At 33.8% G+C, this 144,179-nt stretch overlaps 1 protein-coding gene and 1 pseudogene across 1 annotated transcript; one reads left to right on the top strand and one right to left on the bottom strand.

Moving 5' to 3' along the window:
- Positions 1 to 38,044: 38,044 nt before the first annotated feature.
- LOC126777483 (uncharacterized) lies at positions 38,045 to 38,834 on the bottom strand (annotated as a pseudogene).
- Positions 38,835 to 44,022: 5,188 nt separating this feature from the next.
- LOC126777575 (uncharacterized) lies at positions 44,023 to 126,014 on the top strand. The gene is made up of 7 exons (XM_050500639.1): positions 44,023 to 44,098; positions 64,535 to 64,737; positions 87,630 to 87,731; positions 89,781 to 89,889; positions 100,995 to 101,106; positions 108,351 to 108,529; positions 125,877 to 126,014. Exons 1-7 carry the CDS (start codon positions 44,029 to 44,031, stop codon positions 125,978 to 125,980), a joined length of 879 nt encoding a protein of 292 aa, XP_050356596.1. The 5' UTR covers positions 44,023 to 44,028; the 3' UTR covers positions 125,981 to 126,014.
- The last annotated feature ends 18,165 nt before the right edge of the window (positions 126,015 to 144,179 follow it).

Genomic DNA, 144,179 nt, shown 5'->3' with positions numbered 1-144,179 from the left:
ATTTGAAAGTTGCTAACAGTACAGGTAGACTATTACGAGAAAAACCGGCTAAAAACACCACGTTCTGAACCGATGGTGGAAAGTGAAATTTATTACATGAAATGTTTTTATAATATAATTTTAATGTAACACAATTATGTAATAATAACTTTATACGATGACCATCTCGACCTGATTTGTACTTCGCTAATGACACATTTTTGTTTCCAATACTTCTCTGTGATAAAATATTTTGCGATCTAGGACTAATTATGTGTTTTTTTATATATTTATTTTCATTATAACACTCAGTTTTTTTTTCTATTCGAACAGGAACACCATCAGTTTGTAAATCTCACACACAACTGGGTAAAGACCTTATACAACCGCACTGGAAATTAATTATAATAAATTATTACTGGGAAAACTCAATGACGTTGGCGCACATATTTTTTATTATAACCTTCGACCAGATGTTTCATGTCCTGAATCGAGTGATTCATTGCTTTTTTTAATCAAAATTACGCTATGAACTTAATTTTCGAGACCCCAAAAAACAGAATGTGATTGGAATAAATTTTTATCTTAAAAGTAAAATATTTCCTAACCTTTTAACTCTCGACTTTAGAAAGAATTCGTCTCGTTGTATGATCTAGTAGAATCATACTCATGTTGAATTGATGCCTCATGTATTAGAATTGAACACTTTATGTGTTCAATTCTAATACATGAGGCATCAATGTTGAAAATTGGTGCTACTTTTACCAGGCTTCGGAATAAAATATTACTCTGCAGCTTAGATGATATCATGATGCAAACACTCATGGGCTTTTATATACTGACAGTTTGTCTTAATTTGTTCTAAATATATATTTAAAAAAACATCATACATATTTAAAAGAACAATTGTCATGTTCAGTTTCTTATACTTATGATTAAATTACTTTTAAGCTAATTGAAAACATTGTTATTGTGGCTGGGAATAGTGTGTTTTTTATATTTAGTAGTAAAAATTTAGGTTTGACCAACCCACATAGGAGCAGCATGATGGAATAAGCTCCAAAACCTGCTCCTCAAAAAAGGGAGAGGAGGCCTTAGCCCGACAGTAGGACATTCAAAGGCTGATATAAGATATAAGAATTTAGTTTACGTGAATGTAAAGCATGCTTAAGATGTATTTTATCTACAACTGTTAAAGATCCAAATAAATAAAGCAATATTACATTCATTAATTCAGTTTTAAATTTTTCCTTAACTATAGTTATTGTCGTATCCAAGTAATATAATTTTCGTTGGGTCCATTCCAGTTTTTAAAATTTCAATACGATTTCTTTTTAATTTATATATTAAGAATATTTTATATTAATTTTTTTTTGTTGTCATGAAATAGAGCGTTTCTTTCATTGTTTATTTTATCATAGGAAACGATAAAAAAATAAAATAAAAATTAAAAAAAATTAAGAAATGAACAAACCAAAATAAGCACAAATTGGCAATAACGATCGCCTCAGGCTGTTACAAAAATAAATAACTATTATACACTAAATTGTTAATTAAAACAATCTAACTGAGTTTTGAAAAACCAAGATGGCCCAGAGGTTAGAACGCGTGAATCTTAACCGATGATTGTGGGTTCAACCCCGGGCAAGCACTACTGAATTTTCATGTGATTAATTTATATATAATTCATCTCGTGATTGACGGTGAAGGAAAATATCGTGAGGAAGCCTGCATGTGTCTAATTTCACCAAAATTGAAAAAACAACATGTGTATTCGACCAACTCGCATTGGGGCAGTGTGGTGGAATAAGCTCCAAACCTTCTTCTCAAAAAAGGGAGAGGAGGCCTTAGCCTAGCAGTGGGACATTCACAGACCACTGATTACTGATTACTGACTGACTGGGTTTTTTCGACTGTTCTTCTCTATTTCTGTTTGAATCAGTTAATTTGTGAGAATTAATAAGCTTGCTGTAAATATGAAATAAAGAGCTTGTATTAAAAGGATAGCGTAAGGTTCTAGTGGTAGTCTCATGATTGTAAATAAAAAATCTCATTCATTTCTGATTTTTCTTAAGTTTCACGAAGAGATTACTTTTAAGAGGTGAGTAATTATTTTTGTTTTTTTTTTAGCAGCAGCCCTGAATTGATGAGGGTACACTCCCGTGCCTCGAAAATCACGTGCGGCACGACCAACGGCTGGTCCTACTCCTAAGCTCTTTCCGGTGGTGTCAGATTGCAGTCCCATCTGATTATGAAAGTTAGGGAATAGAGAGTGCACCTGTATTTGCACACACACTTCTGCACTATAATATGTCTGTGCAGTTGGCTAATCTCCCTTGATATTGGCCGCTATACCGAAATCGGTCTGGACATTATAATTTTTGATTTACTTATTATTTTCACTGTAAATATTTAATATATAGTTTTATTCTATCAGGTATATATAAATTTACATAATCGACGCTCAAATCAAGTCGGGTCGTAATATCAATTCTTCAAATAAATGTTACCATTTTTAAATTAAATTTATAGAAAAATGTCTCGAAGCAAATTACGCCAGTGACTTTATACTTTCATCAGTCTTCAAAGTCTTGAAGCCGTAATATCGGGATCAAAGCTCACAATAAAAACGCAGCGTAGCGGAATTATATCTCTTTATTATAATGACTAGATGCTTTATAGGAAAAAAAATTATATATACATTTTTTGAATGTCGTTTTTTGACGTCATTCTGTGATTTAGTAGCCGACTTCAGAAAAAAAGGTTCTCGATTCATCGGTATACATATAATTATAATTATTTGGTATGTTTTTATATACCTTTTTTTGTTTATAAATCGATTTTGATTATTCATGTTGCGTCATGATCAGTATGATCAGTTCTGGCTTTTGTATTATTCCAAGGGAACGAAATCACATCTATGACATTGGCAACACAAGGTGGATCACATTTCGTTAAGCTATTGAAGCTTATTAAGCCATTAAGGTACAGTTAAGCTGTTTTTGATAAGTTACATGAAAATACTCCTATTTTTAAGCTTAAAATTACTTACATGTATTACTGTAAGTTATAAGTTTTAAAACGATAGGTAACTGTTTATTGTGTATTTATACAAACTCCAGTATGTTTTAGTATATGGGGCTTAAAAAATCATTGATGGTTTCATAAAAAAAAATTGAACGATTTCCATCAATTGTCATCAATATTTTGTGAAAAAAAATCGAATTGTATTTTTATGGCGACGATATCAATGAGAATGCTTTCAGAACAAATAATCTTCAATTTGATATAATCCACGACCGAAGGCCTAGCTCGAATTTTGTATTACTTTTGTGATACAAGAACGTTTTTGATTAGAAAATAAAAATATTCGAAAGGACTGCCTTTTTGAATATAAATAATCTTTAAAGTTATAATTGAATATTTAATTAAAAATAGCATTTATATAATATTACAAATAGCAATGACACATTTTGCCAAAAATCACTTAGTTTTGTGTGTTCGCGATATTTTACTAAATATTTTGTAAATTCACACACTGACTGTGTAACGTTGGGTGTATTTGAATTTAAAAAGGCACACTTTTTTTAGTGTAGCCTAATAAAGTGACGACATGAACGAGATAGTTGGACACCAATATAAAGTATATAACAATATAAATAATATCTGAAATATGTATAATTCTAATAGTAATAAACGCAAGAGCTGCGTTTCTGAGTAATCCAAGTATACGCTCAACAAAAATATTTAGAACTTCATATTTGACTCTTTTGATGTTTAACTCAAAACCGATAAGTGGATAGACGTAAATACTATTTACGTTATTTATTACATAAATTAAATATAATTCAATAGGTCACATATACCCGTTCATACATTGCGAATGAAGTGCCACTATTAAATATTAGAAACTCAATAATTTCTCGGCTATAGCCAAGATGGCCTAGTGGTTACATCGCGTGAATCTCAACCGATGATCGTGGGTTCAAACCCGGGCAAGCAGCACTTAATTTTCATGTGCTTAATTTGTGTTTATAATAATAATAATATAATATACTGGGACATTCACACACGGCCATCTGATCCTAAACTGAGCAGAGCTTGTACTATGGAAACCAGACAACTGATATACTACACATACTACTTTTCTTTTGTTAATACATATTTATATAGATAATTACACCCAGACTCAGGAGAAACAGACTGTACTCTTACGAGCACTGTAATAGCGACAAAAATAAGGTTCACCCCCGCCCGTAGATTAAATTGGCAGGAGAGTATTTGGTAAGTGAACTTGAATCTATTTCATGGTATGTATTGTTTATAGTGATCTGCCCTATAATAAATTTGTCTCAATTATATTAAAAAAGCGATAATTGTTAATAATGCTAATTAAATAAATAACAAAGTAATATCGTTTGATCTTTTGCATTTTTTTTAAATAGCCATTTTTTTATAGCGTAGATAGTTTTACTAGGTAGGCTTTGTGCAAGCCCGTAGGTAAGTAGCCCCACTCATCAGATATTCTACCGCTAAACAGCAATACTTAGTATTATTGCGTTCTGGTTTGAAGGATGAATGAGTCGGTGTAACTACAGGCACAAGGAATATGACATCTTCGTTCCCAAGGTTGGTGCATTGGCGTTTAAGAAATGGTTAATACTTCTTACACCGCCAATGCGGCACTGACCTTGTGAAAGATGTTATGTCTCTTATGCCTGTAGTTACATTCTGTAATTTGTTCGAGCCAACATCAAAAATTTTTCAAAAGTATTGAAATTATTGGAGTCTAATCGTTATTTTATTAAACGCCAAACTGCATCACAAAACTACCACTACGCTAAACGAATTTTGATAGTCACTATACATGACAAACTAGCGCAAAATTTTCCGTATACAGATATTTCGCTGTGAATAACTGTAATACAATACATATACACATATGGTAATGTATTTATAATTGACTTTTGATCGAGTGTAGAAACTCAACAGTTGAATATCAAAAGTTATCTTTAAAATAAATGCAAATTTTATCACGAATATAAGCTGTTTCTGAAGCAGTGGAAATGATACATTTTTTTCTATGTCTGTTCATGTGGTCATAACCACCCATTGACAGTAACACTGTAAGAAACATTTACCATTACTTAGAACGAAAATGCCCTACTAACATTGGAAACTAAAACTTTATGTCCCTTGTCACCATTTGAACCGGAACACAACAATACTAAATATTGTTGTTTGATGATACAATATCTGATGAAGTGCTGGTATCTACCCAAACTAGCTAGCACAATGCCCTACCACTGTTATCACGCTACACTATTTTGACGGTTTTGTTTATTGAACATTTACCATTTAACATTTTACCAGAATGTAAAAACTAATAATTAGCATTATATCTAAATTATAAATAATTAATTAAAACTGAAATCATCTTTAGCAATACATTACAATCGAGTGTTTCATATTACAATTTAGATACACATTTCTGTATTTTAGTATAAATTAGGACTTTGCCGAATGGATACAACTGACATTTATTACAAGCACAATAGACATTACATATAAGGCGTCACGAACGTGTATATTGGCGAGATATAGGAGGTGGTTTTGTCGATAGTAACTGGGAAGTTATCCTGAAACAACAAACTTAGAATTCGGTGTAGAACTCATTCAAAATCAGCCAATTATTGAAGCATAAAAAAGCCTAATACCGTAAGTCACTTTTGAAGAATTTATTATAGGGTCGAGCTGAAAAGCCTTGTGACGATCTTAAAAAGAACTCAATCCACAACAAGCGTTTGATGTCTATTGAACTTTATAGAATAATTTCCTTAAATTGATGAGGCTAATAATGAGGTTATCATTATTGTTCTAACCATAAAGCACATTTATTTACCTAGTTATATTTGTATTTAATGAAGTCTGGAAGTGGCGTTTAGCGTAGGAAAGTTAAGAGAAAATCGTTCGATGTAATTTGTGCAAAGGGAGAGAAAGTCCAAAGAAAAGATGAATACACTTTAAAACACATATCTTGTTTAAAATAGGTGCGAAACTGAATGGAACGAATGGATAAGAGAACATACGTTACGATCCCAAATTGGAAGAAGGTTAAGGTATTGATAATTTTTATTTAAGTCAAAGTAAAGTAACATCTTGTAAATGTCCCACTGCTGGGACATCGTCCTTTTTAGGAGAAGCTTTAGAGTTTGTTCCACCGCTCAACGGCTAAGCACTATATAAATTAAAAACATAAATTTTAAGCACATGAAAGTTCAGTGCTTCTTGCCTGAACCCATAATTATCGTTTAACTTTCTCGTGTTCTAACCGCTGGACATCTCGGTGACCTAACAAAATATTTGGCGAGCCGATTGTCGTGGTTAGTAGACCTTTGACGTTGGTCGGCTTTTCACGCCGATGGTTGTGCGTTCGATTCCCACCTAGGACAGACATTTATGTGCATGAACATGTCTGTTTGTCCTGAGTCTGTGTAATTATCTATATAAGTATGTATTTACAAATGAAAAGTGGTATAATATGTAGTATAGCAGTTATCTGCCTTCTATAGTACAAGCTTTGCTTAATTTCGGATTTGATAGCCGTGTGTGAATAAACTCCCAGAATAATCATTAATTAAAAAATAATATCATCGTTTTTAAAGACGTATTTTATGACTGACCATAGAATATATAATTCATAATTTCAATACAGTGGATAATAGCCACCATTTTGTAAAATTTGTTAACAAATTTGATTTTCTGTATCTACAATATATATATATATATATAACATTTTGTAATCCTGTTATTTTAATACTATAATGGATTTTAGAACGGTAAGAGCGAACAGAATTTTCCTAAAATCATAACCCATATAAAAATCAACTAAAACAAAGGAACTATTTGGATATAACAGACGTCGGATAACTATGAAAACATCTGCGTATACTGTAATAGCTCTTATTTCTATTATATGCAGGGATTATAATAGCAAATAGCATTGCTGTAGTAGGTCGTATGCGTATACATAAAACTTTATAGCTACTCTATGATACGTCTTTAAATGGCGCATTTACATGTCTGTTTCAATCTCTCATCTCATAGCTAAGGCATGTAATACTTTTTATATCATCTTTTCTTTTATATTTTATAAAATTATTCAAACCATCCAATTTAGGTTACCTTAGTTTCTTTCAATTATAATTAAAATAAAAGTCATTATGTTTTATGATATTTTGAATTTCAAAAAAACAAGGCCTTATTTTTTTATAATATAGTCTATATTGGATGAAACAATCATATTGGATGGAACAATAGATTGTTCCATCCATATACAATGTCTATGTATATTGGATGTCTTGGAGTCTTCCAAGACATCCAATATACATAGACAATGTCGCCACAAGAAATATTAACTATTCCTTCCATCGCCAACGCGTTACCAACCTTGAAAACACCCCTTAATCTCTCTTACTCTTGTGTAAGCAAATCACTAACTACATTAATGAGGCTAAAAAACAATTTGACAGATATATTTGAAACTTGAAGGTAGGTAAATATATATTTTGTATCGTGTAATTAGTTTAAGCTTATGTAAAGTTAATTATATCTGCAGTATATTATTATATAAAGGAATACCTTTCCCCAAGAATGCATTCACTTCGTGGAGACGGAAACTTGGTTTCGTAAGTTTACCTTTCTTTCTCGTTCTTACCTTTTGAGCAACTTTACTTTTTAACCTCTGACGCAAAACTGTTTTACAAGTTTGACGTGTGTATTTGTATCTCTGTTTGTCTGTCTTCATGTGACCGTAGCTCTCGAACGGATGAACCAATTTTCAATTAGTTGCTTTTGTTTGAAAGATTTCTTAGTCAAGAGTATTTTACATATGTTTGAAAAAAATTATTCAGCCATTTAATTGTTATGTGGGGTGGAAGAGGGGATGAATAAACGATAATAAGCTTGTATATCCGAGTGGGTTATCAAATGAAAGGATTAGATTTGTGTATAACAAAATTGGTTATTTGAAGGGCGGAGAGGGCTAGTTATATCCTGAAGGTAGTCACCAGGGGATAATCAATACAAATAAAATCGCTTATTTCGACAGACTATCAAAGCAAAGTCAAAACTACAAAATCTAGAAAAATGAGTTTTGGAACATAGGTTTATTTTATAAGGTAAGCTTCCGATACAAAAGTATTTTTGTAAATTTCATTTATTTAAAAATTTCATTTCATTATGGTGCGTAAAAAAGGCAGTTATTCTGAAATCGATTTGAAATAGACAAACAAAATAGAGGAATTGGTATCAAAACTATTCTATATTTCATTCCTGTCTAACATTTGGGCAAAAAATCAACAATACATTATTTTTGATTTTATATAGGCATGTAGCTATAAAAGTGCTGGATAACACGAGTTACAATTGGTGATTTAAATTGAAATAACTTTTTTTTTGTATTTAGATCATCTATTGACTTTTTTTAATAAACAAATCTACATATATGTACTTATTGTCTGTGGCTTTGGTGTATCCTGTGATTATTTTTTTTTATATATATTTATCAATTCTTAATCGATCTTTGGACATTTTATTGACCTTTGTTGAGCTGAGAACATCAATCTATACTATCAAGACCGAAGAGTTTGTTTTACGACAGACTAATCTCAAAATCTGAATGCCCAATTTGTAAAATAACTTTGCGTTAAAAATCTCATATATTGAGTAAAATTTATAAAACCAACGGAGGCGCTATCGCTAAGCTGCGTAAACCGCTAGTTATTTATAAAAATCAAATTATTACTATGACAAAATATCTCAAGAAAATATTCACGTATATATGATTAACTTACAACTATTTACTTTTAAACTATCAGTATTTCTCTTTCTAATGGTTATATAAGGATCAAATAACAAATTTATTTATTAAAACTTAATAGATCTGTATCCATATAATAAACAACATATACAGAAAAGTATTAACATCAAGTCATAAATATGCAAGTCATACATTCAATTTATGTCCAAGAGACATTATGTGATGAACAATAGTTCTTGGCACATTTGCACTGGAATGGGAATGGAATGAAGTTCCAACTAACGCCATATAATACATATTATAATACCAATAACACCCTTCTAGGAAGACCAATTGCAAACAAGATTATGGATTAATGAAAAAGTTTTTATATAAAAGAAACCTAGTCATGTACTCATTTACAAGTAGGTACTTTATAATCGTTGCTATACAAGGTCGAGCAAGCTACACAAGGTGGACCGACGAAATATTAAGACTCACGGGAAGCCGGTGGATGCAGACAGCGCAAGAGGAGTCTTTTGTCCAGCAGTGAACGTCTTTTGGCTGATATGATGATGATAATGATCATGATGATATAAGATCAATTAAATGTAAAGCTACCCCCTAAAATGCATATTCTACCGAAAATAAATGTGAAGAAATTCGTCAGCAAGTTAAATAGTTTCGTAGTTATATTTTTGTGTAGCTTTTAGTTGTCAACATAACCTAAACAGGATAATAACATTTCATTTCTTTGTACCGTTGTTGGATAAAAACTTCTTAAAAACCTTTCAGAAATGACAAAATAAAATTTTGCAAAGGAAACACTTCGAAACCCATGACGCATGAACAACCTTTGTATAACTGGCCTTAGTATGAAATCTTTCTTAAAGGTCGCTAAGAAAGCGAGGGCGGACTGCCATTCTGCGCTTAAACTGTAATTTATCACATGTTCAAAAGAGTTAGGAAATATTGCGAAGTAATTTGCATTTAACAAGGAAATCCTTTGTGAAAAGATTCGTTATGTAATTGTAAAAATATGTCATTATGTTTAAATTTTTTCAAAGCGGTTTTATGTTGCGCTCTTCTTAGTTAAGTGATTATGATGATTCATATTATTACAATTTTGATTCAAATTTCTATAAAAAAATTATAAAACAGATTTGGCTGGTATTACTACTTTGTGAAAATTGTCTAGACTGCGTAATAACGAATGCTAGTTTTGATATAGTATTAAATAAAAATGTCGTTAACAATGATTGTTTAGTATTTTTTGAATCAGTTATATATGGAAATTGTGTTTTATCGGGTGATCAATAAAAACTATACCGAAATATACATAAAAAAAATATATACAGACTCCTTCTTTTTTGAAGTTACTTAAAAACTATGTTTATGCTTCCTACGATATAAATATCCATAGACCTTGTAAATGTAAATAATTAAAAATAAAGATCTTGGTACTATCTTGCTCACGTGTCTACATAACTAGTCATAAGTTATGGTTGACGTATAAAATTCTAAGATGGAGGATGAGACCGAGACAATATGACGAATGAGATAACAATCGATTCATCTTCTTGTCATAAACATAGTCAATTACCCAATATAACGTGATAAAATTGAGTAAAGTTGTCAAGGAAAAATAAAATTGGATGAACTAAGCGAATGACGTAGTTGGATCTAATAAATAGAAAGAATGAAGACGAGGAGATACGTGAAGAACACTAACAATCTCCTTGGAGTGATTGTCAATACTCTTAACGTTTTTAAATTCTAGCGAGCTATAGAGAACCTTATGAATTTGTCATGTCTAAATGGCTTTGTGTGTTTGTAAGTGGCTGGTGGTAGGGTTTTATGCACTGGTGGTAGGCCTATGTGCAAGCCCGTCTGAGTAGGTACCACCCACTTATCAGATATTCTACCGCAAAACAGCAGTACTTGTTATTGTTGTGTTCCGGTTTGAAGGGTGAGTGAGCCAGTGTAATTACAGGTGCAAAGGACATAACATCTTAGTTCCCAAAGTTGGTGGCGCATTGGCGTTTCTGTTTGTGCCAATATCTATGGGCGTCGGTGACCACTTACCATCAGGTGGCCCATATGCTCGTCCGCCAACCTATACTATAAAAAAAACGTCTAAACCGAAGACAGATTTAAAAAAGCAACATTACAGTTATGATTTCTTTGTTTTTTTTTTGTGCTTTGCAAACCAAAAATACCAAGGTTTCGTAACACTTGTATTGAAATATTTAAAAAAATTTAACATCGAGAACAGGCTTTCAAAATAAATTTATATAATTAGTATTCTTTTTCACGTTCCTTTACGAATAATAAATACAAAACACTTAGAACTAAAGCCGAGATAATAAAAAAAGCCGAGATGGCCCTGTGGTAAGAACGCGTGAATCTTAACCGATGATCGTGGGTTCAAACCCGGGCAAGCACCACTGAATTTTCATGTGCTTAATTTGTGATTATAATTCATCTCGTGCTTTACGGTGAAGGAAAACATCGTGAGGAAACCTGCATGTGTCTAATTTCACTGAAATTCTGCCACATGTGAATTCTACCAACCCGCATTGGAGCAGCGTGGTGGAATAAGCTCCAAACCTTCTCCTCAAAAAGAGGAGAGGAGGCCTTTAGCCCAGCAGTGGGACATTCACAGTCTGTTACGGTTACGGTAGAACTAACTGAAATGCTCATGGCAATATTAGCTTATTTAAAAAAAAAATCGCCAGAAAAAGTAGACATAGTTTTTAATTAAAACCGCAGAGATCCTATCAAAGTCATATAAATTCAAGTCGTAATTATGTGTAATATGTATAATATGTATAGTATGTGTAATATGTATAGTAGCGACGTAAGTCGCTACGGGGATGCATAAAATATTATTATACAAAATTCATACAATAATGTCGATAGAAGATTTTATAACATGAATGGGTAATATCTAAACATCTCATAGACACTAATTACGTGGATATACGATGGATTAAAATAAAACTGTTATATTGAAATTTTTATAATTCTATTTTTTTTTTCTCAAGATGTTTTATTGCACGGAAAACAAGATGATTATATTAAACATATTTATCAACAAGTTTAATATAATGAGTCATTTCAGCTCCTTCAAGCATTATATTAATAAACTATTTAAATTTTCATCTGTTATAATTAATTCCGACTTCATTACAGATTCAGAAAATACTGGAAAAAATTGACTTCTGATAAAAAAATAATATAGAAAAATATCAGAGATAAAAGCCTCATTACATCCGTGCCTGTCTAATCTATATTGGTTTCTCGAATCGCGGCAATTTAAACTAAAACTTAAACTTCGCACCTGTTACATCTTCTCGTGCAGTTTCCAACTGGCACGACACAGAGTAATGTACTAATAGAATTTTCAATACTGTTACATTTTGCAATGCTGCTATTTTCAAACTAATTTCCAGCGCTGTTATTGAGTTTTAAAACGATTTTATTTAGGAACGTTTTATACGTATTGAGAAATTAAAGTTTTCTAATTTTAATTTGGAAGTTTTTGAAATTGGAAGGAAGATTTATGTGTGGTCTGTGTATTTAAATACAAATATATCGATGTTGGAGAGCGTTTCTTTGGCTACATAAAGTAAAGTTAAGTAACAGCCTGTGAATGTCCCACTGCTGGGCTAAGGCCTCTTCTTCTTTTTTGAGGAGAAGATTTGGAGCTTATTCCACCACGTTGCTCCAATGCGGGTTGGTGGAATACACATGTGGCAGAAATTCATTGAAATTAGACATATGCAGGTTTCCTCACGATGTTTTCTTTCACCGTCAAGCACGAGATGAATTAATATTAATAAGCACAAATTAAGTACATGAAAATTCAGTGGTGCTTGCCCGGGTTTGAACCCACGATCATCGGTTAAGAATCACGCGTTCTAACCTCTAGGCCATATCGGCTCTCATTTGGCTACATATATTATCTTAATTATAAATATATGACATTAATTCCAAACTTAATCCTTCAGTTTATTCAGATAAAATCGTCACGGTGAACCGAGAGTTGCTTTTATTAATAGTAACTTATAATTTTTATATAATCATATAACATGATTCTTTAAAAGTTCTTAGAAGAAATTAAAAAAGAATATTTTCAAAATTCTTTAAATTCTTATTCAGTTTTGTGTCTAATCACAGTGACTGTCTGGTTTTAGGATGAAGTATTTAGTTAATATGACCCGTGAATCGTTTTGAATACTAACCCATAAATAAAACAATGGAAGGCAAATGTTTTTTTTTTTTAAATACTTGCTTATTCGACTACGTGACGTAACTGCGAATCGGCAAATGTAAATGTCTGAATTTCTTACAACAACAGCAGAATTTCTCGAATTGTTATTTTTTATCGCAGAGCACGAATTTGTTATATGAATGAATATATTCAGCGATGCTTGACCAGATTTAATCTCGCGATATTTTGTTAACATCTACATGTTCTATCAACTAGGTCATCTAGACTCAGATTGGGTATTTAAAGTATATAATGAAAAAAGTTTTGTATATCCAAGACTACTTCCAAGTTAACCGCACAATGTGTTACAAAAATATCCTCCATATATTTAATAAAAGTCAAATAACAGCCTGAAAATGTCCTATTACTTGTGGCCTGGAAATTATTCCACCATGGATGGATCTTCACGATGTTTTGCTTATTTTTCGTGCTCAGTGCACGAAAAATATAAACACATATTAAGTATAAAAATGGTCTGACAACCGCATTTTTCCATTAATATTATATTATAACACGTATTATATTCACAGAGATACTAAAGATAAATTACAAAAATACATAAAATATTAAACAAGACAGCAAAATTTCAAATGATATTAAAATTACAAATTTCATGTTATGAGAAGGTATTTTAGTAACCTAAATTACTTCGTCATTTGTCAAGTGTTAAACTGCGAAGAAAAATATCGTAAGGAAAATAAATGTCCTGCTCCATTTTACAAAGTGAGACTTATAGGATTTTATATTAAAAGGAAAATGTACGTCATTTCGTGGAGTAGTTGTCCCACGGCTGGACAAACTATTTGGCGTAGACATTAATTCAACTTACGAGCAAGTTAAAGTATATGTCGTGCTTTTTTATTTGTTTTCTGTCTGTGTGTAGTTATATCATTATTGCTTGTTCCTGTCTATATTTATCATTATTATTTACTTGGTGGTGAAGCTTTGTCTCGTCTGGTTGTCATTAACGATGTGAGGAATGGTTAATATTTCTTACAGCTTCAATGTCTATTGGCGATAGTGACTACTTACTATTAGATGGCCCATCTACCCTTTAAAGCTTTATGTGTTCAACCATAAGTTCAAGTAATCGCTAAGTCGATTTTTTTTTTCTTTACGATTTTGATTTTAGTTTAACTTTATACATATTTAACTCGTTGACACTTAGTAACCGAATTGATCTATTAGTTATCTATTTATATAATAAAACTCTATGTATTATAATAAAAATCTATATTTGTATATTTAATACTTGTATGCAACTATTTTTAAATCATTGCAATTTTAATTGTATTTCTATATAAGTTGTTAAATTACAGTTTAATTGCAAATATAAATTGAAAGAAAAAAATAAATTTAATTCGACTGATTTAATCATTCTTATTAGATTAAATATTGATTTAAATATTTTTTTTTATATGAAAATAGCAAAATAATTATTTTCTTACAAAATCAAAAAAAAAACACATGCATACATATGTCAACCATTAGAATCGTTAGTTGTAAAAAAAGTGGTTTAAAAAAGAAAAATATAATTAAAAAATTACTAAAATTGTAATTTAAACTCAAACTCAAACGGATATCTGGTGAGAGATTACTCTGCGTTAAAACCAACAGACAAACTTTCCGCGAATTCATACCAAGTTCGCCCTTCGAGTTGTAATTTTATTTCGTGTGAAACCTCTTTGCAATTAATTAAAGATCCTCAAAGACTAAATTACTGATCGCTTAATTTGTTTATTTATTTAAAACGTGTTTATTTTTAAACGTGCCGAGAATAAAACAGATAATAAATAAAATTATGTACTATAGATACAAATAAATATGGAAAATGAAAATGCATGCTGAAAATTTTAATGTAGACACATGTAATATAATAATATCCTGGGACATTATTCACACATGGCCAACTGATACCAAATTAAGCAGAGCTTGTACTATATAAACCAGGTAACTGATATACTACATATACTACTTTTCTTTTGTAAATACATACTTATATAGATAATTACATCCAGACTCAGGACAACTAAACATGTTCATGCAGACAAGTATCTATCAACCACGCCAACCGGCCCGCCATAATTGTAAGTACATGATTACCGAAACAATTATAGTTTTATGATATAAAACAAACAAGTACACAAATACTATATATATAATCCCAATAGTTCTTTTGTAGTTGGTGTTAATTAATTAATTAAAATGCAATTTTATGATACCAAGTAAAAATTTGCGACTTAGTTTTCCTTCTCTAAATGTAAAATTACTCGTGGTAGAAAGACAAATATTTGATATATAATTTATATTTATTATATTTTTTAACTATACTAATTTTAAATATAGAATTTAATACAATGTTTATTTATATATTTATATTTTAATTTATATTAATACATATTATAATACATTTATAAAACAGTTTTTGTGTTTATAATTCATCTCGTACTTGATGGTGAAGGAAAACATCGTGAGGAGACCTGCATGTGTCTTATTTCATTGAAATTATGCCACATGCCATATTCGACCAAACCGCATTGGAACAGCTTGGTGGAATAAGCTCCAAATCTTCTCCTCAAAAGGGAGAGGAGGCCTTAGCCCAGCAGTGGAACATTAAAAGGCTGTTACTGTTATAAAACAGATGTGACTGGTTGGAATTTAAAGACAAAACCGCGGGTTTCAGCGACAGCTATTTACCACATAAATTCGCATTTTCATATAAAATTATTTATTTATTATAATTTTAATATGAAATCTGTCATAACTTTTGTGTATTTCAACAAAAACTATGCGTAAGTATAAGCAACTTTGTTCAAAATCAAATGTGTTATTGCATTCCAAAAATGTGAGTTAACAACCAACAAACAAACTATATAAATTGTAGATAATGTACAATCTTGTATGAAAATTAACGAAAACTATATCCAACTATATCGTCTATGAAATCGAAAGAATGAGCAATTAATAATATATAAATTATTTCGTGTGTCTAAGAAACGAATATTTTTTGTTAAAAAACCAAAAATAAGATATTTTTATAACTAAATATTAGTCGACACGTAGATACTGTTATATAAATCTCCTTTGCCAATCCCTAAGAAAGGTGCAACTCAGCTAATGCCTACTTTTCACTAAATACACTCGTAAATACGAAGTGTTTTTGGTTTCATTGGATTGTTCGTAGATAAATTTCCGTAGAAAACGATCGACGCAATTTGTACCAGCGAGATAGTAATATTTTATACAATTTTAATAAGGTTTAAAGTTAAAAGCACTTCGCTCTTTGATAAGCGAGCTGAGATGGCCCAGTGGTTTAAATGTTTGAATCTTAACCGATGATTATGGGTTCAAACCCATGTGCTTCATTTATGCTTATAATTCATCTCGTGCTTGACGGTGAAGAAAAACATCGTGAGGACACCTGTATGTGTCAAATTTCACTGAAATTCTGCTACATGTGTATTCCATCAACCCGTATTGGAGCAGCGTGGCGGAATACACTGCAAAACCTTCTCCTTAAAAAAAAGGAAAGAAGGCCTGAGCCTAGCAGTGGGACATTCACAGGCTGTTATTTTTTTTATAGAATAGGAAGGCGGACGAGCATATGGGCCACCTGATGGTAAGTGGTCACCAACGCCCTTAGACATTGGTATTGTAAGAAATTTCAACCATCGCTTACATAGCCAATGCGACACCAATCTTGGGGACTTTATGTAATTACACTGGCTCACTCACCCTTCAAACCGGAACACAACAATACCAAGTTCTGCGTTCTGGTTTGCGGTAGAATATCTGATGAGTTACTGTATATTATAATTGTTGATTTTGTCATTATGATACAATATGATACAACATAACAATGCTTAGGAGACATTATAGTGCAAGTGACTGAAGATAAAGGTGCAATATCGATTTATTCTCGTGTTCTAATCGAAGAGCAATCCTACACGTCCAGAGGAAAGTCTAGTGGTGAACAAGCGACGTTCTTCTGACATCCTATTAAAACAATTTATCTTTTCATTGACTTAATACAATAATAAAACTGAAAGATCGAAATTTGTAGCTATATTTTAATTACATTAGAATACATCCAGAAATTTGTCTGAAATACATTTATAACATGTACTAAACGTATTTTTGATTGATGGAAATTATATTTACTTGAATAAACTGGTGGTAGAGCACTGGTGGTAGGGCTTTGTGCAAGCTCGTCTGGGTAGGTACCACCCACTCATCAGATATTCTACCGCAAAACAGCAATACTTGATATTGTTGTGTTCCGGTTTGAAGGGTGAGTGAGCCAGTGTAATTACAGGCACAAGGGACATAAAATCTTAGTTCCCAAGGTTGGTGGCGCATTGGATATGTAAGCGATGGTTGACATTTCTTACAATGCCAATGTCTAAGAGCGTTGGTGACCACTTACCATCAGGTGGCCCATATGCTCGTCCGCCTTCCTATTCTATAAAAAAAAAAAAAAAAACCCACTCATCAGATATTCTACCGCAAAACAGCAGTACTTGTTATTGTTGTGTTCCGGTTTCAAGGGTGAGTGAGCCAGTGTTATTACAGGCACAAGGGACATAAAGTCTTAGTTCCCAAGGTTGGTGGCGCATTGGTGATGTAAGCGATGGTTAACATTTCTTACAATGCTAATGTCTATGGGCGTTGGTGACCACTTACCATCAGGTGGCCCATATGCTCGTCCGCCTACCTATTCTATAAAAATAATTTGTATTGGTTGTTACGAAAAACCGTATTAAAACGAATTAAAATGTTAAGTGGCGCTCACTGTATTATATCTTGATATTTGAATAACATAAAGAAAATGGCAAAAAGCCATTGTAATTGGAGCTCCACTGATTGTCGTCTGTTATCTTTTCTTTCAAATCAAATTAGCGCGAATAAGTCTCGTAACGATGACTCCTTATTTTGAAGGAAGTTGGATGAAAATTAATTATGTCAATTTTTCTTAAGGTCTCAGTCAAAGGAACCTTGTGATCATTATTGGTTCTGTTATGTCTTTGTTCAAGCTTTGTGTGAAGGTAGCAATTATTTATATAAAAATTATAATATTTTCAAATCAAGTAGGATCTTATAAGCTCTTTGAACTCGTCACGTTACTGGATTAGTATGAATCTCCAAGAGTTTGTAAAACTACGTACGTCGTAAAAACTAAAGAATATATATATATATATATTATTTTATTGATGTATCCATTGGATATTTATGTAACATATTTTGTTTTATTGGTATCTGTTCACAATTAATATAGTAAAGTTAGATTAAAATTAATTTTGAACATATTAATTACTTTCATATTAATGTTAATTATAGTATAATAGTTGTAATTATATATATAAAGTCGTGAAATTTTATCTGGAATGAACTATCATAGCTAAATATGAATTAATCTGGTTCAAATAAAATTAGATGTTACTTTATGCTACAAATGACAATGCCAGATCTGCCCCATTTATTCATTTACAACATAATATAGGATATAGTTTATAATTCGTATAGAATAAAATGTTTTGTGGTGCTATATTGCGTAGTTGAACACTTCAACACAATTGCTTTAAAATTTCGTTACCAATGTTGAGTGCTGTTCTGAGGTCGACATTGCAATAAATTGATCAAATTTCAAACGACAAGACGACATCGAGAGTGGTATAAATTCACAAAGACATGTCTAAAGGTAAATCTCACGGCAATATTTCCAAAATTGTTCTTCGAGTACCCACGTATATAAGTTCTGCCTCGTTGGTCTAGTGGCTAGATTTAAGGCCGTTGATCCAGAGTTCCTGGATTCTAACTCCAGGTCAGGCTGATAAAAATTTATTGGGATTTTCTGTCAAAGATCTATTGGATTCTACTGGTGGTAGAGCTTTGTGCAAGCTCGTCTACCCAGATACCACCCACTCATCAGGTATTCTACCGCAAAACAGCAGTACTTGGTATTGTTGTGTTCCGGTTTCAAGGGTAAGTGAGCCAGTGTAATTACAGGCACAAGGGACATAACATCTTAGTTTCCAAGGTTGGTGGCGCATTGGTGATGTAAGCGATGGTTAACATTTCTTACAATGCCAATGTCTATGGACGTTGGTGACCACTTACCATCAGGTGGCCCATATGCTCGTCCGCCTTCCTATTCAATAAAAAAAACGATCCTCAATAACTATTTTTTTTTATATGTCCGGGATGGCTAATGACTCTACTCTACACCTGATGGTAAGTGGTAGTAGAGTCCAAACGCGACGACGGCCAGTACAGTCGGGAAGAATGTTCTGTACTAGCCGTCACCGCCTTGCCGGCCCGCAAGATGCCTCTTCACGCCTCGTTTGAAGGAACCCGGGTTGTAAGAGGAGGGGAACACGTGAGCTGGTAAGGAATTCCATTTTTTGGTAGTGCGACAAAGAAAGGAGTTGCCAAATTTCTTTGTGCGCGATGGAACTACCCGGAGTCTGGAAGTTAGAAGTTTGTATAACCCTTACTATCTGACTAAAACATATCAATAAGATTAAGCATTTCATTGCTTTTGTGATGATCATGATGTTTTAGACCAACCACGTAAAAGATATTATAGTGCGCAAGTTTATGCATAATAACAGGTACACACTTTATTACCTAACTTTAAGACTCGAGAGAATTGGACGTTGACGTGCATACGGAGACACAAGAGCGTTAACAATAATAACTTCCAAACATTGGGCTATTACTGGGATATTATTGACATTTATCTTTTGTCATATCATTTATCAAAACAATATTTTTTTTACTTTTCAAGGACATGAATTTCTCGCTTTAATAAGGAGAGATTGGGAACTTATTTCACCGTAGTGTTCGTTGATGCAAATGGGGCTGAATACTATCTGACACATGCATGCATGGTTTCCTTGCGACATTTTCTACCTTTGAACAGCTTGGTGGAATGCTAATAATAGCTGCGAGATATTTACGGGCTGTTAATTCTTACACAATATTATAATTATTAATATTATCAAAGCTACTCTGTGTTCTCATTCATATCACAAAAGAAAATATTTATCTCAACAGCAATTATGATAATGAGCGGTGTACGCGCGTGAGTTGTTTCTTATTAAGCAAAATATAGCCTTTGTGACTGGAAAATACTAATTATGTATTTATTATTTCTTAATTAACCAATGCTCTCAATTAGGATGAGAGTATGTGGCGCGTAAATTTTGCCTTTATTGATTGATTACATGACACCAGAAATTAGTAAGAAAGAGAGAAATGATATATATGTAAATTAAAACTTCTATAATAAAAAGAGTAAAAATATATAATGTAATACAAGTGTATAAGTTGAAATTAATTTTATTCAACAAGCAACAATAATGTGTCATGGTGTGGGTAATTAGAAGTCCTTATTTTTTATATCTTTGAAGTCTTATATTTCATAGAAAAAAATAAATATAATTTAAATAAAAATTTCCGAAATAATCGTACAATAAATATAATAGAATGCCAATCCACCAGTAAATTGGAATGTCGATTCTACCGATTAGACTATACAAGATGTCTTAAAAGTTAATTTATCCAAATGAAATATATATTGAACTATAAATTATATTAATACCTAACAATATAATATACAAATCAATAGAATACCCCAACATATTATATTAATTATCATAATTTGCCACAATAATGCTGCCAATCCGTCTTCCTTAAGTACTATTAAGCCAAAACCATATTTCTTTGACAATTGATCGTTTTTCTTCAAAACAAATGACATAATTCATTCCCATTAATATTTGGAAGTATATTTTTATGTAATTTATTTAAAGTTTTATAAAATTTTCGCTTCGTTCACTTGGTGCAATTTTAGTAATATCTTATATGTAAAAATGGTACATTTTTGCGTAGCTTGTTTATTTTTAATGTTGACGTTGCTATATCTGAAACCTCAATCTAATTACTAAAAAAATTTGATAAAAGTATAAATCAAGTGAATATATAGTAAGAAACTGTATATATCACACTGCTGGGCTAAGGCCTGCTCCCTTTTTAGGAGGTATCCAACGAAAGCTCTAGCTTCTTCCACCACGCTGCTCTGGTACAAAAAGTATATACATTTATTATTATTATTATTAAATAACTTTATTGCACACTCACTAACGAAAAACGAAAAGACAAACACAAGTAAAAAAAAAGAAAAACGAAGTTAAAGAGAAGCCATGTTATATAAATAAAATTGTGGACCTCAACATGATGCGTGTAGGGGCGGTCTAATCACTCAAGTAGTGATCTCTTCCAGACAACCCTGCATGAAGGTGCTGGCACGACTTAACGGGCGAGTGCATTGTACATACATATATATAAATGTAAACAATACATACACAAAGATACATATATACATTTATAAACCATACAACATATATCAATACATATATATAAATATATTTACTATATATATATATATATATATATATATATATATATATATATATATATATATATAAGATTAAATTGTGTTATCTTCTGGGATAAAAGTAACTCAATTTCTATAGTTTTATTGAGAAACAAAACAACTATTTGATCGAAAATTGTAATCTAGATATTTAAGTATATATTATTTATGTATATAACTTTGAACTATTTATTGGCCCGTCTCAGGGTTTAAGCCCTGAACTTAGGACCTATGCCTTGCCACTAGACCAACAAGGCAGTTAAAATTCGACAAACAATACGTACACATAGCCGAAATCCCTATTTACTGCAAAATTTTAATAACGACCTACTCTTAATAAATACAAGATAACAGATATAAATATTATTGATACCAAGCCACAGACCAAATATTTGTCTTAGAAGCCATTAGTATTGTAAATAGAAACTGATGAGATTCTTGCGTTCTATTTCATTAGTAACTAAGACGTTTGTTTCATTCAAAGTAATTGGTTTTATTTTTCCATTGTGCTTCATTTAGGCTTAAGATGTTTTAATTAGTGTTTAGGCTCATGTAACGGGATCGAGTATTTATTGTTTTAAATCGATTGTGGTCTTGTTATAAAGCTGATGTGCCTCCGTAGGAACCATCCAATCATCAGTTATTATATCGCCAAGTTTCGATATTATCGATAATTATCGATCATTTGTCCTACATTGATTTGAAGGTTGAGTGGGTACCTTGTAATTTGAAGAGGGAATTGGTAAGTTTCGTTATAAACACAAGATATCATATCGATAACTTATCAGGTGGCCTATTTGTCCAAATTTGTGACAGATATATTTCATTGTAATGTTACCAATTTCTGTTGCACTTTATATAATTATATATGAATCGGCGTATCAATAGAGACATTAGGTAGTTCCATATTTTATTATAATTTAAACGTAATTAAAATTAATGGCGATCCGTCGATGACGTCTAGCCACGAGGTAGCTGCCCGTTTGACGTTCCTCCAGAGTGACATAACAGCTAAAAAAGTATGCTATCACTCTGGTCTAATATTCTCAATCGATTATGGTGCCACAGTCTCGCCGTCATATGATTACTGAGTTTTGCTGGTTCTTCTCGATAGAATCCACATTCTGAACCGATGGTAGCTTCATATTACTATTGTTAAATGACTATTAAAAAAGGCCTGTGAGAACCTACTTAAAAAAAGTATATTTTGACTTTGCCTCAAACTGTATAAAATGTATAAATAAAAAAAACCTACATATATTCGTCATGTTCCGACACGGATCTTTCGTCTTCGAAATGTATTAATATCGAAAGGTTCAACATTTTTCTAAACCAAAAATATTAACAGTATAGTCCTTACCACTATACTTGACTTCATGCTATATTCCAAATTTTTTCATCTATATTTCAGTCGGCATTTTTGGCAGTATTGTTAGATTTTCGTATGCTGGTTTTGTGCTTATAATACATCTCGTGCCCACCGGAGAAGAATAGTCATTTTTAGTAAAACCTGCATATATCAGATGAAAATCTGCCACACTTAAGTGTCACCAATCCGCACTATAGTAACGTGGTGGAATTCACCATCTTCATCATCTACATTCAGCATTCTTCAAGCCTCATAATAAAAGAAAGCTTAGCACAGCAAGGTGACATTTACAGACTTCTGTTTAAACAAGTTATAAATAAAAAAAAAACATATAAATTGTGAACCTACTTCTTTTTAAAGTCAATGAGAAAAAAAAAAACGATTTAATGATCAAAATATATTGAAATAGCGGAATAGCTGTGCTCAGTAATTATATTTATTGAAGTGAATATAAGTAAACAATGTTCTCGAATGACACACATAATAATATATTCGTTGGGTGTAGATATATTTACCAATTAACCTGTTAACGCTTTACGCTTCAGTAATTTTGACGAATCATGTCGATTTTCGAAAAATTGTGTCACCAACATAAAGGGACTTGGCAAGCTTGTTCTTGTGCTATGCGTTGGTGGCAAATCTCTAGATATATAATAGTAAATTAAATTATCAAGAAACGTTGATAGAATGTTGTTCAATTCTTATTGATTTTCTAAAGAATTTTAAGCACTTGTGCACGGAGAAACTGTTAATTATTTCAATGAAAATGCACCATTAGTTTCAACCCCTTTAATATTCCTATGCCTTTCAACACAGCGACTATAAACCTTACGTTAGATTTATTTAAAAAACAATTAATTTTTTTTAATGTTAAAGGGAAAAACTTAAATGTTAAGTAGATATTCGATAGTATTTCCGTTTATTTTTTGGAAAGAATAATATCAATACCAGTTTTTGAGTACTAACTAATTTTCTGATATGGTAATAAAAATAAAAATGACCTTATTGTCTGTCGTCAAAAGTGACATACTGTCAAGAGATCATAATTAGGCCTGTGGCTTTAACAACCGTATTAAGGCTAATGACGTATATAAATAACAATAATAATGCTAGAGCTAGACTAGTTGAGAGAGAAAAATTACAAGAGATATTTATGTCATATAGAATTGAAATAAGTACAGATCTCAATATCTAATTATCTATAGCTGCTATACTATGATAATGTTTTCTAAACGATTTCGGCCATGGTGGTCATTCTCAAGGAAGACTGCCCAACTATGTAGGATATATTATGATACACAGGCATGTGTGCCACTCTCATAATCCAATAGCATGGTAGTTCCAGATCTCAGATTGCTTCTAAGACTTTCTCATCATCTAATGACTTCTTAGTGGCTTGAACATGGAATGGTGTCAGAATCGCGAGATTTGCACCCTTATAAGCCAAGATAAGACTAGACCAACGAGTACTCGATTGTACAATAAACCGTAAAAAGCAACCTCTGGATTTTTCTCCAACAATAGATTCACTGTAACAGAGAATACAATTCTTCACAGCGCTTTGTAAAAATGTTACCGCCCATAAAACATTGAACTAAGACATATTACCTCTTTCAGTGGCTATTTAAGTAAACAACGATAAATTTGCTTCGGTTGGTAAAAGGCTTTCTAATAAAGATAGAGTTGGGTTCCGTAATACATTATTAAGTCTGAAATCGTCTGAAACTAGCTGTAATGTAAGAAGGGTCTTTATTTTATAAGCTACTCAGGTTATAAAAAGATTAATGTTGTAATATAAACCCTTGAATCAAGCCCCTGTGGAATAGCCTTTTCATAAAAACTGTTGGTCTAATAAGGGTTTGATCATAAATGAAGCTGTTCTATATGAGAATATCTAATATAATTTATTAATATAATGAATGAATGATCGAAATGAGAGAAAAACTGAATGGAATATAATTATATGAGTATTAGTACTATTAGTATTATTATTATTCGATATACATATCAGAAGTTGTGTTTTTTTTCTTTGGATGTTATGTATGCCACCATCTAATATGTATATTGTCAGTGTGCCTATTAAACAAATAGTCGAGATGGCCCAGTGGTAAGAACGCGTGAATCTTAACCGATGAACGTGGGTTCAAACCCGGGCAAGCACCTCTGAATTTTCATGTGCTTAATTTTTGCTTATAATTCATCTCGTGCTTTTCGGTGAAGGAAAACATCGTGAGGAAACCTGCATGTGCCTAATTTCATCGAAATTCTGCCACATGTGTATTCCACCACCCCGCATTGGAGCAGCGTGGTGGAATAAGCTCCAAACGTTCTCCTCAAAAAGGGAGAAGAGGCCTTAGCCTAGCAGTGGGACATTTACAGGCTGTTACTTTACTTACTATTAAACAAATAAATTAATAAATGAATAAATATGAGTCGAGACGAAATGATTTACTTATTTTTAAAATGAGTTTGATGTATTCAATTAACGTTAAGCAACGCTGATTTTTTTTATATGCTACACCTATAATTCTTTCCAAATACATTTAGTTTAAATCTAAAATCTTCACCATTAGATAAATATTTTTCAATATGGTTTGGAACAGTTATCTTCTATGAATATCATAACTAAGTTATTGTGTCTAGTGTGCAGGGCCCTAAACGTGTTAAAGTTTCTTGAACTCTTTAATCATTGTATCTCATATTTTCATCATCATATTATGAAGCTATGACAAATGTTGTAAGTAAATAAAAACATTTTTAGTACTAAGCGTTTACTGATGAATGTGTCGAAATGTTTTCCTCTGGTATTCTATTGATTGGTGATTGATAACTCTGCTATAAAATTCCCGGCTAGTGGAATTGATTAATCGTCAGAAGGTTTTTTTGAACGCCATCAGAGTATATTTCTTTTTGTAAAAATTACTTAATTTCATGCTGAATGTGTTAAACGTATTTATTATGTACAGAACATGAAATTCACCCTTGATACAAAATAGTCTAAGCTTAAAGCGAATAAAACTATAAAGCGCAGCTAGTTATAACATAGCACGGACAAGCACCTCTGAATTTTCATGTGCTTAATTTCTGCTTATAATTCATCTCGTGCTTTTCGGTGAAGGTAAACATCGAGAGGAAACCTGCATGTGTCTAATTTCACTGAAATTCTGCCAAATGTGTATTCCACCAACCCGCATTGGAGCAGCGTGGTGGAATAAGCTCCAAACCTTCTCCTCAAAAAGTGAGAGGAGGCCTTAGCTCAGCAGTGGGATATTCACAGGCTGTTACGCAACGATGATATACATATCATATTAAATTTAGTACATTTGAATGACGATAAATAAATAACGAAAGTTTAAATTCCAAAATACTTTGAAAACACACATACAATACCGTTACCTATTTTAAACATTCGAGAAAACATGACATAAGCAATAGTTGTGTCTAGTGTTTTTAAGACTTAATTGGAAATTTCGTCTAAATTATCTTTCAAAGCTGAAGCAGTCAGGTATGACGACAGTATTATGGTCTGTCAATTTGTCAACATAATATCCAAAGTTACCTAAAACTACATACATCGTGTACGTGATAAACTTCGCGCATGAACTATCTTGTATCCAGAGATTTACAATTAGTTTTAAATCTCAAGGGATAGTGAAAAAACTATTTTTACATAAAATACTAACAAAAATGATACAACTTATGTATTATCATAGTTATATGCTATGTGTGCGTAACAATATTTTTAATTGATTTATTTATTTCGATCCTCCAACAGTTGTATATAACACACATTAAAAACACTTTTTACATTAACTTAAAACTTACTATCACAACCGACTACAGGAGAACGCACCATTGATCTTTTTGGAAACAATGATAAAATCATGTTTTTTTTTTTTTATGAAAAAAGTCAAAATCTTAGTTACACTTATTGAAAATCTACAACCAGTTTGGTTAAGAAATATCAGAGACGAGAAGTTGTAAAACAGCGGGATTATATTATTTTTTCACCTGTTTTTATTTTCATTGCCTCGTTTCTGTCTCAATGTACAACCATTAAAGCAAGCCACTCAACCAACGCAATATTGAAACAAAAAGGTATGAACCGGATATTACTTTTGTTATTTTTATGGCATGGAAAGTATTAGACATACAGTCTAAGTAGTTTCTTAAAATACATTGTAGTTATATAAAGTAACCGTAACAGCCTGTGAATGTCCCACTGCTGGGCTAAGGCCTCCTCTCCTCTTTTTGAGGAGAAGGTTTGGAGCTTATTCCACCACGCTGCTCCAATGCGGGTTGGTAGAATTCACATGTGGCAGAACTTCAGTGAAATTAGACACATGCAGGTTTCCTCACGATGTTTTCCTTCACCGTAAAGCACGAGATGAATTATAATCACAAATTAAGCACATGAAAATTCAGTGGTGCTTGCCCGGGTTTGAACCCACGATCATCGGTTAAGATTCACGTGTTCTTACCACAGGGCCATCTCGGCTTCCCACAGGGCCATCTCGGCATCTCGGCTTATAAAGTTAGATACGTTTAAATTTATTCAAGTCATGATCGAATTCAGAAGCGATTTAAAACAACGACTATTATATCCCTTTTTTTATAGAACAGTAAGGCGGCGAGCATATGGGCCACCTGATGGTGAGTGGTCACCAACGACCTAGACATTAGCATTGAAATGTTAACCATCGCTTACATCACCAATGTGCCACCAACCTTGGGAACTAAGATGTTATGGTCCTTGTGCCTGTAATTACACTGGCTCGCTCACCCTTCAAACCGGAACACAGCAATACCAAGTTCTGCGTTCTGGTTTGCTGTAGAATATCTGATGAGTGGGTGGGTCCTACCCAGACGAGCTTGCACAAAGCTCTACCACCAGTAGTACCACCAATAGCTGTCATCGTGTTCATAGAAATTTAACTTAAAAAATGTGTTTAATAAGTTGCAAGTACACATTAAAACTCTTGTTTTAAATTTCGGTCTGAAATTTAAATTCTTTTCTAGCCTTATCTTAGTTAATTACGTTCGGTTTTTTTTTTATACAAACAAAACAGCCATCACAAAGACGTTTTAAAAATAGTAGCAGGGCGGGTACTTCTCTGAATATAGTGCTAAACTTCTTTGTTTTTGTAGGCGTGTATTTTAAATGAAATTTTTACAAAGTTATTTTAGTTCCATAGCCATCTTGATACTATATTTTTGGTTTAAAATATTTATAGTTCATTCAGTATTTTTATCCGACCAAGAAAGGGTTATGTTTTTTGCGTGTATCTTGTATGTATGTGTATTTGTTATATACAATTTTTTTATTACAAAACTAAAATATTAAAACGAGATTACAAAAATATATAAGTTATATTATGTTTAAACTCAATTAGGAATAATAAATTAGCTTGAAAATTTTTTTGATAGCGTAAAAATGGGCCACTTTTATGTCAGACTCGTGCTATCATATGAAATATATGTCGCATCTGGTTCGAAAGGCGTACCAACGGTTGTGAACTTTACTTCGGTGTGGTTCGGTAAAACTTCAGTGCGCTTTCGACAGAGTCGTGAAGGTATCGTTCGGGTCCGGGTAAGGCATCGTTCGAGTGAGGTCACGGAACTGTCTTACCGTTTCATAAGTATTTTGTGTGTATTCTCAATTGTGAAGTGTAATAAAATGTGATTATATTAACTTAGTGTTAGCTGTACGCCCACATGATGTTCGATGATAGTGATTGAAGATCTGATGTCCCTCCGACATTTAGAATAGGTATAAATAACCGTAGCCTAATCATATTTAAAACGAATTAAATAAATAATGTTATCTATTTGATTAGATGGGACTGTGGTAAGAACGCGTGAATCTTAACCGATGATCGTGGGTTCAAACCCGGGCAAGCACCACTGAATTTTCATGTGCTTAATTTGTGATTACAATTCATCTCGTGCTTTACGGTGAAGGAAAACATCGTGAGGAAACCTGCATGTGTCTAATTTCACTGAAATTCTGCCACATGTGAATTCTACCAACCCGCATTGGAGCAGCGTGGTGGAATAAGCTCCAAACCTTCTCCTCAAAAAGAGGAGAGGAGGCCTTTAGCCCAGCAGTGGGACATTCACAGGCTGTTACGGATTACGGATTTATCAAATTGGGGGTAATTATTTATCAATCAAAAGGCGTGTCAAAATTTTATTTTGAACTGTATACTTTTCAAGTTTAGAAGAAAAATGTAATAATTATAAACATTTTCTTTCATGCTTATAATTTGCAATTGGATCCCGCCTGCTAATAAATTTAATGCGAGTATTTAACTTAGACTTTCAGCTCATAATATAGTTCGTTAAGCCGAAGTATAATTTACTTTATTAATAGTTTATTTTAATTTTGCTTTCTATGCTCAATCTTGTTTTTGGTCTTTTTAATGGATAACTTTTGAATGGTCCTTGTTGCAATCAGGTTTTTGATTTTTAAAATATTTGTTTTATTTTTTATAAATATATTGCTCGTAATTTAACTAATTTGTCAGAACTCTTATTTTTCTTTTCTTCAATCAATCAATCAACAGCCAATCGTAGCCACTGGTGTACAAAGGCCTCTCTCAAGGTGCGCCAAAGCTCCCGATCCTTATTTTTTCTTAATGTTAGTCATATTTGACATAGATAAGTTTTCTCATTGGTGCAAATATTTGTGCATTATAACATCTAGGATATATAACATTTACTATATATACTATATATCTTCTTGAAAGACCTGATCAAAACGAATCATACATTAATGTTTTTAGTGTTTATTAATATCCAAATAAGTCTAACGTTTATATGTATTTATCATATATTTTTATAACAAAAATAAAAGTATGTACATTTTCAGAAATCTGCTTCAAATAAAACAGCATATTTTTGAGTCTAAATTAGAAATTCAAGTAATTCAATGGAATACCACAAAGACTTGAAAACTTAGCTCTAGACCAGTGAAGTGACTAACTCTTTCAAGTGCTTTTTGTCGACGAAATTATAGCAAAATGGAATTTCATTGAAAAGTCTACTACATCGGCTGAAACATAAACGATATTTTCTTCTTTGTTCGACGGAATACTAAAATTTTGCACAAATATGCACAATAAAAAAGTTTTTTTTCAACAATTTCAAAGATAGAAATGAGATTTGATTGTAATAGGATTAGTACAATGATTTTCGGGGAAACAATAACTGATAGTTCATTTATAAATATATGATTATAATTAATCATACCGCGTGGTTGTGGCAGAGAAAAATAGAACCACCACACTATATTAAACTAAACTGTAATTGAAATTAATATTAAAACTCTTTACTCGTAACAGCCTGTGAATGTCCCACTGCTGGGCTAAGGCCTCCTCTCCCTTTTTCAGGAGAAGGTCTGGAGCTTATACCACCACGCTGGTCCAATGCGGGTTGGTGGAATACACGTGTAACAGAATTTTAGTGAAATTAGACACACGCAGGTAAAGCAAGAGATGTATTATAATCACAAATTAAGCACATGAAAATTCAGTTGTACTTGCCCAGATTTGAACCCACGATCATCGGTTAAGATTCACGCGTTCATACCACTAGGCCGTCTCTTTGAGGGCGTATTAATAATCATCTAAAAACATTAAAAAAACATTTCTTAAGCTGCCAATGTCGATATGAAACCGAGATGGCAATGTAACTACAGTTATAATAAACTGTATTATATATAGTTCTATATATGAAATAAAAAACGTATACTTTTTGAAATTATCAAAAATCTTATGAAGTGCTTATAAATAAATTACATTATGTAATAATATTTTATTACCAGATTATATAAAGATTAAATGTTAAGTAATTGTTTCCAACTTAAATATCCGTGCACTACCGGTTTCATCCGCCTTAAACTTGAATTATACACGTAAGCCAGTTTCATACCGTTTGCCAAATCGGTTGCTCCTTAGTATCGTAACAATTAGTATATAGCCTATAATCTCCTTTCAAATTGGACTGATAGCTCCTGGAATAAGTAAATTTCTATGTGCTATGGCAACCACTTACTAAAAATTCATTATCGTCACAGGCCTTGATATAAGTCCAGTTTTTCATGGCTAGTCCTGGGTCACATAAATACAGCATTATATAATTTTCTTAAGAAACATTTTAACTGTACATTTCTTATCTTCTTTCTTTATTGGCCTTACTCCGAGATCCAGGGTTTGAACCTGGGTCTCGGAATAAGCAGCCCGAGAATCCATCAAAGGCAATCTGGAATGCAATAAAGATTATATTAAATACGTATAGAAGCGTCATCGCTATGAACTTGGAAATAGAGCAGAGATAATACTACTCGGCTGAAGGCTTCAAAGGCTGTTAATATAACTTTACTAATGCTACAAGAGAATGAATAAAGAATTTTTGTGTTATTTTTATATGAATATTGAATTTTCACATTATCATAGGTTGTCCTTAGAACATATATATAATATTATTGGTTTTGAAAAGGATATATTAATATGATATTTTGAAGCAAGCGATTCGTTCGATAGCACAAAAACAATTTTCAAAAGTGCCAATGATACAAAATATTTCCTTTAAAGGATTATTTTTCCCATCTCCAGTCGTTATTCAAGCTTGTATCACGTAATCGTCTTCGGAAGTCCATTACAAAGTGAATTTCGATATCTCTTGTTATAAACTTTGAAATTTCCTTCCAAGTTTAAAATATTATATTAACAACTTTTTACTTCGTAAATTATACGGATAATTAGTTACTGTTTGTATATTAATTTTCATTTCTTTCAAACTAAGTTAAGTAATTTGGATTTGTTTGGGATAAATTAGAAACATAAAAATTTCTTTATTCAAATAATCGTTTATTTATAGATTATTTCTAATGCAGCGTTTAGAAAATGCAAATTGGAGCAGCGTGCTGGATTAAGCTCCAAACCTTCTCCTCAAAAGGGAGAGGAGCCTTAGCCCATCAGTGGGACATTAACAGGCTCTTAGTGTACTACTGTACTACAAAATACCCAAATATGTACATGTTTCAATATGTACATGTTTCAGTATATGTATTTATGTATTTGTGTGCTTGTTTTAATTGATATTCTAGTAAGATTTATTGTAAAATTGTTCTGATTAGATGAGGTATCTGGGAAACTTGTTAAAATTATTCTACCAAGTAATTTATAATATTAATGATTCTGAATCTTCAGCCAAGCTCCTTACCGGTTTTGCTTCGGCAGTATTTACATTTCTCAAGGGTATAGATTTATGTTAAAATTAATATTATAAACAGATGACTGAAAATATCAAATCTGCTTGTTTGAACTCAATCAAAATGTACCTAAGTACATTTTGATTTTGGTTTTTAAATTTGTGTTCAGAAATGCATGCATTAATCTTATTTTTCGTAACCCTCAATTTTAGGATATCATATTAAAATTGAGAAAGGAATTGCATCAAATATACGAGTATTCTCATTGCGAATTAAAATCTAAATCATATTAAAATTATAAGAGAAAATTCGAAATGTACACGAAATCTAAAATCCACTTTTAAATAACTACAAAATAAAGTATTGCTTTGTAAATTAGTATAAATAATCCCGACTGTAGCGTGACTTGACGTTCAAAAGCAAAAAACATACAAAATTTATGTCAACAATTTGGCGTATTTTGTAATAAAATTGGAAGAAAATTTCAATTTTATGATGATCACAGTTTATCGCCGCAGTTAAGTCGATTTCATATTCGAATTTGGATTTAGCTTCAATTAATATACCAGATATTTTTTTAGTTCTTGGCCATACAGAAAAAAATATTACTCTTGCTTATTTTTAGTGATTTTTAAGTGACTATTTTAAATTATTATTAAATAATTAATAATGACCATGGGGATTATTGAAATTATTTCCCGTTACGATACGTTATACAAAAAGGTTTCATATTTGCGTAGTGCTCAATTTTGCCTTGAAATTCTACTTTCAAAAAGGCGATAATCAACGCAATTCGGTGGTCCTTATATTTGAAAATCTTATTTCCAAAGGTTGGTGATGTAAGGAATGGTTATCTTTTCCTACATCGCTAATGTCTGTTGGCGGTGGTGACATACCACCAGGCCATTTATCACCAGGTGGCCATTTTCCCATCCGCCTGCCTATAATATATAAAACATCCTAAGATCGTCATATCAATATCAATATTGCCATAATAAGATAAACTGTATACCCACGTTATCACGCCTCTTTTACCAATAATACGAGTGAAAAATGGAACACAAATAAGAAAACAGCCAGTAGTACAATTGACCTACACATCTGTTAAAATAAAAAAAAAAACTACTTTTCCAATAATTTACAGTTAAAATCATCAGAGAACGTAATATTAATATCACGGTGCATTTTATGCTTCGTTTTCGAATTTGCTAAACGTCAGTGAACGGTTTCAGAGTATTATTGCGTTATATGATCTCGAAATACCGAAAATCTCCCGGGGGCGGAATATACAGAGCTATAAATTTTATAAGTGCACTGTGAACGGCGGCAATATTTATTATTGGGGGTTGCTGATACGCAAAGAGCGCATTTATCCACTAAACCTGTGAACGATCTTCGATCGAGCATTTTGTATATACTATTTGGATAAGAATATATTTAAAGTGTAGTAAAATGTTTTTGAAGTAAGACTTTTTAAGCGTCATATGAGGATTTTGTGGTTAAATTCCAATACAACGTTTCGATGTGCAACGTTTTATATAAAAGACGTCTCGCTTAAAAAGTTAATTTGCTTAATAAATTTATAAAATAATTATTTAATAGTATAAAAGTGAGCTTGGAGATGGCCTAGTGGTTAGAACGCGTCAATCTTAACCGACGATTGTGGGTTCAAACCCGGGCAAGCACTACTGAATTTTCATGTGCTTAATTTGTGATTATAATTCATCTCGTGCTTGACAGTGAAGGAAAACATCGTGAGGAAACCTGCATGTGTCTAATTTCATTGAAATTATGTCACATGTGTATTCTACTTTACTTTACCTTAATATTTTATTGTACATCACACCACAAAGAGAAAAATACAAAACATGTATATTGCCTAAATAAATGTACAATTATGGCAACCTTATACCGCTACATAGCGATCTCTTCCAGTCGCTCGTAAGTAATTACAGATAGGATATGGGGTAGCTGGTGGTATGAATAAAATAATATTAATATTTAATTAAAACAAAACTAATTTTTAATTATAAATACATATATTCACATATTATACATACATATATAATATAAAACATTTTTTATATATATAATATAAAATACACATACTATACACACATCCATAAATAAATTATATTATCAGTACATGCAAAATTATAAGTATATGATATAAATACATACTATATACAGCAACAACGAATAAAACGATAAGTCCTCAAACGTAACAAAAAAGAAAAAAGAAAAGCAAATGAATAATACAAGAAATACAGAAATAAAAGAAATTATTGGTGATAAGGCATTTGAGACAAAAAGAAAGTGATCTTTCACAAGTTTTTTAAAAATATTTATAGATTTGGCCTCCCAAATATTTATAGGAAGATCGTTCCAGAGTTTAATAGCCTAAATTGTAAAAGAATTATTATAAAATGATGATTTATGTTCGGGCACCTTTAAAATCCATCTCTTCACAGAACGAACTACTTCTCCAGGATTTCCTAAAAATAAAAACTACTCCTTCAAGTAAGGGGGAGTATAAGGGTGAAACAACACGCAGTACAGAATAGACAGGATGTGCATATTCCGGCGAAGTCGAATGGGTAACCAATTAAGACGAGAACGAAATTGTGAAATGTGGTCATATTTGCCTAATCCAAATATAAACCGAATAAATGTATTTTGAAGTCTCTCAAGCTTAGTTAATTGGTCTTCGGTTAAGTCAACAAAGCTTGCGTCAGCATAATCAAGGATAGGAAGGAGTAGAGTCTGTGCGAGCATAATTTTAGTAGGAATTGGAAGAAAATGTCGAAGACGACGCAAAGACCTCGCAACAAACACCTTCCTGCTGATCTCATTTACAAGGCGAGTCCAGCTAAGAGTATTATCAAGGAAAACTCCCAAGTTTTTAACACAATCGCAATAAGGGATGACAATATTGTCAAACATTATTGATGGCAAGGTAGACCAGTCAACCTTTGATAATTGTTTCCGGCTGCCAATTATTATGGCTTGAGATTTGCTAGGGTTAACATTAAGACCAAAAGATTTACTCCACTCAAGAATGGTATTGAGGTCGTTATTCATCCTTGCGATAGCCAACGGAAGATTCTCCAAAGTCGACTGGGTGTAAATCTGGACATCGTTTGCATACATGTGGTAGAGAGAGGATAGGTTATGAGTAATCGAATTGATAAAAATAGAGAAGAGTAACGGAGACAACACGCCGCCCTGTGGTACTCCAGCAGAAATATCGCGCCATGATGAGTAAGTATCATCAGTGCGAATACGCTGCCAACGACCACGAAGGTAACTGTTAAACAAGTCAATGACTGCAGGAGATACGTTAAGAGAACGCAGCAGACTAAGTAGGACATCAAAATCAACACTATTAAAAGCATTGCTGAAATTCAACAAAGTCATAATGGTAAGTTGCTTATTGTCCATACCCAAATGAATGTCGTCAGTAACTTTTATAAGGACAGTAACCGTACTATGTCCAGGGCGAAAGCCAGATTGGCAGGGATTGAGCAAATTGTTCTTGTTTAGGAAGAGATTTAATTGAAATTGAATTAGTTTTTCAAGAACTTTCGAAAGGAAAGGTAAAATAGAGATAGAAAATCAGAAAAGGAAACAGGATTAGCTTTCTTTGGAAGAGGTAGAGGTAGGTAACATTAGCGCTCTTCCAAGCTTCAGGAAATATATATATATATATACAGCAAGAGACACATTCATTTAGAATATGTGTGATCACGGGAGCGATAATATCCAGAAAAGGAATGATCATAGTACGACTCACATTATCGCTGCCGATGGCGTTGGATAAGACGGACAGAATGTTCTTCTTAACATCACACACAGTAAACTGACTTAACGTGAACGGAGGATAAAGAGGAACGATACGAAGTCGTAGAAAGTGAGTGAAGAGTACGTGATTTAGTTGAACTATCAAATGAGTTCGGTGGAGCAGAAAAATACTGATTTAAGAGTTCTGCATCTACGTTAAGAATAGATAAGTTCTGAGAAGATTTACCAACTCCAACAGTCTCAAGAAATTTCCAAACTCTGCGAGAGTCGCCGTTCTCGACTGATGTATGAATATAGCGTCGTTGTGCATCCCTACATAATGTATTGCAGCGATTCCTAGCTTTATGATACTTCCTTCGATTTTCTTCAGAGTTATTTAATTTATATTTTTTTTTAGCAACGTTTTTCCTGTGTAAACTATTTTTGATGTCATTAGTTAGCTAGGGAGCAGGGAGGTGTTTCAACTTGATTGGGTGAATCGGAGCATGAACGTCATAAAGAGCAACGAACGAAAAACATCAACCTTATGTTCAATACAATACTCCACTACTGACCAATCAATATTGCGGGCATCAGCACATAGTCGGTCGCCATCCATTCCAGCAAAATTACGCCGCAGATGTATCTTAGGTTTAACTTTGGGAGGGCGCAATTTATACAAAAGAAAAATTAAATCATGGTAGGAAAAAGCATCGGCAGGACACTGACCGTGCTTGGAAACGAGATCAGGAGAAGACACAATTATAAGGTCAAGAAGAGAAGGTTTGGAATTTGGAAATCTGTGGGTCGCCGTAAGGGGTAGAATATGCATATTACACGCTTCACATATAGATACAAGCCTATTAGCCCTATTATCATCCTTCAGTAGACATGTGTTGAAGTCGCCCATTAATATGGTGTGACTATAATTTAGGACAAACGTTTCTACAAGGGCTTTAAAAGAGAAAAATAAATTCGTTAGTAGAGAGGGACAATAAAACACGCCAAGCAAAATTTTTGTCTGGTTTAGAGAAACTTCAACCAGTAAGTGTTCAGCAGAATCAACAGGATGTGACTTACACGACGAACTTACAATTTTAAAAGAAATGTAGGATCTAAGATAGATCGCCACACCACCACCAGTCCTGTTGTTACGATCATTACGAATGAGATGGAACCCTGGCAAAGAATACGATGTGGACGGCAAACAGGGCTTGAGCCATGATTCCGATACTAAAATGGAGTGAATATTACGGGACTCAAAAGACGCAAGCATGTCAGGATAATGAGCCGGAATACTTTGGGCATTTATGTGAACTACGTTGAAATTTTTCACACAGTCAGAGAAGAGAGAATTGAGATTGGCGTTAAGTGGAAGGGAAGAATTTGCACTTTGAAGACTTAAGTCACTCAATGACTCATCACCTGAAGACACCGACAGAAATGCACTACTTAGTATACTACAATTTGAGGACATTATAATAATAAATAATATAAATTAAATTAATGAAAAATAAATAATTTTAAAGCTTACTTAATAACTAGTATTTCTTATTTATTGTAACTGTGCCCGACATCCACCAGCTACGTGAAAGAGACCAAAGTATATAACAAACAGTGAAAAATAATTGTTTACAAAATAAAAGTTATAAAAGTAAACAGAAACATAAAAACATAAAAAATCAAATAATATTGTTGTTCTTAAACACTACATACACACACATATACAGTATGTATGTGTGTGTGTATGTATGTGTATATATATACACATACATAAATACATATATAAATATAAGGTAACGCTAATTTAAATGAAGTGTAATTAACACAGTTAATAAGTTGAACATATGGTAAAATAAATTCCCTACCTGTGTAAAAAATAGCATTATAACTAACCAAAGCAATAGTAGTAGCAACGCAACGAATTACGAGGCCTGTGACGGTCATTAGAAATATAAGATAAACTGTTGCAAAGAAGCCGTGAAATAGTGAGCCCGCGTCACTCGTTGAGAATGCGACTTCCATTGCAGCGTAGTCAAATATATAATCAAAGTTATATAGTCAAAGAGTTGCTTTTTAAAAAAAATAATTAAAATCGAAAATTTTAAATGCTATTTAAGACGCCTATAACTAACAAGTTAATCAATACAAGATAATAAACAAAGATTACACAGATGAGTTAAATAGAACTATATTCTATAGGGCTTTCTGGGCCTAACATTAACGTTTGGTTTCGGGGTAATCAAAGCCACTGAGGTCTGCTTCCCTGCTCCCACCTGCATCAAGGTTGCCGGCGCCGCTGTCACAACGTGGCCTGCACTGGTGAAGCTGCCAGCCGCCTCTGGGGTAGCGTCAACCTCGGCCGCAGAGACGACCCGATGGTGCTTGCTGTCAGGGCCGACCACAACAACACAGGCATCCCTCGTCCAGATGCGGGATACCCCAAATCGTTTGCACGCCGCAACAAACGCTTCGTGTCAGCCCTTTATCAGAAATTCGGACAATATGATACCGCTGCCCATTAATTTAGACTTGCCGTACCATATCTTATTGCGGAGCCCCTGATCACAGAATTTTATCAAGATAGCACGATGCTTATTCCTATTATTTGTACGACCCAAGCGATGGCACCTCTTAATATTGCTTACTGTGATTTCTGCCAACGATAGCCGCTCTCTTAACACCTTACACACAATCTCCGCTGGATCTTCATTGTGGGCTTTGGGACACATGAACAAGCAACATATTCCTCCTGGATCGGACCTCCATTTCCTCCTGCTGTCTGAAGAGAATTTGAAGCTGCACCTGCAAGTTCTCCAGCGCCGTCATCACAAAAGCTTGAAATGCACTAAATTGCGCATGTATATTGGACGTCGGGCTGGCTGCAGGAATTGACGACCGAACTTCCCTCTGGAACTCGTTCATTTGAGGTGTGAACGTGGCCGCTAGCTGCTCAATCGATTTTTAAAGCTGATCCATTGTAGTGTTTGCAAAAGTGAGTGGTAGGCAGTGATGTGGCAAATTTTTAGATTAGTAATTAAGAATAGGGTTTAAACAATTATTTGACGTTGAAGCCGGTGGATAACTGAACTCACAGGTACATTTTATTTATTATTAAACTTGTTGAAACAAATATTAAATATTATTTAAAAACGAGAACTGATTATAATGTGTTTACTTTGTTGCGCCTACCTCCGAAAAAATTCTACCAACCCGCATTGTAGCAGCGTGGTGGAATAAGCTCCAAACCTTGTTCTTAAAAAGGAGAGAAGGCCTTATCCCAGCAGTGGGACATTAACAGGCTGTTACTGAGCTTAGAGAGCTCAATAGACATGACATGTGCTTCAGATAAAAGATTAAATATATATAAGCCATCTAAAACTAGGCTTAAACTTTTGTATAAAAAATAAAGTAGTGATCACTCAGCATCTTTTGTTAGCTTCGTGACGATTTTATATATAAAATTTTATACATAAGATCGTGTCAACGCTGCTGACCGTTAAGGGTTTCCGTCGCCTGGAACTAATCCTGAGTGTAGAATCAGGTTATGCTAACCATTTAAAGGCATTGCCATCTGAACTGAACCAACATTTAAAACTTCAACTCTTTAAGAGGTTCTAAGGCACCACGCTAAATTTCACCTAAACCAACGAACGAGCGATCTCTTGTCGACAATCTTTTAATAAAGGACATGAGATTGATAAAGCAGTAAGATCAATTCGTAACAGCTATAGAAAAAAATGTAATTAATTTAATTTATACTTAACAAAATATCTAGTTAATAGAAATGTGTTCGTGTGTATTTTATACCTTATATTATATTATCAAATCGATAAAAAAATACAATACTTATAAAAAAACAATAAAAAAATCCATAATGTTTAAATAATAAACACTTTTTTTTTCTTTTGACATTAATGTAATTACTTTTACAGAAAGTAATCAACTACAATACAATTCTTGTTATCAAGTTCCAATTCACGTGTACTCCATGAAATTGATTAATTTGTCAATTTTGTTTGTCTTTTGATCTACAATTTGATTCTTAGAATATATCAAGACTTGAACAGTTGATCTTTAATAAAAGATTCTTCATCGAACTGATAAGGCAATTTTTTTTGTTTGAAGGAATGTTCGACATGGCGGTGTTTTTTGTTTCATGTTATACAATTATAAATTGTTTGTGGACTTTCCTCTTATATGTAAATACTAACATAAAAAATTTATATCGTAATACCTATAACTATAATGGTCACACGTAAGTAATATTTCCAGTCGTCATATTGCAGCCAATTTTCACCAAACCATTTAAGTTATACATCTAAACCTTCCTCTTGAAATACTCCGTTCATTGGTGAAAACCGTATGAAAATCCATTCAATAGTTTTTGAGTTTATCGCGTTCAAACAGACAGACATAGCATGGGATTTTTTTTATATTAGAATAATAGTGATAATGCCCAGAAACTCTATAAAAATTCTACTTAGGTTTGTTCACTACACATACTGTCATAGATGCACACACTGAGTGGTAAATATTTTAAAATCTTAAACTACGTGATACAGTATAATATAATATTCTTCATAATAAATGAAACTTAAAACAATTTTTTATTATAAAATATAATAATTTCTAAATCGAGGGCATACTATTCTCTTTCTGTTATACTTTTTTAAAATATTAATATAATTCTGTTATTTTAAATAAATTTAAAGAATGCTAGCAAAAGTAATTGTTGCGAGGAGTTTAATTATTAGTCGGATTTCTATTCTACAATATGTACTGAATAATCATAATAAATACTTGTATATAATTCTAGAATAGATAATTTATATATTATCGACTATTCCTGACTGGATGAGGAAAGCGGAAAACTGGGAACTTTTGGTGCATCTTGGGTCCAGCATTGGATTGTTAATAGCTGATGATGAGGGTGATGATGATGTTTTGTGATATTAAATGGGTTTTTTATCTTATCATCATACATTTGTGAACTATCGAATTATGCTAATACAAAATATTTTTATTTTTAAGTCAAATATACGGATCCAAAATGCTCGACACCATATGTTATAAAATAGCGGAAATTTTTGATCCGTTGTTTTTTAACACAACGGTATAGAACAATAGTGACGTGAAAAATAGGAAACGTGGAACAAAACCGAGTTTAAAACAATTTTCGGTTTAAATGTTCAGGTCAAACAATCATTTTTTTTTATTTTTTTTTTAAATTTTTGTTCTAAAGCATTTAAGGGCTATTTTCAATCACTCAACGTCAACTGATAATAAATGTAACAAAAAGCAAAAAGAGAAATTGGTATTTGGTGTGTTTTTTTTATAGCGATTGTCCCTCACCTAGCGAGGAAACAATTAAAGCTTGTTGTTGATGATATTCTGTATATGTAATTATCAATACAAACACTGCTTATTAATTTTTAGAATACGGTATTTGTTTCTATACTCACATTCCGTTGATTTGCATCAATATTTACTAACTAATAAAAAAGTATTATAACAAAATATTATGCCATACAAGATTATATGTTGGATGAAAAATAAAGAATATGCACCCTTCAATTTGTAGATCTGTATCCTGCGTAAAAGTAGTATTTAATACAATTTAATACAGTAATTTTAATTACAATAGTAATATTAAAACAATCAGTGCAATAAGAATCGCAAACGTAAGTACAAAAAAAAACCAACGAGTAGAAGAGAAAAAAAAAATGAAGATGCAGGAAAAAATGACGAAAACTTACACTTACCAAATCTAATCCACTAAATATCCTATAACTAATACAAAGAAACTAATATTATTTATATGAACTGTTCCAAGAAATATTACGTTTATATTCTCTATTTATTTTTTAGGTTAATTATTTTTTAAGGAAGGAATAACGTATCCTATTACTCTCTTAATAAATTATTTTTGTATTAGGGAATTAATAACTTCCAATTTGCTATACTTATTGAAACTTGGTTGTGTTAAATCTCTTCTATATTTGAGTTAAAGTATTATTCTAATAGTAAATCATATTTAATTGTTGCAGGTACAATAGTTTTTAAGAGTCTTAATTGAAGTTTATAAATTTTATTCCGTTTTTTTGTAACATCTAACTATTATGTAAGAACAAACTCGTAACGCAGCAGAAAACGGTCATAAAAAATCAGAAAGTGATATGCGACATTGACCATAATAATTATAACATTTCAAAAACATAAGTATCAAAATAGTATATCACCATAAGTCGGTAGTCAACATTTCACGGGTGAGTAATGAAGTGAGCAGAATAACACTGCATAGATACTTAGCGTGTATGAAATAACAGACTCGCCTAATGATTTATACAATATTACTAGTAATAAGAATGCACTGTGTTCTCTTATACTGACTGTCTGACTATTTTAAATGTTTTAAATTGTGAACACACTTCATTTAAATCATTTCCATATTAAATATTTTTAATAATATATAAACTGGGCTTTGTGCAAGCTCGTCTGGGTAGGTACCACCCACTCATCAGATATTCTACCGCAAAACAGCAATACTTGATATTGTTGTGTTCCGGTTTGAAGGGTGAGTCAGCCAGTGTAATTACAGGCACAAGGGACATAAAATCTTAGTTCCCAAGGTTGGTGGCGCATTGGCTATAAGCGATGGTTGACATTTCTTAGAATGCCAATGTCTAAGGGCGTTTGGTGACCACTTACCATCAGGTGGCCCATATGCTCTTCCACCTTCCTATTCTATAAAAAAAAAAAAAAACATATAACAACTAACAAAACAAATATCGGGTTTAATTTTTCAAAAGTTCTGTCTCATAATTTAGGACGAATGTACGATGAGTGTGAGCATATAGCTAGAACCTAAAAATATATTAAAAATGTGCCCCACATTACTAAAACTTAAATTCTGCCTCTTTATAATATCGGTATAGACATATTATAACGCGCGCGCGAAGCCGCGGGCAACAGCTAATATAATTATATCATTGTAAGACTATTATTGGTCTTTCCTTAAAATAATATTTAAATGGTATTGAAATTTAAACCAAATTTACATTTGCGTGTCAAATAACCGAAGACAATTACCAATGCAAATTTTCGAAGTTTTATCAGGCAGCGCTTCCGTAAATAAGTTTTACTTTTATAAAATTTAATAGTGATTTATGAAACTTTAAAATATTCGCAGGATTTTTTTTATTTTTTTTTTTATTTCTTCTAAATTAATTTTTTTACAACACTTTCTTAAACTGAAAAAAATCCCACAAAGATTTTTCCTCATCTATTAATAAACGAAATGTATTTAATGATTATAATTAACAAATACAATAAAGCCAACATAAAAAAACACAGAAAAAAAAAATGAATAAGTCTGTTTATACAAAGAATTAACATTTGTACTCTTTTTTCTACACTCATCCTTCAAACCGGAACACAACAATACTAAGTATTGCTCTTTAATGGTAGAATATTTTATGAGTGGGTATACCTACCCAGACAGGCTTGCACCAAGCCCTGCCTAGTTAAAATAAAAAGCCATTTCGGTCCATATCTTACAATCATATGTTAAAATCCAATCGCTATTTACATAATTAATATTAAAAACAACTAGAATTTCTCTTTATCACCGCATATGTCCGTTTAATACTTAAATAACAAATTTGTAATGTTAAAAACATTTTCTCTGAAAGTAAAACTACTAAAACTCTATCGGAAGTACAACACTCCATCATGTTGCTTTCAACTTGAGTTAAAAAGTTTAAAAACTTGTAGAAAATAATAACCGACCGTCGAATCATAACGGTGTTTCACAAGGTTCAATATTTGAGCTGTTTTTGTTTTTCTTTCATGAATATGATAGCTCAGTTGGAAGTTATTATAAGCCAACTTTAAGTATGTACATAATAATAATAAATTATTAACGGCATTGTTAAATAATAAAAACTAATTTATAATGAGTAGACAGTCTTTTTTTACAAAATACAATTGTACACTTTTTGCGCTGTATATTTCATTTTGGTTGTTTCATTTTTGTTCTTTGAAGCTTGACAATACTTAATAAAATGACTTTTTTAATATTAAAATAATTCCTATCTTATATGCGATTTTATATTGAAAATATTTATTGAATTATAACTTTCATCTTTCAGGTATTAAACCCACGACAGAGATGTCGGAGGGGCAACGGTGTCTGGGGATTGTCGTGCTTCTCATCCACACTGTTATTGGTACTGGAGAAGGTAGGCTTATATGATATATTTAAGATCTTATAATCTTAGAGAGCAATTAACATAGAAATAAATCTTATTTAAATTGAACTAAATATAAATAAATAAGGAATTTCGATAATGCTTTTAATAAGATATAGATATTTTATTTTTTGGTTTAGTATTGGGTAATTTAAATCAACTAATTCATATTTTCTTTGCCTATAATGTTTTACTTGAAAAGAATAAATTTAGATACCTTAATGGGATCGAGGAATCTATTTCGTATTAATGTTTATTAACTTATTATAAATATGTAAACATCTTTTCAAATATATATTTTATTATTGATTATACATTCGAGTCTGATGATGGTAATAAAATGATTGATAAATAAACCATTTTTGTAATCGATCTATTCTTATTGCTTTATCTTAGATTCAATTAAGATTTATTTTAATGATTAAAATTCTTATTCTACTTTTCAATAATTTAAGATTTTTATTTAATGTTAATTAAAAAAAAATAACTGCGCTAAATCCTAAGATGTATACACCGCAATGCTGCAGTTTCCGCTCCAGATCCTCTCATTAGCAATCTTGGCTTACTGGCACGTTGATAGGCTTAATAGCTTCAGGCGTTATTTTGTCGAAGTAAAATTCTATTTATAAAAAATAAAATAATTATTTTATAAAAAAATGTACGAAGATTTTTATACATCAAATTATATTAAGCAATATTGTCTGCTGTTACTATATACCTAGGTATAATTTGACACCATTTGAAAATCACGTCAATATTTGCCAAACATATATTAAAAGCAAAAATATTAGGTTTCAAGTTATTATTTTTCATGTCTGTATTTATTTATTTTTGTTTATTTGAAATTGAATGAACACTTCCAAAAGTTATAATAATCCAGATCATATATATTTCTATTCAAATTATTTTGTGAATTTATATTAAAGTCTTGTCGCTATACAAAACATAATATTCATTGAAATTTAATGAATAAGTGTTTCAAAAATATATTGACTTCTTTCACAAATTGTAACAACTCCAAGGAGTATTTAAGTACACGTTTACTAATAGGCATATTAATTTTACTATTTCCACTATTAGTCTGCGCGTGATTTAGTTCTATATTATACACTACAGTTGTTTTTATTGCTGCTAAAGTCAAACGGGATAGCTCATCGGTTCCATATAATCGCGTCAATAAATTCTTATTACTCTCACGAGTTCGAGGTTATTTGACAGATAATATTAAACTAACAATGTGACATTACAGACGTTGTATCTGAAATTGAACATTATAATGGGTATTGGAATTTGAATTCAAAATAGTATTACGTTTTTTTTTTATTCAAGTCGACTTTGAATCATCAAGCGTTTCAGATTGTGGATTCTACCGAGATGAACCTGCCTTCTGGCCATGAAACCTTGTAGTTATGCTTTTTTTTTAGAAAAATACTTTGTATTAGTTCACACTTAATTCCTGCACGAGAACTAGCAATCGTTCAATCCACGTATTTTTGTCAGACATATATTCAGTAATTAAATGAATAATAATATTGACAAAGAATTATTTCAAATTATATATAAAAATTGGAGATTTCTGTTCAGTCTTTAAGTACTTTTATAATTCATTTCTTGCTTTGGGGTTAAGCAACGCGAGAAAACGTGTACGTAATATGGAAATTCAAAGATGAACAAGCGGTGTCTGTTATAACACAGACAAGAGAGATATTCCAAGTCTTTCAACTACAAGATGCATAAATTTGAACACGTACATCATATACGTGTGTTTTCTATATTATATGAATTCCTTTAATAAAGCGAAAACATAAGCTTAAAAATAGATAGATTGATTGATTTTTATGTTGTAAGAAGGTCGGACGAGGATCACTACTGCCCATAGACATTGGCAAAATTAAATAAAAAGTCCTTTATTAATACTTTTATTTGATTTCAAAGAATAGATTAATCTGGAACGTCGCAGATTAAATTAAAATACTTAGAAGACATCAAGTTGGTACAGAAAAGTCAATAAAGAGTGAGCAATAAAAAACCGTTTATTGAATGCCAAGTTGACTTTAAGAATGCAATAACTACACCGATAAATTTAATACGTTCTTAAGGCACACTGAAGCAAATACCAAGATTTTCATTTGTATACTGACTTGTTTCGCTTAATATAATACTGGCATGTGCTGGAATTTTTATTTATTTGCTTTAAATATTAACTCGAGAACAATCTTTTTTATTCTATTTTATATTTAAAAATATACTCAACCTGGCTAGTCACTTGTTGGGAAGTGGTCACCAGCGGCCATAAATATTGGTACTGGAAGAAATATTAACTACGTATATCTTATACTTTGATTCAGTCCAAAATTATGGGTTTTACTAGGTGGTAGGTCTTTGTGCAAACCCTGTTTAGTGGGTAGGTACCACCCACAAATCAGATATTCTACCGCTAATCAGCAATTTTTATTATTATTGCGTTCTGGTTTGAAGGATGAGTAAGCCAGTGTAACTACATGTACAAAGGACTAACATTTTCGTTCCCAAGATCGGTGTCGCATCAGCGATTTAAGGAATGATTAATATTTCTTACATCGCTAATGTCTATGGGTTGAAAATATAAGTTCATTTTCAGTTCACAAACTATTTACGAGCAAGAATCTACGCAAGTAAATAATTTCTAACCATGCTCTCAACAATTGTTATATTTATATACACTCCATAGTCGTATAAATGTCGTTAAAGTGGCATTAACAAGATTTATATCAAGTAACTGAAGAGTACTTATTGAGGCGTGTCTACACGTCAAACGATCACGCCTCAGTAAATGTAGCGAGACAATTGTCAAATTAGGTTATATATGTTTGCATATACTTGATGGTATATATTTATGTTTGACTATGTACTTGATGGTAGCCCATCGGATTTCTGTAATCCCCTCCAGGTAGGTAGCGCTTACTCATCGCGTTTTCCACCGCCGACCAGCAATAGTTAGTATTTTGTGTTCCGTTTGAAAGGTGAGCCAGTATACCAGTTCCCAATGTGGTGCATTGACAATGTAAGGCATCGTTAATATTTTTGTCAGTGCCAATGTGTGTGATGTACACTTACCATCAGATAAAAATGAGCATTTTCCAGTCTTTCCGCTAATTTCAATTATATTTTTTTAACTACACCGCACTCATTTTATTTGTGTGTACTTAACTAAAAATCTCTATTATTCTTCTTAGATATATATAAAAGTTATCGAGTTTTAGTTTTACCAGCTAAATTAGATTGTCAGAACCGTTGTCACCCTATTATATGTAGGTCTAGAAATCAAGTATCATATCCTTTTCAAAATCATTTCAGGCGTGTAAGCTTCTATTCTAGATCAGTTGAAGTATCTGGGACTTACACTACATCATGAATATATAAATATAGCACCCATATATGAAAGGGGTTGAAATCCAGTCAACATGTTTACTAAAAGTTTTGTTTTCGCAAACGCTAAAGCAAGTGTCACAAAGGAGTTTATTTCGCTCGAATCTTTTTTATTCCTGCAATAAAAGTGCAGAATTTATGATGTGGCTAGTTTGTGGTTAAAATAAAATTCTATTTTAAATGTAGAAATTTAAAACGTTGGTTATGAAAAAATATTTACGACAGTTAAATAAATAGATAGATAGATAGAACAATTAGTAATAGTCACGAATATTATTTGAAGTGAAAAAGTAACAGCCTGTTAAATATGTCCCAATTCTGGGCTAAGGCGTCATATCCTTTATGAGGAGCTTACTCTACCACGCTAACCCAATGCATCCTCTCGATTTTATCCTTCACCCCGAGCATGAGATGAATTATAAATACAAATTGGCACATGAAAATTTACAAGGATTTGCTCGGGTTTGAACTCTGTTAAAAATTTATCGGTTCTTGTGGCTTCATGAGGTACAATATCAATCAATGTTTTCATAATAAAAAATCATTCATAATCATTAATATCTATATATAAGTCACAATTTTCACATTCGACAACGTTAAATATACCAATACACAAACAAATAGACGACATAAACAATATGAAGTAGTGAATACAAATAGTGAAATATTCATCAAGTCAAGCGCTTTAATTTGAACGTTTTGAAACAAGATGCCGGTGACAGTTCAATCGGTACTTTGAAAAGAACTATTCCAACTTTTGTGATGCAAACGAAAAATAAAAAATGAATTTTTTCATTGAGTTCAATGAAAATTAACAATTATATAAAGACAACGCATTTCGTAATTACTCGAACAACTAATGACAGCTGACAAAGGCCTAACATAGGTTTCGCAATAACGGTTGTGTTCTAGTATTAAATTTTCGTGACGTAACAAAGATACGACAATAGCTACACAGCCGTCTCTAGTATAATTTAATGTTACGTGGTAAGGCTTTGTGCAAGGTAACGTCCAGTCTTATTCCAAATAGCAATATCTAGTATTGATGTGTTCTTGTATAGCATAACTACAGGCATAAGGTAGTTTCAAAGGGTCTTGCAAAAAGCCAACTAAGTGTAATAAGTAATAATGTTACCGTAGAAATAAGATTAATGTGGTAGGTTTAAATTCATTGTGATTTGCACGAGTATTCGTTGGACTCTGATAAGTGAGCATTGTAGTATATGTGAGTACACATTTTTGTATATAATAATAAATATTTATTATTATGTATACATGTGTTCGTGTAATAGACATGTTTATATATACCTACTTAGCGAAACCTGTAAGTATGCCGCTCAGAGAACTCATACCCCCTGTGCTCTGTTGCTGCGGAGAAAACAGGTCACATATGTTCAGCTCAACGTCTCGTCCCACACTGGTTTATTCAGCAATGGAGGAATTACATCGGGATTTTCGCGCATCGATCACTTAAAAAATCTTGAAAAAATATTAATAAATATACTCTCCAAAAATAAAGATTCCCCTAGTAATATTTAAATGTTACTAAATATTCTTCTAAAAAAAAAACTTGATAAATAGCTTAGAAAATCGGAAAGTACTTTGCATAATATTTATTTCTTGCACGTCTAATTGTTTTTAATTTTTGAAATGAGAGAATTCTTTATATGATCTGGGTTAACACATTTTTTTTCAAGTGATTTCCGAGAAAGAATGAACCAATGTCGTTCAGATAAACCATTTCACGTTTCACCTTCGAGTTTCCAGTGGAATAAATTGTCTTTGAGAGTGGCTGTCGTCTCTAAGTGAGGTTACGAGGACACCAATGTATCGTTTTATTAGTCTTGTATTATATATTTTAATATACTAATTAAATATAAAGTAGATTATTTATCTCAAATCAACTCTTTAATAGTAATAAATTATCTTGTCCAATAACATTAAACTCTATCAATCTATACAATCAATCTTGATACTTTTTGCTTTTGTATACTGAAATTCGTTATTTCGATTTCGTATCAAAGTGATTGGATTAGATATTATTTGTTTTATTTAGTCGTAAACCAGTTGGCAGTTTGCCTATATTTAGAAAATAGCTTCGTATAAGCAATGTACGTTTCGGAATGTACTTTATATAAAGATTATATGTATTATTAGATTCATATTCCACGGATACTCAATCAATTAATTTAACAATATCTCGCGATCTGAATTGTTATGCAGGAAAGGGTATTCAATTAAACTACTTGCTGATTTGAAAATGTGTTAAAATAACATAAACATGTATATAGTTAAATATTATAATAAAGGGCTTTGTGCAGGCCCATATGGGTTGGTACCACCAATACTCAGTATTGTTGCGTTCCAGTTTGAACTGTGAGCCAGTGTAACTACAAGCACAAGGGACATAACATCTCAGTTCCCAAGGTTGGTGGCGCATTGGCGATGTAAGGAATGGTTATTATTTCTTACATCGCCAGTCTATGGGTGGTGATGACTACTTACCAGTTGCTCGTCCGTCTGCCTATAACATAAGAAAATAAATTGAATGAAAATTATATCATATAAACTAATTAAGTACTCAATATGAGCGTTTAGAGTAAGCATAGAATCGAATCGTAAGATGATGTTTAAATATAAATATAAAATAACGATTAATAGCAGGTTTTCTCGCCGGTTTTTATCGATAGAATTGGCATTCCGAACAAGTGGTAGATTTACATTCAATATGATTACCTAACTGACTCTTACAAATAGCTCGTAATAGTCTACTTGATCTACATAGAAAGGTATATATATATTGATTAAATGTTTCACTAATTACATTAAGATTTCATAAAAATAAAACAAATAAACGATATTCAATAGATACTTTAAAAAATCAAAATGTAATCGAAAGAAAATTGTTCGTACTTTATATTGTAACTAGCTGTTGCCCGCGGCTTCGCTCACGCTTTACTTTGGTAAGGAATGGTTAATATTTCTTACATATCCAAAGTTTTAGGACGGTGGCGATCACTAAACATCAGGTGGCCCATTTGCCAACAACATTTGCAACAACAAAAATATGTATGTTTATATAAATTTTGATAGACAACCAATTTTGATGAATTTTTAGCCGTTCCCGGTATTAGCCTGGACAAACAGACAGACAGACAGACAAAAATAAAAAATGATTGTTTTGGTTTTGATAAATCGCAAATAGCCATATTAACTTTAAAAGGGGCAGTTATTTTGAAATCACAGAGAGACACTACAATTTTATTTATATATTATATAGATAACACGTGCAATAATTTTCCTTTTTTACTAACATCGAATAATAAGTTGCGAGAAACTGAATCGCCTTATTCACTTGCCAGAATCATCACGGCAACATGCCAGCTCGTTAAAGCGGCCCTTTTGATTATGAAACTATTTTATACTAAATTCACTGCGGCTGAGAGAAGGCGGCGGAAAGATGTGACGAGGTCATTGAACTATTAGGTGAGGAAGTGATTAAAATTTTTGTAACATTAAATTAACACGTGAATATATAAAGTCGGAGCTTTTATAGGAAGACAGCTTAAAAAATGTGTAGTATAATATTATTTTTAAATTAGTTTTTTATTTAGTTAATTTTAATTGTTAACAGATAAATGATAGTATAATAATTCTGACAGTGCAAACCTTTGTAATAAAATAAAAATATAATTAGTAAATTCTCTTGATGATCTTAATTAGTCGTTTAATATCAAATTAGTGTCCGTTTGTATGAGCACGTGTACAAAAATATCCTGAATATATAAAAACAAATTTATAACAAGCAATTCAGCTATTACAAAAATATAAGTAAAAATAATTGGGACATATATTTAATCATTCAGGATAACAAATGAGAAATGAAAAAACTGAACATTTCGATAGATGATCAACAAAATTCTTACCTATAAAAGTAACAAATTGGAGATCTATATTATTTGAAATACGACGAAAAACTCAAAACCTAATAATATAAGTTATTATGAAAACCTTAATTGGGAGAACTTCGTGGCTTATTTTTGTCTTCGATTTTATTACTTATTGGACTAATAGACTAATTAAAAAAACATGTAACGGTTTATTATTGCCTCAACTCGACATGGTTCAATTTTCAATATGTTTCAACACAGCACTTCATGTAACATTTTCGCTTCATTATTCCACATGGATGTGATGTTTTGTTTTTTATTCTATGTCATACATTCGTACATGTGCTATATAAATAAATAATTTTACTTTTAGTTTCATTAGTGTACAATACAGTGTTGTCTCGATTGTAAATTGTTTTGTATTCATTTATTGGTTGTCCAAAAGTTTATTTAAAATATCAAAAATAGCTGAATATAATGAAATGGATAACAAATGGGTTTTTTAAAATACATAGGTGTCAAGGCACAGGTGACTGGTGCTATTAAGTAATGTTTTTCTTCGATTTATACAATGATATTTTAACAAATTTCTCTACAGTATATTTTATGAAGAGTAGCATTAATAAATCTAAGAAAACCCATAAAATATAATTATATTAATCTTTAAAGATGGAACGATGAAGAGTTAATGTAAAAATAGCAAGAAGACTTGAACTTCAGACGAGATTTACTCTTCACTAAGTTATTCCAGTCGCCAGTGCCCCGTAAAGTGATGATAGTAATAATTGTTGAACCAAAACACCATTAATCTTTTCCACTATCTGACAGCACTTGTCATGCTAGCCGCAGGGAACCGTATGTATTCCACAAAATGGGAGAAGTAGTTTTAATAAATTTCAACCATTATAAAATTTGGCTAGAAAATAATTCAAAATAATATGACATATATATCATCATATTATCCATGATTAACTTTATAGCATAAAAATTGTCTTAAAAAATAAAAGTGAAGTAACAGCTTGTAAATGTCCTACTAATGCCTCCTCTCCCTTTGAGAAGAAAGTTTGAAGATTCCACCACGCTGCTCCAATGCGGGTTGGTGGATATACATGTGGCAGACTTTCAGTAAAATAAGACACATCTCGACTCTAAAATTGTGGTGATTCAGAAAGTATTATAATTATTATTATTTTTTAAATCGTTTCATCAAAGATTTGTTCGTAGGATAAATAGAAATTTTACCGTATATAGGATTAATAAACCCTCTTAAGTTTAAATGATTATGACTAAGAAGAAAAACTTTTACTGCTTATACGAATTTGCTAACTTTGATATTTTCGAATAACGAAAGTATAAAAAAGTTCTTCTTTAAATTTTCATTAATTTGACTGCTACGTCTCAATAATGCTTTATTAAATTGCATACATACAAGTCGATTAGATAAGTTCAGCTGTTCTAACGAAAAGCTACTAAAATGTTTTCCAAATAAAAAATAATGCCATATATCAACTTTTATTGATTCAAATTTATGTTGAAATCAATTCGACCTACAAGAACAGTAACATGGTTTCAAGCTCTTGATTATTTTTGTTTAACTTTAATTTTCATAAAATATGTGTTGTGTATCTTAATTATTTTATATATATTGAAAACAACGGAGTCTACAAATTCAACAGCTTTATTAAAGCTGGCTTCATTAAAACGAGCAAAAACCGTTTGCGTCTTTGCAAGTTTCTTTTGAGCTCGAAGACTTAGTTTTTTCACTCAGAAGGACAATATTGCTACAATCCACCCTATATTGTACCCAACGCCACAAATCTCTTTGGCGGCATGTTTTTTTTTAATTCATTCACCCTCCTCACATAAGTAAAGACTGAAGGATATACTCTTGTAGTCTTTCTAGTTGTATAAGCTTTACTTGGTGGTAGATCTTATTGCAATTCATCTGGATAGGCACCGCCCACTCATCAGATATTCTACTGCAAAACAGCAGTACTTAGTATTGTTGTGTTTCGGTTTAAAGGGTGAGTGAGCCGATGTAATTACAGGCACGAGGGACATAACATGGATGGTTAATATTTATAACAATGACAATGTCTATGGACAGTGGTATTACAATATCAGGTAGCACATTTGCCCAACCGCGTACCTATTATATAAAAAAACTGGATATCAACTACTGTTGCATTCAACCTATCGCTACCAATGCGGCTTTATCAACTTCTTGTCATACAACCAACAACAACATAAAATCGATCGAATTTTCACACAATCAACAGCCAATCGTTGTCCACTGCTGAACATAGGCCTCTCCCAAGGTGCGCCAAAGCTCCCTGTCCTCCGCCTTCCGCATCCAGTTGGTGCCCGCCACCTTCTTAAGGTCGTCGGTCCACCTGGCTGGAGGGCGCCCTAAGCTGCGCTTGCCGATTCGCGGTCTCCACTCTAGGACTCGTCTGCTCCAACGGCCATCGGTCCTACGACATACGTGACCAGCCCACTGCCACTTCAGCCTGCTAATTTTGCAAGCAATTTTGGATAATCTCATTTCTGATCTTATCCTTCAAAGATACTCCGAGCATAGCTCGCTCCATACTTTGAATTTGTGGACTAGTCCCGCAGTTAGTGTCCACGTTGTCAAATTTTCACACACGGAATAGAATTTTATTTCAGGTGTCTCCAGTATGTCGTCACTGATGAGTACGACATGAGTTATAAAAACAAATTAATTGCATAAACTGCCATTTAAAATGAACTTATTTTTTTCCAGTAGCAGATATTAAATATTATTTTTTTAACCGTTTCGAGCCAATTATTTCAATTCCAAAGATTTGTATGTGACTTGTTTTATACTACATTTAATTTTATTTTTGAACATCGAACAATTGCAATCGTAACATATACATATCGATAATAAAAGTAACAAGACATACGAGTACATCTGTTTGTAAATTCATAGTACCATTTCAATTAATACAAACCTGGTTATTGGTGGTTACAGACCTGTTTGTAATGTAATGATTAGTCAATTGCAATCCCGTAGCACTAATGAAGCTATGACGAGACTATCATAATTGAAGTGCAGTGAATACTATTAATGCCGAGATGGCCTAGTGGTAAGAACGCGTGAATCTTAACCGATGATCGTGGGTTCAAATCCGGGCAAGCGCCACTGAATTTTCATGTGCTTAATTTGTGATTATAATTCATCTCGTGCTTTACGGTGAAGGAAAACATCGTGAGGAAACCTGCATGTGTCTAATTTCACTGAAATTCCGCAACATGTGAATTATACCAACCCGCATTGGAGCAGCGTGGTGGAATAAGCTCTAAACCTTCTCCTCAAAAAAAAAAAGAGGAGAGGAGGCCTTTAGCCCAGCAGTGGGACATTCACAGGCTGTTACGGTTACGGAATACTATTAATATTAATGCTAAGATATGAAAATCAAAGTCGCAAATTTACAATTGAAAGACTGTCACAATGCTACTACTTCGAAACACCTGAGAACCAGCGAAAGAAACTAGACGGTATTCTTTTCATTTACATGGTATTATATAAACTAAAAAGTCATAATTTTTATATACATATGTAAAAATAATATGGCCCTTTGTATAGAATATGTAGTAGTAGTAGTACAAGTATTGTATTGAAGTCAAAAGTTCAACCCGTTCAATCTTTGATTCAATTCTGTGCATTTTTTGTATTTGTTTTCACATGAACAATGTTGCTGGTAGAATTAATTCTAAAAAAAAACAACAGACTATTCTAAAGAGAAACAGTAGCTATCGAAGTCACTCTATAATTGAAGCATCGTTTTTAAAGTAAAATAAGAGCTTGCAAACGTTTACAATTGTATAAACAATGTAAATTAAATTTCGTACGACGGCAATCCCAAGTTGTGCAACTGTTTTTGTAGCTTCATTTAGTTGGAGAACAAACACACCGCTTTGTGGGATTATGATTCCGCATCATTTATTTTTTATGTATAATGTTTTTTTGTTCTTCTTACATTCATTTTATATATGGAGTTACGTACGTAATATATATAAAATAATTGTCTTTTAATGAAAGTTTTGTAATTTTATAGCCTCAATAAAATTAATATTAAGCATTAATTATTTGTAAATCAAAAAATATTCTAGGGTTCCTATGAGCACACAATCGAATTGAATGTAAAGCTATCATCAGCTTAAAATATTTGATTATACCCAGAATATAGGACAATAACCTTAGAATTTCATTTTTGTTCAAATGAAATACTAAAGCAATAATGTACTACAAGCTAGCCCCCGCGACTTCATTAGTGTCGCAGGTCTTTGTGCAAGCCCGTCTCGGTAGGTTCCACCGTCAGATATTCTACCCTCTAGTAATATTTAATATCTGTGTGTGTGCTGTGTTCTGACTTTAAAAGTGAATGAGCCACTACTGTGTGCAACTACAGGCACCAGGAACATAACAATTTATTTCCCAATACTGGTGGTGCAGTGACAATGTAAAAGATTATTAATATTTCTTACAGTGCCAATGTCTATGGGCATTGGTGACCACCTACCATTAGATAGGCCATTTTCCACACTACACTCTTAATTTAAATAAAAATGTAAACTTTTCAATGTCATATCTTTAATAATTTGTCCTTTTGACACAATAATTTGAAATGTCCAAGAGTTACAAGAGTTAAACGAGTCAACACAAAAATGAACTGTTATGAAAGGGTTGAAACTGAAATATTTATGAAAGAAACATTTAAGAAATTCTCATGAAACATCTCAGAATATAACGGGAAGTGGCACCCTATTTGTGTCACCGCAGGGCAGGAGCGTTCTAACGAACAGTGGGCAAACAAACACTGTAAAAGTCCTTACAAAGCATATTTCTTACGAGATATTCTTTTATATTTACATTTTCGTATTTTTCAATGTTTCTGAAGTAACAGATATTATGGTGCTATTATCAAACGTTTCAGCATCAAAAGTCAAATATATTTTCGTCTTCGTTTACCTGTTGACTTTATATCAAACAGTATTTCCTTAAACTATATAACTGACTTATTTGCTGGTTCACAATTGTGTATAATAATGTTACTACCTACATTACGATATTATGTTAGACGTTGAAAATATTAAATCGATAGGAAGTTTATTTCAAACTAAATAGTTTGACGGAAAAATTGGAGAAAATTTAGGACATCACTATAGTAGTGTCAAAGGAATTAGATATTTGTCTTCTACTGTCCGTCCACTCATCACATATTTTACCACAAAACAGCAGTACTTAGTATTGTTGTTAACATTTCTTACAATGCCAATTGTCTATAGGCATTGGTGACCACTTATATAAACTATAAAAAAAAGAAGAACGATTTAAAAATAATTGAAAAAAAAGAAATTGGAAGATATAATCATTAATTATCACGATCAAATTATTAAAGGTTAAGATAATATAGAATATAATTAAATTGTATAGAATTGAATAGAAATCAAAAGTTTATCTGGTGTATTCAAATAATTTTCAGTTAATTTTCAGTGAAGTCTGTATAACACAACAGCTTGTATCTAAAAGATTATTTAAATAAAGAGAAAGTTGCTTAAACTATTGAACGATCTCCAACTAACGATAACAAAACCGCTTTCAGTAAAGCTATTCTACAATGACAAACTCGAAACACGTAAAGTGATATGCAACATTGACTTAAATAATTATAATATTTAGAGTATATACGTTTCAAAATAGCGTATCATTGTTAGCTGATTTTCATCATTTTATGAGTGAGAAACGAATTGAATGAGTACTTAATAGCAAACATATTTCTATATAGCCCAATATACAGTCTGAGAGATAAAGTCTAATTCTAGAAATTCGTAGATAGACCACCTATCTCTAAACAACTCCACTGCACAAGTCAAAGCTGAAATGAATTCAAAATTTTAGCATTTAAATGCGCTTGCATCTGGTTCATTTTAAAGCGACTATAACTTTAACTTAACCGCTTACAGTTTCATACAAAACTATTAAGATCGCTGAAGCAGATTACATTGTCATACAAACACTAGTTTCATTCACATTGCATTCGACTTGGTTTAATGCAACAACTTCATCTGAGATTAGATTTGAATGTAAATCTATTCATAGAATAGAAATGAGGTATGATTATTGGAAATGGATGATTGGTTGTGAATATTTTTATATCAATTAATGTTATATATGCATAAACTCTTTCCAATTAATTTTTTTATATACTGCTAATACTCTTACTTACATTGCAGTGAGAAATCAACGGATACATTTGTCAGTTACATAAGGATTTTTCGTTTTTCTTTATTTTAAAACTCTTCAATTGATATAATTTCAAATACATTGTATATAATTTATTTTTAAAGATAATATCGACTTAATTATATATATTACTAGCTGACCTGTGCCTACTTCGTTGGGCGGTAAACATTTTTTATTTGTGATGAAATTATGAGTGTGGTTCGGTTAGTACTGAGTGCTATGATTTATTTTCTGACTGCCAAAGGTCGCGTTGGCCGAACATTAATAAAATTTTCTCGCGTATTTGATATTTAAAATTATCTCTTAAGCTATGCAACCAAAAACATATTGAAAAAAACCGAATTTTATCTAAATAAAATTTCCTCGGTGATAAAACAATTTATTTCTAAATACAGATTGACGTGTTGTATAAAAAAACGACTAATAATATCATTCAATAGATAACGACACGGTCGCGGTTCCATACCTATGTCGTATTATCTCTTTAACCATTCACCCTAATTATATGCAGTTAAAGGGAAAAGTCTTTTGTTCTAAATACTTGAGACGATAAGATTACTTATTTTGATAAGTATAATATAAGTATAATTGTTGATATATATGACCAATAAAAATGACGATTTAAATTATTTTTTTAGTACAAAAAACTACTTTTTGTGACTTAAATATAAAAGCTAGTGATATTCTGTCACTGACTTTATTGTACGCATTATCAAGCTCTACAACTTTTCTCTAGAACCCAATTATATATTTCTCATCGTTAAGCCAGCGTTCCTAAGAAACGTTTTCGTTATATTTTTTGTCGTGTTTTTACAATACGTTACCCATCCCGTCTTATTGTTCCCATCAACGACAAGTTTATTTTAATCCCGAGAATTACATTTCAGTATAATGGGGAAACGCTGCTAGCATACCATCACTTCTATGCTATCGTAACATGTACAGTAATTTTATTCTCTGTTCTGATTTTTCAATATTTATTTAAGTCCACAATGTAAATATTATTCATCAATTATGTTACTTCAATGAAAGAGTGTTTGAATTCATCGTTAGTCTGAAAGCTTTTTAATTTAAAATAAGTAGGCAGACTTTCGAACTGGCTGGCAACTGGCAATTCTGACTGATAGTATATAGTCACCACATATGGCACATAAAAGTTGGTACTTTAAATATATATTGTCTATCTCTTATATTGTCAATGGGCCACCAACTTTGGCAAATAAAATGATTTGCCTGTAGTTATACTGGTTCACTCGGCCTTCGAATTGTAATTCAACAATACTAAGTATTTCTGTGTAGCGGTAAAATTATAAATGGGTAGTATCTACTTGTGTATGGACTTGCACAAAACCTTACCACAAAACGAAAAACAGCTTTCCTCTTATTCCAATGTAATATAGCTTAGAATCTGATACGAATCAATTCAAATAATAATCTATGAAATTTATTTAGCATTCATGTTTTATCTGTAATTCGTACGTCTTGCTAACGAAAGAGCCTTAACTTACAGGATTCTTACAACTTTTTGAGGTTTATTCGACATATACACTATTTTTTACCAACCACGCCAACCAGCTCGTCGGTAGATACTTGCCTTTTCACGCCGAAGGTTGTGGGTTCGATTCCCACCCAGGACAGATATTTGTGTGCATAAACATGTCTGTTTGTCCTGAGTCTGGGTGTAATTTTCTATTTAAGTATGTATTTACAAAAGAAAAGTAGTATATGTAGTATATCAGTTGTCTGGTTTCCATAGCACAAGCTTTGTTCAAGCTTAATTTTCGATCAGATGGCCGTGTGTGAAAAATGTCCCAGGATATTATTATTATTATATTTTACAGTCACGACAATAGCCTAAGGGGTAAAGATCGAACCTGCGAGTTTCACATCATAAGGCTGCCTATTGAGTTACAAGGCGTATGAAATGTTCAATTTTATTCACGTACATATACAAATATTTGCCACAAAAAAATGTTTACGCCCTCAAATGATTCAATAGTATGATTGTAATTCTTATTGCTTCCGAATCCCTGACTCATATTCATATTGTGTAAATAAGGGAAGTAAATAAGCATTTGAATATTATGACGTGTTATTGCTTTTTTGTCTATATTTATAATAAATATAGACAACTAATAGCAATAACTATAATACATAATATAATAAATATATTTCGCAGATTATTAGTTTGATTTTAACGTGAATTACACTATATATATTTCATTAATATTTAAAATTGGAATAGATTTCAGAAGACTTTTTAATTTTGTCGTGATAATTAATATTTTTCATATATAAGAATAATTCGAAATATTATCCTAAATATAATATATACAAATAAAAATTAAAAATATCGACTGTACAAATCGTAACCGCGTAGAATAGTAGCAAGAATTCAGGCAGGGTTTGCGTCCTATAAACCAATACATGACACTTATATAACGTTTTTAAATTTTGTCATATTATAAGCCTTTGAGGTTTGGAGCTTTTTCTATCACGCTGCTCCAATGCGGGTTGATGAAATACACATGTGACAGAATTTTAGTGAAATAAGCTACATGCAGGTTTCCTCACGATGTTTTCCTTCACCGTCAAGCACGAGATGAATTATAAACACAAATAAGCACACGAAAAATAGTGGTGCTTGCCCAGGCTTAAACCCACAACCATCGATTAAGATTCCGGCGTTCTAATCCCCGGGCCATCTCGGCTTATAGTATACCTTATATACCTTCTCCTTAAAGAAAAGGAGAGGAGGCCTTAGCCTAGCAGTGGGACATTCACAGGCTGTTTCTATTATTACCTTACATTTCTTTGACCAATATTGGTAGTGTAAGTATGAATGTAAAAATGAAATTCTCTTTGATTTGTCCCACACATACTAGTGATCCAGTTAATCCGCAAAACAGCAGTACTTGGTATTGTTGTGTTGCGGTTTGAAGGGTAAGTGAGCCAGTGTAATTACAGGCACAAGAGACGTAAGATCTTAGTTTCCAAGGTTGGTAGCGCATTGGCGATGTAAGCAATGGTTAACATTTCACTAAAACCCTAGACAGGGTGGGTAATGCTGGAGTTTAGTGGGTATTCCAGCACATATGGTGCCGGTGAGTCCCACACCCCCCTCCGCTGTGCGTTAATGCGTTTTTCTAGCGTAATTAAAAAAGGCTTAAGCTAGAAATGTGTTAAAATATTTATTTGATATAAAGCTTTCAATTTGATAACTGTTTTGTGTGTGTAAAGATTATCAAAAACGAAAGAGTCGTACGAAGCTTGTTATAAAAACAATAATATAAATATTAAATAAATATACATATATGTATTTAGTTTTTTGGTAATACCAAGGGAATATCGTTTGTTCGATCATGTATCAAAGTCTGAAACTTAGATCGGGAATTATTCAATGATAAATATATCACTTGTTGACCCCTAAGGTAACAGATTCGATAAAATATCAGTATTATGTAGGCCATCGTTTCTCAACTCGGTGGACGCAACCCCTAGAGGGGTCGTCATTATGAATAAGGAAAGAGGTAATCGGAAGGAAGCAACAAGGGTAACTAGAACAACATATAAAGTTGCTAAAGTTCTAAAGTTTTCATATTTAATTAAAATATATGTAATAGGATTACAAAGCTTTTTGGTTGCTATTAAACAGGTAGTTAGCGGGTTATTCAAAATCACTGTCACTGGTGGTAGGTCTTTGTGCAAGCTCTGGGTAGGTACCACCCACTCAAAAGATATTCTAGCGCAAAATAGCAGTATTTGATATTGTTGTGTTCCAGTTTGAAGGATGAGTGAGTCAGTGTAATGACAGGTACAAGTGACATGACATCTTAGTTTCCAAGACTGGTGGCGCATTGGCGATGTAAGCGATGCGTAACATTTCTTACAACGCCAATGTCTATGGACGTTGGTGTACTAGTGTGTACTACCTATTCTAAACAAAAAAAGTCAAAATATACTTTATTCAAGGGGCTGAGACGTACCAGTGGTTAGAATGAGTGAATCTTAACCCATGATCGTGGGGTCACCACTGAATTAATTTATAATGGATAGTGCCTACGGGCAATTGTATATTTCAATAATTATAATAAAATTGTACTGATATATTTATGTATATATTGTAGTGATATAATACATATACGAATATATTTAAATCAGATCCAATAGACAGAAATAAATTAATTGGTTTTTTTACAGCGTGCTTGATATTTCATTGACATTAAAAATACAATGAAAGAAAATTTAAAATGTTATTACGAGTACACCGTTTACCCGTTTCACCGAGTACGAGTTTACCTTCAAACTTTCCGACAAATAAGTTTCAATAAACTGGTAAAAATATGGCACAAACATGAGAAGTTAAAGATACTCGGTGTAAGTTTCCGACTCCGCAAAGTCAATTCACTCTGCACTTTCTGTGGCAAATTATTCGATGCTAAAAATGTAACTAAAATTAAACTAAATTTAAAAACAGCATGGAAATAGTATTCGTTGACTTTGACAAAAAAGTTAAATAAAAATAGTTTTATTTAACGTCATCGTTCTCATTATTCGTTTAATGCTATTTATTTGGAGTTGGAGTAATGTATTAGTTTTGTGGACAGATGTGGAGTCTTTCACGGTAAGCCAGACGCCCATTGTATTTAAGCAAGCTGTGAAAAAGCCGCTTTTAGGACACCTCACGGGTTGTTTTAGGTGCTTATGTACTCGACAAATGCGCGTTTAACACAATTCAAAGAATAATTGAAGAGCAGCGCATTTAGAGTCAGTTCTTTATATTATTCTTCCCTGAAATGATACGTAACATGAAAACCATTTCATAGCCATTGTACTTTCCAGAACGATGCCATATGTTGCTTTTTAATCCAAATTAAGGAATAGCTTCTGACCTTATTTATTCTCTGTTGAATGTATATTTTAAGCCAGTAAAGCTTTAAATTTAATTGTTCTTATAAAATTACTATTTAACGGTACTGCTTGAATTAATTCAATTTTGATTACTTTCATTAGGTTTTTTTTTTTTTTATAGAATAGGAAGGCGGACGAGCATATGGGCCACCTGATGGTAAGTGGTCACCAACGCTCTTAGACATTGGCATTGTAAGAAATGTCAACCATCGCTTACATATCCAATGCGCCACCAACCTTGGGAACTAAGATTTTATGTCCCTTGTGCCTGTAATTACACTGGCTCACTCACCCTTCAAACCGGAACACAACAATATCAAGTATTGCTGTTTTGCGGTAGAATATCTGATGAGTGGGTGGTACCTACCCAGACGAGCTTGCACAAAGCCCTACCACCAGTATTTTTTTTACATTATTCGATATCATAGTAATAATACTAATCGATTTCGGTCTTGGCAGTAAATCTCAAGGGAAGCGAACTGCGTATGACATATATATAGTGCACAAGTGTGTGCACAAACATATGTGCACTCTCTATCCCGTTACTTTCATAATCCAGAGAAATAGCATCTCCGACACGACTGAAAATGGTTCAGGTCCAGTCCCAACCGCTTTACGTGCTTTCCGAGGCACAGAACTGTACACACGACCCGACTAGGGGTTTGAATCAAAAAGAGTCTGTCTCTTGTCTGGCTCTTTGTGGTTCAAACCCCAAGTTCTTTTTATCTAGCAGTTTGACCAACAGGGCAGTCAAATCATAGTAATAAAATGTTATAAAGTGCTGTTTTGTTTATTAAATTGTTGCATTTCTTCTTTATATACTACTTATCATGCCAACGTAGTCACAGAGAAAACTGTCGTTCCAAACGATTTCCGAGCGAACGCTGCGAAAACTTTAAGAGATACACGAAAACTTCGTTTCAAAGATGGAATGTAGGTCTTTAAAATATCTAAAGAACATTCTGCGACTGTGAATATATGTTTTACAGATAAGTCACAGTGACAATATTTATTAAAATTATAGATAAATTAAAAATAATAGATAATTTTAGGTTAATTTATTCAATGTTCAGTGTTAATCATTATCAAAATTAATAACATATGACTTTAATGCGTTACTTAGCTCCTTGAATTAGTAGTTCATATAAATGAGACATATATTATTATCAATGTATATATTCGTACAATCGATGTAAGATGTCATACGGTACCTGATTTTATTAATATTAACAGATAATTATTATATTAATATTAAATTATATTATTTTAATATAATAATTATTATATTATTTTATTAATATAAAAGAATAGTTATTCGAATAAAAGGAATTGACTTATTTCTAAGTCGTTATTGGATTGCAAATCAATCCGTATCAAACAGCAAAATGAACTATTGTTCCGGTTGGAAGAGTAAGTGTGCCAGTGTAACTATAGGCACAAGGCATATCATATCATCTTAGTGTTCGAGTTTGGCTGCGCATTGGTATTTTAAGAAATGGTTAATATTTCTTTTTATTTATTATAGGTAGGTGGACGAGCAAATGGGCAACCTGATGGTAAGTGGTCACCCACCCATAGACATTGGCAATGTAAGAAATATTAACCATCGCTTACATCGCCAATGCGCTACCAACCTTGGGAACTAAGATGTTATGTCCCTTGGGACTGTAATTACACTGGCTCACTCACCCTTTAAACCGGAACTCAACAATACCAAGTACTACTGTTTTGCGGTAGAATATCTGATGATTGGGTGGTGCCTACCCAGACCAGCTTACACAAAGCCCTACCACCAGTAAACCGGCGCCAATGTCCGCCAACGGTGTAATAAGTAAGTGGTAATAAGTTTATTACCAACAGTTATGTCACTTGCCAGTCTTTCAAAAAATATCTTGTTACTTCTGGTATACATTCATTTATTTAAGTGTTTTTTTTTTATTTCAGGGCCATCACCACCACCTTCGACGGAATCTTCAACGATAAGAGCAGAACAAAACGAGCTTACCGTCTCTTTTCCACCATTAGACAACATTTATGGCACCACTCAAGAGAAACAATTTGGTACAGAAAATAACACTGTCGTAACGTCGCAGACTGGTTCAACGGCGCTTATGCCTTGCGTTATCAGGAATATTGGAGATGGCATTGTAAGTTAAGCTTTATTTATTTTGTAATACAGTATATTTTTCGAATATCAATAATGTCGGGTTTTATTTGTGGTTTCATAAATCTCAGCACTTGGTTATCACTGACAGTTATCACAGGAATACACATTAAATGTTATATAAATTAACAAGAAATTAATAAAATAGTACCATGAAGTAAATATCTTGTATGTTTCGCTGCTGGTTAAAGGTTTTGTCTTCTTAAAGAGAAGGTTTGGCGCTTATCTCACCACGCTGCTGCAATATTTTGGTGAATCATATATCGCCCTACAACAAATCCACTTCACCGATATCGTTACAAGAACATGAAATTCACGCTTGCCACATCAATAGTCTAGGTATAAAGCTGGTGATTTTGTAAAGCGTATCTACTTATATATAATATTTTATATAAGCTGGCGCCCGTGACTTTATCCGCGTGGAAGTCGGTTTTGCTGTTATGTATTCAAAACCATATTTTCGTGTTACCTTTTTTTTCTAGCACTAGCACTAGTTTTTGATAAGCTTATTCAATATCCATACTCGAGGTTTCTACTATTTTATTATACTCGTATTTTATATTATATATATATATATATATATATGATATATATGTATATCTAGAAGACGAATTTATAATTATTTTTAAACGAAGTTTTTTTCATTGTCATCTGATTTCAATGAAATATGTTGATCCAGCTGAATTTAATCTACATGCCAAAAACGCTACAAAATCCGTACAATAGTTTAGGAGACTAGCTTGTACAGACAGAGAGACAGAGATAAATAAAATAACAAATAATTGTCGCTACATTTTCTGGCATTAATTTTATGTATATTGGTTAAGTAATTTATTTGAAGTTTTTATATATATTATAAAATTGACTGAAATATAACGCTTCGACAGAAATGTGCAAATTACCAGATATGATGAATTTCTCAATACACCTCCTCTACATTCAGTTAAATATATAGGTCATGGAATGTTGTTATTTTTAAGTAAAGTAGACGGGGACGGTTCAATTCATTTACTTTTACGACAAGACAACCTCACTCTGTTGATTAAATAAAATATAAGTGAATATTCAACATTGCGTGACGAAATCACTGACATTTTATAAAACAAAGTTTTCCCTATCAAGCGTGTTTGTATTTTGGTTAATTTAAAAAGCAAAAAAAATTGTTTTCACTCACGAATATATGTTACATTTAATTGCACTAGTATTCGTGTAATTGTCAAAATTCGACCATAATCAATATTAAATATTTGAGGAAAACATATAATAAATTTGCGTGTTTTGTTTTTTTTTCTATCAATTATATGGATAAAATATTTATTTCCACTTAAACAACAAAACCGAAAAGTATACATAAATAACATTTCTTAAAGACACAAAACGACGTGAACAAAATAAACTGTAACATGTTTAATAAAATGAGTATCGTCCATAATGGTTTATCAAAATTCAGTTAAATCAAGGATGGAAACCGAAACGCTGATTTTTATTTGCCTCCAAGCGACGATATCAAATGGCCAAGTAAGTGCGTAGATAATTATAATGGGTGAGTATGTACATTATTCTAAATTATAAATTTACTACTCTTGAATGCTGCTAAGCTAGCCACTGCCCGTGACCTACTTTAGATTATCATAAGATTTTCTTATTGAAGAATTACCATATGATGTAGAGGTAAAAATATTTTTCATATTATTGACTTTTTGTTTGTCTAGTCATAAATAAGTCTCGGGGCAGCAGGGAACCAGGTTCCCCATGGAATTTAAAAGCTACTAGAAGCTAGTAAATCCAAATCCAGACAATAGGGACATGGAATGTGCGCGGACTACTCAGCCCTGGGAAATTTACTATCTTGGAAAAGGAGATAGTCGGATGTGGTCTTAACATCTGTGAACTCAGTGAAACCCACTGGAAAGGCAATGGCTATTTCGTCACTGATTCCCACGCCGTATACTTTTCTAGAAATGACACCAGCAGCCAGAATGGAGTAGCTCTATTAGTACCTGTCCACAAGAGGAACTGTGTGATTGACTTTAAAGCAGTGAATAACAGAAAATTAAGCGTCAAACTTAAAGCATCACCAGTGAATCTGAACATCATGCAGATATATGCTCCCACTAGCACTGCAAGTGAAGAGGACATTGAGAGATTCTAAAGTACCTAATAGAGAAACTCTAATAATACTGGGCGACTTCAATGCCAAAATTGGAGAAAATTTTCACCAGCCTGGACATTGTATGGGCATATTTGGACTTGGAACACGCAACGAAAGAGGAGAACGTCTCATATAGTTTGCAAATGAAAATGACCTGGTGATAGCCTTTTCCAGCACCATCCTCGCAGGCTATACACCTGGACATCGCCAGATGGTAAATATCGCGATCAAATAGATCCTAGTTAGATCGCGATGGAAGACATCAATTAGAAATGCCCATACGCTACCCGGGGCAGATTGTGGATCTGATCACCAACTTCTGATTTCAAAGTTTAAACTAAAGTTAAAAGCGGCTCGAACTCACCAAAAACAGAGAAGAATTGAAGTTCAGGACAACTCAAAGTTTTACGCTGCTGCAAAACAGAACTGGGTAGAATGGGCGAATACAGACTATAATGTCTGCTTCGATCTCGGGATCATCAGCTGCAACATACAAGCGACAACACTGGATGTCAGATAATACCTTAAAACTAGTCGAACGGAGACGCACGCTAAAGTCAACAGGTGCAGGCGTTAGTGACTTAAACAAACTGTCAGCACAAATTCAAGCAGGTTGCAGGAGGATAATGCCTATCTTTGCAAAATATGTGAGGAAATTGATGCTCATGAAAATAGACATAAGTCCAGAGATCTCTACTATAAAATACGATCCATCACAAAGACACTTCCTTCCAAGACCTGGGCCATTGAAGATAGTGATGGTAGAGTAGTCAATGAGCTAAACCATGTAACTGACGTTTGGAAAAGATATTGCCAGTCCTTGTTCCAGGACAACCAGTCGAAAAACTTTCCTGATACAGAGCCCGGAAATGAAAACCAAGAGCCAGATATTCTTCGATCGGAAGTAAAAGCCGCCATTATGCATCTAAAGAAGGGGAAAGCCGCAGGAAGAAATGCTATAACGATCGAAACTATAAGAGCCTTAGGCGACATAGGTGTCAATATCTTCCACAACATATGCAACAAGATATGGCATTCAGGAACATGGCCAACAGAATGGTCTCACACGGTTTTCGTTCCTTTGCACAAGAAGGGTTCAACTAAGAAGTGTAGCAACTACCGCCTTATAGCTCTCATATCTCATGCTAGTAAAATCCTGCTACACATAATCAATGAACGACTGAAGAACTTTCTGTCCAAGGAAATTGCACCAGAACAAGCCGGTTTTGTAAAAGGAAGGGGTACACGTGAGCAGATTCTCATTGTTCGCCAGATAATAGTGAAGGCACGATAGTTTAACAAGCCTACTTATATTTGCTTTGTTGACTTCTCGAAGGCATTTGACTCAGTAAAATGGCCCAAACTATGGAGGGTGTTACTGGGCATGGGTACACCGAAACACTTAGTTCATCTTCTTAGGCGTCTTTACGAAGATGGGACTGCATCCGTATCTATATCCGTATATATCTGAAGACTTTCATCCCAGCGCTGGAGTCCGCCAAGGATGCATTATATCACCGCTCTTGTTCAATGTTTACACAGAACTGGTAATGCGCATTGCACTTGAGGACTGGAGTGACTTTGTTGCAGTTGGTCGGCGCAAGATTACAAATTTGCACTATGCCGACGACACGACCCTGTTTGCGTCTGACGCAGTTCATATGGAAGAATTGCTTCTTAAAATGGAGCGCGTATGCCAAGAATTCGGATTAAAACTTAACCGCAGTAAAACGAAGATGATGATTGTAGACCGGGCAAAAAACAACTCGCCCGAGATCACTCAGATTGCGAACTGTGAGGTCGTCCAATCCTATATATATCTGGGAGCTTTAATATCGAATAATGGCGGATGCGTAGATGAGGTCAAGCGACGTATGGCAATTACGAGAACTGCAATGGAGAGGCTGAGGAAAATATGGAGGAACAGAAACATTAAAGCAAAGCATAAAAGCAACCAAGATCCGGCTCGTACAAACGCTTGTTTCCCCCATATTTTTATACGCTGCGAAGACGTGGACTTTGCGGCAGATCGAAAAAAAGAAGATCGATGCTCTGAAGATGTGGTGCTGGAGACGAATGCTAAGAGTTTCGTGGACCGAATTTCACATCAATATCTCCATTCTTCAAGAACTCGGCATCAAACAGCGTCTTTCGGTGCTGGTTCGAAATCGCATACTAACTTTTTTTGGACACGTCTCCCAGCAAGGAAATAACTCCATAGAGCGCCTTGTCATTCAAGGCAAGGTGGATGGCAACAGGCTACGTGGAAGGACACCCATGCGATGGACAGACCAAATAAAAACAACTGTTGGCGGTCCTTTGCATGAATGCACGAGGCTTACCACTGACAGGGACATATGGCGAAGGCTCGTGAGGCTAATAACATCTGCGCCGAATAATTCATAATACTTAATGGCGACCACGACCGCTCTGACAAGAGTGTCACGACGAAGAAGAAGAAGTCATAATCTCAGTGAGTCCATTCTTGCACGTGTCATCCCTCCAACTTATATTTTTTTCGTTCTTCCTATTTTCTTTGGACGGTGATATATCAAGTGCCCAAGGCGTATCCGAGAAGACTGAAGACAAAATGCATGTAGTTATATTATGTAGCAAGGAAAACAAGCATCATTGGCGCTCCGCTACGTATACGCTACGCGCGTAGTGACTATGTCCTACAAGAATTAAAATATGTCAATTGACCGAAATCAGTATTTTACCTTTATTTTAGTCTTTGTTTGCTAAGTAATTACGCAATTTATTTCGTACGGTAGACCTAAACTGTAAGAATAAATATAAGAATACAGGAAACGCACATCACAGTAAGTTGGCTATCAATATTTGATAAGTGAATATATATATTTAGTTAAAGAATAACACCACACTGTTACAACAACTAGTAAGCACTAAATATTTTGCAGGTTCAGACATTCGGATAAGTTTGTATTAAATATGATATGTTTAAATATGTAACCTAAAAACCTTTCTGCAAGTTTGCGATACATACGATGTACATTCATAAATATAATTAGTAATATATTATTTGCTTTGTATTTCAATGTTATTTTCAAATCCAGAACAAATGATTTCTAAAAACAAGTTGCTCTTCCATAGATTATTCTTCTTTCGTTCTTTAATTTATTTTAATACATAACATTTACTTGATGGTAGGACTTTTTCCAAGTCCATCTAGATAAGTACCACCCATTTCTTCCTACCCATTTATTTCTACCGCTAAAATAACACTACTTGTATATATATTCCCGTTTGAAGGGTAAGATAAATAGTTTAATTATAGGCACAAGGGACATAACTTCTCAGTTCCCAAGGTTGGTCGCACATTGGCGATGGCGATGAACGAATAGTTAATATATAATGCCAATACCTGTGGGATGTGACCATTTACAATGAAATTGCCCATTGCCTATTTACCGATCTCGTATGCGTTTCTACAACATTCATCCTTTTGAGTTGCAACTTGATACAGTCAGTGTTGAACTAGCGTGAAGGCTTCTAGCATTTTACTGTAGTGTAGCAATTTGACTTAGAGTTAAACTCGTTATAACAATGACTTTTGACTACAAAGTTTGAATTTAATAAAGGAAAGCTAAAAAGGTCTTATAGTAGGATGAGAAATAATTTTACGCCATCCATCGAAGTTGTTATATATTACTTGATGTAAAAACTAAATAAATAAGGCATGTAATCTTTTGAATATGAATTTAATCGAAGGAAAAATTAAGAATATTTTATAAAATATGTTTATTATTTTATTACGCTGTTTATTTTATGTATAATGGAAAAGAAGGTTCTTCACAGTTAAGCTTAATAGAAGTACAAATAGGTCTCGAAAAGTACATCATAATGGTTTGAAAAATTAAACAGGCATTGCAACGCATTCCAGGATTAAGCTGCTGTATTATACATATTACGTTAGATAAATACCTTAACAGGTAACTTATTTCATTTATAAAAATATGTTTTATAAGTACACAATTTGTTTAATATATTTATTACTTGAAACAATTTATATTGTAAGAAAATTCTAAACAAAAGTTTCGAAAAGGATTGCTATCACTTTTCTTTATTTCATTCTTAGCTTTTAGGTTTTTTTATTACATTTTTCTTTTGGTGGATTTATTCATATTTTAATCAAAATATACTTTATAAAATAAGGCTTCTAGAACCTTCAAGAAACATGGTAGCTACTCTTTTCTACCAATTAAAATACATATGTTAATTAATTAAACCAACAAATACAAACTCCATGCTTTTAATTTTTTATAATCTCTTGTTTAATGATTAATTTTTAAAAATTGGAAATTTTGATGTTTATTTATATTTGAGATGTAATATTTATTAGTTTTAGTAAAATTACTTACAAATTTTCTTATAAGAGACTACTTAAAGATATATTTTTTCTATTTTTTATTGTTTTCACACAATAGACTTCAACGTGCTGCGTTGTTTAATAAGACGTTCGTATTCAAATCATGTGATACACAACAAGCCGTATAATAACAATAAATTTACATTACTTGAATATTTATCCTACCATACAGATACAGATGCTTCGTTGGATGTGAATTTTAATTTATCTCCATATTCCCAACAATGGCAACAATTTTAGTACTATATATAAACCTCCTATAACTGCCTCGTTGGTCTAGTGGCTAGATGTAAGGCCGCAGACTCGGAGGTCCTGAAAATTATCAATAGCAGCCCAGAGTCTCGAAGTTAGTAGTGTGTACACTTCCGTGCCTCGGAAAGCACGTAAAGCCGTTGGTCCTGCGCCTGAACTCTTTCCGGTCGTGTCGGATTGCCGTCCCATCGGATTATGAGAGTTAGGGAATAGAGAGTGCATCTGTGTTTGCGCACACTTATGCACTATAAAATGTCCTGCGCAATTGGCTAATCTCTCTTGCGATGGGCCGCTGTGGCCGAAATCGGTCTGGAGGACCTTACTTACTATATATAAAATATTTTGCAAGCGTTTATTTCAAATCAATACCTTTTGCCATCTTTGATGAATAAACGAAATCCCTAGAAAAGTATAAAATTTATGTATTCGTAGTGAATTTAGGTGAAAGGATTAACCTTAATAGGGATTAGGGAATATTGATTTTCCAATCATTATAATTTTAATGGAAAAAGCAATATTTTATACGCAATCTACTGATCCCACATCTAATGATCTTATACCTAGCTCTTGTCAAGATCACAAGTCACGTTTATTACTAGATATGATGAACTTTTGCAATCTCAGTCAATTTAATTGTATTCGAAATCATAATGATAGACTTTTAGATCTCGTCTTATCGAATCTGTCGATAATCAAAGTTAACAGCGCGGTAGACTCAACTTTAAGTCGTATTGATAAACATCATCCACCTATTACCATTAGTTTTAATCTTAAATCACAGGGTACAATTAAACAAAATAAGCGCATGAAACTTAATTACTTTAAATGTAATTACCAAAATGTTCGATCAGTATTGGAAACCATTAACTGGACTAAAACTCTGTCATTTGAAGATATGGACACCAATGTAGAAGAATTCTACAAGATCTTAAACAAAGTAATCAAGGAAAACACACCTCTGGTACGAGACGAATCGTTTCGTTACCCAGTTTGGTTCAGCCATGGACTTAAGCGTTGTCTCACTGAAAAGCATAAATATCATAAAAAGTTTAAAAAATTTAATAATCCGCGACACTATGACACTTTTTCTTTACTGCGTAAAAGGAGTAAGAACCTTATAGACAAATGCTATAACGATTTCGTGTGTTCGGTGGAAGACTCAATACACAGTAATTCAAAAATTTTCTACCGATTCATAAATGATAAAAAAGGCTCTAAAATTAACTCAATACCGGAAGTTGTTAAATATGCGAATAAAACTTCTAAAAACGCCCAGGACGCTTGCGAATTATTTTCAAATTATTTTAGTTCAGTATTTAGTTCCTCCAATCTAAAAGGCTCACATAATTTTCATGCGGTCGATTACAATAATAACACACTAAGTAACTTTACTATCTCTAAAAATGAAATATACAAAAAAATTAGGAATCTAGATCAAAATAAGGGTGCAGGCCCTGACGGGATTCCACCTTCTTTCATAAAATTATGTGCTCAAGAACTTAGCACTCCACTGTCTATTCTGTTCAACATGTCCCTGAACAATGGTATCTTCCCTAAATACTGGAAAACTGCCTATATTATACCAATTTATAAATCTGGAGACCGTTCACATTGCGAAAATTACCGTCCTATCAGTATTTTGTCATGTTTCTCCAAAATCTTAGAATCTATCGTATACGATAAAATTTATCATCACGTATATCCGGCACTGTGTAACAAACAGCATGGCTTTGTAAAAAATCGTTCTACTACATCAAATTTGGTAGAATATAAGAACTATATTTGCAACACTTTTGCGAAATGTGGACAAACGGACTCGATATATACTGACTTCTCAAAAGCGTTTGACAAGGTAAACCACATTTTGCTCTGTCGCAAACTAAAAGCATACGGAATCCATGGCTCCTTATTAAGATGGGTAGAATCATACCTAGACAGGAGAACACAATTAGTTGCAATCAAAGGGTACACTTCCTCCCCCGCAACAATTACATCTGGGGTACCACAGGGGTCGAACCTTGGACCTTTATTTTTCATAATATTTATTAATGACCTAGCTAAAGAGTTGTCGTGTCAATTTTTACTATACGCCGATGATCTTAAAATGTATTCTTCGATTAATAACGTCAATGATGCTATATCTCTTCAAAAGGACTTAGATACTCTTTCCAGATGGTGCACTAATAATCATATGACGCTAAATATAGAAAAGTGCTTTGTAATAAGTTTTACACTGAAAAGATCGAAAAAAGTACTTTTTGATTACACTATAAACGAAAACATACTTTCACGCAAATCCACCGCAAAAGACCTGGGAGTAATATTTGACGAAAAACTCTCTTTTAGGGATCATTACGAGTACATAATTAACAAGAGTAACAGATTGTGTGGATTCATAAGCAGGTGCACTAAAAGTTTTAAAAGGCCTAAAACTACTGTACATCTTTACTGTTCCATAGTTCGCAGTATTTTAGAATATAACTCGGTTATATGGTCACCTAACTATGCCACTCACTGTGAAAAGATAGAAGCCGTACAGAAAAGGTTTTTACGATTGCTCAGTTTTCGCTATCAGTACGGACGTAAACTCGAATGCTACAATGACAGGCTTAGTCATTTTAAATTGCAAACACTAGAAATGCGTCGTGACTGCAATAACTTAGTATATTTGCATAAAATAATACACGGTGTTATTGATTCACCCTTGCTTTTAAGATCCATCAACATAAACACTAACTTTAAATACCGACACCCTAGAATATTTACCCTGGACGCATACAATAACAACATATCATATCATAATCCTATCGGTCGTATGTGTCGCGCATATAACAAAATTTTTCTCGAAAAAGACACGAATGATGGTATTGACATTTTCAACAATAACCTAAATCTATTTAGAAAACAATTGGTTTCAATATTTTCAATTACCAACTAATAATAGTGATTAAATCTATTTTCTTATTCATTATTTAGTTCCTCATTTCAACATTTCATAATTTCATTTTATTTTTCATTGTCATAACTTGTTCATATTTTTCTGCATAATTTTTTCTTTTCATTTATTGTAAACGTTTTTTGTAAAGTGTACAATGTATTCTCAAGTGCTGATGTTATTCGATTTTTATAAGTGAAATATTTCGTCTACAATCTGTGTTCACATAGTTGTTGGGTTATAACTTAGCTTGCTTATAATGTTTACTTATATATTAAATGTGTCTTTAGTTATAATCTGTTTTGTGGACCATAAATAAATAAATAAATAAATAAATCAATAATTTTAATAATTTTATTACTATAAATACAACATAAGCGCACATACATATATACATTAAAACTCTTAGCTTGAAACTAAAGGCTTGTTGGTTACTCATCATAAGATACATGTTTTTATTTAGCCTAAAATATATTATTGACCAACTTGCTCAAAAATCTATGATTTCTAAATTTCATCCATTTTTTCTCGCACACTGACTTGCACAACCATGCCGTTGAGCCAGCTATTGTCACTGGTTTTTCCGAACCGATACGACCCGGGAACCACACCTCCGGTATTGCAGATGTTCAAAGAACTAGGCTACTAGTAATTATATTTATGGTTAAGTTACCCGCTAGTACCCCTACTCATACCGGTTGTACTTAATGAATAAATCTACTCAATTTATATACTCATAACTTTATTAATATCACATAATATGAATATCATTTGTATCTATTGGTATCAAAAATAAAAAAAAACTATAGCGCGATTCAGAATACAACTAGCGCCATCTAGGGGAAAAAAAATATTAAAATAACATAGTCGATACAATAATGTGATTGATCTCGAACGAAGTATGATACGTTATCACAAGATTATGTCATATGTAAAATCATAAATATGTCATAAGACTAGATACTAAAAAAAATTACCAAAATATACTAATTGAACAGTATCAATGTCAGTTTAGACGAATGTATTGTTTTAATAAAAAATTCTTTATTTTGAAATAAAAAAAAAACTATATATTCTAGAATAGAATTCAATGAGCGAGTCTACACATAACAATACAATAGTGTGCTATAGCGACACCACTTTGTTGTTTAAACGCGACACTTTAATATCATGCGCAGTGAAGTGAATTGTGAATGTCCAACTGAAGTGTTTTCAAGCAATGTTTTGTACACAGGTACAGTTAAAACAATCTAACAACTTCAACTTATATTTGAACGAATAAAAATTTTCATTTTTCAACTTTTGTTTTGTTAATTTACGAAACGCTGACGAGTTGATTATTCACCCAAATGCCATCCATCCATGACTGGAAATAAAAATGCAAGTAATCAAACATTAACTCAATCAAAATAATAGCTTTAAAAAAATAAAATAAAATATGTCCACATGTTGCCGTGGAGTACCGGCTTAGAATAGTACTCCCCCAATCTCATCCCGTGGGTGTCGTAAGAGGCGACCGAGGGACGGGGAAAAGGGGGGATGGGCAGCAGCGTCCCTCCCATAAACATCTTACCCCCCCTACTGCGCTCGCCAACACGCCTGCCCAGCGCGGCGAGTATGGGCAAACCCCTCCATTAATGGCAGATGCGCCCAAAAAAAAGGCCCCCAGTTACCGGCAAGCCCGCTAGGCCCGACCAAGGTAGCGGTCGCGGTATCGGCAGGGCAGGGGGTGCTAAGAATCACCGGTTCACGGCAGGCTACCGTATAAAACGACTGAAAATGGCAACGTATAATGGACGCTCGATGAGGCTGGACCATCACCTCGCCGAATTAGAAGTAGAGTTAAGTCATATAAACTGGCATATACTGGGGTTATCTGAAGTCCGAAGACAGGGGGAGGACACGATAACTCTAGAGTCCGGTAACTTACTCTACTTCCGCGGAGGTGATAACCTCTCCCAGGGTGGTGTCGGTTTTCTAGTCAAAAAGGATCTCATTAGCAGCATTGTGGAAATCAGTAGTGTGTCGAACCGGGTAGCGTACCTTGTCCTAAAACTTTCCGACAGGTACTCCCTGAAGGTCGTACAGGTATATGCGCCAACTTCGACATACTCTGATGATGTGGTCGAAGCGATGTACGAGGACATCGCAAAGGCCCTCAACGACACCTCGAAGGCCCACTACAATGTTGTTATGGGAGACTTTAATGCTAAAGTGGGAGTACAAGATAGCGGTGAATCGAAAGTCGGACCTTACGGCTTGGGCTGCAGAAATCACAGGGGGCAAATGCTGGTAAACTTTCTCGAAGCACAGGGGCTTTTTTTGATGAATTCTTTCTTTCAAAAGAAGCCTCAGAGGAGGTGGACCTGGCGAAGCCCCGATAACGTGACAAGGAACGAGATAGACTTTATCATTTCGAATAAAAGGCACATATTTAGAGATGTTTCAGTGATCAACAGGTTTAATACCGGAAGTGATCACCGCTTGGTTCGAGGCACTCTAAATATCAACTTAAAAGCCGAAAGATCGAGAATGATGAGGTCTACTCTACGACCTACCATGCTCCAAGCTGCTCAAGGCTCCGAAAAGTTCCAAATGGAACTTCAAAATCAATTCACCGCTTTGGAAACCATAAGCAGCATTGATGAGAGAACCGACACGCTGGTCAAAATACTGCAAAACACATCCCGCAAGTGTTTTCCGCCACAGAGAAGAGACAACGCACCAAAACTCTCTGCTGAGACACTCGAGCTCATGAGAAAACGACGAGAACTACCATCGTTTTTGTCAGATAAGGCCTTAAACCGAACAATAAAAACGCTGACGCGACGCGATCTCCGACGCTCCAATACCCGTGCCATCAAGGCTGCGATTGAGCAAAATCGGGGATCGAAAGTGTTCGCTCGCAAGTTTGGGAGGCCGCGTCTGACAAAACTTAAAACTGAAAATGGTGGGGTCGTTACCTCTAGGCCTGAGATTATCGGAGAAGTAGAGAGGTTTTATGGGCAGTTGTTCTCTTCAAGATCGGATAAACCCGTGGGAATCAGTATTGATGACCAGCGCACCCCTCTTATGCGCCATTACTCCGAGGAGCTCCCGGTCGTTGACCAAGGAGAGATTAGGGCGGCTCTAGAACAGCTTAAAAACAACAAAGCTCCGGGAGATGACGGAATCACAACAGAGTTGCTTAAGGCAGGCGGGACTCCGGTCCTGAAAGAGCTAGCAAGCCTCTTTAATTCCGTCATCCAACATGGCAAGACCCCGGAAACGTGGAGCGGGAGTGAGGTGGTACTGTTTTTCAAGAAAGGTGATAAAACCCTCTTGAAAAACTACAGACCAATCTCCCTCCTGAGTCACGTGTATAAGCTGTTCTCTAGAGTCGTCACGAACCGTCTCGCCAGACGACTTGACGAGTTCCAGCCCCCAGAGCAAGCCGGCTTTCGATCAGGCTACAGCACCGTGGACCACATCCATACTGTTCGGCAGATTGTGCAGAAGACCGAAGAGTACAATCAGCCGCTGTGTATGGCATATGTGGACTACGAGAAAGCCTTCGACTCCATCGAAACCTGGGCAGTGCTCGACTCATTGCAGAGATGTCATATCGATTGGAGATATATCGAGGTACTGAGATGTCTGTACAACGCCGCTACAATGACTGTCCACATCCAGGACTGTAAGACGAAGGCGATCCAACTGCGCAGAGGGGTGAGACAGGGGGATGTAATATCCCCGAAACTGTTCACCAACGCGTTGGAAGACGTTTTCAAAACGCTGGATTGGACTAGGTATGGAGTCAATGTAAACGGCGAGTACATCTCACACCTTCGATTTGCCGACGATATCGTCATCATAGCAGAGTCGCTGGAACAACTCACCGAAATGCTGCGTAGCCTAGGCGAGTCTTCCCGGCGTGTCGGTCTCGGTATGAACTTGGACAAGACCAAGGTCATGTTCAATAGGCATGTCGTGCCGGGACCGATATACGTCGAGGGGAAACCTCTCGAAGTTGTTAGTGAATATACCTACCTAGGACAGGTAATACAAGTCGGTAGGAACAACTTCGAGAAGGAAGCCGATCGAAGAATTCGCTTGGGATGGGCAGCATTTGGCAACCTTCGTCAAGTCCTCAAGTCGTCTATACCGCAATGTTTGAAGACGAAAGTCTTCAACCAATGCGTCTTACCTGCCATGACATACGGTGCCGAAACGTGGACACTAACTGCGGGACTAGTCCACAAATTCAAAGTCGCTCAGCGTGCTATGGAGCGAGCTATGCTCGGAGTATCTTTGAAGGATAAGATCAGAAATGAGATTATCCGGAAAAGAACCGGAGTCACCGACATAGCTTGCAAAATTAGCAGGCTGAAGTGGCAGTGGGCTGGTCACGTATGTCGTAGGACCGATGGCCGTTGGAGCAGACGAGTCCTAGAGTGGAGACCGCGAATCGGCAAGCGCAGCGTAGGGCGCCCGCCAGCCAGGTGGACCGACGACCTTAAGAAGGTGGCGGGCACCAACTGGATGCGGAAGGCGGAGGACAGGGAGCTTTGGCGCACCTTGGGAGAGGCCTATGTTCAGCAGTGGACAACGATTGGCTGTTGATTGATTGATTGATGTCCACTTTATACTAAATGGTCATATACAGTGACACTGCAAAAATTAAGCCGCTTCTTACTTAATTATTTTTATTATTTAACTGTTGTACTGTTGTGTCGTACCAGTAATGATACAAATTCAAAAGAATATCGAAAGAGACAAAGTAAGCATGCTTAAATAAGAGCATTCTTATTGCTTATACCTTGAAGCAATTTCTATCAACGTAACTATATAAGGAAACAAAAATATTTAATAGATAAATAAATAAAAGGCAGATACGTACAAGCTTGTCAAATCTTAATTACAATGTTACTTATATATTTTTTTTTTAATTTAATTTAACAATCGAAGACATACATTTCAATTTTAAGTTTAAATTTAAAATTGGATTTTGGAGTGATAGAAATGATATAAGATATTTGACCCTCCATCTTATTGCCTTTACTAATGAAAGTTTGTTCATTATTCGACTTGGGATTGCATGAGAAATGTTAGCATTTTGCCATCATGGTATACTCTCATTAATTTATTGATTAATTTTATCGCTTAAATATTTACTCAAGAAGATAGAGTAGATAGATGTTGTTTTCATAACAGCCTCGATGCAATCCCTTGGACTAAGGTCGCAGCGAACGTCAATCCCCAGCATGGCGATTTTGCTTTGTATCACTAGCGGAGTACCACAGAGGGAGGGAAGAGGGGAAAATGCTGACTTTTTCGCTGTGAGAGCGCATACCTGTGTTTTCTTGGCATTAAACTCAACAAGATTATCAGAGCCCCATTTGGCGATGAGCTCTAATGCCCTATCGAGTTCAATGACAAGATCCTTCCGCCTCTCCTCAATTTCCACTCGCCCAGCCACTGCGCGTCCGTGGTATCCACCATGCACTGTACTATCGTCTGCATAGCAATGTATGTTCCCAAGAGAGAGCATATCATTAATATGCAAAAGAAAGAGTGTCGGAGATAGCACAGGTCCCGGGGGGACCCCAGCATTCACTACATAGAATTGTGAAGCGCAACCATCAACTAAAACACGAAGGCTACGCTTGTGTAGGAAGCTGGCAATCCAGTTGCATAGCTGAGCAGGCAGACCATATGCCGGCAGCTTGGAGAGAAGACTTCTGTGCCAGACCCTGTCGAAAGCCTTGGAGATATCGAGGCTGACAACCAACGATTCTCCATGCTTGTCGATAGCTTCACCCCAGAGGTGCGTTACGTACGCTAGAAGATCACCTGTGGACCGTTTTGGTCGAAACCCGTATTGAGAATCATTAATTAAAGAGTGATCTTCTAGGTAATGGATCAGTTGGTTGTTTAAAATCCGTTCCATCACCTTACAAAGTACTGAGGTGATAGCTATTGGCCGATAATTTGCCGGGTCAGACCGATCCCCTTTTTTGGGAACCGCTTGCACATTAGCTCTTCTCCAAGCCTCCGGCACAATTCCCGAAGAGAGAGAAAGTTGGAACAGGTGCGTTAACACAGGAGACAGCTCCGCTGCGCACTTCTTCAGCACTATGGCTGGTATTCCATCGGGACCGCTAGCTTTCCGTACATCAAGTGATTGCAGCTCAGCACGCACATCACGTTGCCTGATTTTAATGTCAGGCATCGTATGGCCACATGCAGGTATTGTAGGTGGCAGTGCACTACAATCATCGACGACGGAATTGTCAGCAAAGAGTTTAGCCAGGAGATCAGCTTGCTCTTGCGGACTGTGAGCTAGCGATCCGTCCGGATTTCTGAGCGGTGGCAGCGAAGGATGGCAGAAATTGTTTTTGACAGACTTGGTCAGACGCCAGAAGCTACGGGAGCCCCTAGGATGCGAAACAAGGTCATGATCAATCTGTACAATGCGCTGTGCATCCGCTCTCGTGTATGCCTTTCTACAGGACTTGGAATTTTTATTATAGTTTGCTTTCAGTGAGTCAATGTTAGATGCCCCGCTAATGCAGCCGTTGATCCACTTGCGATATGCCGCCTGCTTAGCTGATACAGCATCGGCACATTCACGAGTGAACCAACGGTTACGCGTACTCCTACTGATGAGATCTGAGCTAGGAATGTAGTATTCCATTCCCAGCATGATCTCGCCAGCAACAGCAGCGGCACTAGCTGTCGGGTCATTTCCACTGAAGCAACGTTCCTTCCAAGGGACCGACGCATAGTAATCGCGCATACCGTCCCAATCCGCCGACTTATAGTGCCAAACGCGAAGTTTGCATACCGCTAGTGGCGGCAGCTTGGCCTGTGGCACTCTGGTAGAAATAAGGCTGTGATCCGAAGAGCCAAGAGGAGCCTGAACCACAACCTGATATTCCACCGGGTGAGAAGTCAGCAGAAGGTCCAGTAGAGAAGGTGCTTGCCCATCAATGTCTGAGATCCTGGTGGGCTGATTAACCAGTTGGGTCAAGTCATGTGTGAGAGCAAACGCATGAGCAGTCCTTTCAGCATGGTCAGTTTTGAGGGATTTCAACCATCATTCGTGGTGAGCATTAAAATCCCCCAAAAACACGAATTCCGCGTTAGGAAATTGCTCTTGCGCAGCATCTGCCACCCGACTAAGATGGTCAAATAATCGGCTTGTCTCCAAGTCACCATTGTGGGATCTGTAGAGGCACACGTAGACTCGACTCTGACGAACCAGGTCCACACGTACCACCAACATGGAGAAAGAGGGGTCCTCCAAGCAGCGCAGTCGGCTGATACGGCAGGACGGAGTATTTGTGTCTCCGTGAGAAACAACGTTGAGGTTAACGTGGAGTCCACGGATGTTAGAGAACTCGACCTCAAACAGCGAGGGTATGATGGGGGTGTGCACCGCTGTACGACCGTTATTTCTGCTTTGTTGCGCTACCATTTGGGAAAAAAAATGGAAAAGAGACGTGAAGCGAGCGACGTATTGCCATGATAGGGATGGGCAAAGTGTGGAGGCGTGTTTCCCCAAGTGGTTGCCAAAAGGAAAAATACACTGACCCGCCGGACGGAAGGGCCCCCGAACCCCCCCGGAAGTGGCCGCCGGGACCCCACCTTCCGGTCACCAACCGGCACGACGGTCTACCCCGAGATTATGCGTGGCCTGGTGGGCAGCCTCGCGAGCTGATTAGGCACGCTCGGGCCCCTGTACTATGCCACGGGCGGCCAGCGGAACAGCCGTTTCTTCGGGTCTCCCTGTCCGGCAGGTCAATACAGTTTCCCCCGGGATTGGTTCAACAGCCGTCTCCATTGGACCAACACCCATCGTGGCAATACTCGTTAAAGTAGAGTTTCACTGGTCACAAAATACTTAAGTTAAAAAAGAAACGGATTTATATAAACGCTAAATTTTTATTGTTATTTTGATGTAAATAATCCTTAAGACCGCTTACATATACAATAAGTATAAAACCTGGAGGTTCTATTCTATTATTATTAACGAAACAGACAAAAATTGTCTCAACGCTGGACAAACCTCTCTTGAAGATTAACATTAAAACTTATTAATCCGCGCTTGATAAAAAGTAAGCACTTGAAAAATCGCTGCTCTTGTCCGGGAATTAAACCCACAGTCTTTGAATACAATTCTAACCAAATCTCGCCATTCTCACCATTATGTAATAGTATTTTCATTAAGTATTAATTTATAGATTAATTTATCATTTAAATCATTAGTGCCTTACTCAAAAAGCAATTATAAAACACTTTATTACTTCTATTACATTACTAATTTAATAACTGGTGTCTAAATATCACATTCTTATTCCTTAACCATAATTGCAGGCGATGGCACCCTTGTAATTATACCTCATTTTAGGGATGAACAATCACGAACCCTGATAATAATAATCCTATAAGCCCATTCCGTGAATTGGAAAACATTAAAACGAACGCAGAAAAGTTTTCAAATTGAACCCATCCTGATAAAGATGTCGAAAGATAAGCTACAACACAATTTAGAAGAAGTAACAACACCATTAAAGTAAGAAAATTAAACTTTATTAACCTTCTGTTACAGTTTGGATTTGAATGTAGATGGAATTTTAAATCTTGATAAATTAAAAAAGATATTTTTAACACTTGGTAGGGGATTTGTGCAAGCCTATTTTGGTTGGTACTAAATCATTCATTAATTATTCGATCACTAAAACGCAATTCTTAGTATTGTTGCATTCCGGTTTGAAGGGTGATTGATTCAAACCTGAAAAGAACGAGCGAAATAAAGCGATTTTTTTCATAGATAAAAGTAAGATGTAGAAGTAAATAAGATGATGTTATTTTGCTTGTCTAAATTCGATCGTTTAATTTTCTTTTATTTATATAATTCTTTTATTATCTAAAAAGTCATCAGTCTTATAATATCTTTTAAAAGACAAATATTTATACGGTTTCTGAATTGTTTGTATAAGCATCTACGAGGGAATTGCTACACGAAATAGTTAATTACTTTAAGTAATTAAAATTACCGTTTTATACTTCTTATTAATAACATAACAATGTACTGATGAAATTATTTCGTCAGATTAAGACAACTAAATTGCCTCTTCTGGGGATCCTGTTGTAAGAGCATATACGTGATCCTACAAAATAATTGTTAAGCCTGTTTAATTGCGTTATATTAATTAGTCAAAAATTTGTACTTATTATTATAAGTGGTTAGAACTCGTGAATCTAAAACGATGATCACTGGTATAAATCCTGCAAGCACCACTGAATTTTCATGTGCTTAATTCGTGTTTATAATTCATCTCGTGCTTAGCGGTGAAGAAAAACATCGTAAGGAAACCTGCATGTGTCTAATTTCACATTTGTATCCACCAACCCACAAAGTAGCAGCGTGGTGGAAGCAGCTTAAACCTTCCCCTCAAATGGTAGAGGAGGCCTTAGCCTAGCTGTGGGACATAAACAGGCTGTTACATTACATTTACATAAAAAATATATAATTACATTATTATGATAAAAATAATATATTTCAATAATTTTCGTAATACAACACTTAGATTGTCTATTTATTTTTTATAATTGTATGGGTAAATATTTGATCATTTATGTCCGTTTGATCACACTCCAAAAACTTCTCAATTGATTAAATAAAATAAATACCGCTCTGTTCGCGTCTGAGTGTGTTAATTATTATCAAATTATCAAGTTAACACTGTCTTCGTCCCTAAGAATAATATCCCATTATTTATTTAAAGAGGACGCTTATGAAAAACAACCAACGAATTATCTAAGGTTATCGCATAACAACTGAATCACACCGTCATAATATTACCAACTCTATACCTGAGTGGTAGAGTTGATTTTAGAATAAAAGTATCTGAGGATGTAAGTTAATGAATTCTCTCATTTCACACCTCGGAAATTCCATCCTTTTCTCATATTACATTTGGAATAATTTTGTGTTTTTGTCAACGACGAAATGGTGTCAGGGTTTAGTGAAAAATGTCGTACACTTGATAGGTACGACATTATTTACTTGAATGCCTCGTCTGCGGCCTTACATCAACTCACTAGACCAACTAGTGATAGTCCCACATAACCCAGTACCCCCCCCCCCCCATGGGAGCTGGGTACCTTTCTGAAGGTTTCCACTGCGTGAAAAAAAAGTGGTTATATGTAAGGTCGCAGACCCGGAGATCCTGGGTTCAATTCCTAGGTCGGGCCAATAAAAAGTTATTGAGTGTTTCTATCAGAAAATTCTCAGTAGCAGCCCGGAGTCTGGAAGTTGGAAGTGTGTACACTCCCGTCCCTGGGAAAACTGTTGGTCCTGCGCCTAAACTCTTTCCGGTCGTGTCGGATTACCGTCCCATCGGATTATGAGAGTTAGGAAATGGAGAGTGCACCTGTGTATGTGCACACACTTGTACACTATAATGTAATGTCTCCTGCGTAGTTGACTAATCTCTCTTGAGATTGGCCACCGTGGCCGAAAACGATCTGGAGGACATCATTATTATTATTTACTATAACTATTTAGTGTGGTTTATACAGACCGTTTTAATATCATATTTACTTATATAAAGAGATGAGTTTTCTTTGTTTATTTTCTCTGGGCTTACGTATATGAAACGATGTATATAGCCTCATTTTGTTCTACTGCTGGGATAAAGCCTCCTCCCATTTTGAGGAGGTCTTTAACTTATCACGCTGTTCCAATGCGGGATACACATGGAATCATTTTCATCCGAGGCATTTACGTTTCCTCATAATGTGTTCTTTATATGCCGAATACGAGATATGAAAATTCAATAACACGGGTTTGAACTCGCAATCTTCCGTTAAAATAACTACTAAGACATTTCAGTTATTGAATCCGTTAAATATAATTTAAAAAATAAAGTCTAGTCGTTTTAGAGTAACATGTTATTTTTTTTCTTAAATCGGTACAAATATACGAGTATCTCATTGAATCATCGATCGGTCTAACTTTTGCCAATTTGCTTGTTTTGTTTTGTTTAATTGTCTGTTGATGAAGATAACTACTTATTTACGGTTCAATATTTTCTCAACAATGGCCATTATATTGGGTTAATTTTCGTATAAGCGCTGAGCAATCAAGGGTCATTATAATAATTAATGTAACATTTAATTAAACTTTATATTAAACCAAGGGCTCGCTTTATATATTATATAATAAAATGCTTATTTTGTACGTAGCCTAAAAGGGTTTCACGTGAATGTGTCGGCAATAATTTTATTGAATACAGTGTTGGAATTGTGTGTGGTATTTAATATTGGTAATTATATTCGACACGACATTTTTAATATTGTTTTTTTATTAATAGTTTCTTAATAAAAAAATAATGCACGAGCAGCACCGTGCATATGAAGTGAAACTTTTCTAATATATATCTTTCTCTTTTTCTCTACGTATTATCTTTCATCTCTCTCATATAAGGAAATGTGCTTAAATATGACGTGCCAAAAAATATAAATATAGAATCGCAGCTTATGAATATTAATTTAAAAACAAAATTTAAAAAAACTAATCACACTTCCAGCACTCACTATACACGTGACAGAATTAAAACTTTAAAAAAAGAACAAACGAAAAAAATAAAAAGATAAATATTAATAGCACAAGGTATATATGAGTACATCAGCCGTTCATATTCTTCTGAGGCGTCATGGGAATAAAATCAATATATTAAATTTTATCTCCATAGAATGATAGAAAATTGGTTCTAATTCAGCTTGCAATAATTTATCTAAACCAACAACTAAAAAGAAGCTTGTAATTAAAAACTGTTATTCCTAAAATTAAATACTTTATTTATTTAATATTTTTATAAATTTCTTGTTTTAAAATAGTATTGCATCTCATTTTCATATACGATTATATATAACGCATCTATTTAATTTTGAGGAAATAGAAATGTTAACTATTATTTGTGAAACTTTTTTTTACTCCATACTAGGGCTTTGTGCAAGGTCCTCTTAATAGAGACCATCAGATACCGCAATATAGCAATACTGTGTTGTATTCCGGTCGGAAGAGTGAATGAGTCAGTGTAACTGAGGCACAAGGGGCATGAGGCACATCTTAGTTCCCACGGTTGATTGGGCATTAGCGATGTAGGTGCCAATGTCTGCGCGGTGGTGAGCACTTACCACCAGATGTCCTATTAGCTACTAGCCTTCCTATATAATTAATATATGAATTTCAATATCGAAGGTTCAAGACAATAACCAATATCATAAGTCTATGTATTCACGTGACAAACACCTCGGTATGCTACTTACTGTATTATATTTAGAAAATTGAATTACACTGTCATAATATTCAGAGCACGATGAAGGTGTGGCTTTAATTTCCGCTATGATCACATCAAAAATTTACATACTGTTTAGGTAAAGTAAAGAGAAACATATGAGATGGCTCAGTGGTGAGAAATGGGCTCAAACCCAGCTGACTTATCATGTACTTAATTTGTGTGTATAATTTATCTCGTGCTCGACGGTGAAGAGAAACACTATATACTATCGAATGGCGAGGCAAACGCGACCAAAGCGCCATAGGTACGCAGTAGAAATTCTCCGTCTACGTACAAAGCGCTTTGAATTCAATTTCATCATTCGCACTGCGAAACTGAATGCATACCTGAGTCTGTATTTCCTGATAGGTACAACGTTGGTGTCTTCAAATCCAGAGTAAACAGGTTTCTTTTAGACAAGCGTGCTACATCCTAGAATGTGTCGATGCTTAAGATCAGGCAAGTCAACGGTCCATCGCTTGCCTATTAAGTGTAAAAAAAAAAGAGAAACATAAGGGTATTAGCAAGTGTCGGATGAAAATCTGCCACAAGTGTATCAACCAATCCGCGTCATAGTAGCGTGGTGAAAAAAACTCCGAACTTTCTCCTCAGGGAAGGAGAGAAGGGCTTTGCCTAGCAAGCTATGAAAGGATAAGTGGGTTCGATTCTAGGCAAGCACCACGGAGGTTTCACTTTATATGTGTTTATAATATCAATAAAGCATCTTTAAAAGGGAACACTACCTATGTCGGTTTCAGGATGTCACTTGTTATTATCATATGTTTTAATTATATATTATATATATTTGTTATAGGTATCCTGGATAAGAAGAAAAGACTATCATCTCTTGACAGTTGGACTGACAACATACAGTTCAGATCAGAGATTTCAGGCGATACATCTTCAGCATTCTGAAGTGAGTTTTGTATTTAATTAGAATTTTTATATTATTTATAGTGATATGAAATTGTGTCTTATTAAATGAGCAATTATTTTTCATAAATTTACTTTTTGTAACTCTGAAAAGTATCTAATGATGTTAAATTTTATATTAAGATAAAGTTTTGCTATTTAAGTTTATCTATATAGACCGAATGAAACTCGATCGCCCAGGTACTGTGACGTTATTTTGTATATTTAACGAAAATAACTTCGCACATTTCATTTTTCAAATATTGACTAAACAGTAGAAACGAAAAACGAAGCTGTTATTCTCAAAATATTATAATGTATCATATTCCAATCTAAGAAGTAGTTTAGATAAACAAACTTTAGACATACGTGCTCCGTGCGATTTGTTTACGTCTATATTATGCAATACAAACAGTTATAAATAGATCTAGATAAATGTATATTTATTTGTTTATTCTATATACAACTATTCGATTAAGCATTTTATTAAAACATTAAAACCGTTAATATTTACTTATAAAAATTAACAGCTACTGTACAAATCGTGATCGCGTAGGATAGAAGCAAGAATGCTAACAGCATTTGAATCAATCCCCTTTGAATCCCAATTCAATACTGGTGGTAGAGCTTTGTGCAAGCTCGTCTGGGTAGGTACCACCCACTCATCAGATATTTTACCGCAAAACAGCAGTACTTGGTATTGTTGTGTTCCGGTTTGAAGGGTGAGTGAGCCAGTGTAATTACAGGCACAAGGGACATAACATCTTAGTTCCCAAGGTTGGTGGCGCATTGGTGATGTAAGCGATGGTTATCATTTCTTACATTGCCAATGTCTAAGGGCGTTTGGTGACCACTTACCATCAGGTGGCCCATATGCTCGTCCGCCTTCCTATACTATAAAAAAAAAATCCGATCCTCTGGGTGAAATGAACCAGCTCTTCTGTCACCAGTAGAGGTAATAAGACGAGGAAATACTTGTATCTAAATTTTATTTCCAAAGTACCGACATTATAAAAGCAATTTTGTGATTAATCCATAATAAATACCATATAATATTACTTAGGATTTTGACCAATGATATTGCGTCGTTTAATTATCAAAGTGGTTTACTTGTTTTTACTCCCGTTATTCGAATAGGATACATCAAAAAAAAAATTGATTAAAAGTACTTTTACTCTACCAATGACGTAGACCTTGGGTAAAGTTAAGACTTCTCTTCAAGTTAACTAATATGCTTCGTAAGTTTGTAAAATTTTCAACAAAAAAAAATTTGACCAAATTTATCCTTAGCGATAATAGAGATAGTACTTAAACATTAGGATTTTCTGAATATTTAAGAAGAAAGAGTGCTTTGAGAAAAAAGGTTCGCAAACTAAAATATTTTTTTAAAACTTTTACAAGAATTTAATCTATATGAATATAATCGTACCGTCCTTTCGTTGTAAAATATTTTAGAAACAGTGAGTGGTTCTTAATGTAATAGTTATTTGTAATATACAAATTGTAATAAACAATTATATTTTTACAACGTATAACAAGTATAAGAATGAGATAATATTCGAATTTTACTATTTTAAGTGTTACTATAAAGGCAACATATAAAAAGCACTTACCACGAATGTTTCTTTAATAAATAAAATATATGATTGATTCTTTAAATTAATTTATTATTTTATCACAGACACTATATACGTGTTAATGTACTATATATTTAATGTATTGTGTTCATAAGTACACAATAGCTGAATACACATTTTGAAATACCTGAAATGCTTGCCTGCTTATGAAAGTCTAGACTGTTTGTATCAAAACTTTTTAGACTAGATAGTTTATAAAATAACATATTCATCTCATATTATTAGTATTTAATTAAATGGCCTCAACGGTATTATGTGTGTCTGTCAAAAAAAAATTCATTAGTTCATCCCATGCCTCGACAAATACGTTAAGCACTTAGAAATTCAGTTCGTATCCGATTTTCCGTCCAATAGGATTACGTTAGTGAAGGGAGTGCACTTTACTGAATTATAATAAAAGATAGCTTTTTTTTCAGGACTGGACACTGAAAGTCCGATTCGTGCAGAAGCGAGACGCCGGCATCTACGAGTGCCAAGTATCATCACATCCGCCGACAAGCATATTCTTGCAACTTGATGTTGTAGGTTCGTAACTGACTTACTCTTGACTTATTTTATTTATGATAATTATATTTAAAGCATAACCCAATGGCTAGAACATGGTAAACTCAATAATAATTAATAAAAATTACACAAAAAAATCTTAAATGGTTTTTTTGTAGAGAGTTTAGGTTATACAAAGTTATAAATAAGAATAAAGAAGTTTAAAAAAAGTAAAATAAGCAAGTTCATAGGTATATCATGTATTACATTAAGACCTAAATTCAATAAAAAATACAAATTATTGCTATTTAACGATACAACAACTAATAAGGTTTTAACCAATCTCACGAGGCCTTCCAAATATAAAATATGAAAATAATATAACAATCCGGTCAAAAGAACATTCAAGAAAAGACACTCAAAGAATCTTGAAGTAGCTCGCACAAGGAAATCTCCACATACCTGAAATTCATAAGTTTCATAACGTTCCTTTTGAAATAGTTTTTTAATATTATATACATATATTTGAATTGTTCTCGAAACAATGGAACAACTGTGATAAATTTAAACTAAGCAACCTAGTTCTAAACAAAAGGCTCCAGTCGTAAACGGTTGGACCTGAATATTTTTCTAACTGTGAAGTTGTTAGTAAATCTTGAATTTGCTTATGAAGGTAATAACTGACGTTTTTTTTTATTTTTTTAAGGCTATATGGAAACTAATCTGCTTTAGAAATGAAAGTAACCGCTGTCAATTTAAGAAATTAAGAACTAGATTTTTGAGTCTTGATTGGCTTAGTTTATGTATAAACACCCTCTCCGCATGGTAAAAGTTACTGCTCCCTATGTGTCGAAGCGTTGTGTTTTATAATATAAAGCCTTTCTTAATATTATTATTAAATAGTATTTTATCCGAGAGTAATTTGTGCAAGAGATTTTAATGTAGCAGTGTGATAACATTGCTACATTCATATTAAATTAAAAAGGCCTCCCTTAAGGGGAATAAGAGTGAATAGTAGTCTATATATTTTCGGAATGTAAATCGATTTGACTGCCTCGTTAGTCTAGTGGCTTGATGTAAGGCTAAGACTCGGTTTCCTGGGTTCAATTCCCAGGTCAGGCCAATAAAAAGCTATTGGATTTTTTCAGTCAGAAAATTCTCAATAGCAGCCCGGAGTCTGGAAGTTGAAAGTGTGTACACTCCCGTGCCTCGGAAAGCACGTAAAGCCGTTGGTCCTACGCCTGAACTCTTTCCGGTCGTATCGGATTGCGGTCCCATCGAATTATAAAAGTTAGAGAATAGAGAGTGCACCTATGTTTGCGCACGCACTTGTGCACTATAATATCTCCTGCGTAACTACGCAATAGTCGACTGACTAATCTCTCTTGAGATTGGCCGCCGTGGCCGAAATCGGACATTCTTATTAAGTCGATTTAAATTATTTTTATTAAATATGTTATTATGCTTTTTCATAATATTTATTCACAGAAAAAGTAACCTAATATATAAAACTTCGAAAAAAATAAATACCTACAAATTTATGCACAATATAAGTAAATACCTTCAAAATAATAACTAGACTGTAAACTCTAATACTGATTTTAATTATATTATGGCAACATATCACTGCAAATATATTAACTCAACCATGTCTAGGAAAAAGCGATCTACTATATATCAACTTATTTATGAAAACTCTTTAGATAGAGAACTGGCCACTTACATTTATAAATAGAAGTTTAAATTGCATCAAACAATTATTTGAAATAAAAAAATAAAAACACGCAAGCACATTTCGAAATACGGAAGGAAAATTTTAACTTGGTCGCAGAGCCCGAGGTTTTCTAATATAAAATGTTAAAAGATTAATGTCAGACTTTTATGACTTTTTTTATCTCTGGACTGTGGACACGCAAGTAAGCATCAGAGGCCAATTAAGAGCATACTACAGAGGTTCAAGAGACTTAGCTGAATCGTTCCTCACAAGCCTCTCAGCTATTTGACCTGGAAGTTGAGGATATCGTTTATTGTTGTTTGGCAAACGCACATTTACTGCGGTGTCAATCGATGGGCGCGAATTCTGTTTTTCTTGGAGTTTAGCTACCTATTTCATCCTGATTCAAAATGAGTACCTACTTAGTGAGCTTTAAGTCGCCATTGTCGACTCGAATAATAATTATAGGGTTTACAGTCTCGTCACGGTATTGATTTGCATTTAAATTGCCTAATATCAAATCGAGTCTGTAGAGAAAGATCTGATTTTTCAAGATTAATCCAGCGCATGTTAATTAATAATCCCTGACCGATATGAGCTCAGCCAAGATACAAATACTGCAAGAGTGATGATAAGTGTGTTCACGAACTTCGGAAGAAAGATGAATCATTAACCTTTACAAAAGTATTTAATATATATATATATATATATATATATATATATATATATCTGCATCTCTGACAGATGATTTAAGCGGCATCGCGAAGGCACTTGCGTTCATGACTGAAAAGACCAATGCGAGAGAGGATCCTTCGGCCGCACTTCCGACAAGTGTATGCGCCCCCACATGGGCGGGGGTTTGAAGCCCGCTCATGACGCCTAGTGCGTTTTTCTTTTAGTAATTTAAGCCAGTTATTGTCATGCTTTGATTGACCTTCGTGAATAAGGCGTCGCCACTTGGCACGGTCCTCTGCCAGTTCCTCCCATCGATTGCTAGGGATGTTAAACGCAACCATATCATGCTTAGCGCAATCTTTGTAACGGAGCATAGGCCGCCCAACAGACCTCTTTGCATCCACAACCTCTCCCAGTAGTATTTGCCTTGGAAGTCGAGTCTGCGATGCACGTGTCACAGCCACCGTAACCGTTTTTTTTGAGAATGGCCATGACGCTACGCAGCTGTGCCTCGACTAGAACAGACTCGTTTGTCACGCGATCCTGCCATGTGATGCCCAGAATGTTCCGAAGACAGCGCAAGCGAAATGTCGGCTTATAGTCGGCCTTCTTGTTTTGCGTACGTTGTCCACGTTTCTGCTCCATACAAAAGTGTGCTTAGGACACATGATTGGTAAACAAGCATTTTCGTTTTTACCGTAAGGTGTCTGTTATTCCAAGCCCTTGTACAGAGCCTCCCGAACGTAGAGGCTGCTTTTCCGATGCGGAAGTCGATCTCTGCATCAAGCGAGAGATTGCTCGACAAATGCGATCCAAGGTAGCAAAATTTGTTAACCACCTGTAAAGGTGCGCCGTTAAGCAAGATGACTGGTTGCTCTAAGCATCCTTGCCAAAATAACGGTCTTCTTGCAGTTTATGGACATTGAAAAGAGGTCGCACGCTCTGGCAAATTTGTCCATTAGACTCTGGAGTTGAGCTTGGTCATAAGCAACGAAGGCAGCGTCGTCAGCGAAGAGCAGACTGTCTACAAATAGGTCCTCCCTGTGGCGTTTGGACTTGAGCATTGAGATGTTGTACAGCCTACCATCGGTTCGCGTGTGTAAGTGGACGCCTTGCTGTTCATATCCAAAATCAACCTTCAGAAGCAGCGAGAAGAATATTCCGAACAAGATGGGGGCCAGCGCACAACCTTGACGAACACCACTGCGTACGTCGAATGGCGTGGATGTGCTGCCATTGTGCAGGACGGTGACTTCCATACCTTCGTGGAACGATTGCACTATCCTTAGGAGTTTTGGGGGGCATACAATTCTGACAAGAACCGAGTACAACACCTCTCTGCTCACGGAGTCAAAAGCCTTGTTTAGGTCTACAAATGCAATGACTAGGGGGGTATGTTGCTTCCTACACTTTTCTTGTAGCTGTCTGAGTGAAAATATCATGTCGACAGTTGACCGTTGGGACCTAAAACCACATTGTGCCTCAGGGTATATGTGGTCGGCGAGCCTTTGTAGTTTGCCTCTAATGGCCCTAGCAAAGGCTTTACCGACGATGCTAAGAAATATTCCGCGGTAACAGTTGCAGTCGCCACGATCGCCTTTGCCTTTATAAAGAGTGATGATGTTAGCATCTCGCATATCCTGAGGGACATAGTTTTCTTCCCAGCACTTAGCCGGGTGGTTATGAAGAATGGGCAAGAGGCACTCAAGCTTGACGACTTCGGTGACAACATCGTCTTTTCCGGGGCTCTTTCCGCATTTGAGCTTCTTGACGGCCAGATAAAGTTCCTCTACTGTGGGTGCAACGTCTAGCTCGTGCCAAGTTGCCAGATTCGGGACAAGCTCCACTGCTTCTGGCTGAATATCCACTGTACACGAGTAGAGCCCCTTGTAGTATTCTACCCATCTTGCCATCTGACGGGTGCTGTCTGTTATAACAGAACCGTCGGTTTTCTTGAGAGGTGCCATCTTTTTTGGAGTAGGTCCAAGAGCTCTTTTGATGCCCGCGTACACCCCGCCAATATCCCCCGCATTTGCGCACGCTTGGATGCTTTGGCAAAGCTCTGTCCAATACGCATTTGCAAAGAAGCGCGTGCTATGCTGGAGGGAGGCTTTTGCCTTCGTGAGATCTTTACGCGTCGCATCGCAAGGGTTAAGGCGAAAATTTAAAGCGGCTTGGCGTTTCGAGTCAATCAAGGGAAGTAAGTGCTCCTCGTTTTCTTGAAACCAGTCGTAAGATTTTGCCTTTCGATAGCCAAAAACCTTGCCTGCAGTGTCAGTGAGAAGAGACTTGACTTTTCCCCATTCGACTCGCGCTGATGCCGTACTGTCCCAAGTTGCAAATTCTTCGCGGACGAGTTCCCCAAATGACTCCACTACTTCCATGTCACGATTCTTGAAAAGATTTATCTTTTTTCGACCAAGTGGCTTGGAAGAATGGACTCTCCTAGGGACAAGTCGGACTTTAGTAGCAACGAGGCTGTGATCGGTGTCGCAATCGGCACTGTGAAACGCCCGCGTGTGGAGCGTTTCCCGTAGATCCCTCCTTCTTGTAAGAGCAAGGTCTAATTGGTGCCAGTGTTTAGATCGAGGGTGCATCCACGAGACTTTCCGCATCATTTTGCCTTTAAAAAAGGTATTGGTAACACACAGCTGATGCCTTGAGCAAAACTCCAACAGTCGTTGTCCGTTGTCGTTAAGCTTGCCTATGCCGTGTGCACCGAGGCATTCAGGCCAGGCTGATGTGCCCTGACCGACGTGGGCATTAAAGTCACCCAAAATATGCAGTCTGTCAGTTGGATTCACCCTGCGCACTGTCTTATCGAACTGGCCGTAGAATTGATCCTTGGTCTCAGGTTTTGAACTAAGCGTCGGTGCGTAAGCGGAAATTAGCGTGACAAAGCCGCTTTTTGTGTTTAGACGCAAGACCATAATCCGCTCGGAAACGCCTAGAGGTGTTTCTATGGCGTTGATGAGATGGTTTCGAACCGCGAAACCTACACCATGCTCTCGTGTTTCCAAGGAACTCTTGCCCTTCCAGTAAAAAGTGTAGTTAGCTTCACGCAAAGACCCTTCGTCTTCAGTTCTGGTCTCTTGTAAGGCTACAATATCGATATTGAGCCTTTTAAGCTCCACGTCGATACCCAGATCAAGTTAACGCTGAGGATCAGTACCTTATTGATCGGGGGCTGCCCGACTTAAAGCAGGCGGTAACTGATCAATGGATCTAAGATGGATCCTCCTACTGTCAAGAGTGGCCCCTGGCGTCCGCACTTACGCCTATTAGTGCTGACTTATAACCGATGACTGCCACTCTCCGTGTTGTTTTCCACCTGCAAGACAGGTGAGCGAAGTGTCCTCTCCGTGGATGCTGCTACGCCTTTGCCAGGCGACTTTATGACAACACGGGCTTGCCCAGTACCCATGCCACCCTCTTCTCCTTCCCAGCAGGATCCGCAGGAGTGACGAATCAATACTTATGGTGCTGGTTTGGCCGCAGGTGACTGGCTTACGCCTAAACGGAGGCACCGCTCCGGGTTTAATATTAGTTTTCCTTCTCCTTTGGCGTGACGCTGGGATAATTTTGGGAAACAACGTATCAAGGAGAGGGGTGAGGATACTGTGATCACGGAAGATACAGGAATGTAACACTAGTAGCTAGAGCAGTCCGGGGTCGCGTACCCGTAGTGATTCCAACCAGCTATCGGACAGATAACTGGTAGATCCACCCTCTGGACAATTTAATAATAGACAAATAAGTACGTTATATTCAAGACCCTAGGCAACAACCTCAAAAAAGTTATTATAATATTTTGGCGGTATAGCTTTGTGCAAGCTCGTCTGGGTAGCACCCACTCATCAGATATTCTACCGCGAAATAGCAATACTTTATATTGTTGTGTTCCGGTTTGAAGGGTGAGTGAGCCAGTGTAATTACATGCACAAGGTACATAAAATCTTAGTTCCCAAGTTTGGTGGCGCATTGGCTATGTAAGCAATGGTTGACATTTCTTACAATGCCAATGTCTAAGGGCGTTTGGTGACCATCCATCAGGTGACCCATATCCTCGTCTACCTTACTATTCCATAAAAAAAAATATGTTGTAGGAATTATTTTATATTTGCAAGTTAGAAAATTATTTATTTACAGAAGCTGTTTGGTTTAAGCACCATTTAAGAGCCTTAAGGCCAATGGTTAGAACATGAGAATCTAAAGCGATGATTCCAAGTTTTACACTACTGAATTTTCATGTGTTTAATTTATATTTATAATTTATCTCGTGCTCGCCGGGGAAGGAAAATATTGTTAAACCTGCATGTGGCGAAAAATAAGACGGTTGGCGTGGTTGGTAGAACACTTGCCCTTCACGCCGAAGGTTGTGGGTTCGATTCCCACCCAGGACAGACATTTGTGTGCATGAACATGTATGTTTGTCCTGAGTCTGGGTGTAATTATCTATATAAGTATGTATTTACAAAAAAAAAGTAGTATATGTAGTATATCAGTTGTCTGGTTTCCATAGCACAAGCTTTGTACAAGCTTAATTTGGGATCAGATGGCCGTGTGTGAAAAATGTCCCAGGATATATTATATATATTATATAGGACATATTATGAGAGGAGACCTATCCCAGCATTGTGACATTTGGGGCAGGCTGATACTTTTACTTACTATAATAGTTTTTCACAAAACATATTTTTTTACAAATAATTATTCATTAAATAACAAAACTAATAAAATATTTTACACAAAGAAATATTGATATAAAATAAATATTACAAATCCCTTATTTAGTATACATTTTGTTGAGAACAATGTTTTGTGGAGGTATATCTTTTTTTTTCTAATTAACCTGTTGCTGTTGGCTCAAATGGTCTCGACAGTGTCTCAGTACGCATCCGAGTTGGGAACCCACTTAAGGGCTCAGAACACGCGTGTCCTAAGGGCGCCTCCTGTGAGGCCAAAATATATGGCTAGGAGGTATATTGTTTTTCGTGCCTTAGTATCGCTTTTAGATAAAAATATATAAAGTTCTAAACTATAATTGTCGTTATTATCTCGTCGCGATGAAAGTGAAATTTCAAGGTCGATTGTCATCGCAACGTATGTACAACTAAATCAAGTTGGGGATTGATCATTTTTACGTTTGGCATATATGGTCAAAAGATAAATAAATAAAGAAATACTTTTTATATATTATTTAATTTTTATAGATTACTGATTATTGATATATCTTAGTCATTCTTTTGAGAACATGTATGCATAAATTCATGACAATCGGTAGATAAATTAAGATGTCTAAGTATAACAAACAAATTCACCCAATTTTAACAGTTTTATTTTTGACAGTCAATAAAATTTATCTGTCTTTTACGTGACAAAACATGGCGTGCTATTTCATTATTTAACTCTCAATGCGTCCAAATAAATCGCTTCAAATATGCCTTTTATAAATAAAATATATTAAAATGATTATCAAATAACGAGTAATTCAATGGTAGGGGTCACGTGAAATTGGTCTTGTGAGAAAATTAATTTAGAATTTCACAAAGAATATGAAATTTTTATATATGAAATACCTGTGCGGCTCGAGTAATATTTTCATTGCCCTTTCATTTGAAATGTAGGTTATATAATTTTGGTTTTGTTTAGAGGCGGTAAAGCGGTATCGTTATATTTATTAAATAGTAACATATCTGTGCTGTGAATGCTTGAGTGGTCTGGTTAGTTTTTAGTGGTTTTTCATTACATATGAGCTTTCAAGTTTCTAATTTAATTTATTTCCATGCCCTGGTTGCGATGAGTTTGTTTTTTATATAAAATAAATAGACGGACGGGGAAATGGGCCACCTAATGGTAAGTGGTCACCACCGTCCATATATATTGGCAATGTAGGAAATATTAAAAATTGCTTACACCGAACCGGAACACAACAATACTAAGTATTTTTCTCATTTTTAACAAATTTGGGGTAGTTACAAATACGTATGACAACAACAATATTCCCATTCCCGTATGACAACAACAATTAGTCCCATTGCCAGACAAAGCCATCTCTTTTGTTATAAGCACAAGATGAATTATAAACACAAATTAATCACATAAAAAGTCAGAGATGTTTGTCGCGTTTGAACTCATAATTTTTGATTGAGTTTCACGTGTTCTAACCACTGGGCTATCTCGGTACATTATTAATGTACCTATTTTCCCCTCTAACTACGCGTGAAACTTGTGCAATTCGAGGGACGAAGATATCTCAAGTAGTCAGACTTAAATCTGCGACATTTATATTGCTAGTTTATAAAATGTAAACTGACTCGTCGGTCTGGTGGCTTCTTTGTAAGGCTGCTGGTTCGAAGTTCATGGTGGCAATACAAAATTATTAGTTTATAAGTCGAGAAGTTCTTAGTAGCTGCCCTTTTATATTTGGAAATTGATAATCCTTGAGCTTGAGCTCCCAGTTTGTGGGCCATTACATCACTATAATAATGGGAAAATATAGAGTGTACCCGTGTTTGGATACACCCATGAGTGCTGTGAAATCTTTTGCATAGTTAGTTGATATTGGTTGATGTGACCAAAACCTGTCAGCAGAACATCATCATCATATAAACTGTTCACAATTAATGTCGTCAATAATGTTAAAAATTAAGTGCTTTAAGCGCTTTGTTATCTGTTTTCATCTTGCCAGTATTCAGCTAGCATAAGATTATCCATGTCACTCAGTCACATTATTTCCCTATCTTTATCCTCTTGCAGTGCAGTAATAAGTAACAGCCCATAAAGGAAATACTTGCGAAATGGTTTTCCCTCTATTAGGGGAAAATACAAAGCTCGGAGTAATTCTCTGCACAAACACTCCTGTTTGTGGTAATTAAAAGATACACACGTATATGTCTGGGAATTGCTTTTGTGACATTGGTTTCCCTTAACTAGAAGGTTTGTAAGACTGACATAAGATTCTGAAGCGACTTTATTCTGTATTATTTGATATTCAGTTTACTTTGTTATGTATTATTATTCAGTGTAATTTGTTATGTTTTGTCCTTTTTGTTTTTTTATTTTTGTGTATTGAAAGTTTTATATAACAGTTTTACTGTTTTTAAAAGGTTTTTTAGAGTATCATGGACAAAATTTTAAACAATTTGTACTCAACTGATTGCATTTATTTTGCATACATTTTTGCGTTTGAAATGTTATAAAACAAAACCACATTTATTAATATAAGTTAAGTTTAATGTTAGCATTATAATTGTATTATTTATTTTATAAGTGTAATATCATTGAAATGTCATTCAATTGTATCGTTGTAAATGCCAATGATGTTTCACACAGTAGTCTAGGTATTATTATCGTAATTTTTAATTGTTAATTTTGTGTAAATGCCGATATTGTTTCTTATATCACTAAATAAAATAAAAATACTGACTGACAGTGGTAAGAATGCGTGACTTTTATCCGATGATCGTGGGTTCAAACCAGGGCAAGCACCACTGAATTTTCATGTGCTTAATTTATGATCATAATTCATCTCGTTCTTTACGATAAAGGAAAACATCGTGAGTAAACCTGCATGTTAATTTCACTGAAATTCTGCCACATGTGTATTTCACCAACCCGCAGCAGCAACATTGGAGCAGCGTGGTGGAATAAGCTCCAAACCTTCTCCTCATACAGGGAAAGGAGGCCTTAGCCCAGCAGTGGGACATTTACAGGCTGCTACTTCAAATAAAATAGCAGATGTTAAAAAAGCGGCTTTATCAATGAAAAGCGATCTCTTCCAAACAACCTTAGGGTAGACAAAATTGTCAATTGGTGACGTAAATATTGACTTGATATGTAAAAAGTAGGTTAAATATATATTTTTAAATGAAATAGTTATAACCATTTTAATACAGTTATAGTTAACACAACTTGACAAGCTAAGCTTGTCCAGTTGTGACATATAAGGTAATATAACAATGTTATGGCATATAAGCTCGTCCCAATGTAACGTGGGAGTAATTCCGAATTATTATAGAAATATTAAGATTTCAATCCAGACTCTGATACATTTTTTAACTTTTTTAACTTGTCTCTTAATATCTCCGAAACTATAATTCTTTCTTTTTCTCGTATTTTCAAAATTTTGAATACTATAATTAAAGGATTCTAGTATATAGTACTACTGGTAGTATACTACTGGTGGTAGGGCTTTGTGCAAGCTCGTCTGGGTAGGTACCACCCACTCATCAGATATTCTACCGCAAAACAGCAATACTTGATATTGTTGTGTTCCGATTTGAAGGGTGAGTGAGCCAGTGTAAATTCTTCCCGACTGTACTGGCCGTCGTCGCGTTTGGACTCTACTACCACTTACCATCAGGTGGAGTGGAGTCATTTGCCATCCCGGGGCATATAAAAAAAAAAAAAAAAAATATAAAAAATTACAGGCACAAGGGACATAAAATCTTAGTTCCCAAGGTTGGTGGCGCATTGGATATGTAAGCGATGGTTGACATTTCTTACAATGCTAATGTCTAAGAGCGTTGGTGACCACTTACCATCAGGTGGCCCATATGCTCGTCCGCCTTCCTATTCTATAAAAAAAAAAAAAACTATAGAATAACTTTTTGCCCAATCATGTATTTCAAATTCAATCGTCATTTGTTTAAAACCGAACAATGAATTTACTAAAAATTTAAATATTATATTTTTAAGTATGAGTTAATATAATATAAAAAGAATTATCTCAACGGCTTATTTTTTTTTGTTTCAGAAGCAAGAGCGCAGATATCAGGTCCTACGGAGAAGTACCTTAAGCCTGGTTCCACATTACGTCTGCAGTGCTCAGTCGTTCAGACAACGGAAGCACCGGCATTCGTATTTTGGTCAGTATGAATTACAAATAATAGAATATGCTTTACTGTCAAGTCTTCTGCAGTCTAGGCACCATCCACTCACTTATCCTACTGCTAAGCATAGCTACGAAGTATTGTTGTGTTCCAGATTGAAATACAGGTTGTCCGTGTAATTACAGACACTAGTGACAAAACATACTAATTCCCACTAATAAATTAAAAACTATCGTATTTAAATTAAACAACTATAAATAGATTAAATAAAATTTTAAATTGTTAACTATAGAAATCATGAGTGCTTGCATTCTTGCTAAGCAGTTGTTGCTATAATTGCAGCATTTTATTTTGAATTGTAGTTCCGATTATGTAGAAAAATAAAGACAGTGCAGCAGGCTATTAAAAATGCAAAAACAATTCTTAGATACGAATCAATATAATTCCAAGGCCGAAGTATACCGAATGCAAGCGGAACAAATATTTTATTTTGGTAGATGAGTATTGGCTTCGATCAAACCGCAATTTTCTGCCGCAACAAAACGAAATATGCAATCAACACTAGACTAACTTGAAACTATTAATCAAAACCAAAATCAAACCAAAATGTTTTTGATTAAGACAGATTGCCCAGTGGTTAGAATACGTGAACCTTAACAGACGAGTGTGGGGACAAATCCAGACATTTTCATGTTCTTAATTTGTGTTTATAATTCATCTCGTGCTCGCGAAAGAGACCATTGTAAGGAAACCTGCTGATGAATATCTGCTATTTATTTAACTATACACTATTCCAACCTGCATTGTAGCAGCGTGGTAGAAATAGCTGCAGACCTTCTTCCCAGAAGAAATGGGACAATTAAAGGCTATATCTTTCCGAACAAAAAGGATTAGGAAAGAATTATTGTCACATACAAGTGTCGTTAAAATTTGGTGTAAAGCTAAATATTAAGCTTGGTAAGCTTAGTGCGCGTCACCTGTTTCAAAATATTAAACGTATAAAATGATGACACTAAAAAGCCACTGTATTCTCGTCACGTCGTCTTTTAAAGTTCTTAGTCTAGTGTCGTAGGTCACGATGCGCAAAAACTCGTGCCAAGACGAAATTTAACGCCGAAAAATCCTTTTTATAATACCATAAAATATTCGTTCATAAAAATGGTAATAGCGACCTATTTAAGAGATCAAAGGAGCTAAATATGATATTAAGTGTATGTGTTACTGGTGGTAGGGCTTTGTGCAAGCTCATCTGGGTAGGTACCACCCACTCATCAGATATTCTACCGCAAAACAGCAGTACTTGGTATTGTTGTGTTCCGGTTAAAAGCGTGAGTGAGCCAGTGTCATTACAGGCACAAAGGACATAACATCTTAGTTCCTAAGGTTGGTGGCGCATTGGCGATGTAAGCGATGGTTAACATATCCTACAATGATTGGAATTGTAAGATATGTTAACCATCGCATGTATTGTCTATGGGCGTTGGTGACCACTTACCATCAGGTGGATTATGACGTCTATATAAGATATAAAAATACGACGTTAGCAAATATAAGAACGGGTTTTAAAGTTAAGACAAACAGTACAAAGTTATCATGAACTTAATTTGTGTTTATTAGTCATATCGTGCTCAGCGCTAAAGAAAAATATCGTGAGTCTATTAAAAGTTACAACAACTTAACGTACATACATATTTGTCTACCGAAATTTTAGGCATGCTTAAGAGGCACTTAAATCAATCGTTAAAAAAATATTTTGTTTGAAGATGAAACATTTTGTTTTGCTATTAATGTTTTCAGATTTCAATATTTAAAATTTGTTGTTTATTTCAATATATAGTACAAATTTAAAACAAATATCACAGCTAGTGACACATATTAGACTTCATTTCCAAGGTTGGTAGTGCATTTGCGATGTAAGGAATAGTTAATATTTCTTACATCTCCAATGTCTATGGACGTTGGTGACCACTTAACATCAGGTGGCCCATTTGCAAGTCCACCTATCTATAACATAAAGTATATATAACTGAAGTTATAACTTGTAAATGTCCCACCGCTGGGCTAAAGCCTCCTCTTCATTTGAGGAGTAGGCAAGGAGCTAATTTCGCCACGTTGCGTTATTGTGGATTGGTGGAGATTTTTATCCAACACAACACGCAGAGTTTCTCACGATGTTTTATAGCATGCTTTGAATTATAAGCACAAATTAAGCACATGAAAATTAATTGGCCGGATTAAGTTCTGGTACACTAACCACTGGCCCACTTAATCTATAAACGAACAAATAAAAAAAGTGTTATTTACCAAATTACATTATTAATATCAAAATTATATTTTTACAAGAAAGCGTAATGAAGAGATTATTACTAAAATAAAACAACATTATTGGAATGAAGTTCAAATATTTGATATTAAAATATTGATGATAAAACTTTTTTAATAATATGAAGTGATACGTCAGCTTCAATAATAAATAACTTTTGTTTACTCAATATAAATTAAGAGAAGATATAAATTAATTAATATAGGTACTAAAATGATATACAAGTCTACTATAGGGTAGGGTTTTATGTAAGCAGAAAGTAGTAGGTTCCCTTCAGTCATTGCTGCTTATAACTTTTTCTGTAAATCTTTTGGTGTACAACAAAGCATAATCTATTCTATTCTACTAATTACACCGCTAAGTAGCAATACTTAATACTTTTGTGCTCCTACTTGAAGAGTAATTGTGTCTTATTACAGGCACAAGAGACATAGCTTGTTAGTTCCGATGGTTGGTGGCGCATTGGCGATGTATGGAATGGTTCATATATTTATAACAAAAAATATCTAATAATGAATTCCGAAACGCCTATAATAACCAAATTGAATAAAGAACATTTTGAATTGATTTAATATTATGCTTAAATGCTGCGTCGAAATACCGTAGGTCAATAACCTCCTAAAGAAAATCTTTACTTAGTAGACAATGATCTCTTAAAACCAGACATTCTATGAGCTGTGTAAATACGAGCTATGTGACTAAATTGCTAATTTACTAAAACGAAGACTTGAGTTCTTATATACATAAATAAAATGTTTGAATATTGAGTTGAAATAAGAAATACTTATGTTTAATTTTTCAAGTAAAACTTCTTTAGTTGATATAAGGGTAGAGTTTCAAAGTTAAATTTTAATGGAACGTTTATGTATTTAATTTCTACCGCAAAAAAATATTATCTCTCTTACTCCGAATACAGCGTATTGCTGTATTACGATTTATAGAGAGGGTGAGCCAATGTAATTAAAGGCACAATATTGATGATATAAGAAATGGTTTATTCATGTTGCAGTGCCAGTGTATTTAGACAGGCAGACCTGGCGATCGGTTGAATGGTATATAAATTGATGTTCAGCAGCGTCTTTTAGTTACAAGGTATATCAAAATGTATAGTATTAAAACTTTCTGCATGATGAAATCACATACAAACACACCAATTTCCGTCTTCCATATTTAAGATTATTTTTTAAAAAGTATAGCACTGCCAGATTATCATCTTTTGTATTTCAAGCTGTATAAATTAAACGTTTCTGAATTTCTTTGGACAGACAGGTTCCTCCAAATACCAAAAAGTATGAAATAATTGCTACGCAGGCTGATATCCCTAACCTTTCGTTACTCAACCTGGAATATCTAACAATATGAATACAAGTAATAATAATATAAAAGTATTATCGTTAAGGCATTACAATCGGCGTCGAAGAAGATAATGTTTCCGAAATATTCTTTTCTCATTTCACGGAAAGTAAAATGGTTCTCAAGAGACAGATAATATAATATGTGTTGCCATATCCAAAGACATCATGAATGTTATGGTCAGCATGACTTTCTTCATATTTGTGAATAATGTATAATAAAAGAAAATTAATAGGCTGTATATGTCTTAGCGCGATGGCAATGGTTAAAATTACTTAGTCTCGATGCCTATGGACGGTGGTGACCATTTACCACCAGCCGCCTTCTTATTTTATAAAAAAATATAGTCTCTATTGGTGTACGTGGAGTTTTCGCAGAAAACAGGCTTAGGTCGTTCGTCTTACTGACTCTCTTAAGAGGGCTTTTATTTCTCGGCCCTCCCACCGGTGACACTGTCAAAGCCAATATTGCCTTTAGTATCTAATAAGAAGAGAATAAAGAGTGAGAGAGAGACTTCTTTGCGCAGACACTTGTACTCTATAATATGTCCTGCGCAGTTGAGTAGTCTCCCTGGAGGTCATCATCATCATCATCATCATCATCATCATCAAAGACTTCTATAGACACCCTAATGTCCTTTTTCTTACTAGGCATTACGAGGCTATCGAATATTTTAAGTTCCGAAATCTGAAAATGTTTTTTTCTGAGATTTTTTTCTTAACTTGATTAATTGAATTATTAATATTTATTTATTCAATATTTTCATTAAAGTAAAAACATTTTCATTTTATTCTATTAAATAACAACGTTACAGTTTTATCACGATGAGAATCTTCAGATAAATAGTCGTTTGTAACAATAACATTTTATACAAAACCTTCAACTGTGCCAATAACTTAAATTTTATTAAAACTATCTTGACTTGAAACATTGCGGTTACATTTGTCACAGAAGTGATATAAACAAGTCAGTACTTTCAAAAACAAAATATTTATTGTAAACTTTTGCTGACCAAGTTTGTTGAAATAATAACTGCGGATATATCGTCTGGAAGACTAACTCCAATTGTCAAACCAATTTTCGCCTCATTTCGAGTTTATTGATGTCCCAAACTGCCATACATGTGGCATTGCCAAGGCGCCATTTGATCGTGCCAAATTTTAAATACTTGGTAAAAAATTACCTACTTCCGTGTGGACGTTTTAAGATTCAAAAATCAAGAACACGACAATTTGTAAAAGTATAACGACCGATACAACGACAAACATAATATGTGTAATGGTTATGTGGTTTAGTCCTGCCAAATATCTACAAAGTCGGCTAAGCTGAATTAGACGAATCAAATTTTCAATTCAAGTTATACAAGTTCATTATACATTCAAATAATACAAGTTTTATTAAAATTTGAAATGAAAATTTCGATGTGCTTATCTTTATAAAATAAAAGAACTATACATTACAATTGAAGCTGATATATATAATAAAGAAAGACACAGATTTTTTTTTTTAGAATAGGATGGTAAGTGGTCACCAACGCCCTTAGACATTGGCATCGTAAGAAATGACAACTCGCTTACATAGCCAATGCGCCACCAACCTTGGGGGAACTAAGATTTTATGTCCCTTGTGCCTGTAATTACACTGGCTCACTTACCCTTCAAACCTGAACATAACAATATCGAGTACTGCTGTTTTGCAGTAGAATATCTGATGAGTGGGTGGTATCTACCCAGACGAGCTTGCACAAAGCCCTACCATTATATTGCCTTGAAAAACACATAACGCTACACTTGATCTCCTGGTCATGTCGGATTGGCATTACACGAGTATTACGGATATCAGATAATGTTTGCACTCACACTCACACTTGCATAACTTGTGCACTATTATCATCAAATTCAGTCAGGAGGACATTACTTGTATACAGATTTGTGTTACATAATATACACGTTGATTTGAGGAGTTCCTTCTCTCATTATCGGTTAACGAAACGTCCCGAATTGAACGATAACTCCGGTATTCAAGCGATTTCAAAAACATATTTGAAATATTTGAGTTATTTCTTGAAATTCTGTGCAGCTCGAAAGTAAAATATCTAGTAGTCTTTTTTGTTTTCAGGGACTATATATAAAGAACTATGCCTATTCATATAACACCACAAGTATGTATATTCTTGTATTATGCTTTAATTTTGGTTTTAGTTATTTATTTTTTAAGATATCAAGTAAAGCTTCTTAATTTATATCAATTTTGTCTGCAATACGTAGTAAGGAAACAATTTTTAAATTTCCCAAGGTTGGGCTAAAGCATCCTTACAAATTAACAAGAAGCTTTGAAAACGTTGCAAAAATGAGAGTCGATGAAACACACAATATAACGTATATTTCATCAGATATCAGATACGTATATTTTGTCAGGATATTCTTCTTTGACTGAAACACAGTGCTTGCACGGGTTTGAACCCATCACAAATTAACTTCTTATTCATTGATTTCTCAATATATAATTTCTCAATATATCTTTATAATATAAACAAGAATTACAAATAACAAATACAAGATTTCGCAAATAACTGCAAAGATTTAAATAAGGAAAACAGTTTAACGTAAAAAGTAAAAATGTTCCGTTCTTGCCAATTTAGAAGCAAACGTGCTTTGAAGCAGTCGCCTGAAACTGTTTCTTAAATTACATTTTTAATATTTTAAAGTAAATCTCTTTAGAAATTATAAACTATCTTAAACTAATGTAAAATATTTTAGTAGACGTGGTAAAGTTAAGTGTTTGTAAAACAAAAATAATTTATTATATATGCCGACATGCCAGGACTTGACGACATATATTAAAATTGTAAAGAAAGTTTTTTCTAGGTCATGTACAGTTTTTAGCGTTTATTTGCTACAAGTAGCTAAATGGGACATAGCATTTCAGTTCTTAATGTTGGTGGCACATAGACGATAATTATTTATTTATTATTAAGAAGTGTTTAAAATTTCTTAAGCACCATTTTCTTTGGTAACCACTTACCATTAAGTGACCCTTATCTCCTTCCGCCTATATAAAAAATCAAAGATGAGAAATGCTTTTGAAAGTTCGTTATTGGCTTACAATTTACTTTATTACAGTTTCTTGTCATTTAATTTAGGGATTTTTTTCCTACACAGGCACGTCAGTCCCAATTTCCCTTCTATATTTTGTAACATTACTTATTATTTATTGCTATTAGATGAAATTCCAAGAGAATCTTAGCAGATTTTGATAAAGGATCTGATAGAATGCTCTGAACTAATCCAACATCGAACAAACATACTTTTAAATTATTTAAGAGTAACTTCCCCTGATTCTGTATCTTGAAACATTCCAATAACAAGTGATGTAGATCTTCAATACGTCCACATCTATCACAATTAGGAGAATCAGTTTTTGTCACCTGTTGTATAAATTGTCTCTCCTATGTAATTAATCTTAGCGGAATTCCTAAGCTGATCTGGATTTTATTTGAAATTTGAAAGCTTACCACCAGGAATTAAAAATGGTGTATCTGCCTTCCTAAAAATATTTCTACGTTCATAAGCCTTTGTCATAAATTATGTATTTTACTACTCAGGTACCACAACAGTAGAATGATAAACTACGACCTCGAACGGGGCATCAACGTCACCACGGATCCAGAGCAGAGGCTGTCAGATCTTCTCATCCCAGCAGCCAGCGTATCCCATGCAGGGAACTACACCTGTGTACCGAACAATGCGGTGCCCGCTAGCATATACGTCCATATATTTAATGGTACGTAATTACGTATAATTTTTAAGATCAGATTACTCAGATCATTAATTCAGACAAAACCCTTAGTTTTATATTTGTATATAGATAAGAGACTACACTTAGGCAAGCGTAGTATAGGACGCCATGCGGCAAGGTGGACCGACGATTTGAAAAAAGTGGTAGGTACGGTATGGCTGCGAGCTGCCCAGGAACGGAATGACTGACGTTCTATGTGGGAGTCTTTCATCCAGCAGTGGACAGCGATAAGCTGAGAAAATATAGATATTCAGTCAGATAAATGCGCGACTTACCTCGATAACTAGGATGTTATGCCCCTGTATTGCTGTTTTCCAATTGATTGAATAAGTGATAGGATGGTGCCTACCCAGACTTCACATAGCCCTACTACCAATTTACAACAACATATTAATATACAAAATATTTGACTCATGTGTGTACCTTGCAATTGTTTATGGACCGCCGAGCTGCTTAAAAATCGCAGGTTCAATCTTAACCCCATTGACAACGGTCCTCCCCATTCCTAACACAAACCTTACACTCAAATAGAAACTTAAATATTAAAAAGGAACATTAGTTATTCCTTAAAATAGGGATTGCTAATATAAAAAAACAGACTTTTTTATGAACGCACACTTTAAAGTAAATGATAAAGATTAGCACTTATTCAAATGATATTAATTTTAAAATACTTACTATACCAAATCAAGCAAGTAAATAATAACAGTATCAACAGTTACTTCTAAAGTGTACTTTACTAATAAATAAATAAAATAAGGTTACAAATTGTATAATCGAAAAATCCAATTTATTATCCATTTTATTGTGGATAATACGAACCAAATAACAATCAATACAATTCCCAACACCTATATAAACTAAGAAACTGTTAAAGATGTTGAAATTCAAAAGGATTAGATCGAACAAGTTGATCCAGTAATACCCATGCAATCATTTAAGTGAGATAGGGCACATTCAGACCTAATAGTCTGGATTCAGGCCAAACCCCCCATGTTGCTAACAAACGACGCGATATATAATGCTGCACCGCCATACTGGAATAGCATTGAATTACAAGAGTGATGGGCGCATTGCGTCAGTTTTAACTTTTATATTATTGTTATATTAGTTTAAGTATAAATTTTATAAAATTACTTCTGTTTGAGATTTAATTGAGTATTTCCGGATTTAAAATAAAAATAAAAACAAAACTTCTCTTGGAGGTTAGGCTTTGAGCAAGCCCATCTAGGTAGGTCCCTACTCATCAGATATTCTACCGCTAAACGGCGATATTTTATATTTTTGTGTTCCGGTTTGAATGGTGAATGTGCCAGTGTAATTCTATATACCGATTGGCGATATAAGGCAAGGTAAAATTTTTTTACAGCGACAATATCTATGGGCAGTGGTGACCGCTTACTATAAGATCAGGTGGCGCAATTGCACGTCCATCTATCTATTTTATAAAAAAAAAACATGATTAACTGTATAGAAGCAAAAATACAAGCAGCTTACGCTAGAGAATTACAAATGCAATTCTGTGAGCGAAATTAACCGACCTTTCATCATTACTAAACGTGCAGTTAAATATATGAGTAATAAAACTTCGACAATATGATATTTTAAAATATTATTCATTTAAAAATAAGTTTGAATCACAATATATGGTAAAAGCTTATATGCCACTTGAATTTAATTAACTTGAATTTATCTCAAATATTTTATATTTACTGTACATTAAAAGCTGAAAGTAAATTTCGCCTATTTTAAAAATGTTAATAAAAAAAAATATATCTCTCATTTTTTATATAAAATATATAGGTAATCTGTTACGAGGGTAATAAATTAATATATATTTAAAGTTTATACAAAATATTGTCACTTTTTAATTAGTTATGATAATAAACTAATTACAAACTTAATAAATTCTAAAAAGAATGAAATAAAATTTCAGTCACGTTTTGGGAATTAAATAGATCTTAATTAATAATATATCTATTCACAACAACAGAGAAAATGTTAATATAATTAACGACAAACATTGTATTCAAGAGATGTAAAAATACCTGCTAAAATCCAGCGAAATTTGTATTCACTATAGTAATGAACTTGCTTATTAATTGTCAAAAATATACAACCAGCTCCAAAAGATGTCACACACCTGAGAAAACCCTGTAATTAAAACTCATTTTGATTGTACAGGATTATATGTAAAAGAATTATAACTTCGTAGGACCATATTGCAAACATAAGTAACAACATTTTTTCTTTGTATTTATTTAATTAGATTTTTTTTTTACAAGTTTAAAATATATAAATTAATTGCTCGAAAAAAATAACATTTATGCGCGTTATTAAAGAAAGCACATGTGAACTAAGCATTGTGAAGCAGAGAAGCGGGTTCCGGGCGGATTTTAGGATAATTGCTTGATCTAGTGTCTAGTAACTAGTGTCTTTAACTTGATAAGTTTTTTTAATATAAATTAGGTAGGTGAACTTAGCCCCCCTGCGCCGCCGTTACCAAGGCTAGGAATAGCAGGGCTGCCAGGGACTAGGGGCTGTGGTTTGGTTGCAAAAATCATTGGGGGGATAAGCCATAATCGCCACGCTTGCCCGGTTGGCCAAAGACCGGCCGACGTGGAAATCCTTGGAGGAGGTCTTTGTCCAGCAGTAGGCGTCTTTCGGCTGAGATGATGATGATGAGGTGACCTAGCAAAAGGGCCACCTGATCGTTAGCGTTTACCACAGACCGTAGACATTGGCGCTATTATACAAACAGTCTCTTATATCACCAATGCTCCTTAGTCTTTTCTTTAGTGTTGAGAGAAATAAATAAATGTCAAATGTCGATATTACATATCCTTATGACTGCCGTACACTAGCTCACTTAACCTTGAAACCGAAACTTAACAGTATAAGTATGTTATTCGGTGATATTGTAATGAGTGGCTGGTACGGGCTTACTCATAATCCTATCAAGTGAAAGAATCTTACAAAATGAAATAACCTTGTATATGTGTCCTCATTTTGTTTCAAATGCAATAAGATAAAAGATTATATTTTTAGAAAAAGGTGATTGTTTCTCTCCTTCTCTCCCGGTTCGTGTTCAAGTTAGAAATCGCTAGTTGTTTAATAACATTTAGCACAAATTTCTTTAACAATTCTGTTTATATTTTAAAATTGTTGGATTGTAACAGTGAATGTCCCACTGCTGGACTAAGGCTTCCTCTTCTTTTTTGAGAATATGGAGCTTATTCCACCACACTGCTCTAAAGCGGGTTGGTGGAAAACACATGTGACAGAACTTCAGCAAAATTAGACACATGCAGGTTTCATTACAATGTTTCCCTTCATCTTAAAGCACGAGATTAATAATAATCACAAATTAAGTACATGAAAATTAAGTGATGGTGCCCGGGTATCCACGGTCATCGGTGAAGATTCACGCGATCATACCTAAGATCCTGTTCATTTGTTTCATCCCACAAAAGAACTATTAAACCTATATAGTTGAGTAAGGTTACAAGTTCATGTTTGTTCCTTGTGTAAATATTTAACGTTAATAATCAACAAGGCCAGTTGCCTCATGCGACAACAATCCTAATATAAACAATTAACGTGATTAAATCAGTTGATTGTCCAGTGATTAAGCTTTTCAATTTTGTCGGATTGCTATTCAATCGGACTATACTAGTGAGTGTAGGGGGACCATCTTTACGTACACACTTGCAATATAAACTTTCCTACGCGGTTTAACTACGCGGCTTAACTTCCGTTGAAAATCCTTAAATGGAACCGATTTTACGACAAAATCGCGTCCAAGATATAATTTGTATAGTAATGAAATCTAGATCTATTGACGTTAAAATGCAGTTTTTAAACTAATAGACACTAAAGACAAAAGGAATTTTAAAATCAGAGTTATATTTACCATGCTAAAAACGTATTCAAACATATAATGTCCTCCAGACCGATTTCGGCCACGGCGGCCAAACTCAAGAGCGATTAGCCAACTGCGCAGGAGATATTATAGTGCACAAGTGTGTGCGCAAACACAAGTGCACTCTCTATTTCCTAACTCTCATAATCCGATGGGATGGCAATCTGACACGACCGGAAAGAGTTCAGGCGTATGACCAACGGCTTTACGTGCTTACATATACAACATATATACTCTCCAGTTTAATGATATAAAATTAATGTGAATAACTGATTAAATGCGATTATTATATAATTTGCATATAACTGTGGTTCGCGACATCAGTATTGATATGTATCAGTTACCGTTATTGTAACCACAAATATCGATTACTGTTTATCTCAATTATATTGAGTGGTATACGTACTTTCTGAGGCACAGAAGTGTACACACTTCCAACTTCCAGACTCCGGGGTGCTACTGAGAATTTTCTGACAGAAAAACCTATTATCTTTTTATTGGCTCGACCTGGGAATTGAACCCAATACCTCCGGGTCTGCCTTACATCAAGCCACTAGACCAACGAGGAAAATGACAATATCAATAATAAGAAATTTATTTCATTACAACGTTTTAACGAATAAAAAATATTGTAAATCATTTAATAATTTGAAAGTATTAGAAGTCATATTAATATAATATTATATATAGTTATAGTCATATATTATTAATTTAATTAAGTGTCAATGAATGAATTTGTCATTTCTGTTTCTCTCTTTTGGACCTAATTTCTATTGATAACTTTCCGTTGCAACGCCTGTTATGTGTTAGTCAATCATTGGAAACGTTTGTTGGTAATGATTTATTAATATTTATAAAATTTATTATGTATTGTTTGTTTCCAATAAATACAAATAAATAAATATGTCATTTGATATTTGACGGCACTTGTTGTGGCATGACTTCGGCTCAGCCCGTCTCGACCCGGAATCTTTTTTTTTTATAGAATAGGAAGGTGGACGAGCATATGGGCCACCTGATGGTAAGTGGTCACCAAACGCCCTTAGACATTGGCATTGTAAGAAATGTCAACCATCGCTTATAGCCAATGCGCCACCAACCTTGGGAACTAAGATTTTATGTCCCTTGTGCCTGTAATTACATTGGCTCACTCACCCTTCAAACCGGAATACAACAATATCAAGTATTGCTGTTTTGCGGTAGAATATCTGATGAATGGGCGGTACCTACCCAGACGAGCTTGCACAAAGCCCTATGAATGTTGCATGGTGTTATACTTAATGGATTAATATAACATGTCCGTAACATTAATTATTACAAAATTAACATTTAATTAATACAAACATTACAAAGCTAATAAAAAAAAATAAAAAAACGACTTCGAAAATAAATTGAATCTTAAAACAAGTAATTGAAAAGTAAATAAATATATTGTAAACATTTCGAAGATGCTCTCAAGTAAAACATAAAAATGACTATAAAAACTCCTTGATATTATAATAGAAAGCGTTTCTTGATAATATTTTGTATTAGCTTGACATAACATCTCAGTCCCCACGGTTGTTGGCACATTATTGATGTAAAGGATATATTCCTTACAGTTCCAATGTCTATAAGCGGTGGCGACCACTTACGTGGCAGTGGCCCATTGGAACGTCTACTAATTCTAATTTAAAAAAAATAGTGTGAAAGACTGTTTGTTACAAGTTAGTAATGATGATAAATGAGATAATGGTAATGAAAGAAAACCTCCTCCTTTGTTGAGGTCGTTTTAAAAGTTTGTTTGGTTTGTTTTTAGTTCAATTTGAAAAAAAATATTACTATCAAATATTACTATCAATAATCATCAATTTATATATTTCAAAACTGCCGATCTCGAGACAACTACATTTTATTATATATTTCTAATATTTGTTAAGTATAGCCTAAATTAATTCTACAATTCGCTGCATAAGATGATTGTAATATGTGCTGATTCAATAATATATTTCTTTGTTTCTTACTCATTTAATGCGTATGGAACTGAAGGTAACGCTTTTAGCCAACAAAAACATTTGAGTAATATATTGAGTAAAACTATTGCTTAGTAACACCAAAAACATATGTGAATTAAACCAACAAAATGTTGCATTGAAGAAAATTGCCCTTAAAAACGTTCAACTAGATTTTATTACGATAATACTAAAATTTCAATATAAACATGTTTAACATCGAGAAATTATACCGTTTTATTGCAATAGCAAAAATCGCTTACAGCAATTTATGAGAGTTCTTTTAAAAATATATATTTTACGTGGAAATAGAAAAATATTTTTCATATTAACCCTTTTAAATTATCTGGATGGAAGATGTTAATGCTTGGCTGGTTTTGTAAGGCTTGCGTACGTCATGTGCAACCCAACCAACGCACTGGTTGACGGCTGAGTAACTGTCTTTACGATATATTTATTCAGCCTAGCATCATAAAACGAAGAATAAATATTTATAATGCGTTTAAATAAAAAAAAAACTTTTTTAATAGTTTACTATACATATTTCTTGACTAACTCATGCCTGCGAATTCGCTAGCTATGATATAATAAAATCATGATGATTAGACGCGATCTTCTTATGTTGGTGTGTAGTGAGAGTTTTAGCAAAATTATTCATTGAGTTGCAATTATAAATGCATGAATTACAAGGCAAACGAGATACATCGAAAGTTGATAGTTATAAAAAATATTTCAGTTTAAAAAAAAGTATATACATAAAGCTATTAGTATATATATATATTAGTATATAATATATATATTAACTACTAATTAAATATATATATATATATAGGCAAGTCCCTCTTTATCTATAATAACTATTAGTTTTCAATAATGATCGATGATTGGTCGAATTTCAACCAATGAGCGAGCGCAAGTAATAAAAAACGTTCGTGAATAAAATAAAATATAATATATGAGACTGGTCAAGTGTTTTACTAATGCTTATCTAATATATGATATATAATAGAAATGTTTCTAATATTAATTCTATTTTGTACCCGCATCCTAATCTGCTCGCAGAGCGACTCTAAATTGGTGGACCAGTCCTACGGTAAGTGTCCACGTTTCGGCACCGTAAGTCATTACAGGTAGGACGCACTGATTGAAGACCCTGGTCTTAAGCGACTGTGGGATCGACGATTCAAAAATATGACGTAACTTCCCGAATGCCGCCCAGCCCAAACATATTCTTCTTTTAGCCTCCTTCTCAAAGTTGTGCCGGCCAAGTTGTATAGTTTGGCCCAGGTAGATATATTCCTGCACAACTTCAAGTGGAGAGCCATTTACGACCACTGGTCTCGGGGATACATGACGGTTTGCCATAATTTTGGTCTTTTCAATGTTCATCCCGAGACCTACTTGTCTTGAAGAATCGCTCAGGCTGTTTAGCATCTCTTCCAAATCCTGCAGAGTCTCCGCCATGATGACAATGTCGTCGGCAAATCGCAGATGTGTAATGTGTTGGCCATTTATATTAATGCCGCGTCCGTTCCAATCGAGATGCTTGGGGTTTCTCTGGCAGATAGAATACGAAATGAGGACATTCGCCAGAGAACTAAAGTCACCGACATCGCGCTTAGAATTAGCTCGCTGAAGTGGAAGTGGGCTGGTCATGTCTCCAGGCGCATTGATGGCCGATGGAGCCGACACGTGTTGGAGTGGAGACCACGTTTAGGCAAACGTAGTGTAGGACGCCCTGTGACAAGATGGGCCGAAGATTTAAAAAAGGTGGCAGGTTCGGGATGGATGCGGACTGCCCAAGATTTGCCTAAGAAGGTTGGCGTTCTATGGGGGAGGCTTTCGTCCAGCAGTGGACGGCAAAAGGCTGAAAAAAAATATCCTAATTTGAGTCAGTTAAGTGTACAACAGCACTTTATCTTATCAGTTCAATATTTTTTATTTTAATATTACGTAATACGTAGTAAGGATAATATAACTTACATTACATATTCAAATTTTTGTATTTGAACTAAAATACTCCATTATAATGTTAGCGAGCACTCTAGCAGATGAAGTTGTATGTCTGTAAATTCAGAACCTCTAAAGTTATTTGGTGTAACTGGCTACATATTTATTTACTTTGATGTGAAATGAAATCGTGAATAGAAATGAGGTTTTATTGAATTGAGTTTATGGTTATATAATGTTTTTTTTCTTCTGTGGTAGCCAGTTATTTTTTATTTGTTAGTATGATCTGGTATAAAAAGTAAATGTCAGTGTTATTACAGACATAAGGGGTGAAGAATTACTAAGAAATTTAGTTCATCTCGTTTGAGGTGTGAGTGACTTAATGTAATAGGTGTTTTACGTAAAGTAAATTTTATTGGTAAGTAAGCGAATATGGGTAATATTCCAAGGTATTATAAGATATTTTAATATGAGAATTGTCAAAATAACTTTTTATTTATTAAAACTGGACAGTAAAAGTTCTGACGATATTCAGGTTATGAAAAGTATGCCCCGTTTTCGTAGCGCTTAATTTGGACTACAAAAATCGGTACGAGCGTCCAATTTATACAGTTTTTCATATCGGCTTAAGCTTGTGGTTACTTTTTCGCTCTTGCGTGAAGTTATTTAGTGTATTTATAGCCTTTCTCTATAAAGCAACCTTTTTCTTAAACGCAAAATAATTATAAAAACCAGTCATTTATGTTCTGTAATTTTTGCACACACCAAAAATCTCCAGCTCTATAGTAAAGTAGTTATACTTGCAAATTAAGATGTGTTACGATCCTTCAAAATGACAAGAAACGATATCATTTCTAAAGTGTAAGGCTTATACTAAAAATAAACGCTAATAATCATATATTGTTACTATGATGCTATGATAGCTCACTTAGTAAGAGCTTATATAGGTCAACAGATTTACACAAATGAAGCTTTAACGGATTAATATTAGTTAGTAAGGTAAGCTGTGATTATGACGTCACATCATAGCGGACGACGTGCATGGAGCTAAAATAATAGCCTTTAGAATAAGTTATGAAAATTAAAGTGGTATGAGTTATGAATAAAGATAATATCGTTAATATCTTTAACTACCTTCCTCGACTTCGCACAAAAGCAATTTCTGAATCTTAGTATTCACTAATATTTATCTCCAGACTGATTTCGGTCAAGACGGTCATCCTTAACGGATACTAGATAACTACGCTGAAGATGTTATAATGAACGAGTGTGTGTGCAAACATAGATGCAAGCTCTATTTCACTTTCAAAGTACTATGAGAATCTAGCAATCTTAGAGCTGACACGAACGCAAAGAGCTTAGATCAATCGCTTTCCGAGGCACGGGTGTGAATTTGAACAGCTAGATAAATTTAATAAAATTAAGTCCAGGTGTTGTGGACTTAATTTTATTTTTGTGTACTGTCGCAGAATAAAATAAAGTTTTGTCGTATTATCATAACAACATTCAATTTATTTGTCATTTACTATGAATCCCTAACAAAATAAACAAAATTATTTTGTGTTAAAATTGAATGTGCTTAATATAGTGTCCTAATAATAGTTATTAATTATATTTAAATAAATAGACCCATTGTTTTTTACTCCAAATAATTCTTATTCAACAATAAAAAAAAAAAAAAAACAAAACAAAATAAAAACTTGTTCTTTTTTATATAATAGGTAGGCGGACGAGCCACAGCGGATGGTCCACCAAATGGTAAGTGGTCACCAACGCCCATAGACATTGGCATTGTAAGAAATGTTAATCATCGCTAACATTTGGTTCCCAACTAACCTTGGGAACTAGGATGTAATGTCCCTTGTGCCCGTAACTACACTGACTCACTCAATACCAAGTACTGCTGTTTTGCGGTAGAATATCACAAAGCCCTACCACCAGTAAGATTATCGAATCAATTAATCAGTACTTTTTGGATTGGTAGATCAAGCTGCAAACAATTCACTTGATGTATAATGACATATATTACTACATAGTAGCGATAGATGGCGTTGATTGAATCTGTCACATGAACATGTAGTGTGAAAGTGATTATCATAAAGTGACTAAATTTAATTTGTTGTGTGAACAGTGGAAATCACTTCCTTTGTTCCATTTACCGTTTGATCCCCGGATATTACTTCGGCATAAATACTTGAACATATCTCATCTTCAGAAATAATCGGAACCAGCATATTAATTGCTTTCATTATAACAATTTTTGTATTCTTTTTCACAGTTCCTATGTATCCTGTTATATAGTATAACATCCAATTATAGTGATAAATAACCGCATCCCAAGGATTGGTATTCTCGCTCAGGAATGACGGTATGAGGAAAAAGTTGCTACATTCAATTTATACGGTTCTGTTTTTGTTATTTCGATGACTTAGAAAAAAAGAGTTCAGAAATAATATATTGAATATGTTACACAAAGGTCGATATATTGTTTAAATGACTTCATCATCAGTTCGAGATGAATTGGACAGACTGATTCTCGGTTTATTATACCTATGTATTTTAAATTGACATACAAATATATATTTTTAATTAATACTATGTGGGTTGACTAGCAAATGGGACCCCTGATGATAACTGGACTACCGTCCAAAGACATAATACAAAAATATGAAATTTCAATTGGCTATGTGAAGTGCATAGCCAATGCGCTACCAATCTTGGAATAAGATATTTAAGCCTGACACTTACACTGGCTCACTCATTCTTCTAACCGGAATACAATAATACTAAGTTTAATACTGTTTAGCGGTAGAATATATGGCGAGTAGATGTTGAAGGCTTGTCTGGCACTGTGATTACTATTAATAATGTCCACATAAGCATATCATATAAAAATATTGCTCGCTAGCTAGCCGCAATAAATAAAAAAATATTTAAATAACACGAAAAAATCTGCTCAATTCAAAACACTTTTTATTATAGCTACTAAATATTTTCAAAATTAAATTCAACAAAATCTTAAATTTTATCCACAATATTTTTATGATGAAGGAAATCTAAAAAAATTACCCTCGAGCACGGATCCGTGTCCCTAAAAGAATCTTCAACAAATATACTAATGATAATATCAATATGAAAGCGAAACTCTTTCTTTACTCCTTTGAAATGTGCAGCTTTAAATCTGGTGACGTAATTATGAGCGATATTTTTTTGTGACGAATTTATTTACATTCGTCTCTTATAGTTTAAAATTATTTTACTTTTTTTTGTTCTTATATTACTTGGCAAACGTAGCGTAGGACGCCCTCCGGCTAGGTGGAGTGACGATATACTCAAAGTGGCTGGCAGGGGATGGAGACTGAAAGCTGAAGATCAAACTCAGTGGCGTGCCATTGGCGATAGCCTTAAATTATTAATGTACTAAGTAGGGGTAGAGGTTATTGTTCAGTTGTATTAGAATAATATTTATAAAATATGAATAAGTGTAATATAGTTATGTACTTTATCTCTCCTATATGTCCTATGATTTATTTCATAACCCAAAATTGCAGTGACATCAGCAAGCAAGCAGTGGTATCGCGTGGCCTACGCGTATTTTGTAATTAAATTATGCTTCATATTAAATTTTGGCATTTTTGATGTTTTGTAATCAAACCATTTATAATAATATATGTTGCCTATACTTAATTATTGCCTGCGAAGAGAGACCCGGGACAGCTATTGAGAAGACTAGATCCCTTGAGTGTCCTATTTGATTTTTAAATGAACGAATAAAAATGAAATGGAATTATAAAAAATATTAAATGGAATTTATTTGTTTGTAATTATTTAAGTACATGATATATATATATATATATATATATATATATATATGATGTGATGATGATTTATGTATATATATATATACATATATATATATATGTTGTTTGTGATACGATAATTATATCTTCATACATTCTTCTTTGTTTAAACTTTTATCAGTTTTATTCTTAGATAATATTTTGTTCAATAATAATTATGCAATTAAAAGATTATCTAAGAAGTAAGCTAGTGCAGCAACATAGCTCTGGTGGCATAGTCCATATACCACACGCATATTTACCACAATATGCATGTGGAGCGGCAGACTACAGTCCGTGTACCAACGGAACAGTGACAATAATAGCCTAATATGGCATTCCTGTCCTAAAGTCTTCTATCAACTGCAATGAATGTGTACTAGGACTTGCTTCTTATGTGTCTAAATTTAATTCTACCACGTAAAATAACAGAGTAACTGTCATCAAATATCCCTTCTAGAGGTAACATTTGCTCATTCCTTAAAAGTCGTTAAAAATTCAACAAATCGCATAAAAGTTAAAACGTCACGCTTAAATTGAATACATAAAAGTAACAGGAAAACAAAAATAATGACAAAAGTTTTCAATTTAACTGTCATATCAACCAATTATCTGTGACGCCGTTCCGTCGAACGCCGCACACCTAACTTTCTAATAAATTATAATATTTTCTTTCTTTTGACTCCTATACCATCCTATCCTATAAACTTACAATTGTAGTTTATTAATTTTTTTATGCAATTTGAAATTAAACTTGTATATGGAATTCGTTAATTTTTTAAATTATGTGGGTCCATTTTCGTCATTCTCCTTTAACCTTAAAATATTAAAATGTTTAAATTTCTAAAAAATTAAAATGTTGCCACAAGAATTATTTTTAAAAACGTTTGTATAATTTAATAATATGTTACAGTCAATTATTGTTTTGAGCAAATAAACACTTATTTTAATACAATATCATACTATGTCGCAATACATTTAATTAGAAGAAAACACATCAATTTTTCAATACATGGCATCTTGCACGTTCCCCCGCGTCATCCGGTACGCCTATATGTCATCGCCGTACGAAAACCTCCTTACCTTAGATCTTCGCAGCTATCGCTTACGGCTCGCCTCGACGTCGCGCGTTACAAATATATTACCTATGTTGGCAAATTGTAATTATATAACTTTGAATGATAATTATAGTAATGGTACACTTAGTTTAATTGACATGACATGACAATGTTATTTATTTTTAATTACGTAGATTGATATTAGATATGTTTGTTATATAATTTTAACATTATGAGACATTTATCAAACATGCTAACTTATATTAAGGATAAAATTCACAAAAAAAACTTAAAAAATGAATGCGAAATGTATGCTTCAAATACGAACTCGGCATTGGCCAACAACAAAATAACTAAGATGGGACTAGATTGAAGTTCAACCAACCTACTGTGTAAAAGGAACCCGTAGGCAAATTATCATGGTGGGTGGTCTAGACCCAGTAGTTCGGGCTGTGCGTTCATATGTCAGACAGTTATTCCCTCGTTGGTCTAGTGGCTAGATGTAAAGGCCGCAGACCTGGAGGTCCCGGGTTCAAAAACTAGGTCAGACCAATAAAACGTTAGTGGATTTTTCTGTCGAAAATTCGCAATGGCAGTCCGGAGTCTGGAAGTTGGAAATGTGTTCACTCCCGTGCCTCGGAAAGCACGTAAAGCGTTGGTCTTGCGCCCGAACTCTTTCCGGTCGTGTCGGATTGCCGTCCCATCGGATTTGTGTTCCTGTGTTTGCGCATACACTTGTGCACTATAATATGTTCTGCGCAGTTGGCTAATCTCTCTTGAGATTGGCCGCCGTGGCCGAAATCAGTCTGAAGGACCTTATTCTTTAATATATTTAGTTAGCAAATACACTAACACACTCTTGCCTTAAATATAATTATATTGTAATCAGATTCGCAGAGTGTGGATTATTATGTCATTAATTATGTCACGTGCGTGTCACCGTCGAGCGACGAGAGCCACGAGGCCTTTGATACGGCTTGAAGCTAGACTTGAGTCTAATCCGTTTTCCCTTCGTAATTCACCCCAGCCTAGAACAAATAAAAAAAATTACTACATTACCTTAATTATTGTTATCGTAAATTATATCATTAATCTATTGCTTATTAATATTATAAAGAAGTACTTACTACTTAGTTTATAGTAGCAGTAAAAATATATCTGAAATTTATCCAAAAAATGGACTGCGAATTAGCATCATTAATATTAATGAAATTATTCAAAATATGTATCTTCTCGCCTTATACACAATGAGCACTTTAAGACCATGTTTACACATATTGCCATTGAACATAAAATGATCACTTATCTGTTCAAAGGCTGACTCAATGCTTGCCTCTAAATTGTCTCTATTAGGGTAATGTTGCAATTCGTAGCATACACAAGGCATTTAACCACACCCCACAAATTAAAATGAACGCCGTTAGGAGTTGAATGGCAGGCCAAGGAATTGGCTAATGTTTATGTCGTCATCATGATGCGAATATGACATTTATATATTAAGTATAAGTATATGACAAATACTGTCAAGTAAATAATTAGGTGTAACTAATAAGTTCATACATTGTTACACATATTTGGAGCGAAACCCCAAAGTCTTCTTTAAATATGACTTCTACCTAAAATATTATACTGAATATAAAGGCAATGCCATAAGAAATATAGGAAAGGGCAATATCCTGACTTACTATCAAGTATCATTGCTTCAATTGTACAAAATTGTGATTATAATTGGGAGTAGCTACCCCTGCCATATAATGGAGAAAGGAATATATGTATTTCTCACATTTAAAAATCATAACGATGATCAAGTATTCGCTAAAATCATATTTTCCTTTCTAACATATCTAAGTGCTGTGGGATTAGACCAATCTGCTTTTGAATCTCGCACTTTTATATTTTTTTTTAGCATTGACCATTGGAGATCCATTGAAACTTTACTAATAATTAACAAGTATACATCAACGCATGATATATTAAATAAAATCACATTATAATCAGACCCATTTTAGGGTCTTAACAAAGCTAGCTGACCCGTGCCTACTTCGTTGGGCGGTAAACATTTTTACTTGTGATGAAATTATGAGCGTGGTTCGGTTAGTACTGAGTGCTATGATTTATTTCCTGACTGCCAAAAGTCGCGTTGGCCGAACATTAATAAAATTGTCTTGCCGTATTTGATTTTTTAAATTATCTCTTAAACTATCCAAAAAAATACTGGAAAAAACGCATTTTATCTAAATAAAATTTCCTTGGTGATAAAGAAATTTATTTCTAAATAGGTTAATGTGTTGTATATAAAAAACCGTCTAATAGAAATATCACTCAATAGATTACGACACGGTCGCGGTTCCATATTGTATTATCTCTTTAACCATTCGTCCAAATTATATGCAGTAAAAGGGAAAAGTAAATTTATTGTTTTAAATACGTGAGATGATATGTTTACTAATTATGATAGGATTTTTGATAATATATTATCAATAAAAATGACGATTTAAATTATTTTTTAATACAAAAAACTACTTTTTGTGGCTTAAATATAAAAGTTAGCCATATGCTGTCGCTGACTTTTTTGTAGGCATTATCAAACTCTACAACTTTTCTCTAGAACTCAATCATACATCTTATCGTTAAGGCAGCGTTCGTAAGAAACGTTTTCGTCCAACTGTTTTTACTCCGTGTTACTTTGCAAATCCGACTACCACGATTCACAAATGATGTTGGTTTCTATCGGTAAAAGAATTTTTAAAATCGGTTTAGTTGATCCAGAGATTACCCCCTACAAGCTCACAAACTTTACCTCTTTATAATATTAGTATGGATATAGATGAAACAACATCAGAAATATATAAAAGTATATCTCAATGGTTTTCAAACCAATGCGTCAATGCCAATAAATTTTCAGACAATTCAACTGATGCTGATGAATCTACGATTTTCGAATTACATCCATCGTTTTCATTATTAAAGACAAAGACGGAGTAGATAATGAATGTGCTATATAAATTAGATGGCTTGTAAATGGGTCGGCGGTTTTAGTAGTTATGCGCCCATTCCTTAGGTTTAATTGAAACGGCAAAGGGAATAAGGGTTCGAACTTAGGTGACCGAGCGAAGCGAAAACCACACCTGTACGATCAACAATGAATCGAACAGTATATTAATGAAATTGTCTATACAAAACTGAGTGTATATGAACATTGTTTTATTAACAACTCGAATATGTTAATGAAAACGTAATTGTTTGCGTTTAAAACGATTAGATGTTTAAATGGGCAAAAAAGCACAATATTGTTACGTATGAAACTCAACATCTTTCTTTGCTAGTAGGGCTTTGTGCAAGCCGTCTAGATAAGCATTCAGCCATTCACTCATCACATATTCTAACGCAAAATAGTAGCACTTAGTATTGTTAGTGTGTCTTACTTAAACACTTAGTGTGTCAAATTTTACTGAAATCTGCTACATGTGTATTCCACCAAAACCTTCTCCTCAAAAAATAAGAGGAGGCCTAAGCCCAGCAGTGGGACATTCACAGGCTGTTACTTACTTATTTGCTTAATATCGGCTCGGTTAGTCAAAATACTGCATAAACTGCATGACAAAATGTTGGCATACATTTATGTCCGACCTTTAGCTTAACCAGCTATGGGAATACTTATCTAGTGGTTTTGTCTCTCATACTCGACGGTATTTAAAGATAGCGTTAACAAAAAAAATCTTAGTTGGCTCTTACGATACACATGGGTCGAGATAAGGCTCTAATTTACTCTGTCGGAACCACACGGCACCTTCGTGCAAAACTATTACATTATAAAATAATTGTATTACAACAGTAAACTAAAGCAGAAATCCCATAAATGTCTCATTCTTGGGAAATGAGATTTCTTCCTAAGGAAAAGAATTTGGAGTTTATTCGACGGGTTATTGCATATACCTATATTAACGGGGTTTAATTTCTTGTACATGTAAATTTGTTCATAATATTTTCTTTGTTGCCGACGAGCACTAAATTTATTTTACTACACACATGTCTTCTTTTCCTAAGACGACTGATATGACTATTAATACATATATAATTTTAAATAAGTGTATATATTTTAATAAATATTTAATACATATAAACATAATACACCCAGGCTCGCGGTGGGAATCAAATTCGCAACCAAGGAGCAGACGGCACGGTTACTGAAAATTGTAAATATCACCCATACCTTTGGCCTGGTTACATTTCTGGAGCCTCTGCGTAAAATAAAAATATACGGCTATTACTGCAGGTGCGGGAATTTATTTTAAACAATCTCAAGGCCCTGGGGTTGGGGTGTCAGACTATGTAGGATTCTTACCCACCAAATTCGGAGAAGCCGTAGATCATTTTAATATACGGTTCCGCTGCCCCATGTCGTGCTCCACTCAAGGTTCAGCAGAAATTCTAATGATAAAAAATCTGTGTTCTCTGCTCATACTTTGATTATAAAACAGTCGATACTTTGCATTTGAGCGAAGTCTGAGCAGATTTTTGGAATTAATTAATTTATTAATACGAATTTAATAAATTGACTTTTGTTCTCAGGTGAAAATCCAGCGGCGATGCAGTCCTCATCACCCAGCTACATTCAGCTCAACATTAGTAGATTACTTTATGCACTGACATTCCTCAATCTAATTATACGGTGACAATTACAATAGAGCCTTATTAACGTAAATTGTACTGTACTCTCTAGCATATACGAACGATTTTGGCGTGAAATTAAATTTGATCTTCATTTTTTACCAGAAATTTATTTGAAATTAATTAACTATTATTTTCATGATTTTTTTTCCAAAATAAAAATGTTATTGTCAATCACATTACGTGAAACCAGTATCTCATTGGATTTCGATGTAATTATAATGTATTTTTTTTATAAATATGAAGTAATTTATATTTTGTTATTGACAACACTTGTAACGAATATTCGTTAACAATTCATTCATTTTATTGATAAATCAAGGTATCAATTAATTTCAATTCAATGGAAATACATATGATTGTAGATGTTTTCACTGTCACTGTATGAATAAAAATATTGGTTGTACAAAAAAAGACAACATTTTATAAACAGCATATTATGATGACATATTTTGAAAGGAAAATGGATGAAGTCATAAAGGAAGTCATAAATATTATGAACTTGGTTATTAAATTAGTGTAAAGTCCAGTGGTGGAAATCCACAGCATAATCATTATTGAAAATTATAAGAAAACTAATATGAATTAGCATTTTGAACATATTTTTTTGTTAGCGCTAATATTTATACCCGTTGAAAACAAATCGCCCTACTAAACAAATACAAAGCTCTTGACAAACAATAGAAAAAAAGGTACCGAACTGTTTTCTCTATGCCGATTTGTATATAGATTTTCATATCAAACGGTCTAGCAATTTCATAAGCCTCTCATTTCACCTTCCAATCACGTACCGATGCTGACATTCAGTTTTAGCAGACGTCGATACGTCATGACGCGCGAGAACCACGTTTTCTGTAAAGACGTTCAGATATCACTGGTCATATTACAATTGAAATGTCATATGACGTCATATTAAGAAATGTGATGATATTTGAACATCATATTTGAGACAGATGAAATAATAATATAACCCAGGGATATTATTTAATTCAATAAATTTTGTTAACACAATATTATGTTATATAGAGGGAATCAAGGAATTGAACAATAAAATATACAAATAAAAATAAATTATTATAATAAATTAGATATTCTATTTGTTTTAGTTAAAACTGAAATGTGTTCAAATTTATTTTCGCGCTAGAAATCAACATCACATAAAGGAAATTTTAGTAATATTTAATTTAATATCATTATAATATACCGTTATAAAAATTTAGGATCTCAATGTGAATATATTTAGATAATATAGTTCTAAGACCACATTCAAACACGATATTAATATAAAATTTGTAACACAGCTAGGGAGATGACGACCAAAATTTTCATATAATTGGCTTATGTGTCAGGCCTTATATATAGTATTTGAGCTATATGAAATATTAACATATTTGCTCATCAATTGACAGCGTATTGAATTTGTTATAATAAAATAACTACAGCCAAATCAGCCAGGAGACGCTTTTGCATTTTTGTCTGCGTCTTGTAAACTCTGTTATGTTTTTACACGACTGCCCAAAAAAGGAGTGAAATGTTTTCAGGGCTCATATATGTAAGTTTCATTATTCGACTATAACTTTTAAATACCTAAATAGATTTAGTTGTTTCGTTAGATTCCTTACCTAGTAGGATGTATAGTAAGTGACACTGCCTTTGTTTTTTTTTTTACTTTTTTGTTCGTTCTCGCATTCGGTCGTGTTTTTTTTTTTTTGTAAATGTTATACATTTTTGTTATGTTGTGATTCAAATTGATGCAATCATAAATAAAGTAATGAAGGTGTTTTTTTACATTTTAAAAACTAAGCTCAGATTTAATGATAAACTCGAACGATTTGTGACCCAATTTTTTCGCTTTTAGGATGTTTTTGATTATCAGCCCCAGAAGCAAACATTAGCAAACGCTTAAATAGTTTATTAAAATTAATTTTACTCAAAATTTTACTAAAGCGCTTCAAAACGCAGCGACACGCCTTAATTGACTAGAGGTAATCAACATTTAATATGAACTTTGCATGTGAGCAAATTATACACCGAAATGCTCGTCACCTCCCAAGCCACATGTAATTATAAAAGTATGATTTAAATACTTACGGATTTTTGTTACTTTATGTATTAAGAATACACAGAATTGTGACCACAGAATAAAACTATATATATGTTTATCAATGTGTTAAATAAAATTAAGAATTATTTATTGTAAATGTTATTAATAATTGCTAATTTTTTTAAAGAATATTTTAATTATGGTGAACAAAATATTTTTTTCAGACATTTAGTGCTAAATGATTTATAAAAAGAGGCTATTCTTCTTTATATTTATTTTATTTAAAATAAATATTTATATAGCCGAGATGGCCACATTAAAACCTTAGCAAGCTCCATAGGACTTTGCAAATGTTTAAATTATGTTTATAATTCATCGTAAAGAGACGTATGTACACATGTCGTCTCTAATTCTACTAAATGTATAATATATCCATCAATACGAATGGAGCAACATTATCGAATAAGCTCCAATTCTATTGTCACGAAAAAGAAAAGGTCTCTACGCAAGAAAGAAGGTAGGTCCTGCCAGGTAGCAGAATCTAATGAAGCAGCGAGACATAATCCAGATTTTTTTTTTGCTTTTATAGTATACACCTGTTCACTTAAGCCCACTAGGACTCATTCTAAGTAGGTGTCTTACTCAAAAATCTTTATTCAATACTAGTTTCAACCCGTGGCTACGTCCGCGTGTAAGGAGCTACATGTGAGAGGTAGCTTATGTGTCAAGTCAGGATATAAGCTAATTTCATTCAAAAATTCGTTTAAATCTGTTCGGTGGTATTTTCGTGAAAGACTAACAAAGACCTATGAGTCCTCGTTAATGTACTTCGTCAGAAGTCTTCGAAACCTTTTTTTTTTAAATACATCTAGTAGAGGAAGATGGAAAAAATATGAAAAGCAAATATGTAAACAACATTTCATATTTTGATAACGTAATTGGCCATTACAATTCTCAAAGAATTGTTCTTAACACTATTTTACATTATATTTTTCCATAATAGACGTAAAAACATACACGTTCACACAACATTGAAAACAATTGCTCATTATTATCATTACCGTTTGACATTACAAAGCAATTCATACATATTCTTTGATAAGGGATGCGTAAAATTTGTCTATATCTAAATTACCCTTTTTCTCGACTGAGTTTTCATGTAGATGTGCATAACAGTTATGGCAATATTATGTACATTTCTTTGTTATATATACACCTTTTCGTTGTTTTTTTTCTCTCTGGCTACCAAGGTTGTAAGGTTGATGTTATAAATCTTCCATATCGTTTATATCTGTTTTCTATTTTTAGTTTAATTGGTATTTAATTAAGCGTTAGCATTTTTGCTGGTTTCCGGCATATAATCGTCGTACTGTTAAGTAATTATAATAGATTGTTACTGTACGTTTATTAGGTTCCGATACTTTGTGTGACTTGTTACACGAAATTACCATACGCAATGGCCCAAGTGGACTCCTAGTGTGTCCTAGTGAGTGAATTTATAAGAGCACTTCAGCCAATAGTAATAAACAGTTGAGTAAAAGCCCGTAAAACTACCACTTCCAGACTAAAGTCTCTTTTCATTTTTGAGGAGAAGGTTTTTGAAGTGTAACATACACCATCAAGAGCGAGATGAATAAACACAAATTAAGCACATTAAAATTCAGTGGCGATTGCCGGTTTGATCTTTGAATGATCGGTTAAGATTCTTTTAACTGCTACACCGCACTACACTTTATATTTTCACCGCTTGGCAGCCACTTTTTCTTTTAAGGATAAAAATGAGAATTTGAAAACTAAGACTTTCCTTAAAATACCGTACGGTAAATTCTGATTTTTAGGGTTGTTTCCAGGCACAATTAATTGTTAACATAAAAGTACTTCAAAACCTAACGTTTTGTACAAAACCAGAAATTCCATTTGTTGGAATCAATTTGAAAACTCTTATTCTTATTAGAATGTATTTGATCGGCGTTTCGAAATACTTTTAGTTCGAAATTCAGTTCTGAGCTCCAAGGAAAATATTTACTGTTGACTTAAATTATGTAAAACAATTCCGTCTCGAAGAAATAATTTGGCAAATTTTACTAGACGTACTCATATTAATTATACTATAGTAATAACAAAGTATTTTAATGTCAAAGTTTTGTATATTTTATGCGAATGATAATATACTTTTGATTTGCATGAGCAAATATGTCTCTTTCAATTGAAAATTATGATTTATAATTATTTAACATGAATAACAAAGTTTTAAATATTGCTTGGTTTTATTGAGTTAAATATAACTACTTAATAATACTATAATTTGTGTGCTAAGCATAAACTAAGCAACACAGGCTATCCCAATAAAACTTGAGATAAACAACAAAAGTGGTGTCCAACTAGAATATTACAGCAGAAACGTAATTTGTATTCAAATAAAAGACAAGATAGAAAAGACTTTGTTCGTTGATTTCGTTTGTTACTTGATATTTCTTTGAATATAGAGTGCACTTATGCACTATAATATAATATTACGTCCTAATCAAATGACTAGTCCCCTTTGAGAATGAAATAAAATTTCTTTAAACTATAGAGAATCACACTTATTTTAACAAGGTCAAGTGTCAAATCAATTTATTTTAATTTAAATAAACGTACTTTTGAGTAACTATTTGTCAGAAGACCAACCAACCTATAATATCAGTCTATAGTATTTTTGTCATTCAAAAGTAATTTTGACCAGAAATAAGTTTTGTTGTAACTTATATACATGTTTATTTTCCTCAATGAGTTATCTATACAAAAAATATAAGTCTGTCAGTCATATCAAAATAAAACTTTTCTGAGCTTATTAACCAATTTGTACGTACTCATAAAACCAAAATAAAAAAATTTTGGTTGTTTTTATTTGTTTCAATCTATTTTTCTGAGATAATCTTGCTTCATTCTGGTCGTTTCCTTCATTACTGAAGGTCGTTGGAAGTCCTGCGTTGCATTAATATTAATATGTTTTCACCTCGATCGGCTTTCAGCCTCTCTGAGACAGTTTTTATTGCGAAGCCATTGAGAATCGTTACCTGGTCACTCCAACGGCTAGTTGTTTAGCCGCGTGATTTTAAAAACCACGCGGCTAAACGCCTAACGGCTAAAAGGTACTCCAAGATACAAAGGTATAAATTAATGTTGTGTACATATACAGCAATTGTATGCGTTAGAATGTTTTAATCGAACCCAATAAAAGCAAAAAAAAACAATACATAGTATTTTGAACTATTATATATTATATTTTAAACGTAATATACACACGACCGACTCGTTCAAAAATATAATGCACGTTATAGAAAACATTACCTTAAAAATGTAATCGATAATATATTACCAAGTGGCAATGAAATGTCGACCTCCATTTGTTTGCTTTTAGATATAATATGTCTTAATGTCGAAACATTTGTGAGTGGTATATTTTTTCATCTATAAATAACGTATGTTTGTTTGATGTTTCGTGGTTAAATGTCTAAAGTAAGTTAGCCGGTTCAAGTTCATTAAGATTTCATATGCTTGATTTGTATTTATTATCCAATTTCTATGATGAAGTAAAGGATGAAAATGCCACGATATTTGTAATATTGCGACAGATTTTCATCCTTTACCAAACCTTATTGAAGCAGCGTGGTGGAATAAGCTTCAAACCTTTCCCGCGAGCAGGGAAGTCTTAACCCAGCAGTGAAATAGTCACAAGCTGTTACTTTTTGTTTTTATTCCCCAAAAGATTTTTTTTGTTTTTTTTACTTAGAAACAAGCTTTTATTTAATATCTGTCCTTATATAATCTAATAATACAAAATTTAGAACATTATTTTATCAAGCGTTTTACACAACAATTAATATGCAAACGTTACATATAGAAACGTCCTACTAAAATTCGATCATGAAAATTTTACTTCGCATCCAAATAAGTTTTGTTTCATTACTTAAATATTTCGAAGACATCTCCCAGCACTATTATTCGCCATACATTGTGCGGCTCTTTATACTTAAAATTATTATATTTATTAAATTATCGTATTTAGGTGTCTATCATTACACTGTAAATAAGCATGTTATTTGTGATATAAACGGAAAAACTCACAAAATTGTTAATATCTGTAAATATTGTTTAGTATAAGGTCATATAAATATAATAAAATTACTTGTTCATTTTTACCAGTGTTTTATTTATTATTATTTATTTATTTAAATATTAATGAACCAGTTGATGGTAAATGGTAATCATAATGTAAGAAATATCAATCGTTTATCAGTATTGCCAACATTGGAAACAAAAAGCCTTATATACTTTGTTTGTTAATTTCTCACTCAATTTTCAAAACACAGATATAAAAAAAAATTTTGCCTAATTATAGATTTTCTATCGAGGAGTGGTAACATTCATCAAATGATTTTATATAATCCTTTTTAATGGTAAATGGTAACATTGAATTTCGCAATTTAAGGTATGTATTAATTGTTATATCTTTGAAAACTAAAATGTTATTGTAAGAAGGGAATTCTAACAATGCTTCAATCAACCCTCAAACCAGATTATACAAAAATAGAAATAATTATTAGAATAATGAATAAGTGAGTACAATTTAATATTAATTTATAATATTCGTTCATTGGTCTTATAAGTAGAATAAATAATTGATGAGATCGCTTCTAACACCTATTTATTAAAAATAACTAATAGAGGGTGGTACCACTCGTCAAAGTCCCACCACAAATTAAAATTTTATTAATACAAGTTATTATTTTATTAATGCAATAAGTAGTTTATATATATATAATACTTCACCGATTTTAAAAATTCTTTCACCTACAGACAGCTATATTATCAGAAAGTAACGTAAGTTGTATTTTATTTTCAATAAATTTAGAAATCCCTACGAAAATGGGAATAATGTAACCAAATGTGTCATTTTTTTTCCTATAAAAGTCAAGTTATTCGGCTTGCGCTATGAAAACTATTGTACCTAAAGTAATGGATATAGTATATAGTACTCATCATTAACTACCCGGACGAAGCCAGGACGGGCTGCTAGTACTGAAAAAATAAACAATACAAATACCAACATGAATCAATATTATGTAAAAGATTGTATTCCCTATATACGTTAAAAAACATAACGAGATATATCAGTCTCATTTTGTTTCCAGGATCTAAAATCCTAGTTAAGCCACTTATACCAAAGTTTATCCCAAGGAAAATTCTCTTATTGCTTACAATTTCATATAATCCAGCTATAACCGTACCTTCAACCTACATTATGCCCTTGAGGGAACGTTAGGGCAAAGCTCAGAACAAACTCAACATCTCGGTATAAGTAGAAAGGGTCCAAGGGTTACCCAATAAAGGTACATTATATTTTATGTTAACATCAATGATGATAAAATTCACTATTGAAAATAATTTGTCGCATTACATCGTAAATATTAAAAGTGGGAATAAGTGCCTATTCTAGGCACTTATTTTTAAGTATAAGTATGATTCGGTATAGTGGTAAGATTTTATGACTGCAGATTCTTAGGATTCGGTTCAATAATAGATCGTCTGTAACAGGTTTTTGGTACAAACTTTATAGATTTGTCTATCTTACTGGAAATACGCATTTATGCTTGAACCCACTAAAAAACGAGCGGTACTTACTCCGTCTCTTCTGTGGGTGTCAAGGGATCGCTTGCATACAGGTTGCACAAATTTCCAAACAATTATTAAATTATATACAAAATCATGATTTCATAGTTGAATAATTCTAATGATTAGAAAACGTGAATATAAATTGAAGTGAGGTGGAGGCAAACAAGAAACCGAGCCGCATTGGTGAGGCGTGATGGAATAATTTACAAGTCTTTTTCTCTAAAGTTGAAGCGGTTAGCTTAGCAGTGAGATTTTTACAAGCTATTTCACTTTACATGACTATGAAAAAAGAGATTTATTTATGAATAAGTAATAATACACATTAGAAACTGTTTATAAATACAGCTTGTTACTCGTTGACTTTAAACATGTCTGGTAATCATGTCTTTCATTACAATAATTTTAAACTATTATCAGATAACATATTAAGTTTTATTCAAATAATGGAAAGATAAAGTTTCATATAAAATTAAACATCATCAAGTTATAAATTATAAGTAAAAAATAATAATATTAAAAACAAGTCCTTATATACATTTCGTATCTATGCTATTTGCCCGTTGACGATTGGAGTTGTTCAATTGGAGCTAAGCCTGGATTTACAAGTTAAATAAAAGCTCTTAAAATAAACAAATAGCAATATATTATTAAATAGATAGAATTAAATATATGGGATATTTAATAGGCATTGCTATGCAAAGATATTTCCTGCTAATAAGAAATGTAGCGTTTATACTAATTAAAAGTAATTATACGCTGACTTAATTGCATTTGATGTCTTGCTTGACTCAAAGTGATTTCCTTATCACCAAACATGATCAATTAAATATACATATATCTATCTATACTAATAAATAAGACATTTTTCTCGTAACACCTAACTGGAAAAAACTAATAATCATATAAATTATATCAATAAATACAGAACGTTTCGTTGAAGACGTTGAGACGAGAAGGTTTGGAACTTATTCCACCACGCTGCTCCAAAGCGGGTTGGTGAAATACACATGTGGCAGAATTTCAGTGAAATTAGACACATACAGGTTCCTGACGATGTTTTCCTTCACTATTAAGCACAGATGAATTATAACCACAAGCCCGGTTTGAACCCATGATCATCAGTTAAGATTCACGCGTTCTAACCACCAGGCCATCTCGGCTACGTTTCGTGGAAGGTTCTTTGCAATACTATTATTTATGTAGCAGTTTCATCTGCTTGAATTTGATACTATTGATGTGACAATGCAACATATTAACATACTATATAGCATATCTGTCTTCTACTATTAATTAAAGTAATATCAAAGCGTATATAATTTCTAGTTTTCCAGTAAAATTGATATAAAGAAACAAATCTTATGACGTAAGTTACATGATAACAATAAATATTTAACAATTGGAGATACTTTTAAATACAGTCTTAACTTTTTTTATAGAATTTGAAGGCGGGCGAGCATATGGGGCACCTGATGGTAAGTAGTCACCAACGCCCATAGACATTGGCATTATAAGAAATGTTAACCATCGCTTACATCACCAATGAGCTACCAACCTTGGGAAGTAAGATGTTATGTCCCATGTGTCTGTTATTACACTGGCTCACTCACCCTTCAAACCGGAACACAACAATACCAAGTACTGCTGTTTTGCGGTAGAATATCTGATGAGTGGATGGTACCTGGTGGAGGTGGGTGGACGGGCTTGCTCAAAGCTCTACCACCAGTACTATTTATAAAAATAAATTTATACAAACCTATATATATCAAAAGTTATATAAATAACTTTTGATGCAATTTAACGATCCAAATAGTATTGTATAATAAACAATTTTAATCAATATTAAATCCCCAAAGTAACTAAAATATTTATCTGAATAAGGATTAATAATACATCCAAGAAAATGGCTTCGAAAATAACCTGTGTTTGTTAAAATTTGTAATACATCAAACAATTGTTGTGAGTGTGCCATAGAAGATAAGATAATATGCTATCGCGACTTTACTGTGGGTCCCTGTAATATCTACAATTTGTTTGGGTTTTGTTTTGATGTATCTTCAAAGCCAGCGTTAGCCAAGTAAGCGTGCGAAAACAATTTTTGGACAAAACACCGACATTGTTTAGTCATTTTTCACGAATTATTTAAAAGTTATACTTTATATATATATATATATATATATATATATATATATATATATATATATATATATATATATATATATATATATATATATATCTGTATATATATATATATATATATCTGGTGGTAGGGCTTTGTGCAAGCTCGTCTGGGTAGGTACCACCCACTCATCAGATATTCTACCGCAAAACAGCAATACTTGATATTGTTGTGTTCCGGTTTGAAGGGTGAGTGAGCCAGTGTAATTACAGGCACAAGGGACATAAAATCTTAGTTCCCAAGGTTGGTGGCGCATTGGATATGTAAGCGATGGTTGACATTTCTTACAATGCCAATGTCTAAGAGCGTTGGTGACCACTTACCATCAGGTGGCCCATATGCTCGTCCGCCTTCCTATTCTATAAAAAAAAAAAAAAAAAATATATATATATATACGTTTACGTTATATACATGTACGTTTTTTTCTCTTTCTATTACTGAACACATATCAAAATCCGTAGAATATATTTTTTTTTTGTATTTGGTAGGAGTTAGCGGAGATACAGAACGAGAAATTTAGCGAATTTGTTTTATAATATTTTTTTTTAGATAGATTATAAATTTATAGATAGGTATACAAAAGAAATGTGATGTTTCTTGTAGTATAAACTGTTAATTTGTTTAAAAATTTAGTTACTACCTTTTGTTTTTGTTTGTTTCTGTTTTTTATTTAAATATTTCTACCTTCTGTTTTTTTTTTTGTTTATTTCGTAATTGTGTTTGAGAATGATGTGTTCTCCTGTAATCGGTTGTGCAATTAGTTTTAAGTTAATGTAAAAAGTGTTTTGAATGTGTATTATGTACAACTGTTGGAGATCCAAATAAATAAACAAATAATGTAAAGATCCAAGTTTTCTATCTACTGTGACGTAACAACCTCGTTAACATAATAATATAATATTAACGATGCAAAGTTTACTCAATTAAAACTCAATAATTTTCACCTCCTTATATTTTATCAGCATAAAATATGAAGTTTCAGATGAATCAAAAGACTCGCTAAGAGTAAATTATTATTGTATAATGTACAAAATTTATTAGACTCGAATTAATTACAGCGCGTTGAAAATTAAACAAACGTATTACAGTTTCATTCAGAGTTCGTGTTTTGCTGCATTGCATTCATTTAACAATTTGATAATGTTAACATAAAGTTAAAACAAGTTATGAACCAACAATATGAATATTTATTCTACATACATTTGTATATAAATGTCGTCAGACGTCCATAGACAACATTTTAACATCAGGGAATTAAAAAATTGGGACACTAGGTATATTCTGTACTTATTACGTAAAATAACTCACTTTGAAAAATGTGCTGCTGTAGTTAGCGTACGTACTAACCAGGTAAGTAAACGGAAGGAAGGGTGTTCTAGTGAAAACTGAGCCGAGACGCAGGGGAGTGCCGCCCCTTCAGCTTCCACACCGGATCGAGGGTTACGCATCAAACGTAAGAGATTATTTATTTAATGTGTTATTGAATGTATCGATGAAGATGTTTAACTAATTTATGACATTTGAATTCGCATAAAATAGTAATAATAAATAAGGAGTAATAAATTATGTAGTAAGTGGGGGAGTGGTGGTAGTGCTCTTCACAAAAGATATATTTCGAATGATTTATAAAACTGAAATAAGCTCATTCCTTTAATACTCATATACATACATGATTTTTGCTTTTTCTTTATTTTATTTTCATTAATATATATTATTTTATTTCAAAAATATATTTATAAAATGAATTATGGACTGCCTCGTAAGATTGGATAGATAAATAAGCAGATTCTAAGGTCCTGGGTTAAAACTCCAGATCGGGCCGGAAAAGTAAAAAAAAAATCTCCATAGCACGAAAGTGTATCCCGTGCCGTGGAAAACACGTAAAGCCTGTCCTGAGTCCTTTTTATCATGACACACAAACGTCCCTTAATGGTTAAGATGTAACACAGTTTTTCAACAGCGGAACAACTGCATGTGTATTCCTTAGGTTATATAATTCCTTTTGTAACATGAGAATGATTAAAAAAATATTTGTATTATTATTTTTGCTTTCAAACATTTGAAGAGTCAACGCACCGTCAACGTAGAAAGAAATATCTCCATATATTAATATTTTTCACCAAAAATAAATACTTACGATACTTTCTATGTAAAAAAGACTTAAAATTAATATTTTTAGAACAGCAGTTAAAATTAAACGATAAAAACCAAACCCGTAGTGAGCTTGTGACTTCACGAACAGTGTGTCCCTTTTTCAAAAAATTAGCCAATTTAACGGGTGCAAGAACTTAAATGTTTTCTTCATTACGAAAATGAAGGGTTCAAATGAACGCTTAAAATATATTTTATTAATAAACGATACCAAAGTTAACTTTGCTAGCGTTGAAATGACATTAAGTAGTTCTCACCATAAAGGAACATTTCTAATTATTCTATACCATTATAGTGGCAGCTTCAAATTCGTTTTATAAAAAAATAATAATAACAATATGATTATATCAACAACCGTTACAGTTGATGCAGTTCAATTTAAATTCAGCCCCGACGCCCGAGGCTTAAAAGATAGGGAGTAACCCTGGAGCCGTGGATGCGTGAGGTGGGGGCCTCGCGTGTCCTATTTCAGACGGCCCTGAGGAGGACAGCAGCCGAGATGGCCTCACGCTGCCGTAACCACTAGCAAGGAGTGCGGACAGCCGAGATTACCTTCACCCCTTGTGGAGAGCTCCGCCAAACCACGAGCGGAGCACAGCACGGGCGAGGCCGTTGATGCGTTATATCAACACGATCCCGCAGCCCTCCGATCCGTGTTGAGGACGGCCATCGCAGTGGTTAAAAAGCTAGTTAGTGGGTAAAAATCCCATATAACTCAGTTCCCCCCCAACGGAGTTGGGTACCTTTCTGGAGGTTTCCGCTGCCTGAAAAAAAAGTACAATTTAAATTAAATAACATTATTATCTTAACCAGTTCGATTAGATGAGCATCCCTGGTTTTTTCAAGTGTTTTTTTTAATTTATAATAATTCATTATTTATTCGGATAAGAAATTCTATATATTATACTTGTGACATATACATCCTAGATTAAAAAAAGACTAGTTGGTGTCTTTGACACTGAAGTAGCGTAACAGAATCAGTTCCATGTCTCTTTAATAGGACTGGTCTCCAAGAAAAGTATTAACAGTAACTTAACAAGCTGTTACTACTATCTAACTAGATATTTACTGGTGGTAGGGTTTTGTGCAAGCCTGTCTGCGTAGGTACCACCCACTCATCAGATATTCTACCGCAAAACAACAGTATTTTTTTTATTTATTTTTTATTTTTATTTAATAGGACAGCGGACGAGCATATGAGCCACGTGATGGTAAGTGGTCACCAACGCCCATAGACATTGGCATTGTAAGAAATGTTAACATGATACATCGCTTACATCACCAATGCGCCACCAACCTTGGGAACTAAGATGTTATGTCCCTTGTGCCTGTAATTACACTGACTCACTCACCTTTCAAACCGAAACACAACAAGTACTTCTGTTTTGCGGTAGCAGTACTTGTTATTGTTGGTTAACATTTTTTTATAATGCCAATGTCTATGGGTCAAAAAAATAATAATAATTTTAGTTAACAAATATATATACGGTGACAACGTTATTTTTATGTTATAGGTAGGCGGACCGGCAAATAACCCACCTGATGTTAAGTGGTACATAGACATTGGCGATCGTAGAAGTATTAAAAGTTCTTTACATCTCCAATGCGAACCCTGGGAACGAATATGTTATGTCCTTTGTGCCTGAGCTCGAATTATTTATGGAGACAACAATACAATACAATTTTCTTACAATGCCAATGTCTAAGGGCGTTTGGTAACCACTTACCATCAGGTGGCCCATATGCTCGTCCGCCTTCCTATTCTATAAAAAAAAGGCAGTTGTACTTTTAAGCAGATAACTTATATCGTTAAAGGAAAACAGGCAACTAAAATTAGTTCAAGATATTTTCATTGAAAGGAATAATTTATTCAACAACAACGGCTTAAGAAAAATTAGTTTCACAGTTGTTTACATACTGAACAATAAGAAGTTAGTCCAGATTTTTAACTTGTATGTAGGTCGTTCTCAAAATCTCGTACGGTGACTAATAGCGGCCGTTTTTAAAAATATTATATTTTAGATGCACAGTAAACTAACATTGTACATAGTAATTCGATGTGTAAATTTCGGTTTTTATGACATTTTAACAACACCAGACGCTTAGAACATGTTAACCAATGATTATGGTTTTAGAATTCATCTCGTGCTCGGAAAGGAAAACATCGAAAGGACGTTCCTAACATAACTAAGGCGCCTACCTTGAGACCTAAAATTTTATGTCCCTTGTGCTTGCAGTTACATTGTCAAATTTCCGTGTAAGCTAATCTCATTGATATGAAACTTTCATAATATTACCATAGCTTATCTTTTATGTCTAATAAGGTGCGTATTGATTAGAGGCCACTCGGAGCTGAATCGCGATCGGCCCATATTGGCTTCTTAATCGCTTCGACATAGACATACTTATCTTTTTATTTTAATCAATAATATGAATGAAAAGAATATACAAAACTCTAATAATTATGGAGTAAGTTGATAACGTGTAATCACTTTTGTAAGTGAACATGAAGCAAGGTAAATTTCTACAATACGTGTGAAACAAGCAATAGGGCTAATTACACTCGACATACGCACCACATAGTACTTGTTAAAACTACGCGAGGCACGTACAACGAAGAACCTTATGAGCGCTGTCAAAAAAACCAGTTGTTGGTACGCCCGCGGCATGTGCGGAACGAGGGGCCCCTAACCGAAATTGTATCCCTATTTGAACAATCGGGCTGCCTTAGCTGCCTTTGATATGTCCGCACCTTTAGACAATACATACTTACAAGTATATCTAAGGAACGGAGGAAATAAAATATTATATTCATATGTTTTTGTTGTTTCAACAGGAAATATAAATGAATTTGTGCTATATTGATAATTGCCAAATTAAATGACCATAATTAAATTATGTCCAGTCCTCGTACGGATAAAGTTAATACTAATTTATTGCACCATTTTCAAAAATTCTTTCACAGCGGGTGTTGCATTAGAAACTAAACCAAAATTTAGCTTTTCTAGATTTTGTAATTTTGGCTATGCGTTAATAGTCAGGATAAACGGTTTTATAAGTACTAGTATTAAATTGCAATTTCCATTCTAAGCTATAACAATATTAACTCAGATGTTTGTGCGCTTAGTGAATAATGTTAACTTACATACCAACTGGACAAATCATGACCGCTTGGATTAATGACAAGCATTTGATACTCACTGAATAACAAGATTTCTTTACAGTTACGCGGCTTACAGTAGAATTATGTAGCAGACATCTTCACGTAATGAAAAAGCGTTATGCTCCCTCCGAGCGACCTTTCCTTTCGTATGTGTGCGTGAGTATGCCAGTTGACAGTAAGCATTGTGCACGGTCAACGATATAACCTCAATTCTTTTATCGTTTCAAATTTGTACGTGACTTATATCATGTCTTCATTGCAATTTTATGATGGAAAGTCGAGAAACTTTAACTGCAGCAAGTATGCAACCTTGAAAAATAAGTTAAAAAATCATACAAATGAAAACAAGTGTATACACACTACATACATTCAATATACATATGATTCGAGTGTTTACTATTTACATGCATTACAGAGAAATTTTAATAAAATCATATTATGCTCAGCGTAAGCAAACTATCGAAAGAAAAAAAAAACGCAATGCAAAAAAAATACCAAAACCAACGCTCAATGTCTACGAAGATTCGTGGAGAATCAAAAAGAAAAAGAACAGCAAAATGAAATAACTCATCATGGCTGGTATGTATATGGGCGCATATCGCCATCTTTCGGCAATATAGTGCACCATCTATTGGCAATATAGTGCGTGACTGTTGACAAATATTAATTTTTATGTTTTAATTTTTCGTTTAAATAATTATATTTATGGGCGCATATCGCCATCACCATCTAATATCATTATTCTGAATCATATTTAATTATTTTATGCAATAAGTAAAACCAAATTCCATTTGAGTTCTATTAGCAGCGCCGCGCCATGTTTGAACATATTATGTTAAGATAATGTTTGTTTATATAATTTGTGTAAAATAAATAATCTCGAATTATGTAAAATAAAGTATTTATTTTAAATATTAAACGACATTTCAAGAATTATTTTGCGTTAAGTTATTTTGTTGTTTTTAATAGAAGCTGTTAGTTGCTGATAGTGTGAATATAGTCTTGAATCTTGAAATTGGATGGTAATTGTCAAAATATAAATTTAGTGGAGTTGAATTTGTTTATTGATAACTTATAATTCGCTATTTTATATTTAATTTTGAATAAATTACTATTTTCCTAAAATTTTATATCAAATTTATAAATTTAAAACCAATATAAAAAAAAACATTAAATATACAAATTAAACAGAGAGTTGAATTTCCTTATTCAACTTGACTGCACTTTTTGTTGTGACAAAAATACATTTATATAATCAATAAAAATCGACATTTTAAAACACATTTTGAGTTGAAAAAATATAGCAAATAATTTCGTTCCTGATGAGGCTCCCCCAATCTCACAATTTTTTTTATATACTATGGTAAGTGGTGGCTTTATATATGTGATAGGTGAACAGGCAAATGAGCCACCACCGCCCATATTAGCGATATAAGAATTATTAACCATACTTTTAGTTACACTGGTTCCCTTACCATTAAACAGGAACAGGTATTATTATGTTCCTTACTACAAAAGCAACAGCAAAGCCTTACTACAACATTATATAAAACCTTAATTATATCCGAGGGAAATAAGAACAAATAAGCTAGTGCACAATAAAATCCATATTATTATTATCATATTTTTAACATTAAGCTTGAAATATTTTTAAAATTACGTTAACAAGCATAATATCTTAAAGCATCTTAAATATTCTATGAAAATATTTTTACATCGCGATACAATTCTACAGAACCAGAAACTCGCTTCACTCACTATGAAATATTTTACATGCATCTTAAGAACGAAATATTAGAAATGGCTTCAATAAATTGTAAACTTTAAGCTTAAGCGGTGCATATTATCCATTTTATATATTATATTCGATTCCCTGATCGCGAACTGTAGCTCACTTTGTAACTCACATGTGAAAACCCGACATAAGGTACGCTATTTGGAGTTGTGTAATGTACAATTATTATAGCCAATTTCGCAAATCACTTACATTATCGTGTTCAAGACTAAGTTCCGTAATTGTTCTTATATAATAAATCTACTAACGCGACAGTCGTATCTCTCACAGATCGTAGAGAAAAATAAATATATACAGAAGTATAATAATATATAATTACTGGTGGTAGGGCTTTGTGCAAGCCCGTCTGGGTAGGTACCACCCACTCATCAGATATTCTACCGCAAAACAGCAATACTTGATATTGTTGTGTTCCGGTTTGAAGGGTGAGTGAGCCAGTGTAATTACAGGCACAAGGGACATAAAATCTTAGTTCCCAAGGTTGGTGGCGCATTGGCTATAAGCGATGGTTGACATTTCTTACAATGCCAATGTCTAAGGGCGTTTGGTGACCACTTACAATTGCGTCGTGAGATAGCAGCACTGAGCGCTTTCTATCGACTGTATCACGGCGAGTGCTCTGAGGAATTATTCTCTCTAATTCCTGCTTCCCCCTTCCTTCTTAAGTCCACGCGAGCTGGTTCTCGATGTCACCGCCTAACTGTGACATCAATTCCATCGCGAACAAAGAAATTTGGCAACTCCTTTCTTTGTCGCACTTCCAAAAAATGGAATTCCTTACCAGCTCACGTATTCCCCTCCTCTTACAACCCGGGTTCCTTCAAACGAGGCGTGAAGAGGCATCTTGCGGGCCGGCAAGGCGAAGGCGGCTAGTGCAGAACGTTTTTCCCGTCTGTACTGGCCGTCGTCGCGTTTGGACTCTACTACCACTTACCATCAGGTGGAGTAGAGTCATTTGCCCTCCCGGCGATATAAAAAAAAAAAAAAAAGGTGGCCCAAATGCTCGTCCACCTTCCTATTCTATAAAAAAAAAAAATAATAATTTTAGCGAAGAACCCGATATAACTCGGGATAATTTCGAAATTTTTGTAACTTAGAACTTACATAAGTACATTTTTAGACAGATCGATTGATAAAAATAAAACATTTATTTACACTTACACTACAAGACAGAAGTATGAATAAGATGATGAATGGATGGTGTCTACCCTGGCTGG

This window comes from Nymphalis io, chromosome 23 (genome assembly GCF_905147045.1).
Source record: "Nymphalis io chromosome 23, ilAglIoxx1.1, whole genome shotgun sequence".
In the NCBI taxonomy this organism is placed as follows: Eukaryota; Metazoa; Arthropoda; class Insecta; order Lepidoptera; family Nymphalidae; genus Nymphalis; species Nymphalis io.
Note: the sequence above shows the minus strand (reverse complement) of the source record. Positions and strands in the feature narration are given on the sequence as shown.

Coding starts and splice junctions, on each gene's coding strand:
- LOC126777575 (XM_050500639.1), top strand. CDS start 44,029: ATGTCGGAGGGGCAACGGTGTCTGGGGATTGTCGTGCTTCTCATCCAC. Junction 44,099..64,534: donor TGTTATTGGTACTGGAGAAG/GTAGGCTTATAT, acceptor TTTTTATTTCAG/GGCCATCACCACCACCTTCG. Junction 101,107..108,350: donor GCACCGGCATTCGTATTTTG/GTCAGTATGAAT, acceptor TTTACTACTCAG/GTACCACAACAGTAGAATGA.